The sequence below is a fragment of the Mytilus trossulus genome, chromosome 2 (genome assembly GCF_036588685.1).
Source record: "Mytilus trossulus isolate FHL-02 chromosome 2, PNRI_Mtr1.1.1.hap1, whole genome shotgun sequence".
NCBI classification, from domain to species: Eukaryota; Metazoa; Mollusca; class Bivalvia; order Mytilida; family Mytilidae; genus Mytilus; species Mytilus trossulus.
In genome coordinates this window covers 46,274,179-46,390,276 of record NC_086374.1, presented here as the reverse complement: position 1 = coordinate 46,390,276, position 116,098 = coordinate 46,274,179, and the positions used below count along the sequence as shown (strand labels likewise).

Sequence of the window (116,098 nt, the reverse complement as noted above, 5' to 3'; positions counted from 1 at the left end):
ATGAGAAAAAATTGAACCCCTCCTTTCCATTATTCCAAAACTGATCTCAAGTCGAATTTCTAATGGAGTTTGCAGCAATAACTACTCATTTAAATACATCATAAAAATCATATTAAAATGCAAAAAAAGGTGCTTGTTATCACTGAATGGTAAAGATTGTTTTAATTTATCAGTTGGTAGTAAAAGTGAATATACATTGTATACTGTATAAAACAATGATTTAAGTTGATTCAACTACTATTATCTCAAAAAAAAATATGAAAATTTCTTGCTATTGTGCAATATTGTGCAATTATATATTTCTTGCTATTGCGCACTACTGTGCAATTGAAAATACTTGCTATTGCACAATACTGTGCAATTGAAGATTTCTTGCTATTGCGCGATACTGTGTAATGAAAAATTTCTTGCTATTGCGCGATACTGTGCAATGAAAAATTTCTTGCTATTGCACAATACTGTACAATTGAAGATTTCTTGCTATTGCTGAATACTGTGCAATTGAAAATTTCTTACTATTGCACAATACTTAATATAATAATTTTGGATCCTGATTTGGACCAACTTGAAAACTGGGCCCATAATCAACCAGATGCTCCGCAGGGCGTAGCTTTATACGACCGCAGAGGTTGAACCCTGAACGGTTGGGGCAAGTATGGACACAACATTCAAGCTGGATTCCGCTCTAAATTTGGATTGTGATTAAATAGTTGACACAGCATAGGTTTCTGACACAGAATGAATGTATTCAAATGAACTTAAAATTTTTGTTTTCTCTTAGAGCAATTCACTATGCTGTTGAATATTAATCCTCTCAAAAAAATGTTTGAAGAAATTTTCTTTTTATTTATGAAATTTCAAATGAGAAAAATTTAACCCAATTTTTTATTCACATCCCCCTTTCCCTTACTCCAAAACTAATTTCAATTAAAATATTCTAATGGAGTTTGCAACAATTACTACTCATTTAAATACATGATGTAAAAAAACTGCTTGCTATCACTGAATGGTAAAGATTATTTAAATTTATCAGTTGGTAGTAAAAAGTGAATATACATTGTATATTGTATATAACAAAGATTTAAGTTGATTCTGGACAAAGAAAGATAACTCCAATTAAAAACCAGATGCTCCGCAGGGCGTAGCTTTATACGACCGCAGAGGTTGAACCCTGAACGGTTGGGGCAAGTATGGACATAACATTCAAGCTGGATTCAGCTCTAAATTTGGATTGTGATTAAATAGTTGACACAGCATAGGTTTCTGACACAGAATGAATGTGTTCTAATGAAATTAAAATTTGTGTTTTCTCTTAGAGCAATTCACTATGCTGTTGAATATTATTCCTCTCAAAAAAATGTTTGAAGAAATTTTCTTTTTATTTATGAAATTTCAAATGAGAAAATTGAACCCATTTTTTTTAATCACATCCCCCTTTCCCTTATTCCAAAACTAATTTCAATTAAAATTTCTAATGGAGTTTGCAACAATTACTTCTCAATTAAATACATCATAAAATATTAAGATGTAAAAAAACTGCTTGTTATCACTGAATGGTAAAGATTATTTTAATTTATCAGTTGGTAGTAAAAAGTGAATATACATTGTATATTGTATATATAACAAAGATTTAAGTTGATTCTGGACAATAAGATATTTCTTGCCATTGCGCAATACTGTGCAATTGAAAAGACTTGCTATTGCACAAAACTTATTATAATAATTTAAGATCCTGATTTGGATCAACTTGAAAACTGGGCCCATAATCAAAAATCTAAGTACATGTTTGGATTCAGCATATCAAAGAACCCCAAGATTTCAATTTTTGTTAAAATCAAACTAAGTTTAATTTTGGACCCTTTGGACTTTAATGTAGACCAATTTGAAAACAAGACCAAAAATGAGGAATCTACATACACAGTTAGATTTGGCATATCAAAGAACCCCATTTATTCAATTTTTTATGAAATCAAACAAAGTTTAATTTTGGACCCCGATTTGGACCAACTTGAAAACTGGGCCGATAATCAAGAATCTAAGTACATTTTTAGATTCAGCATATCAAAGAACCCAACCGATTAATTTTTTGTCAAAATCAAACGAAGTTTAATTTTGGACCCTTTGGACCTTAATGTAGACCAATTTGAAAACGGGACCAAAAGTTAAAAATCTACATACACAGTTAGATTCGGCATATCAAAGAACCCCAATTATTCAATTTTGATGAAATCAAACAAAGTTTAATTTTGGACCTTTTGGGCCCCTTATTCCTAAACTGTTGGGAACAAAACTCCCAAAATCATTACCAACCTTCCTTTTATGGTCATAAACCTTGTGTTTAAATTTCATAGATTTCTATTTACTTATACTAAAGTTATGGTGCAAAAACCAAGAAAATGTTTATTTGGGTCCCTTTTTGGCCCCTAATTCCTAAACTGTTGGGACCTAAGCTCCCAAAATCAATACCAACCTTCCTTTTGTGGTCATAAACATTGTGTTTAAATTTCATTATTTTCTATTTACTTAAACTTAAGTTATTGTGCGAAAACCAAGAATAATGCTTATTTGGGCCCTTTTTTGGCCCCTAATTCCTACACTGTTGAAACCAAAACTCCCAAAATCAATCCCAACCTTTCTTTTGTGGTCATAAACCTTGTGTCAAAATTTCATAGATTTCTATTAACTTAAACTAAAGTTATAGTGCGAAAACCAAGAAAATGCTTATTTGGGCCCTTTTTGGCCCCTAATTCCTAAAATGTTGGGACCAAAATTCCCAAAATCAATACCAACCTTCCTTTTGTGGTCATAAACCTTGTGATAAAATTTTATAGATTTATATTAACTTTTACTAAAGTTAGAGTGCGAAAACTAAAAGTATTCGGACGACGACGCCAACGTGATAGCAATATACGACGAAAATTTTTTCAAAATTTGCGGTCGTATAAAAATTCTTGCAGATATTTCTTGCTTACTATACTGGACAAAGAAAGATAACTCTTAATTAAATAAAAATTTGCTATTTCACAATATTGTGAAATTAGATATTTCTTGCCATTGCACAATACTGTGCAATTGAAAAGACTTGCTATTGCACAATACTTAATATAATAATTTTGGATCCTGATTTGGACCAACTTGAAAACTGGGCCCATAATCAAAAATCTAAGTACATGTTTAGATTCAGCATATCAAAGAGGCCCAAGAATTTAATTTTTGTTAAAATCAAACTTAGTTTAATTTTGGACCCTTTGCACTTTAATTTAGACCAATTTTAAAACTGGACCAAAAATTAAGAATCTACATACACAGTTAGATTTGGCATATCAAAGAACCCCAATTATTCAATTTTTGATGAAATCAAACAATGTTTAATTTTGGACCCCGATTTGGGCCAACTTGAAAACTGGGCCAATAATCAAAAATCTAAGTACATTTTTAGATTCAGCATTTCAAAGAACCCCAAGGTTTCAATTTTTGTTAAAATCAAACTTAGTTTAATTTTGGACCCTTTGGACCTTAATGTAGACCAATTTGAAAACGGGACCAAAAATTAAGAATCTACATACACAGTTAGATTCAGCATATTAAAGAACCCCAATTATTCAATTTTGATGAAATCAAACAAAGTTTAATTTTGGACCCTTTGGGCCCCTTTTTCCTTAACTGTTGGGACCAAAACTTCCAAAATCAATACCAACCTTCCTTTTATAGTCATAAACCTTGTGTTTAAATTTCATAGATTTCTATTTACTTATACTAACGCTATGGTGCGAAAACCAAGAAAAATGCTTATTTGGGTCCCTTTTTGGCCCCTAATTCCTAAACTGTTGGGACCGAAACTCCCAAAATCAATACCAACCTTCCTTTTGTGGTCATAAACATTGTGTTTAAATTTCATTGATTTCTATTTACTTTAACTAAAGTTATTGTGCGAAAACCAAGAATAATGCTTATTTGGGCCCTTTTTTGGCCCCTAATTCCTAAACTGTTGAAAATAAAACTCCCAAAAATCAATCCCAACCTTTATTTTGTGGTTATAAACCTTGTGTCAAAATTTCATAGATTTCTATTAACTTAAACTAAAGTTATAGTGCGAAAATCAAGAAAATGCTTATTTGGGCCCTTTTTGGCCCCTTATTCCTAAAATGTAGGGACCAAAACTCCCAAAATCAATACCAGCCTTCCTTTTATGGTCATAAACCTTGTGTTAAAATTTCATAGATTTCTATTCACTTTTACTAAAGTTAGAGTGCGAAAACTAAAAGTATTCGGACGACGACGACGACGACGACGACGTGATAGCAATATACGACGAAAATTTTTTCAAAATTTGCGGTCGTATAAAAATCTAAGTTCATGTTTAGATTCAGCATATCAAAGAAGCCCAAGTATTCAATTTTTGATGAAATCAAACAAAGTTTAATTTTGGACCCTTTGGGCCCCTCATTCCTAACCTGTAGGGACCTTTACTTCCAAAATCAATCCCAACCTTCCTTTTGTGGTTATAAACCTTGTGTTTAAATTTCATTGATTTCTATATACTTATACTAAAGTTATTGTGCAAAAACCAAGAATAATGCTTATTTCGGCCCTTTTTTTTTGCCCCTAATTCCTAAAATGTTAGAACCAAAACTCACAAAATCAAACCTTACCTTCCTTTTGTGGTCATAAACCTTGTCAAAATTTCATAGATTTCTTTTTACTTAAACTAAAGTTATAGTGCGAAAACCAAGAAAATACTTATTTGGGCCCTTTTTGTCCCCTTATTCCTAAAATCTTGGGATCAAAACTCCCAAAAACAATCCCAAACTTCCTTTTGTGGTCATTAACCTTGTGTTAAAATTTCAAAGATTTCTTTCAACTTTTACTAAAGTTAGAGTGCGAAAACTAAAAGTATTCGGACGACAACGATGACGAAATCGACGACGCAGACAACGACAACGCCAATGTGATACCAATATACGACCAAATAATTTTCAATTTTTGCAGTCGAATAAAAAGAGGACACATGGTATAACATAAATGCTTTTAAATGACTTTTTTTTTTTATTTTCTTGCTACTTTAATAACACATATATGTTAAAATTTTACATTTTTATTCATTTGACTTAATAAAACATAAATAATCCATTGTATTGCACATGACAAGTAAATTTCTATTAACTCAACAAATAAATTAAAATTAAAAAGTATCTTTTAAATATCTTCAAAAAGAATTAAGAAATGTTAATGTTCTAATATAAGTTTCAGTTCACTCTAACCTTTATTTTAAATTACAATGCAATATTTATGAATATTATACTGCATATAATAGATAACAACTGGTTGTTTTTGTTTTGTGTGATTGTAGATTCGAAATAGATAATAAAAATGTTTAATTATCATCTATTGTTTTCTCTTAAAATATTCTTTAAAGGAAAAGGATAAAACAAGATTTCATTTATATTTTATAAGAATTTTCTTGTAGAATTTTTTTTATCAAATAAGCTTTCATTTCACAAACTTTGCATATAGATTCACAGTTAGCTGTTTGAACATTTATCACAGTTTGAGAAATGTTATTTTTATTCTGGTATCAATACTATTTGGTTAATCGTAATCTCACACATGTATCAATCATTTTACAACCACTGAACTTTTTTTTAGTATGGACTAGTTTTTTCATCAGAAAGTAGCCACTTGTGTTCACTTTAGTTCTATCTGATAAGATGACATCAGGCTTGATCACAGATATCAAATGGAATGTGTTAAACTTTTAAAAAAAATTCTAATCAGAAAGTAGGTTTGTATTTTTTAACTTCGACCATCACATGATGAATATTTATGAGTTCATTTCTAATCTGCATATTCCTGAATGGTCCTTGAGATAGAACTTTTTGGAATCTGTGGTAGTATTGTATCAGCTGTGTTAATGCACCCTGAAAAGACAAAATTGAATGTGGTATTCAAAAAATTTCTATGACACTTTACCATTAAAGGGCAACCTGAAAAATATCATACTGTGGTTCATTAATACTCGTTCGATACTAATTTTCGCGGATTTCGTGGGTACAGGTGAACCACAAATATAAATGTTCAACCAAATTACAAATTTTCCATAGGCTTGCTTGCAGACTTTGGCAGAACCACAAAATCTAATGTCCACTAAAGTGTAAGTTTCAGTCAATCCACGAAAATTGGTACCCGCAAAAATAAATGAATCCACAGTGTCGTATTCAAGTATTCTTCTTTAACACTTTGAAATCAAAGGGCAATTAAGTTGCCCTTCTGTTGAGCATGATAGAAATATCAAAGTTCATTATTACAGTATGCCTTTTATAGGTCTGACCTTGCATCTATTTTTATGGAAACAGTAACAAACTACATCTTAATTATTTTGTTACATGTACAACAAACTGAGATAAATTAACTACATGCAGTAAAAAGTATCTGTCAGGTAGTTGTCTGCATAATTGTTTAGAAGACTAATAATATAATTGTGAATCTCATAAAAACAGTTAAAGCTTATATGTGGAAATGTATTTCCTTGGTTATGGTCATTCATGTAATAAAATTTCCATTTTTCTTACACAAAGTTAATTTTGACCATCAGAGAAATGGGTTTAACAACTCTAGAGAACAGCATATTGTTTCATATCAACTCTGTTTTATTAATTTCAATAATAATAATAAAGTCCCCACAGTCTTGTTTATATTCAGACTGAAATTAATTTTTCAGGATGATATCAATTTTCACTCTTTATAATTATAGATTATCATTGATCATCTACAGCGAAAACGAGAAAAGCAATCGAGTTGAGATAACATATGATAATCTGTTTATCACTATTTTACCTATGAAGTTGTCAATTTCATGTCAATTTTTATCAGTAATGCCATGTGTCTCCTTAGTTTTTACAATAATTTTCCATCTCAAGCGAGTAGCATGATATAAAAAATTATCACAAAAAAAGATCAAAAAGGAAAAATGCACAAAATAGCGATAAACCTAGGTATCAAGAAATGTCTCCTAAAGCTCTGCACAATAAATAATGTGTGTAACCTTGATCTTCAGAGTTCAGATTCCCTCTGGTACCCTTACACATTAACATAAAAAAAATTATGTCCTGAATCTCTTGAAATCAGTATCAATATAACATAACATGCAACTATAGCATATGTATCTACTTGTAATATCTGTGTTCCATTTTTGAAGTTAGTAAATGCCCTCATCACTTCTCCATTTATCATTTCTAATGCCCTCTTCCAGTCATTGTTAAATCCCCTCACTATCTGTTGTACCCTTTCTGTAAAAATATACATAATCTATTAAGCACAAGATAATTAGCACTAAATAAAAGAAATGATAAAGTAAGAAAACTAAATTGATGAAAAAATATTCTTGATCCCTAGAAAACATTTTCTAAAACATGCATACATTCATTAATGCAACATTTTCTAGTTTATTTTGCTACACTTACAAGCCCCAAATTAAAGTTTAAAGTCATAAGAAACGAGTGACCGGTGAAATATAATGTTCTTCCAATTCTTGAACCAATGCATACAAACATCATAAACTTAGTCTTCTGTGCACGAATTTCTCATTTTTTTCATGTAAATTTCGTATAATCGTCAATTTTTTTTTCAATTGAGTGTTGGTGTGAAAATATAGCAGGTAATTAAAGTTCGTGTTTTGAATCTGAAGTTTAACGATTGTCCCCTGTTTGTCAACAATCGAAATAAAATCTACAAAAAGCATGGAAATTGAGCACATGTTTAACATGTAAATTCAGATAATAGTTTATTTTAAGGACATTCATGCGTATTGTGATGACCGGATTTTTACGAGGTGGGTCACACTGAGGTCACTTTCAGTTGCATACGGAAAATATGTCGGGGGAATTGCTTGCTGAAAGCAAGCAATTGAAATAAAGTAAACTTCTTCTAAATATGAATAAATTAAAGAATTTTCCTCACAAAAAAGTATATGTACATTACTTTTATAATGAGTTATAAAAAACATATGCATTATTATTTGGGATTTGAGGTTTCTTACGACTTTAAAGCACACAATGAATTAAATTCCTTTAGTTTTTCAATTGCAAACATCTTTAACATAATCAAATTTGCAATATGACCAAATAATGTGGATTTATTATTATTCGTGGGATACCAATTTTATGGATTTCGTGGGTACATGTAAACCACAAAATTAATTTAAATGTTCAATGATTTACAAGTTTCCCATTGGTTTATATGCAGAATTTGGCAAAACCATGAAATTAAATATCCATAAAAATTCAAAGTTACCTCAATCCATGAAAATTGATACCCACAGAAGTAAATCAATCTACTACGGTTTATCGCTTTTATAAGATAAACCAATTTAATTAAAGAGAAATGATTATTGCCTCATTCGGATCCGGTTCTTGTTTCCCGCCAATCAACTTCACATGACTCGTCAGCATTACATTGCACTAGCCAATCTTGTAGATATGTAAAAGTTTCAAAAAATGCAATCGTAAAATATCTTTGACATCCGCATATCATATTCTAATATTTTGAAATGAAACTATCGTAGAGACAAGACAATTCTCCAAGAAAGGATTTTCATTTGCAAGGGTCAGCAAACGACGATATTAAAAGGTAAACCGAACGGTCACCACACGATCCAATGCCATCAACCGAGTCATCAACACGAGGAACACATCCAGCTTCTTTCGACATCATGTTTGTGAGATTATTAGAACAATTTAATAATGTATCTTCGCCATAAAAGTTATACAATGCTCGAATGACAGGGACAGCCTCCAATTTGTCAGTGGCTCATTGACCGGTGATCAATTTAATGGCAGAACAAAATCTTCACACCAGGAGCCCCCGTTTAGAATTCCACACAGCACAAGTTGCACTTGTAAGGAAAACACGATTTAAAAGAAGGAAAACCACTGATCCAAAGAATTCACTACCTGTTTCCAGCGGTTTGCAGATTTCGTCAAGCTTTAACCTCGGTATGTTGAATTTATAAATATAAAAAATAAAATAAAATACAATGCTCGAATGACAGTTGATGTTTTGTGGTGTATAATTATTCTAATTGATATTTATCTCATTAGGAATAAGATAATCTGATGGTGATAAGTTAAGATTACTGAAAGGATTATTTATTATTATAATTTGATGTCATATATTTAATTCGTGCCCTTTTTTACATGTCTGCTTTAATGTACATAAATTATATAACCATGCAGTCATTTTGAAGACGCACCTAGCGCTATTACACACAAGATACACACGAGGGCAATAAGTGCAAATTCCTCATCTTTATTTACTTTATAGATTCTACCACTATTATACACAATTTTACACTATGTGTTAAATGGCTCAGTTGACGTGTAATAGATGAAATACACTATATGAGAGTTAGAAGAGAAATTTTGTGGCGGATGACGCGATAGCTTTAGATTAAATCCATCAGAGTCGATGGCTTAGATTAAAATATTTACAAGTGGAAATCCTTTGAACATGTACAGTCTTAAATATTTCCTAAACTGTTTGATACACTTAAAACGGCATTACTATATATAAAAAAAAAAAAAAAGATGTACATAAATTATGCCTACTGTTTTCTCGTTTGACTTGTTTAACATTTTTCTTTTTGGTTTTTAATTACCTTTAATGCAGTATCATGGGCTCTGCTCATTGTTGAATGCAGTACAATGACTTCGTTTAATGCAGTATGGGCACTGCTCATTGTTGTAGGCAGAAAAGTGACTAAATGTTATTAATGCGACTTGGGCTCTGCTCATTGTTGATGGCAGTACACTGACTTATTGATATTAATGCAGTATATGGGCCCTGCTCATAATTGAAGGCAGAAAAGTGACTAATTATAGTTAATGTGGCATGGGCTCTGCTCATAAATAAAGGCAGAAAAGTGACTACTAATAATTATAGTTAATGTGGCATGGGCTCTCTTCATTGTTGAAGGCAGTAAAATTACTTTTTGTTATTATTTTATTTGCCGTTTGTTCTACTGTGAAGAGTTGTCTAATTGAATTATACCAATTCTATTTACACGAGGGAGCTTCTCAGTTACATGTATATATTTATACTTTTCAATTTGCGTTTATTTTCTTGTTAGCTTGCTTGTTTTAATTTTTGCATGTTTGCCTAGCTATTTACATTATGCATGTGTTCCTGTTGTAAAATATGCTTATATTAAATTTGATATTTGATTTTGATGTGAAATATCACGTCAGTTGAACTTGTGAGAGATTTGCAGAGCTCATGTTTACGTTGTTGAATCCTACATATCAAGCCCAACCCTAAATTTTCTGACTTGCGTAAATATAGTTCATATAGTGATACAAGCAAATATAGTTATACAAGCATTAGTCTGTATAGGTTTCAAATAGCTTACTTATGCTCATGAACAGGACAATTAGTTTACCAACAAGTCAACTTAGAGAAAATAAGAGAATTATGTGCACTATTCACACAATTATCAAAGTACTTTATAACTCACGAAGCAGCAGACAGAGCATGGTACACAACATCCTCTATACTTTGAAGTGCGATAATGTTATTGTATATATACACATGATACATGTACATGTATTGTTTAGATTATTTTTGATTGTCTTATCTAACTCAGATATGTGAACATTGATGTTTTAATACGTTTGTATTTTACTATCATATTTATTTTACATGTCGGCACGAACTATGGGCTTCCCCACATCTATTTTTAGAAACAAAACAAATATGCGGTATATAAGTTACTGTTAAGGACTTTTACAAACGAACACGCATATTATCCAGATGGGAAACTCGATGAATTTTTAAATTTATTTTAAATACTCTTGATCTATTTCCTTCTATCAAAGGGAACATTTAGCAATTGTTATCAGAAGCTGATGGACACAATCTTTTTAATTCTAGTCGGAATAAATCAACTATCCATTACTTAAAGTAATACCATGGAATTTTACTCTAGCACCTCGTTCTTTTAGGTCACAAAATATATTCAACGCAAAACTATTCAAGATAGAACTTTCCAAAAACATGTATTCAAATTTTTAAGTACTACTAGGAATGCATGGGGTAGCCAATTTAGTACAGGAAACGCCTAGTTCTTTTAGGTCACAAAATATATTCGACGTAAAACTATTCAAGTTTGAACTTTCCAAAAAAGCGGCACATACTGCTTAGCTGTATCCGAATTTTAAGTACTACTAGGAATGCATGTGATTGCCAATTTTAGTCATGTTAGTACAGGATATGTGGTACTTTCTATGTATTGATTGATATGATTTTTTTTTGTGTACGTTCTACTCCCTTGGTTTCTAAAATATTGGTCACGTTACTTGTTTAAAATTAATATATAGATTAGCCTATACAAATGTACACGACTTTGAAGGAGTGCCTAGGATAGCACTTATTATATATACAGGTAATGTATTTTCGTAAACTTTGTAGAGGATTATAAAATTGAAAATGGAAAACTAATATTAGTGCATATTACAGATTAACAAAGCAATTGAGCAGATTCATGGCATACCACCATCTTGCATTGTACTTTTGCAGTGACCAATCAATCTAGTTATTACCCAAATCTCCGAATGTATACACAGATGTTCAGTTTTATTGATTATACTGTTTATTTTTATGAAGAAACTTCCTGATTTATCGCATTATATCTCTTAGAAATATTTAACAAGTTCCAAACATGTGCTTTAGAATACATTTTGTTCAACTAAGCCGGTTAAGGCGAGATAACTCTTTTAGTAAACCCATTGGTAATTCATGATCGGTTTATCAGTGGATGTATTACTGCTAAAACAATGCGTTTTATGATGATAAATATATATATATATATATATAACATGGATAATACAACGAAAGAAGTGATATCTTCAAAAACAGCACCTTTATAACAAAGCTATTACAAAAGGAAAAATATGATTGTCTAAGATTCAAACATATTAACAAAGAATAATGCCTTCTTAGCTAGTTCACCTAAATGGACCTTTATGTTGTAGGAAAAAGGGGGGGGATTCTGGTGAGTGTGTATAGACACACTCAAGTGGCAAGATTAAGGGGTTATGATCGTTTCCCGTAATTGTACGTCGGATCATATTAGGTTTTTACTTTCCTGCGGTACCGCAGGAAGTTCTGTTGAGACCATCTCATGTCTACCCTGAGTGGCCGGTTCTGAATTGGTACCAGTTCGAGCTTGACTGTTAATGATACATAGTATGGCCTATGTATTCAGTGTTTTATAATATAAAAAATGTTAATCTTTACTCCCCTGAAACCAGGGGGTGATGCGAATAAGACCCGACGTATTTGGGGATCATAACCTTCGTTCTCTTTAGAATTTAACCTGGAGGAACTTGAGCATCCATTGCTACCAATGGTGCACAGATTTGTCAGTTAAAACTAGCATGTCAGCATTCTGTAATCATGTCAGACCTCGTCATTCTAAGTGAACTGTGGCCGTTATTTCCACAATAGCTATTTGTTTGTTATGTTTTTGCCTAAAAATGGATTCTGTGATTAATACGGTTTATCGCTTTTATAAGATAAACCAATTTAATTAAAGAGAAATGATTATTGCCTCATTCGGATCCGGTTCTTGTTTCCCGCCAATCAACTTCACATGACTCGTCAGCATTACATTGCACTAGCCAATCTTGTAGATATGTAAAAGTTTCAAAAACCCACCCACCTCCCCTTGCAATCTGCCATCTAATAACAATTCTTGTGTCTGCTGCTGTTTTATTTATCTTTTCAGAATGACCAGAACATGCCGGATTCATAACTTTTTGGACAAAACAGAGGAGACAATCAAGCCGATGGATTTGCTAGCTGAATGATACGTTCGAGAACTATAATTATTATGTCAATGCTAATTTTCATGAATGGCTACCACCTTTATCTAAATATTTAGACACATTCAGTGTGAAAATAGAATTACCAATACCTGGTATTAGTTCTTCGCCTAGATGCATTTAACTTTTGACTTTATTTGGATAACCAGATGCTTCGCAGGGCGTAGCTTTATACGACCGCAGAGGTTGAACCCTGAACGGTTGGGGCAAGTATGGACACAACATTCAAGCTGGATTCAGCTCTAAATTTGGATTGTGATTAAATAGTTGACACAGCATAGGTTTCTGACACAGAATGAATGTGTTCTAATGAACTTAAAATTTTTGTTTTCTCTTAGAGCAATTCACTATGCTGTTCAATATTAATCCTCTCAAAAAATGTTTGAAGAAATTTTCTTTTTATTTATGATATTTCAAATGAGAAAAATTGAACCCAATTTTTTAATCACATCCCCCTTTCCCTTATTCCAAAACTAATCTCAATTAAAATATTCTAATGGAGTTTGCAACAATAACTACTCATTTAAATACATCATAAAATATTAAGATGTAAAAAAAACTGCTTGTTATCACTGAATGGTAAAGATTATTTAAATTTATCAGTTGGTAGTAAAAAGTGAATATACATTGTATATTGTATATAACAAAGATTTAAGTTGATTATGGACAAAGAAAGATAATTCCAATTAAAAAAAAATCTTGCAATAAGATATTTCTTGCTTACTATTTTGGACAAAGAAAGATAACTCTAATTAAAAAAAAATTGCTATTTCACAATATTGTGAAATTAGGTATTTCTTGCCATTGCACAATACTGTGCAATTGAAAAGACTTGCTATTCCTCAATACTTAATATAATAATTTTAGATCCTGATTTGGACCAACTTGAAAACTGGGCCCATAATCAAAAATCCAAGTACATGTTTAGATTCAGCAAATCAAAGAGGCCCAAGAATTTAATTTTTGTTAAAATCAAGCTTAGTTTAATTTTGGACTCTTTGGACCTTAATGTAGGCCAATTTGAAAACGGGACCAAAAATGAAGAATCTACATACACAGTTAGATTTGGCATATCAAAGAACCCCATTTTTTCAAATTTTGATGAAATCAAAAAAGTTTAATTTTGGACCCCGATTTGGGCCAACTTGAAAACTGGGCTCGTAATAAAAAATCTAAGTTCATTTTTAGATTCAGCATATCAAAGAACCCCAAGGTTTCAATTTTTGTTAAAATCAAACTAAGTTTAATTTTGTACCCTTTGGACCTTAATGTAGACCAATTTGAAAACGGGACCAAAAGTTAAGAATCTACATACACAGATAGATTCGGCATATCAAAGAACCCGAATTATTCAATTTTGATGAAATCAAACAAAGTTTAATTTTGGACCCTTTGGGCCCCTTTTTCCTAAACTGTTGGGACCAAAACTCCCAAAATCAATACCAACTTTCCTTTTATGGTCATTAACCTTGTGTTTAAATTTCATAGATTTCTATTTACTTATACTAACGTTATGGTGCGAAAACCAAGAAAAATGCTTATTTGGGTCCCTTTTTGGCCCCTAATTCCTAAACTGTTGGGACCTTAACTCCCAAAATCAATACCAATCTTCCTTTTGTGGTCATAAACATTATGTTTAAATTTCATTGATTTCTATTAACTTAAACTAAAGTTATTGTGCGAAACCCAGAATAATGCTTATTTGGGCCCTTTTTTGGCCCCTAATTCCTAAACTGTTGAAACCAAAACTCCCAAAATCAATCCCAACCTTTCTTTTGTGATCATCAACCTTGTGTCAAAATTTCATAGATTTCTATAAACTTAAACTAAAGTTATAGTGCGAAAACCAAGAAAATGCTTATTTGAGCCCTTTTTGGCCCCTAATTCCTAAAATGTTGGGACCAAAACTCCCAAAATCAATACCAACCTTTCTTTTATGGTCATAAACCTTGTGTTAAAATTTCATAGATTTCTATTCACTTTTACTAAAGTTAGAGTGCGAAAACTAAAAGTATTCGGACGACGACGACGACGACAACGACGACGACGACGCCAACGTGATAGCAATATACGACGAAAATTTTTTCAAAATTTGCGGTCGTATAAAAATCATGCAGCATTTATTTTAATTACTCGATTCTAATTGTTCATTGTTTTGTAATAAAATCATTCGTCACAGTCTAAAAGGATGTCGGGATCTGGCAAGATTAAGGGGTTATGATCGTTTCCCGTAATTGTACGTCGGATCATATTAGGTTTTTACTTTCCTGCGGTACCGCAGGAAGTTCTGTTGAGACCATCTCATGTCTACCCTGAGTGGCCGGTTCTGAATTGGTACCAGTTCGAGCTTGACTGTTAATGATACATAGTATGGCCTATGTATTCAGTGTTTTATAATATAAAAAATGTTAATCTTTACTCCCCTGAAACCAGGGGGTGATGCGAATAAGACCCGACGTATTTGGGGATCATAACCTTCGTTCTCTTTAGAATTTAACCTGGAGGAACTTGAGCATCCATTGCTACCAATGGTGCACAGATTTGTCAGTTAAAACTAGCATGTCGGCATTCTGTAATCATGTCAGACCTCGTCATTCTAAGTGAACTGTGGCCGTTATTTCCACAATAGCTATTTGTTTGTTATGTTTTTGCCTAAAAATGGATTCTGTGATTAAAGTTCTCTTATAAAAACATTTTACCTGAAATCTTCACAATCATTTTTAATTTCCTTCTGTTTTTTCAAAATAATTCATCTTTCTTCTTTCATCTTAATTCAATTTAAAAATATCTTCAAGTCATGAGAAAAATAAGTGTTGAGAGTAGTGGAACAAGTAAATAGCACAAATGTCAATAAATGTATGTGTTATCAAATCTGCTATATTTCTCCATTATTTGACATTAAATGACATTAATGTAACTGTAAATTCAGAAATTATTGCGATTTTGTCTTTTTAGACTCGAATGCGATTTTTAAAAATCTTTGCGATATTGAGAAAAATCCATTTTTATTCATATGAAATATTTCAAAATGCGAGTTTAAATTATTGCAATTATAACCTTGTCGCATTTTCGCAATAATAAAAACATCGCAATAATTTCTGAATTAACAGTAATTGATCTTTGTGCAACCCAGATGAATTTTTCATTTGTCAATTATAAATTGATAGCGATTTTACTTATCAATGACCTACTTTCATCACATTTGACAGATTCAGCTCCTCCTCTTTCCATCTGTACTTCACAATCTTTAACAAACATAATCATCCCACCAAAGTAAGGTGATAATATCTCTTCTATAAACTCTCCTGTTCTTGCAGTCAGTAGTTCTTTAAAACTTTCAGTCTCTTTTGAGTCTTCAGTAGTCCTTTCCTACAAAAAACATTACATTTTATCATAATGACATCTGTTGCTGAAATTTAAAATAATTTAATCTATAAAATTGAAGACTTTTTCAATAGATATAAATTGTAAAAAATATATCTTAATCATATTAAATAATGATTCGTCTGTTACTCTGTGTGCTTTTCGAAAAGATACAACCATTTGGAGCAATGATGAGCAAAATGGTCCATGAATAGCACAAATTCAAAAATGGACAACATACAGCCTGCTTTAGTTAAATAAAATAATATGAATACAACTATGGCAAGTGGGAACCAACAACAACAGACCAAAATTATCTATGCTATACCAGTACTTTTTCAATTTTGTTGACAGTCTTGTTTATAAAAGTTAATTTATCTATCCAATACTAAAGTCAAGCTAAAGTTGTGTTTATGATTGAAAAACTGAAAAAATGTACATAAAACTGATATATTAAAAAAAATTAGATTACCATCAGGACTCCTAACAGCATATCATAATTGTTTATCAAACAAATCAGCTGTTCTTTTCTGTGGGGGAATTCTGCTGCTATTTTTAGAATAAAATTTTCTACTTCTGTCTGCAGCTGACTGAGAAGATGGTATACCCTTTCATCGGGGAAAGACTGGTTTATTCCAACAATTGCTGCTGAGAATTCTGCATATCTTCTTGTTATCTAAAATACAAAAAATGAATGAAAAGGCAGCTTATACTGTTAATATCAAAAGAAAATGTGGCTTTATTGCTAATGAGACAACACTCCACAACAGACCAAATGAAACAGAAATAAACAACTATAGGTCACCATACAGCCTTCAACATTGAGGAAATCCCCATACCGCTGATAGTTCGTTGCATTATACAGTTCAATATGCGGTTGCTCTCAACCAATAAAATAGCATGATTTTTGAGAATAGTGTGATATATTTATGGTATTGCCTTAGAGTTTTGGCTACTCTAATCTATAATTTGCAACTTTTGGAGGTCATGTTTTCAAATCTCTGACTGGATCCAGGGGCGGATTCCAGCCATTTTAAGGGGGGGGGGGGGGGGGGGGGGGGGGTCCTGACCAAGGACAAAGGTCGGGTTTCAACTAAATGTCCCATTCAAATGCATTGATCAGCCAAAAAAAAGGGGGGGTTCCTACCGCTGGACCCCCCCCTCCCCCCCCTTGGATCTGCCAATGCCAATGGGATCAAACCCAAAACTTTCAAAATTGACCTATTCAGCTTATCTGCTATATATGTATTTAAATGTAAGAACCAACACTGAATAGCCTAGGGTCAGCATAATATGTCTAAGATGCATGACATGTCTTCCTGTTGACTGTTATCGTGTGAAACAGCATGTCAATCTAATATAAAGAAAGGTTCATTATCATATCACATTTACATGAACTTTTCCTACATTGCGTTTATTGTTCTTTATCATGTTATGTCACACTATACTACACATTCAGAAATTATTGTGATAATTTTATTATTGCGAAAAATGTAATTTAAACTTGCATTTAAAAAAAAAATTCTATGAATTATACAGGATTTTATTCTCAATATTGCAAAAAATAAAATTACATTTTAGTCTAAAATGACAAAATCACGAAAATAAAAGCATGCAATTATTTCTGAATTTACAGTATTTATAAAGCTGAATAGTTAGTTTAAAAGGATTCTATCTCATTTTTGTGTAATTTTGTTTATTTGTCTATTCATATTGCTTACATAATGAGGTCGAACATCTATGTGTCCAAGCTTTGATGGATCAACTGCCCTAATACTCTGTGTATTCATTTCTAAAATCAGCTGAAATCTAGGCCACATCACATGAACTAATGCATCCCAATACCTTAAAAGTAAAATAATTAGTTATTATTCAAAAATCTTTAACAATTCTAAGACAATGGCAATTCCATTCTTTTGATCAGAAAAAAAAACCCAAACTATCTTACAAACTGTTTGAGTAAGTTAGCATTCATCATATGGATTTACATGTGCAACAATAAATGATAGATACACAATGTCCAAATAGCTCTGTTAAGACTTGTAATAAAAAAAAATCTTACAAACTCAATAACAGGTCCTTTAAACTGAATTACTCTTCTACATGTTTTTGTAAAAAAGTACACAGAATTTGAAGTAATTTACTATCAAGTGTATCTGTATGAACAACATATCTTATGTAAATATTTATTTGGTATTAGCAGGTGGTTAATATTTCTAACTCACAAATATTTATCAGAATATGAAAATTTATGCTATCTTTTGACTGTAATAATCACAATATTTGTAATTCCTTATTGTTTAGACTTTGCCCATACATTTCAGTTATCTTCACATAAAAATCATCTCGTTTTTTAAATACTACAATTTTGAAGTCAAACAAGGCACTACACTTGCCTTCCCCTTTCCAAACAAATAGTTCACTCACTATATATATGAAACAACAATTATATACCTTACCTATCTATTGCAGGTACCCCTCGTTTGTTCATCATTGATTTATACCTATATACTACATGTATACATAGAAATATAGCTATAGAATCAAAACCTTACCTATCTATTGCAGGTACCCCTCGTTTGTTCATCACTGATTTATATCTATAATACTAAAATTACGAGGTCCAATTTGTCAGCCGTCATCACGTAAAAACGACGAATCACAGAATTCAACTTTATATATAACTAATATAGTACAAAGGTGAAGATTAAAAATTACACCACTCCAGGCCCTTTTGTTTTCCACGTAATTAATATTGCCAATAATTAAGAAGTTCCGGGTCGAGTCCGATACCGATACCAATTGTATATTCACCTGTTACGTATTACCTTATCTGTACGTTCCGCATCTGATAGGCGCACCACCAAACGATGTATTTAGGATTAATATGCTATATGTTACCAATTGTAGTATTTTAATCAGTAAGACTTTCTAAGATAACAATACGAATACTAAAAATCTGGACTAAAACTAAGGCGTATAGGTACAGTTTTCAATTTTTTAGTGGGCATGACGTAAAACAGCGAATTCAGTTCGACGGGTTCAAACAGAAAGATTTGAAAGCAGAGAAAACTGTGTATCTTATAATCGGCATGACTTTATCAGATGACAATACTAATACTAAAATAAGGCTTGCGCATAGTTATATACTTTAATTCAGTCACGGACCCGTGAGATCACGGGTGTGTTCTAGTCTATATACTACATGTATACATAGAAATATAGCTATAGAATCAAAACCTTACCTATCTATTGCAGGTACCCCTCGTTTGTTCATCATTGATTTATATCTATATACTACATGTATACATAGAAATATAGCTATAGAATCAAAACCTTACCTATCTATTGCAGGTACCCCTCGTTTGTTCATCATTGATTTATATCTATATACTACATGTATACATAGAAATATAGCTATAGAATCAAAACAACCATTATTTACCTTACCTATCTATTGCAGGTACCCCTCGTTTGTTCATCATTGATTTATATCTATATACTACATGTATACATAGAAATATAGCTATAGAATCAAAACAATCAGCAGTGTATTCTTCCATCTTTGACTGTAATGTAAAAATCAATAATATAAACAAACTACTTTGTTGTAAAGTCCTTTAATAAAACTTTTTTTTGCTTCATTTTGCTTGTTAGTGGTTTATTGTTTTATAAATTATTGTAATTTTTTTGTTTTCTTTAAGAACTAAGATTATCATTGTATAATTTTAGTGATAGACGTATTCATCAAAGTTGTACAAAATTTGAATATGTATAAATGTTGTTTGTTTATAGTTGACACATGTTTGTTTATTTATAGTAAGGTCTGTTCGATTGGGATATTGAGTTCATGTATCAGCAAACTAAGGTTGTTTAAAGTAACTCCAGCCATTGCAGTCAATGTGTACAGCAGCTTTTAAGCCCACCTGTCTCTGCAAGTGGTGTCTCCCATGTAAGAATTGTTTTGCGTTTGTTTGAGTTTACAAATTAGAATTTAAATTTTGTAACTATTCAACACTGTCAGAATACAAAATCATTTTCAACAGAATAGCAAGAAGAGTAGGAACTGCTCCCCCTTATAGAGTGCTAGATAAGAAAATGACATACATACATTTTTTTTTTTAAAAAGGGTTTGTGCTGCTTTTGAATTAGTTTTCTATGGTGAAGTTGAACCAGGGCTTCCACAAAATCTTTGAGCCAGGTGTATTTAAATCAAATTTAAAAATGTCCAGAATATATGACCGTTTTGGAAGCCATGATATTTCATTTTTTTTGTTTTTAAGGATAACTGTCTTCATTATCCTATGTCCAGAAAAATTTCCTACTATAACATGTAATAGTGTTTAAAATAACAACCCATAGAAGCAATTTTTGAGAAATATATTAAAAAAACCTTGTGTGTATAGCATTATATTCATACCCACCCATAGTTGGGGATTGAAGTTGCCTTTGCATTTATGTTTTTTATGGAACAGCCCTTATGATAAAACTAAACATTAAGAGATAGTTATTAACTTGGATAAATTGTAAAAGTCATACTATTTATGTCTTAACCATCCATTATTAAGAATTTAAGTTGCCTTCCCATGTATGTTTTTTAAGAAACAGCCTTTATTGATAAACTAATTGTCATGAGACAGCTATTCAACTTGTAATATTTATCTTACTCCATAAGTTTCCTGACACAAATTAAAATTTTAAACCATTTAATTCACTCACCAAAAATAATGATACTGTTTTAGACATAATAGCATTAAACAGATCAGTTGCAGACGGTCCCGTCACCATGAAGAAATCTACTAGAAATAAGTATTCTCTACAGCAGTTATCCATCACAGCATAGTGTAGACTACGGAATAAACTCTCAAAATTATGCTGAAAAAAAACCAACAAGATATCCATTTAAAATGTTTATAAAGGGTAATGTTGAATACATATGTGGTTTTATTCACTGAATTGAGTAGGTTTTATCCAACTTAAATTAATAATAATAATAATATAATGATAATTCTTCATTTAAAGAGGGTTTGATTATTTATTCATGAAGAGAGAAAGCTTGGTTGTATATTTGACCAGATCTATTGGAATTGAGTTATAAAAAATGAAATTGTTAAACTTATTTGCTCTTCCAAATGTTTTTCCTTCAGAAAGTCTTAAAATATCATTTGAAATGTGTTGTCTTTCATATATTCCAGACTTTTTTGTTAAAACAAACCATAAAGATATATTTGCAAGTACTAGTTTTTTTACAACTGAGAAAATTCTTTCTTTTTGTCATGAGATATTGAATGATGATCAACCTCTCCCTACATTTATTCAAGATTCTGAGATGCTAGCAGCAGAATCATTGCTCCCTACCTTTGTTTCCTGTTTTTGAGAAGCATGTGGTACAATGATTGGTCCTTCTAGATCTGTTGTCAGCACACTGCCTCTGCTTCCTAATGTGAAAACAGTCGATCTGTTCTTAAGTGTTGGCTTAGAACTGAAGAAGCTTGATTCAAATTAAGGAAAATTTTATAATTTGACTCATACTTTATTCACACCCCACAAGTTCAACACATTTTGCCTTTGAAAAATCCAATTAGCTTAAATAATGTTATTTGTTATAAAAAAACACAGACCAAAATATGAAATATGACTTTTTTTCACCCTTTCAATATACATACATATATGCATATGTTCAGTTCATACTCTGTTAAAGATTATCCTTCTGTTTTTCAAGCAATCTTTTTTTCCAAACTAAAAGCAAACTAGTTAATTAAACTACATTGCTATAATATGATGTCCTGTAAGTACAATATATTACAAAACCAAACTGTTCTTAATCCCATTTAAATCTCATCATATAAACTATGCATCATTGTTCTACATTAAGTAGAAGCGTATGAAAAATAGTGATCAACTACACTTTAAATCAATACAAAGTCTATTCCATAATTATTGCAAATGGTAATTATATAGATCATTTTTTTTTCATCTCTTCGTGCAATCATGAATTTCTCTTTCTTATTTTAAGAATGACAAGTACAACTAGGATGGTTTTTAGGGTTTTAAATGACCTTGACTACCCAAGAGGGTCTAGCATGATCAGTTAATTTGAGGAAACAAATGACAAGGATATCTTTCTTGGCAGAGTCTTCTGCTCCCATCAAGTCTTCTTTATCTGCTGATTCTTCGAACTGTACAAAATAAAAAATAAAACAAATAAATTTATATGTTTCCTTTTATTCTATTCAGTCACTATAATATACTTGGAAATCAACTATTTCTTTCTAATACAACATATGAAACAAAAGTAATTGTAAGAATAGTGTTACATCATTATTTTACATTTTGAAAACTTAAAAATAATTCCTTTCTAAATTATTTTTGTAACTGGTATGAGAAAATAACTAGTAACTCCTTATCATCTAAAATAATAAAAAAAAATAATTATAGTATAACTAATCGCCGTATTTGAATATCAAAAATAAGACAACGCGTGACCGAACGACGCATGGATTAAACAAGTGCAAAGCACAAGTTTAATCTATAGCGCTGTTCGGTCACAAGTTGTCTTATTTTTTATATTCAAATACGGCGATTAGTTATACTTTTTATTACATTGGCTAATGGATTTTTTTTTTTAATGAAATTAATGTTGAAAATGTGAGGAACTATATGTTTTTCCTAGGCATTCACAAATTGATTTGATCTGATGTTATCGACGTCTTGACAACGCCTATTGTTGTATGACGTCAGAGAGTGAAATAACCACATTTATTTCACATGTGAAATTACCGGTTTTTATTTAACTGGGAAATCAATGTAATTTATTGCAACCAATGTAATAAATCTTGTTATCCTTAAGGAAAACAAAATTAATCATTTACAAATGTAAAAATAAACAAGAAGTAATCATATGTATAGCAAATATGTATTTCGTATAAAAGATAGTCTTTGGTCAAGAAATAAAATCATTAAATTTTGTTCATTCAATGAAAATTTTCTTCTAATTTAAGTTCTAAAAATGCCTCAACATACTTCAGCCTTGTAAATGTAATTTTTACCTGTAATTTCATCAGACGACTTAGGTATCCTTTGAAGTAGGACAGGTAAATTTTACTCATGGTGTCAACATATTCATCTCTAATCTCCCTTGCTACATGTCTTTCATGGGACATTAGAAACTCATTAAAAAACCTGAGAAAAAAACATATTTCAAATATTAAACACAGATGCACTGATATTTTGCGGGGAAAACTGTTGATTAAAGAACCAAATTCAAAACCTTTAATTATACAAGCATTCTGTGAGTATTGCTTGGCCATACATGGAATACTGATTATTTGAATGAATTTTCTAAGTCCAAGGGCCATAACCGAACAATATTTGAAGTCGATTTGTAATGTGTCCAGACTTGCAGATGGACAGACAGATATAAAGACTGAGTGCAAGCCTAAAGTCAGTCCCCTTTATTAGGGGATATAGAGATTTATCTTACCTCCAATACATTTCTAGGAATATGATTGGTTAAAAGCAACTGTGTGGATACTGTATATTCCATATAATTTAGAAGGGTTTCATATAAGTAGGTAAGTTAGCAGGGCTTATTTCAATACAATGTTAGTAGTGGTGTTACGTCCCTTTAAAAAAACATGGTGCTGAGAAAAAAACTTAGAGGTTTCAACAGATGATGGAATAGATGTTGAACTATTGAAATAAATTTATGAAATACATTTAAAGCTAACAAGTTGTTATTGTTGACATTTGTTTGTGTAGAGACCAATGGAAGCAGGTTCTTAAGATCAATGGTAATGAAGACTTGATGATCACTTGTATCCAATTACGTCATGAAGTTATGCAAATAAAGCATAAGATTCAGTGGGAACAGGTATACTTTTATTATTTGTTACTGTGGATACATTATTAATTCTTGGATATCAATATTTGTGGATTTCATGGTTTAAGATAAACCACTAAATAAAATGTTCAACTAATGACAAATTTCCCATAAGCTTCTTTGCAGACCTCGCCACAAGAACAAATTTGATATCCATGAACATGTTACTATTCCTTAATTAACGAAAAATTGGTACCCACGATAATAAATGAATCCACAGTATTAGTTATCCTCATCATTACCTGAACTTCAGCATGGCATTCTGTGGCACCTGGTAATTACTCATTGGTTTTTTGAAAGAATTTATTTTTTGTAGAATATATTCTCTTATCTTTGAAATAGCCTGAAAGTATAAATACAAACTACAGTTAGTAACAGTTCAAGTACACATAGGAATATTCAATAATATTATTACTTTTTTATTCAAAATACATAGAGACACAGATGATGCCTCCCAAATTCGTACTTCATCTGTGTTTAGTTTAAACATATTTATTAATAGTGGATTGGAAAACAAGTTATTACAACTAATATTAAATTATTAATCCCTTTCTACTTTGTGGGTGCGTGGGGATTGAACCTTAAACCTTTGTGTTTGTAGTCCAATGTGGTAACCACTGCACCATGGCTTGATCTGTGTTTGAGAATAAACATCAATTTCAACATACATATGAATGTATAGACAGATAAGGGTAACACTTAATGCCCGATCTGCTACATCAGGGGCCCAAAAAATGTGTTTCAAAAAGAATTAATAAATGTGCAATGTATAATAAAATACAATATGCATGTTTGAATATTGTGTTGTATTTCAATTTCTATCATGTAAAAAGGTTCGAAATATATCGCCAAAATTTTTATTGAAGGGATAACAGCAACATGTCTCAACTAATTCTTGTAAATCAACTGAATTTTATCATGCTTTTTTATTTACTCAACACTGTACTAAGACCTAATTTCAAGAAATGTAATCCTTTTATCTGTATATTTTCTACTCACCTTAATTTTCAATTTTTCTAGGATATCTTTGACATCAAAACATGATCTGGCTTCTTTAAATGACTGTTCCTTTACAAAGTTGATCTTATGATGAAGTTCATGGAGCTGTTCAAGGAATTCTCTTTCTGTAACTGGTGTATCTAATATGTGACTGGATTAAAAAGAACACAGTCAGGAATTGTTAAAATCATTTTATTAGTAGTTGCAATTGTTCAGGGACTTTCATTAGATGAAATGTAGAAAGAAATATGACTTTATAAGTCTCAAGTTCTATTTAGGAGATTGTTCTTCATTCTAAAATATGAATAGTTTATACATTACTACATTGTATTTTTCATCTAAATGCATTTATATCCATAAGGTCATCACTAGAGCATACATATGTGTATTACCTTTCCCCATGTAATCAAATACTTAACTTGAAAAAAAAGGAGCGAACTAAAAACAATTTTTTCAAATATTAAATTTGCATAGAAATCAATGTTTAAGGGGAGTTTTAGATACGATTGCAGAGGATGCTGAAACAAAAGAACAGACATATGATCACTTTATACAACCAACTTTCTTACATGAAGATATATAATAATAAAGACACGTGACAATTAATGTATTCTTACTTGATCATAGTTTCTGGAATAACCATTTCATCAACAAACTGGCTCAGTTCCCCTCTGACTGCCTGAAATAAATATATTATATTGAAATTATTTTTTTCTGTCTCTCTAATTTATCAAAAAACTTGCACACAAGTGAACTCTATCTAACAGACATGTAAGACCTTCTTAAACATACATGAGAAATTCACATGATAAAATAATTATAGTTTTTAGAACTCACTGGACAATAAAAATGAGGTCAAGAACAACAGAAATAAATTATCTATATTTACTATTATAGATAACTGTTTAGACCTTCAAAATATAAAATATTTGCTTTGATTTAAAAACATGAAACTAGTGTCAGGTTTTAAATCGTTTGTCTTAATGTGTAAAACCTAACTAGAGACCTACTAGCACATGTGAATTATAAGCACTGTTTATATTATAAAATTTCAACCAAAATTTAGCCTGGAATCACAAAAGTATTCCAAAAGTGTTATACTTCAAGTCAGTGAACAAATTTAATCAATAAATCTGTGCCTTTGGAAGATCAACTTTCAAAACTAATATGCTAAAGATAAATTGTAGTCAAGATGACTGATGGTGGTGACTAACTCCTCCCTTTTTCGTGGATTGAGGAAAACTTGTATTTTCGTGGATATTTGATTTTGTCGTTTCCAAAAGTCTGCATTAAATCATACAGCAAATTTGCAATTCATAGAACATTTAAATTCGTGGTTTCCATGAACTCAAGAAATCGACGAAAATTGGTACACCACAAATAATAATGAATCCACAGCACTGCTCCTGAAAATTATTTTCTTTGATAATCTGTCTTGTGATTCAAGTTTTATATTCATAGTAATTGACAATTGTTTGGCTTGCATTCATTCTACCTTTTCTCCTGCTAATTTTTAGGGTCAAAGAGCTACTTTGCAAACTATTTGAAATCCTACATTTGTTTGTGATAATTATCAGATTACCTGTCTATTTTTAAGTTTTACATTCATGGTAACTGACTGTTCTTGTAAAGTCTGTATTTCTATACTAATACTACAGTCAAACCAAACAATTACCTGTCTATTTTTAAGTTATACATTCATGGTAACTGACTGTTTTTGTAAAGTCTGTATTTCTGTACTAATACTATAGTCAAACCAAACAATTACCTGTCTATTTTTTAGTTTTACGTTCATGGTAACTGAATGTTCTTGTAAAGTCTGTATTTCTGTACTAATACTAAAGTCATACCAAACAATTACCTGTATATTTTTTAGTTTTACATTCATGGTAACTGAATGTTCTTGTAAAGTCTGTATTTCTGTACTAATACTAAAGTCATACCAAACAATTACCTGTCTATTTTTAAGTTTTACATTCATGGTATCTGACTGTTCTTGTAAAGTCTGTATTTCTGTACTAATACTATAGTTAAACCAAACAATTACCTGTCTATTTTTAAGTTTTACATTCATGGTAACTGACTGTTCTTGTAAGGTCTGTATTTCTGTACTAATACTATAGTTAAACCAAACAATTACCTGTCTATTTTTAAGTTTTACATTCATGGTAACTGATTGTTCTTGTAAAGTCTGTATTTCTGTACTAATACTACTCAAATCACCCTGGAATCCATTTAACATTTGTTCCATTCTCTGAAAATGTAATCACAATTGTTATTCAAAAATTATTCATTAACCACAGGTAAGAAAACCTTTTTTACTATGCAGTAGAAAAGTTGACCTTTATAGCAGTTTTCATAGAGGGGTGGAATTAAAATATCTACTCTCTTATAAATGTGTGTACCTGAAACCTGTATTTTTTCCTTCAAATGAAAGTAAATTAGCATAATAGTTAACAAATTGTTACACTGTGTCAAACTTATCAAATAATACCTAAATAAATGGCTTTTTTTGAAAGGGTCTTTTATTCAGTTTTTGAGAAAATAATAAGTCATACATAAATGTAAATTATTATAATACAATGTAGTTAATTCTATTACAATGTAGTTAATTCTATAACAATGTAGTTAATTCTATAACAATGTTATTAATTCTATAATAATGTATTTAGTTCTATTACAATGCAGTTCATTTCTCTACAGTCAAAGTCCTCACCTCTAGAATGGTATCACAGGCCGATATCTGTTTATGTAAATTTGCTATGTCCTCACCCTTCGCAAGGTCTAATTAGCGTTAAGGTCAGTAATGAAAGTTAAAAAAAAATATTTCTTTTTTCTCTCTACATAATCAATATGGCTTAAACTAACAAAAGCTCTTTCTTAGCAATTGTGTTTAGCAACTTCTATGTATGTCAGTATTCTCTTTTTCTTAACAGACAATTCTAGTATATCTATTATATAGCAATGGACCAATAGTCATCTGATAGTCAAGGTCAAATTTAGCCAAATCTTGGGTTAAAACTGGTACAGTGGTTTTATAAAAAATGACTGGATCCTTGTCTGCTATTAATCACTGTACACAACATGACCATCAAATATATATTGAAAATAGAATGACCTTATGTTTAGCTCCTCTACTGTAATTGGTAAAAACTTACTGTAAATAATTCTTATGAGTACTCCTATTTACATTCCTGCTTGTATTTTTATAAGTATGCTTGTTGTACAAGGCTAGATAATTGGGTTTTAAAACTAGAAAGGAAACATGTGTACTAAGTTTTAAGTTGATTGGACTTCAACTTCATCAAAAGCTACCTTGACCGAAAATTTTAACCTGAAGTGGATCAGAAGGATGGACTTACTGACAAATAAATGAACATATAAAAGAATAAGCAGATTCACAGACCGAAAAACATAATGCCGCCAGGTGGGGATTTAAAATAGAAGTTTGTCTACATAGGATAACAGTCATGTACATGTACATTTTGTACATGTATGGTCTACAAATAATTATAGAAACAGATTCAATCCCTGAATTTCATGCCATACAATATTTTCCCACTCGGCCACTCCTAACGGTTTTAATTTCAGATATTTCAGACAATAGGTTTGAAAATTTTGCTGTCTTGAGTGGAGAAATATTGTATTACACTCAATGCAGTGTTTGAATGTATGTATACACACTGTTGATTGTCTAACTTTTAAAGTTTTATACACTTAGTTAATGCCAAAAGTTTGGCTCACTCTTAATTTGGAATAATAAACCTCATACAGGTGTTTGATAAATTAAACAGTTGTGAGTGGGTAAAGGATTGTAGATCTACATCAATTGGTAACTGAGTGAGAAATGACTTTGGATGTTAAACAACTAAGAATTAATGAAATGTCAAATATGTCTTAGTGATATAAGTTTGTTTTTTTAGGGGGAGGGGGTAGGTTGTTCATTAATTAAATGCATCCTTATACAGAGTTAAATCTAGGTTTTACAGTATGGATACAGTCTTGTATTGATTGATTTTCCACTCCTAGTAGTTCCTTCTCAACATTTTTTGAATACTGTCTTAAATCCACTCCCTGAAAAAAATGTGAGACTCATGTTACTTTTAAAATTAGATATAAGAAGATGTGGTATGAGTGCCAATTAGACAACCTACATGTATCTCCATCCTAGTCACAGTTTGTTAAAGTCAGATGTCTTTTTACACTATATTTTCAAAATGGAAATTGCATGGTGTTCATTTTATGCATTAACCTGAAAACTTTTAAAGGTTAATGATAATGAATTTTTACCCAATTTATTTTTTATTCATTGACTAAAAATAACTAATGGTTACTGATTGTGAAGACTCCAAAAAAAGCAATTAAAGCTTAACCATTTATAAAAAAAAATCTGTTTTGTGTAACCTGTGTTGTTTGATTATGTCTAAGTGATAATTTAAAAACACAAATATTTATTTGTATACCTGCCTATTTAATTACTATTTTATACTATGAACATCTACGCATATTTACAATGAATACATTACCGGTACAAAAATATACATACAGTGTTCAAGGCTTCTTTGACAATTTCATCTTCTAGATTCTGTTGTATGTGTACTGTAATAAAAAGAAAGAATTTCTTAAACACACAGACATATACAACATAATAATAACAAAATAACTCCTTAAGGTTAATTGAGCAATTCATAAAAATATAATTATTACATATGACCAACTTGAAGTTTTTTTTTATATTTCTTCAAACATTTTTGTGGATATTTTGTTTCATGATTTTTCCCCAAGTCTGCATAAAATTCTAACAAAATAATTCCCAACCATTGAACATTGGAATTTGTGGTTCCTCATGATCATGGTACATTGTTGTATCCACAAAATTCATGAAAATTGTCTCCAAAGAAAAGTAATAAATCCACAGTAGATGATATTTTACATTCAAATAATACTGATAAATTCTAGCTCTTACCATCAACCTCATCAAGCCAGTAATCTTCAGATGTTATATCTAGCTCTCCAAGGTTTAAATCCATAGTCTCATGGGAATCCATGATCTGTAAATATATATTTAAGATATAGTGTTTATATAAAAATTGTTTCATTCTTTTTAACATTCCATCATCAAAAATATTAATCAAGCTTTTAATGGAAACGTTTACTGTTTAAGAATGCAATATCAAACACACAGCCAAAAGCACAGAACTGAACACTTTGATTTTGAATATATGTTACCTGTTACCTAGATGATGTCTTTTCAAACTGTACTACAAGATTGTGTTTGGTTTTTAACACACAAACATTCAAACTGTGTCTCTCTAAAAAAAGTCCATCCTGAAAATAAGTTAAAAGAAAGGGGAAGTAATTAAAATCTTGAGCATATCAAATGCATTTTTAGAACATGTAAAACCATCACTTAAAAGACTAGTCTTAAATTTCAATAACTGGTCATACATGTACATGTAGCTACTGCATGCGTTCATGTGCATCTCCTGATATTCTTTTTTGTTGTTGCCTTGAGTGCACTACAAAACTCAGACTGACAGAAGACCAAACATGACTTGACTGGCTTCTTTCAATATGAAGAATATTATTGTTATATTTGTAATTAATCAGTTCCTTGCCCAACCATGCATTCTGGCAATTAGATTCCAATGTAACAATAACTTTTAAATATTATTACATTGCAATGTAACAAGAGCCAGTGCCTAAGTCCTATACCAAAATTATTGGTAAACTATTGATTAAACTAGATGTGTCAAAGCAACACGAATGGCCCCGTCCCAAAAAGTTGAAAAATCTGCAATTTTAATATAAACACATGTGGACACTAACATGACGGTAGTCTCACATATCAAACATCAGCTCAAAATCTGGAGGTGTATAGAAAAAAAGACTGTATAACTGTGATTTTCAATAATTTATCAAAGTCCAAAGCCCTTAATTTCAGCAAAAATTAGTGGACCAGAACTAAACTTAAACTTGATCTGTAACTCAACATGGTTAACTCACATACCAAAAATCAGCCCAACATCTGAAGGCATTTAGAAATAAACGCCGTATAATGGTGTGTTGCAGAATGATAGAATTTCTGAATTACGGAATTTCAGAATATTGGAATTTCGGACAAGGGTAAAACTATGTGGCACCGACAACTTTGTTGCGGGGCCATAAAAAAAAAAGATTATTAATATATTGATTGCTTCATAATTACATTGTATCACACTAAACTGAGACTACTATAACTATGTACTAATACTACATATATACACCTTATCGCTATTTGTCCGACATTGCTGGATATCACACAGGTTCCCGTAAATTTTGACGTCATAAAACAAAATATCTGACGTCACAATGGAAATTTCATTGTTGTATGCGTCAAAAGTTCAAGCGGCAGGGTCAGCCGGGATTAGCGATCAGGTGTTTAGTCTCGGTATCGGGACCATTTGCCCTAATAACATGTTCACCCTGGGTACGTTCGCCCTGAGTTTGTTCGCCTATATAGTCTGTTCGCCCTACTAAAAAACATTAATATTCAGGGCATTGAAGTTGAATGAACTTATTCAGATATTTCTATTGTATATATTCTAGAAATTTATGGAAACAGGGAATATTTTAAATTAAAGTTTATGGCTTGTTTAGGATCAATAATTGTTCAATGACAAAATAATTCGGATCACTGATTATTGTGATACTTGTCTTTTGATGAATTATTAATTAAAATCAAACATTTTGTTTTGATAAAATATTCAGCTTGAAATTAATAAAAACAATGATGTACGAAGTGTAAATCATGAAAAGGATTTACACCTGTAAGTCATGAAACAGATTTACAAGTTCATTTATTATCATACTCTGAGAATAAAGAGAATTACATTGCATTCCAGTATTCTACTCTGTAAATCAAACAGATTAAAGGGAAAATAATAAATTGATTGGGGTAATTATAAATATTCTGTCAATTTTTCAACAAACTTTAATATATTTTGTGACTTAAAATTATGCGACTGAACAACAATTAGAAAAATATAAATAAAGGCGAATACACCTTATCGCTATTAGCCTACTCGGTCAGCCGACCCGAGCGCTTGACCTTTTGACACACACAACAATCACTTTTCCATTGTGGCGTCAGATGTTTTGTTTTATGACGTCAAAATTTTACGGGAACCTGTGTGATATCCATTAATGGCGGACAAATAGCGATAAGGTGTATGGACCCTGGGCAAACAGGTACTAGGGTGAACGCGAATCAGAGCGAACGGACCAGGACTTTATAGTGGGGCTCATTGGGGTCTAAGCGTGACGCGGGATTGACAATTTTTTGTAAGCGTGACACGTGAATGTCAAATTATTGTGGCGTGAAAACGGGAAATGAGGTCTTGCGGGACCCGGAAAATGACAAAAAAATGAAAATTGCTTATGTACATAGTGTAAGCGGGATACGGGAATCTGACAAAACAGTAAGCGGGATCCGGGATCGGAACCCCCCAATGAGACCCCCTCTATAGTCTCAGTGCTAAATTATCAATTTTACTACAGATAGTATGTTTGTATATTTAATAAGATAATTGAATAATTTAGCTAAGTGAAGTCGTAACCACACTACTATATAATTGCCGAAGTGGTACATGACCAAAACGACCAAGGCTGACAGATCTATCAGAGAACCGACCCTTTTTTTTTATAGTCAGTGTCCGAAACGTCTTGAGAGTGAAGAATAACTATGTAATATACCCATGTATTTTGCTGAAGGTACAAGTAAAATTGTGTGATAAAGTAATTTTTCGACCGTAACTGGACAAAATAAGCAATAAACTCTCCAAGGGATTATAGCTTGTATATTTTAACTGTCAGATGGCAAGAAAATTATCTCCCTTCATTTGTTACTACTTCCTTTTCCGGTTAAATCTTCAACATGGTTAGTTAGATAGTGCGAAATATCTGGAATATATCCATCCTAATTCGAATAATTTGACATCATCCTACCCTATTTTTCATAACAATAGCATCATAAATTATTTAATAATGTCTTTTGCGAATAAATGGTGCACAGGGTATATGCAGAGAGATCCTGTTATGGATATAAATGGGGGTCCTCTGGTTCGGGACAAACGACTTTAAAACAACTTGAAGCCCCGAAAAATAAAACTCCGCATAAAACACGACGAATCCAAATTAGTATGCTTATTCTCTATAGGTTTATTGTAATTAAATTCAATTGAACCAACCCAATTTAGATTTGAAATATGTATCAAACCTGTATAAAAAATTACATGAAACATAGGTTACACTATAGGCAGACTGATGTTCTCTATATATATCTTGTACTTTACATTGATGAAAGTCTTATCACCTTGCAGATATATGTGTCCCACGGGTTGTGTTTGGTTCAACTTTTTTCAAAAAAACGATCCATCTGAGTTTCAGTAGTTGTCCCATAATTTTTCAACCCATTTTGATTATTTGGGTGAATGTTGACCTGGTCAATTTTGGATCTAAAATGTCATTTTATTATTAAATTTCATGTATCTTTTGAGTTGCATTGATAGTGTTAAATATATTTTTATATTTTTTGTAATAGCAGTTTATCAAAATTCAATGTTTTTAACATAGATGTCTGATTTATATTTTTTAGGCATTGATACTGCCAGAGAAGTTTCAACACATTCTTCGTATTATGAATACGAATATTGATGGTCGCAGGAACATTATGTTCGCAATGACTGCCATCAAGGTAAGCTTGAGGATTACTGATAATTTTGTTATATAATAGACTAGTTTTGATGCTCCATAAAACCGCAACACAAAAATAGAAAATGAAAAGCCCTCTCAGACCTACATGTACCATGAAATCTTTTGCTATTGAAAATATACTTTAACCAAATTTTTCTGTTCTTATTCACTGATGAGGGACTAAATTTCTCTTAACAAACTTTTGTATATATATCAATATGGTAAATAAGAATTGTTCTTTACTTTTGTGATGGATTCAATTTCAATATCTTTACATATATATATATATATATATGTACTAAAGAAATATTGACACCGAATGTTTGTGGCACAACATCCTGTCCACAAGTTAACAATTTTTTTTTCTTTCTGTGACGTATTAAATTTATAATAAGATCCATTTTGTTACAACCTGTGATCAATTTTATTTGGCAATCGCCAATGGCAGTCAGCAGGGTTAAAGAACATCAGTTGTTCGACCTGTTAGTCAAATGCGTTTTGTTTAAATATACTTTTTCACTCTTTTGGTCTTTTGGAAAATGTTGTTTGTGCTGTTTTTAGACCCTTCTACAACGAAATTTGTTTGACATGCACACGTATAAAAATTGCGGTTTTTATCCAACGCAGTCATAGGTTTGAACATAGTTTTCAATTTAGACTCGTATATATATATGTATAAATGCTTTTCATAGACTAATACTAATTGAACTGATACTTATAATCTTGTGGAGAGTTGGATCAAAGATACATTACTTATGAATAAGATATATGTTTTATTGTTTCAGGGTATTGGTAGACGTTATGCCAATGTTGTTTGTAAAAAGGCTGATGTTGACATTTCCAAGAGAGCAGGAGAACTCAGTGAAGAAGAGGTTTGTTATAATTAAACAGAGAAACCTACATTTAGATATATAAAAGTTGTGTAGTTTATGTTTCAGAAAACTGGGAACTTGTCTAGATTTGGAAGTGCATTTTTTTCAAGTCTCTAAAAGATAGCTTAAGAAACAAATGCACACAAGTTTCATTTGATTTAATCTACTCAGTTACAGTTTAAAATCATCTATTGTTTAATACCAAATGTCTGTTGCATATCTATTGTCCATTAAGATCAATACTACTCACAATATTGTCGATTATACATATGTACTAACAGAGCCTCTCAAAATTTCCCAACTTTGTTTATTTTTGCACCTTCTGCAGGAATAAAAAAAAAAATAATAGCAAAATCCAGAAAAGTAATTTTCTGAAACATACATATGTAAAATGCATTTAAAATTCAATTATCTAGGTCCTGCCATACCTTAAACTTCTCCAGGTGCACATATTTGTCTGTACTAATGGTTTGTGGAGAAACTGATAGTAAAAATGTAATGAAACTCCGTCTTGAACCTGTATGAATTAATGCTTAAACATCAACATTTACAAACAAAATTAACATACATCTACAAAATCTATATGAATTAAACCCATTAGGGTTATGAAGAAAACACCATGTTGTTCTGCACTCTGTTTGTATAGGGACAGTTGCATTGAAATGGTGATAGTTCAAAGGGGGTATGCCACTCTTTTTTTAGGTGTCCAGAAAAATTATCCATGTTTGCACTGATATTTCTTGAGATTACCTTAATTTCACTGTCTCCATTGATCAGATAGGGTTTATTATAGTTCTATTACAGTTTTTTTTTTTAATTTCTCCTTTTGAAAAAAATGTTTTGCATTATTGTGTTTTCCACTTTGTAGATTGAGAAGGTCATCACCATCATGGCCAATCCAAGACAGTACAAAATCCCTGATTGGTTCCTCAACAGACAAAAGGATGTTAAGGATGGAAAATTCAGCCAGGTTATGTCCAATGCCCTGGATAACAAACTTAGAGAGGATTTAGAAAGACTGAAGAAAATCCGAAATCATAGAGGACTTCGACACTACTGGGGGTAAGTTCTACAAATTCTTGTTAAATACTTCCTTAAATAGCAGCAATTCTTTAATAACTTGCTTTAAGAGTCTTTAAAGGCATCAACCCAGAGTCTAGAAATAGTAATACTTTTGGAGGATTAATAATCTTAAAGAAGTTTATTATCATTGCCTTCAAATATAAGCTGGTTTGAAATTTAAGTTGAAAAAAAAATGATTTGTTATGCCATGCCTTAGTCATAATAGATCCCTCTTTCTGATAGCAACGCAGTCAGATTCAATAGACCACTTTCGAGTTCATCCGTCACCGAAAAAAAACTCGTCAATTATACGCGCCTTTATCATGGGCATTTGTGCGTTTAGGGGCGGCGTCACTTCCTTCCAATGTTGAGCGAGTGGTTGGAAAACTATAATTCTATATTGTACGAATTATTCGGCAAATTGAATTCTCAAAATTGACAATCAACACTGCTGTCATTAGGGAAATGTCAGTAAGTACCTACAGAGCAACCATTATTTCTAGTTTATCCTGCACAAAGACGATCACTAAGACGCTTGATGAACGTAAATAGTGCAGGGATACAGGCGAGCCCCTCTATCTGGTAAATGACGTCATAAAGGCGTGTATAATTGACGAGTTTTTGCCGGTGATGGATGAACTCGAAAGTGGTCTATTGTAGGTGTCTTTTGAAGTTTGTTTGCCCCCACTGCAGCAGAGGGTCATTAAGGTTCTACTAAAGACAAAAAATAGGACACTACAGAAAAATATAAACTTTGCCTGTATTTTTCAACCTATAATGATTAAAGTCAAAAACTATGCGAACATATGTTCATTTAAAAAAACTTAACATAAACATCACAGTGAAAATTGTAAATAAACTTTTTCACAGTGTGATGTTAATGTTAAGTTTTTTTAAATGAACATATGTTTGCATAGTTTTTGAATTTATTCATTATAGGTTGAAAAATACAGACAAAGTTTAGATGTTTATGAAGTGTCCTATATTTTGACTTTAGTGGAACCTTAAGTTTTATGATAATACCATTTTAGTTGTCTCAGCCAATATTTATGAAACTGGTACATAATGCTTATTACCACAATTTGACAAAACACAGATCAAGTTTAATTTGGGTTGTGTCACTTTTACAGTATCATCTGTGTGTCATGGATACAATTCTCCATTTATTATGTGCTACATCTGAATGATGCCCAAGAAAAATTCTATATGATGTGTACTGAATGGGTTATAGTGATTACATATTTTGTCTCTATTTTTAGATTGAGAGTCAGAGGTCAACATACAAAGACCACAGGAAGACGTGGAAGAACTGTTGGTGTAGCCAAGAAGAAGTAAAATTGTTAATAAAGGCAGTGAAAGGACTTACTTGTTGCAATATCTTTTATCCATGGCATGTGGATTGTCCAAAATTGTCTTACATTTATATGTTTGAATACATTGTTTACATCTACTGGTTTGCAGGATGCAAAAGCTAGATTTAAAACAGATACATCTAAAAAAAAAAAAAAAAAAGCTTTTACAACTTCTTTTTTACATGGCCTATATTTTTTGTGATAGAAAATTTGTTCTGTTTGTTTTATTTAAACATATATGGGAAGTCAGCATATTGTACCAGTATACCTCACACATTTGATTACTCATACATACTCATAACATGCAAACACATCTTTGACATGATACTTTAATGTAAGCTTTGGGTCACACAGTGATATTGTGTTACATGAACTCTGGTGCATATTAATTTTTTTTGGTGGTTGAATTCTAAGGAAAACCAAATTGTCATATCTGCCTTCTGGTCAAAACAAAATGGGGGGGGGGGATCTATAAGTTATCATTTTGATTGTCGAGTCTAGAATTTGTTGCTAAAAGCATGACATAGGGTCAGAAGGTTGAAATCCTTAGATCCTTGATACTTTGTATAAAACTATATACATGTAGATGCCTTATGTTATGAAGTTTCCTTTAGTCATATGTCCATTGTCATAGACCTCATTTTCTTGGTGCAGTAATGACTTGAAATTTTTTTTTAAATTTAAGTATTCCTAATTTCACTCCGGTGAGTAATATGTTAACTTTATTTTTTATGTGCATACCTGCCTGTCAGACAGTTTTTACTTGAACTTTACCTTATATCATGAACAAGGTTATGTTTTTGTTGTCAAGTCCATATCTCAAGATACTATTATCAAAAGGTCAACTATATTTGGTGTATGAAATGATTGTAAGGTGTACATGTCCAACTGGCAGGTGTCATCTGACATTGACCTGATTTCAATGGTTGAATGGTTAAAAGTTTTTGTGTTTTGGTCTATTTTTCTAATACTGTATGCAATTGGTCAACTATATTTGGCGTATGCAAATATTTTAGGATGTACATGTCAGTCTGGTATGGTTTATTTGACCTTGTCATAATTTTTACTGCTCATTGCACAATGTTGAGTGTGTAGTCCTTTTCTTAAACTTAATGCAATAGGTCAAATTTATTTGGTGCATGGAATGATTGTAAGATGCATATGTCTGTCGGGCAATTGTCAGCTCACCATGACCTCATTTTCATTATTCATTAAGTTTCATGGTTAAGTATGTTCCTTTTATAATATATCGTCGCTGTTATGCAAAAACCTCGTATCTCAATTTTTTGCGGAAATCTTTTTATCGATTATTAAGAATTAAATATGTATGTTCCACTGAATGCGAAAATATCTGATCTTCTAACCAATCATTAACCCGAATTCTGACAAGTGACGAAAAAGTGTAGTCGGATTGGTGAGACATTTTGTTGTGCGTAAATATCATATCTCAAAAGAAAAAAAAGATGGCACTAGCAGCTGAGATTATAACAGGTACAGTTTTGTCAATTTTTTGTCTAATATATTATGTATAGCTTAGAAATAATGAAAAGCTTTGAAAATACAATATAGGTGCAGAAATTTTTGCTCGCCTTGGTAATTGATTGGTTAGAAGATACGATATTTTTGCATACATTGGAACATAAATATTTAATTCTAAATAATCGATAAAAAAAAATCAGTTTTTATTGCCTGGTGTAAAATTATGAAAACCTTAGATACGAGGTTTTTGCATAACAGCGACGATATGCAATATGTAGATAAAATATAAGATGTGGTATGAGGCAACTCTCCATTCAAGTCACAATTTGTAAAAGTAAACTGGTGTAGGAAAAAGTATGGTCTTCAACATAGAGACTTGGCTCAGACTGAACAAGCTATTAAGGGCCCCAAAAATTACTAGTGTAAAAATATTCGAACACAAAAACAATGGTCTAATCGTTTTAAAAAAAAAGAAACACTTGTGAACCACATCAACAAACAAACACTGAAAATCAGGTTCCTAGGTCCAAACAATTGCAGTCAGTTTAAACGTTATTATAGGTACCAAACTTCATTCCTACCTGAAACAACAGTTGCACATCAAAACAGAAAAACATGCACTAAAATATAGATTGAGCTGGCTGGACTCGCAAGAGAAGAAACATTGAACAAATAAATTTGATCTATGAGATGATGTAATTTAAAAACCATTAAAATAAGATGCAAGATGTTGTACAATATCAAAAAGACAACCATAACCTTCAACAAAATGCTGCCACATATTCAAACATATGTGCTCTGACATTTAAGTCACAAATTGATGGTTTACTTGTCAAGAAAATTACATAACTTGTGCAGGAATCTAAGGCCATGTACAGTAAACATGTTTACATTTAGTTTAAGGTTCCACTAAAGTCAAAATATAAGACACTTCATAAACATCTAAACTTTGCCTGTATTTTTATACGACCGCAAATTTTGAAAAAAAATTCGTCGTATATTGCTATCACGTTGTCTTCGTCGTCGTCGTCCGAATACTTTTAGTTTTCGCACTCTAATTTTAGTTGAAGTGAATATAAATCTATGAAATTTTAACACAAGGTTTATGACCATAAAAAGGTTGGTATTGATTTTGGGAGTTTTGGTCCCAACATTTAAGGAATTAGGGGCCAAAAAGGGCCCAAATAAGCATTTTCTTGGTTTTCGCACTATAACTTTAGTTTAAGTTAATAGAAATCTATGAAATTTTGACACAAGGTTAATGACCACAAAAGAAAGGTTGGTATTGATTTTGGGAGTTTTGGTCTCAACATTTTAGGAATTAGGGGCCAAAAAGGGCCCAAATAAGCATTTTCTTGGTTTTCGCACTATAACTTTAGTTTAAGTTAATAGAAATCTATGAAATTTTGACACAAGGTTAATGACCACAAAAGGAAGGTTGGTATTGATTTTGGGAGTTTTGGTCTCAACATTTTAGGAATTAGGGGCCAAAAAGGGCCCAAATAAGCATTTTCTTGGTTTTCGCACTATAACTTTAGTTTAAGTTAATAGAAATCTATGAAATTTTGACACAAGGTTAATGACCACAAAAGGAAGGTTGGTATTGATTTTGGGAGTTTTGGTCTCAACATTTTAGGAATTAGGGGCCAAAAAGGGCCCAAATAAGCATTTTCTTGGTTTTCGCACTATAACTTTAGTTTAAGTTAATAGAAATCTATGAAATTTTGACACAAGGTTAATGACCACAAAAGAAAGGTTGGGAGTTTTGGTTTCAACTGTTTAGGAATTAGGTGCCAAAAAAGGGCCCAAATAAGCATTATTCTTGGTTTTCGCACAATAACTTTAGTTTCAGTAAATAGAAATCAATGAAATTTAAACACAATGTTTATGACCACAAAAGGAAGGTTGGTATTGATTTTGGGAGTTTAGGTCCCAACAGTTTAGGAATTAGGGGCCAAAAAGGGACCCAAATAAGCATTTTTCTTGGTTTTCTAACCATAACGTTAGTATAAGTAAATAGAAATCTATGAAATTTAAACACAAGGTTTATGACCATAAAAGGAAGGTTGGTATTGATTTTGGGAGTTTTGGTCCCAACATTTAAGGAATTAGGGGCCAAAAAGGGCCCAAATAAGCATTTTCTTGGTTTTCGCACTATAACTTTAGTTTAAGTTAATAGAAATCTATGAAATTTTGACACAAGGTTAATGACCACAAAAGAAAGGTTGGTATTGATTTTGGGAGTTTTGGTCTCAACATTTTAGGAATTAGGGGCCAAAAAGGGCCCAAACAAGCATTTTCTTGGTTTTCGCACATTTACTTACAAGTAAGTAGAAATTAATGAAATTTAAACACAAGGTTTATGACCACAAAAGAAAATTTGGGATTGATTTTGGGAGTTAAGGTTCGAACAGTTAAGTATTAAGGGGCCAAAATAAGCATTTTTCTTGGTTTTCGCACCATATCTTTAGTATAAGTTAATGGAAATTTATGAAATTTAAACACAAGGTTTATGACCATAAAAGGAAGGTTGGGATTGATTTTGGGAGTTTTGGTCCCAACTGTTTGGGGATGAGGGGCCCAAAGGGTTCTAGGTTAAACTTTGTTTGATTTCATCAAAAATTAAATAATTGGGGTACTTTGATATTCCAAATATAACTGTGTATGTAGTCTTAATTTTTGGTCCCATTTTCAAATTGGTCCAAAGGGACTAAAATTAAACTTAGTTTGATTTTAACAAAAATTGAATCCTTGGGGTTTTGTGATATGCTGAATCTAAAAATGTACCTAGATTTTTTATTATCGGCCCAGTTTTCAAGTTGGTCCAAATCAGGGTCCAAAATTAAACTTTGTTTGATTTCATCCAAAATCGAATTATTGGGGTTCTTTGATATGCCAAATCTAAATGTGTATGTAGATTCTTCATTTTTGGCCCCGCTTTAAAATTGGTCTACATTAAGGTCCAAAGGGTCCAAAATTGAACTTTATAGGTTGATTTTAACAAAAATTGAATCCTTGGGGTTCTTTGATATGCTGAATCTAAAAATGTACATAGATTTTTTATTATTGGCCCAGTTTTCTAGTTGGCTTAAATCGGGGTCCAAAATTAAACTTTATTTGATTTCATTAAAAATGGAATAATAGGGGTTCTTAGATATGCCAAATCTAACTGTGTATGTAGATTCTTAATTTTTGGTCCTGTTTTCAAATTGGTCTACATTTAATTTCAAAGGGTCCAAAATTAAATTAAGTTGGATTTTAACAAAAATTGAATTCTTGGGCTTCTTTGATATGCTGAATCTAAACATGTAAGTAGATTTTTGATTATGGGTCCAGTTTTCAAATTGGTCCAAATCAGTATCCAAAATTATTATATTAAGTATTGTGCAATAGCAAGAAATTTTCAATTGCATAGTATTCAGCAATAGCAAAAAATCTTCAATATTCTTTGAAAATTTGAGTTATCTTTCTTTGTCCAGAATAGTAGTTGAATCAACTTAAATCATTGTTTTATACAATGTACAATGTATATTCACTTTTACTACCAACTGATAAATTAAAACAATCATTACCATTCAGTGATAACAAGCACTTTTTTACATTTTAATATTTTATGATGTATTTAAATGAGTGGTTATTGTTAGGGTCCATTAGAAATTTTAATTGAGTTCAGTTTTGGAATAAGGGAAAGGGGGATGTGAAATATTTTTTTTTTTTAATTTTCAACAGCATAGTGAATTGCTCAAAGACAAAACAAAAAAAATAAATTCATTCATTCAGCAAAGGGATAGGTTTATGTTTTTTTTTAATTTATTTGTGTATTTTAACGGATCTGAGATACTACCCAAACAATATAATTAACCTCACACTTTTTAGCTCACCTGGCCTAAAGGGCCAAGTGAGCTTTTCTCATCACTTGTCGTCCGTCGTCGTCCTGCGTCTGTCGTCGTTAACTTTTACAAAAATCTTCTTCTCTGAAACTACTGGGCCAAATTAAACCAAACTTGGACACAATCATCATTAGGGTATCTAGTTTAAATTGTGTCCGGTGACCTGGTCAACCAACCAAGATGGCCATCACGGCTAAAAATAGAACATAGGGGTATAATGCAGTTTTTGGCTTTTAACTCAAAAATCAAAGCATTTAGAGCAAATCTTACGGGGTAAAATTGTTCAATAGGTCAAGATCTATCTGCCCTTAAATTTTCATATATATCGGACAACCCGTTGTTGGGTTGCTGCCCCTGAATTGGTAATTTTATGGAAATTTCACTGATTGGGTTATTATCTTGAATATTATTATAGATAGAGTTAAACTGTAAACAGCAATACTGTTCAGCATAGTAAGACTTACAAATAAGTGAACATGACCGAAATGGTCAGTTGACCCCTTTAGGAGTTATTGTCCTTTATAGTAAATTTTTAACAATTTTCATAAAATTTGTAAACTTTTACTAACATTTTCCACTGAAACTACTGGGCCAAGTTCATTATAGATAGAGATAATTTAATTGTAAGCAGCAAGAATTTTCAGTAATGTAAGATGTACAAACATATCACCATCACCAAAACACAATTTTGTCATGAATCTATCTGCTTCTTTTGTTTAATATTGACATATACCATGGTGAGCGACACATGCTCTTTAGAGCCTCTAGTTTAATAATGCATTTATGAGTGAATCGTTCTTTGAGTAAAGACCAGTGGCAAATATTTCAGTGTTCGTCTAGTTGATTCGGAAAGTTTATACAAATACGTCTGCAAAGAACTTTATTGATAATAAAACTCAATTTGATTCAAAAATCGTTCCTTCAGTGTACTAGTATATAAAGTGCGAATCCAGCTAGTTCATTTTCACTATCATATGCGAGTATGTCTATTGTAGAATAGAGGATCATGGGAAAACTGTATTTGTTTACGTTTCGAAAATACCAAAATAGTTGATTTGAAGTTAAGTTTCCGTGAACATATTTTCATTGTGATATGTCTTTAATGTACAAACATAGCATTGAAGTTCATATAAGTGTTATAAAAGCAACATAATGTAGCATATCGATTATTGAAAGCGATTCATTTTAACTATAGATGCAATGAATTATCACTATTAGTGCAATCATTTCTGATGTAGAATTTGCGATGAATTATCACTATTAGTGCAATCATTTCTGATGTAGAATTTTCGAAGATGCGAGGAATTTTTATTGTAGATTTATGTGATAAATGGATTTGCAACAAATGAAAAAACTTAGTTGATGACGTTAATATTTATGATATTTTTAATTTGAAATACAAACTCCTCATTCATTTTTCATCAAATATATAGCTATTCAAACTTGTAACAGAAACGCTTCTCAAAATGTCATATAGTATCACAGGCACTTGTTTCTGTCAATGTGGGGTTTTACTATCCATACCAGTACAAAAAACTTGTTTCTGTCAATGTGGGGTTTTACTATCTATACCTTTTGTACTGGTATGGATAGTAAACCCCAATTTGACAGAAACAAGTGCCTGTGTATTGTATTCTTAAAATTACGTTTTTCCTTGATTTTAACAATAATTTAAAAAAATCTTTATTTTTTTATTTTTTTGCAGTTAAGGATTGATATGGCGGAGTTTAAGTGCACTTTTTTTCAGGATTTACTTCATTATTTTATTTTTTATCTAATATTGCGTAGACCTACATCTGAATGTGCAAGGCTTTGTCATATTACTATAAACGAAATGTCAACTAAAAAAAATGGACTAAAATCGTGGCCTACCTCTCAATGTAATTAATGTATACTTGATGCAACTGCCTTAATAATTTCAAATTGAAACACCCCACATTCTTTTCTGAGACATCAAGAGAAAGAGAAAGAATAATTTTAATTCGGCGAGATCAAGAAGTTTTTTTTTTTTATTTTTCAATCACTTTACATACACTGTCCTTCCTTAAATATGCTTGGTAAAATTAAAGTTCTATAGCCTAGTTATGTGTACACTAAACCTACACAAGGCTGAGATTACTATAACACACTCTGTGTTATAGTTATAGCTCAGACAAGGCCTACGTTGGCTATCGACTCTACGTTGGCTATCGACTCTACGTTGGCTATCGACTCTACGTTGGCTATCGACTGCATGTAGACAAAACATGATTTAAACTACATGTACACATTGAGTTGTATCAATGGAAATGTAATTGTGTTTAGTTTACGTGTGTGTTACACTAACACAACACCGAGTTTATGTCAATGTGGACACGACGTAATATCTGTTGATGTAATTGTTTAAGTAATCTTTCGAATTAGAGTTATCTTTCTTTGTCCGTAGCAGTAGTTGAATCAACTAAAAACAATGCCTTTTAATTTTAGTTCCACTGACAAATGTAAGCATTCATTACCCTTCGTTGATAACAAGCGCTTTGATTTTCACTTCTACATGAAACGTATTTAAAATGCGGATAGAAGCTTCTCGATCAAGAGAAAGTGTATGGAATCAATTTTACAGATGCAGTTATCATAGCATTTTACGAATACACAACTTTAACTAAGCTTAACATCCTTTAGTATATATGCATACACACGACCTCTATTTGCATATAGCATAAGAGTCTTTTCTTACAAATGTTACGTATTAGAAAACCAATATTTCGTTGAATGCTTTTTCAACAGTCAGTTTATGCAATTAAAGGTAAAATCTTAAAAAACACACCTCGTCATAGCCCTTAATTAAAGTAACAAAGATTTTATTTAGGAAATTGGCTCTTATATACGTAACAGTACAACGTGTTGGTTTTTTAGTTATCGATGGTTCCACGGAGCCTTGCATGTATCTCGCTATCGATTGCGTCTGTTGGAGTAAAAATGTTATGTATCAAAAGATAAAATAGAGAATCTAAACTGAAAAAAACACTTTTCAACGGCTTTAGAAGCTTTACTCTGAAGATAAGCTTCTGTCAAAGTATATCATTTATCCATGAAAGTTTTAGATTTGTCATGTAAAACAATGTAATTCCAAACTGTCTATGTAATATTCACAGAAAAAAATATATTTTCAAAGTTTTGCTTCAGACATGATTGATAACCTCTTATATATAAAAAAAAAAAAATGTCAAAGTTTCGTAACATTCCTTTATGGTTTGACAAGGTTATTGATGTCACGTTAATACACTCAAAATCAGACTGTATCTACCTGTTAACTAAAAATAAACTAAGTCCTTTATTTTCAAATAAAGGGGGGGACCCAATATATTCAATATGTTGCCTGATTGAAAAGGATTTTTTTTATCATAAACAAAAACCGATTCCAGGAAGGTTTACAAAGAAATTAATGATTGAAAATTTTTCACTTGAGACTAAATGTTAACTTAAAAAATTAACACGGAAACATAGATATTTTCAAAAACAGAATCTAAAGTGAGGCCGCCGATGGGGACATAAACTGACGCAGGTTCGGCAAAAAGGAGATAATACCAACGGAGCAAGAGCAAAGAAAAAAACAGACAGTATGACCAAGAGACGAAATGTTATACAAAATCTGACTCAGAATTCAAAAGATTGAAACAACACGAATCAAACTTTGGGTGAACTCGGATGAGCACGAGGATCAACGATAGAGCAGCCATCAATATTTTATTTTCATCAAAACAAAACAAAATTTCCACTTTAATATTACGTTGAAGGATTTCGTATATAGTTTTTACGATTTCGGAAACTGAAAATATTAATCATTAGTGTTCACCACTATTGTGAATGTTAAAGCAAATATTATGATTAATTCTCGCGGTATAAAAAACAGATATTCTACATGTCGCTGGGTGCTCTTATATTACAGATGTCCTAGGTCTTCTGCGAAGGCATGATCTTAGCTCACGATTCCGCGTCTGTGCCTCTACTTCCAATACGTTGTGCAGGAAACATTGAAATTTATGCAAATTCATGCTTGCAGATGTCGGAGCAGGAACACTTGTCAACCGCTCTGTTGTGGCTTGGAGTTCATCTCTCGACGCTAGTCTCCATGTACCGGGATAATGTTTCCTTAATGTTGGATATTCATGTCTCATGTACGGTTGCTCTCTAAATTCCTCCACATCTTGGCGATGTCTGTCTTCATAAAGTCGTCGATCACGTGACCAAAGGACAGAACGGCGTGCACTAGATACTGTTGGTCGCCTAACTGTATTGTCGGATCCAACAAACTCCATTTCCTCTACTGGTGTTCCAAATACATGTCGTCTTATATCACTTTCTTGTATTTCTGACTGAAAATACAGTAAATATTATTAAACAGGTACATTTTTATTTTAATACGAATTTGGGGGTTAGAATCTCAGTACATGTATAGTAAGTCCTACCGAGGAGAACGAAATTTTACCTTTCTAAAGTGGGCTTTTGCAGGCTGTGTCTAGAATGCAACCCGTGTTCGGAAAGAGTCATACTCCTAGTAGAAAAAGGACACTCCATCATCACTCGTGAAGGGAAAAAAACTCATTTGTGGCAGATTCAGAGTCTATGTTTAACGGGGTATATAACATTTGGTAATAACTTGTGACTTCTCACGTCTAGTAGCTAAAACCGAATGCTAAAATTGGGCGCGTCCGGTAAGAAAAGTTAAAACCAATGAATCGTATAGGAAAGGATCACCTTAAAGAGCCCTTGCAACAACCCTAAGGGGTCTGTATGCACACCATATCCAACAAACACTCATTTTCCCTTGAGTAGCATGCAGTCAAAATGTTTCACCTGTTGCATTATTTGTCATTTGTTTCGTCTTTCATATGCATGAAATATTTGCCAATGGACGTTTAACAAGCATCAATCAATCTTACTTTCCAGTTGTTTCAACACCAGTCAATATTCAATACTCAATTTTTAATCCTTACAAATATCCTTTCTTTTGTAAAAAGGTGTCATGCTAGCTACTAAGAGATCGCAGAGGTAGTTTTAGTTGTTTAGATTTGAAGCTAGTTTTAGGTATGGTTGGATTTGAAGCTGGTTTTAAGTATGATTCGATTTAATAGGTTTTTTATGCCCCCGTCGAAGCGGAGGGAGCATTTTAAGCGTTTCCCTTGTCCATCTGTACGTACGTACGTCCCAAAGTTGGTTTTCAGTCTCTAACTTTAGTTTTCCTCTTTACAAATGGAAAAAATGCAATTTTTTTCGTTTCCGTTCTCTAACTTAAGTTTGCCTCAACCAAATGTTATGAAACTTATACACAATATGCTTATTACTACCAGTATCAGATAAAGTTTGAATTTAAGTCCCGTCACTTTTACTGTTCTATTTCTCTACAAATTGAAAAATTGCTGAAAATTTTCAAAAAATAGCATTCAATAAAATTGAGAATGGAAATGGGGAATGTATACCAAAGAGACAAAAGTATTTTTTTATTGGAGTTATCGTCCTTTGTCCATGATTGTCAACTACAATTAATGCTTTTTAATCTTTTTTGAAAATTGGAGTCGTCTTTCTTTGTCCAGAATAGTAGTTGAAACAATTAAAACCAATGCTTTATACAATGCAATATTCATTTTACTACTAACTGATAAAGTAAAGCAATCTTTACCATTCAGTGCTAACAAGCACTTCGATTACCATTCTAGGGTTATTCCCCTTTACAATTGGAAAAATTGCTGAATTTGCTCTTAATTTAAGTATGTCTCAACTATTATTGAAATGTATATAATATAATGCTCATTAACACTGAACTCAGTTTAATTTCAAATTTTGGCAGCTTCACTTTTACAATTCTTGAGTTATGTCCCTTTATTATGTTATATGCTAGCGGGATTTCTAAGGACGAATTCCCCATTTATTTGGTATAACCATAATGCTTTATGTTGGGAATGATGCTGGTAGGTCACCCAGTATCTTTAAAGCTTCTGTTGAATTGATATGAGCGCACCAGATGAAGGTGACGTTACCAAGTATTACAGAGGCCCTGAAATCAGTGCCGTACGGTTAAACATATTATCACTGGGTCTATACCCCTCTCTTGTAGAGTGTCAGTTCCGAAGGTATTAGTCAATCTGTGGATTTTGCTTCAGTCCACGCATGATTTAAACAGGTGCTCTGAAAGGATGAGCATCTACTGCTTCAATAGTGCCAGGGGCGGATCCAGCCATTTTAAAAGGGGTTCCAAACCAGGGCAAAAAAAGGGGGGTTCCAACCACATGTCCCCATTCAAATCCATTGACCGTCCCAAAATATGGGGGTTCCAACCCCGGTCCCCCCTCCTTGGATCCGCCACTGAGTGTCGCCCGTCATATTACCGAAGCTGTTATTAATAAACATGGAAATTTTTAAAACAGAAAACGCCTCCCCAGAGAATGCACTACGTCTAAATAGGGATTTAATATTTTATATAGCTGTTTGAAAAAATTAAATAAACTCTAGCACAAGTTGGAGTTTTTTTCACGCATGTCCAAATGCGTGGCATAGAACTTTTTGTTATATTTACAGCATTTACAAGACGGGAAGTCGGACTTAAAAATATTCTAGCCGCGCATGCAACAAGATTTTCCCGCGTCCACGTCTTTATCATCTTCGCTTGGCCAAGGGTTACGTTTCTACCCTAGGAGAGCACAACCATATAGTCAATGACTAACGAAAATGCTGTCGTGCAAATCAGTAACAAATTTTTAATGATGCTGAACATTTTTTGTATGTATAGGCTGGTAACGTTATTTACATTTCATTTCAAATTTACTATTTTTACCAAATCGAAGTCTCTTTTGTCAGCTTCTAATGCTGGGTTTGGAAACTGATATTTATACGATTGTCGTCTGAAAGTTTCTGTATCTCTTGTGTCCTGTTGGCTGATGCTGAACGCACGTGATTTTCGTCGTCCAAGAATCACCTCAGTTCCAAATGATACTGTTGCAGGTCTTTGTGATACGTCCATGGCCATCATGGTGATTAATCAATGTTATAAGCTGGAAGAAAAAGTTGATTGTTGTAATGATTTTTGTAACCTTATAACCATTTTGGGTAATGGAAGACTTTTCAAGAGATATTTCTACACAACAAATGTTTGGTAATTTTGGATTCATTGTTTGTATTGTTTTTAATATTGTTTCAGGTGTCATTAGATATATAGGAAAATAAGGAGATGGTGTGTGCTTGCCAATGTGTCAACTATCCACCAGAGACCAAAGGACGTGGATTTATGTCATCTTGTCTTCAACAATGAGAAAAACTCTTACCGTATAGTAAGCTATAAAAGCGCCGACATTGCACAATGTGAAACAAGTATAAACGAGAAAACCAACTGCCTGATATAAAAACAAAAACATCACATTTGTGACAGATTTGGTCTCCGACTCAAATCAACTTCAAAAAAATGTTCCGAAACGATACATTAAGATTATAGAGTTTCTTAAATCGAGTTTTCAATTCGGAAAAAACAGCAGCATTTTCTTATTAATAAAGACATGCATACTTTTACACCGAATCCAAAGTTTGAATGTTTAGAATATTATTATCAAACGTGTCGTATAGTACTTACATAACACCAGCCTATAAACAGCAATCTATTACAGTCGGCAAATTGATTTGAATTTCAATACCATCGTTCACACTTGTACAGTTTCCTCCTAAGGACAATTTAATGTCAGAAAAATACTAGCCAACAAAGTATCTGTAAAACCCCAAATCATTTATTGTTTCAGATTTTATCATTTAAATGCTAACTTCACACGGTTTTGTATATGAAGAAATAACCGTTATCTCGCCAGTAATACGATATTGTGTTTAATTTAAATTTAATGCAGTTGTGGATACTTTATTCATGGCATTATATAAATTGTCAAATCATTTAACACTTGCTAGGAGTAGTTCAATAGGTTTCTATATGATTTATATTGTATTGTTTCATTGCCCGTAAAAGGCGATCTATGAGATCTTGTTCTCCACTATACTGACTTAGTGCTTTGATACCTGTTAAAATTTACCCGTTAGTGACGAGGAATTTTTAATCGGGGTCTTGGGTTTCGTGTTTTTTTCCCAAGATTGGACTTATTTCGACTGGTTAAATCGAATTACTATTTGATTACCGTCTTAAAGTTTCTTATCAAATTTAAATCGATTGAAAGTATTCGAGTTGAGAGTTCAGTGCGGGCTTAAAAAAGCCAGGCGAGTTGTGAGTTATCATGATAAGTCGAGTTGCAAGAGAGTTAATACAAATAGGTCGAGTTGAAAGTTATGAATTGTCAAATCGCGAGATAAAAAAAAGTCGAGCAGCCAATTGAGAGTCGAGATGCGAGTTGAAAAAGTCAGTACAGAGGGTTTGATACGTAGTTCTTTATACATGCTAACAAGGATAATGTGCGTTTTTTTTATTTTTAGAAAATAAGTTACAATGTGAATCTTGTTTGCAAGTTAGTGCGAACGAGCATGCAAAGGTCACTGGTTGCATTGTAAAAGTGTCTTTATATACACAGAAACATGTCTTGATCCGAAGTAAACGATCCTCTTTTCCGTGTACAAGATGGTAGTTTTTCTTATCCAGATTTGATTTACCTGTATGTCTAAGACCGTCTAACATTCCTAAATGATTTGGAGAACACCGTGTTTATTACGCACATCTTTAGAAAACTTCATAATAACAAATGAATAAATAATTGAATGTTATCATAATTAACAAATGCATTTCAGGCGCTTCAACCAATACCAATATCTGGTGTTATTCGAAAGAAAGAACATTAAAATGTATTATCATAATTGAATGAAATGTTCCAGCTTAAGGTGCATTCACACGATACGATTTTCCATTCGATTTTCATTCGATTTTTACCTGTGCACCTGCTTTCGACTAAAATCGTACTGTGTGAACACTAAAATCTGAAGTCGAAAGTCAAGTCGAAACGTCGTTTTGAAATCGAAACGTACGCTAACGTGAAAGAAAGCACTCTTCATCAAAACTTCAACGGATATTACATTCCACGGATATTACATTTCGAGTATTCCGTCTTTTATAAAACATAATACGTGTATCTGAAGAGAGAAGTTGTATTAGAATTAAATTTTAATTTAACACCGATATCAATATGTTAGGTGTAGAATCTATTTTCAAAACTGTGTTTATTAAGAAAACAGGGATTACATGCTGAACAAATTTCTGCATATTTCACCATGGTTTCAAGTCTGATTATCATATATAGTTTTTAGTATTTTAAAAATGACCATAATTGATATATAAACAAAAATATTCAAGGAAACCTTACAACTCATACTACACTCTTTATTGTGCTAAATATTTCGCCATGCTTGGGTCTTTTATCACTTATTAGTCTTAACGGAAATTACAGGTTTGCGAAAAAACGTTTATTACGGCCAGTACGATCACTATGGTAGTCTCAATGAAGATGGTAGTGCAATATGTATTAAAGATAATTAATATTAAAGAAATATAAAATATCCGATAAAGTAGTAAAAGCTACAGGTATACATAAAAAAAAACTGGCTAGACGAAACAAATATTTTGGAGACTTTAGAAATAGTCCTTGGAAATTCATTATCAAATCACCATTCAATAAATAACTCAATGATATTTGTTTAAACTTTAATAATACTTGCGTATAAAGATAATTTCGGAAGTTGCTGCGTTTAGAAATATAAAGAAAGCACTTGTTCAAATCTGATGAAAATCGAATGGAAAATCGTATCGTGTGAACAGAACGCTGTACGATTTACCTGTGCGACGGTGTCAAGTCAAATGGAAAATCGAACGGAAAATCGTATCGTGTGAATGCACCTTTATCCTGAATTAATCAGCTATCTTGACAGGGGGTCAGGAACGAATAAACCTTAAATTTTGAGTAAAATCGAAGACCAGATAGTTATTGATATTGTTACATATATAATTACAATTCTGACTCTAGAGGGGTAGTGGCTTTCCAATTCCCCCTTTGTCAGTTCCTCAATAAGAAAAAGGCTACTAGAACAAGTATACAAAGATTTGAACACAACCATTTTGAAATATTCATGCTCAAACTCATGAAAATATTGGCTCGTGAAAAAGAAAAAAATTCCCAATACACAAGACAAAAGATTAATTTATATATATAGGAAAGAGCTCAGTGGTGCAGAGCATTGCAGTTAAAAAATCTAGACATGTTCTTTGCGTTCAATTTTACCTTCTTTATTCCAGCGCAGTGAGGTCAAAATGAAAACGGCGAAAACTTTCACAGCCGAAGCCCTAAAAATATAGTGACTAAGACATAAACATTTCAGATTGAGCAACACGAACCAAGTAACAAAAATAAATAAATAAATCGGTGACATATGTGCTCAGTAATTTGGGACAGGACCATCATTTTAAGCCCTCTTTTTTTTTTTCCAAATCCCATTTTTTACAGCTTTTTTTTATTTTTGCTATAATTTGTATTAATACTAAATGCCTCTCTGACATCAATTATTTATCTAATAAATGATCGGTACTTCATGTAATTTCTCTAACCTTTAAAGATCCTAAACTTGATCTGATGATACTGACGGTATAGTAAAAAGTCATGATTTAAAAAAAGCACTTCACAAAGTTTAGAGGAGCAAAAATTGTGGTTTTGTTTGAAGAAAAAACCCATTTATAAAAAAGGGGTACTAGACTCTGTAGCAAATGCACTTCGATCCATCAATTAACAAATTTGTGTTTTCATGTGTAAAGACGAATGTAATATCATTGTATCATCGGTACCTTGAACATTAATTTAGACTATTTGAAAATCACACCGGAAGCATTTTTATTTTTCATAGCACCGTTTCCGGTGTAAATTATTTTTCGGTCTTCCCTTTCTCCTCTTTAATTTATTCCTACTTCACAATGAAAGATTATTTGGGATCTGACCAAAGAAAAGTGAATGACAACAACAAAGATGCAGAAGACAAACCGATACAGGGTACTTTACAATCCTAATATGAAATTCAGTTTTGTTCAAAATTGCGTTGTCATGTCACAAGAGTCAATTTTTGTATTTTGATTATGTCTTAAATACGATGCAAAACTGTAAATACTAATGAATTTGTATTCATTCAACTTTCTGGTGCATGTTTGCAAATGACATTATAATGCCACAGACTGTTGTTAGTGAAAGGAGACACGTTTTTGAAATATTGTTTGTGAACTTTTTCTAATTGAGTATACATAATTTATATAAGGTATATAAAACGAACTTTATTGAATCAGACTAAGGCTTGATCGGATTGCAAATTTATCAAATATACAAGAGCATTATGCTTAACATCAGAATGACAATCTAAAGTGAAAGACATTGTATATATTGAGAATGTGTCGTTAGTAATCAGGGCATAAAACTTGTGTATAGAGTGATGACTTTTATATATGGGTAATGGTGCTACTAATGGGTCCCTGTAAATATTCATATACATGTAAATATTCATATTCTTATCCTTCGGGAGTGCTCCTTAGATAGGAGGAACATACCAGTAACAGTAACAGTAACAGTATGCTGCACTTAAAACCTTAGGCATAAATTGCACTACTACCTTTTCTTAGAACTTGTCATTTGTAGCATGACATTAGAGAACAGTCAATTTTACATTGTTTAGGACATCAGAGGGCAGTAGGGCAAGTACATGTAAGTAGGAATCTGGATGTGGCCTACTGAATTAAAAAAAAAAATTAAGTTATTACCCGATTTGTATTAAATGAGCAACATGACATAGGACATATGTGGGGCATATCTGCTTTATATCCTTACAAAAAAAAAATTAAGTTATTACCCGATTTGTATTAAATGAGCAACATGACATAGGACACATGTGGGGCATATCTGCTTTATATCCTTACAAAGCACATAAGCAAGAGCGTGCTATACATATTCTATTGCGTTTCATCTTTTTTCATCTGTGTTTTTTATGTGTTTTTATTAATGAAACATTGTTTTTATTTACTATTCAAAACTATGTCAGCTATATCCTTAACTTTGATTTTATTAAGATAACAACTGTATGAAAGCCGTTGTAAATGCACTCCTAATCAGATGTCTTGGCTGACAAATAGTATAAATAGAAAATATAAACAAACAGTTGATCCCACTCATCGTAAAATCATAAACTTCTCAGATGATTGTCCAGTTCCCTTTTAAATTATCTACATTTTAAATTTGTAGAAATCCCTAACAGATTTAACATTTATAATGGTATTTGTACTCTGTGACTTCAAAACTGTTCTAACATGAAATTCAATAAAATTTCGACTATAATCACTATTTAAAATTTTGACTTTCATTCCAAGGGAAATAACTCAAAATTGTCTTGAAGAAAGATGAAATGCAGAACTGAAATTAAAATGAAGATGGGGTGTTATAAAATATGCCATAAAAAGGACAAATTATCCTTTAGGAAACACTACTTAACTTGAGCATTGATAGATTCATAAACATTATTTCCCCCTACCTGCAATGCATGATTGTCATTATTGTATGAATTAAATAAAACTTTTTTATTTTATGTTTCAGCTCTGGATGAAGGAGATATTGCTTTGTTGAAGACATATGTAAGTTTTCCACTGTAGCCCACCTGGCCCATTGCCTTTGCCATGTGAGCGTACATGTATATAAACTGCAATCTTTTTCTGTTTATGAGGGACAGTTGCATAAGTTTGTTTGACTTTACCGTAGTTGTATCCATTAATATCTTACTTTGCAATCTTAATCAGTCAGTTCTTGAATTGTTGCATTACATTCATTTTAATGTTGATGAAATTTTGTTTTGATATGCATAAATCAACCAAAAATGCACTGTATGACTTCAACAAATTAACATGATTAAGAGTAATGTAGTCAAAAATAAATTTACAAATCCATCATCTCATAATTTAAGATCCATGTAAGATCATTTCTGAATTAACAAACTTTTTAATACAATGCAGGGAGGTTAACAGTACAGCAAATATATTTCTCATAAATGTTTTTTTATTATCAGGGAGTTGGCAGGGACAGTACATGTTGTACAGTAATTCTATTTTCCATTCATGTTTTTATTGACGGGGAGTTGGACAGAACCTGTACAGTAAATCTATTTCTCATAAAGGTCTGTTCTATGGTTGGGTTGTTGTCTCTTTGACACATTCCCCATTTTCATTCTCAATTTTATTGTATTTACAGGGAGTTGGACAGTACAGCAAATCTATCAAGAGTGTGGAGGAAGATATACAAAATACATTGAAAAAAGTCAATGAACTTGCAGGTTTGTCATCATTTAGTTAGCAAATTGATATTTCCTACGCAAATAAATGAAGACATACATATACATAATATATATAAATATAATATAATGACAGGATGTGGTGAGATGGTATATGTTTATATTAAGATAATGAATGTACATGTATAGATGTACGTTTTGGTTGTTTTTCGGTTCAATGTAAAGTATTAAAAGATTGATAAAAAAAAAATTGATTAATCTTATTTCTGGTAGAGTACAAGAATTCAAAAGTCAATGGTAGTAGACACATTTGTTCCTTGTTTGAACAAGTGGATTTCTTGAAAGATGCATTGGTACACAGCTCTCTGACTATTGTATACTTTTAAATTCCCGTATTAAATGCATGGTTATAAATGATTGTATATATAAAGAATTAAAGACTACCTTCTTTGCACTTTCATTGTACTTTTGTAAATCATGATCAAGAATCTCCACCCTAACTGTGACTGTTTGTGGAAACCAACACAAATTTGTATTTGTTATCTTTTTAGTTTTCTCTAATTGACTATGCTTAATTTATTACAGGTATTAAAGAATCAGATACAGGATTGGCTCCTCCAGCATTGTGGGATTTAGCAGCAGACAAACAGACATTACAGAGTAAGAGGCATCATACTCATAAACATATTACATTTTGCAACATTTAAGTTTATACTTATTCAAGAGATAATCCTGGGTTTGAAATTAGTTATAGATTAGACCATGAAATATTTCTTTTTCTTTTACATATATATACTGAACATTGCATCATTCCTTTAGTAGTTCCCTACTGAAACAATTAAGAAAAAAATCTGATAACACAATTGTCTCAGATTAAAAGTAGGTCTCTGTTAATTCTGTTTACTGAATTGTTAAAAGAAGATTTAATGAAACTATCTGCGAGTATTTTCAGTAAATATTTCATTGTAGTGAGGTGTAGTCCAACTGGATAGGTTTTAATTCCAGACATTGATACAGAAATATATGATAATCTACAGTACTCTTCAAAAATATAGATTCGATAACTTTTTTCTCCGATTTCCGTGTTTCTCGGAATCACACCGAGTATCGCGGATTTCACTCCTAAAATCCTCCAAAGATTCTCTCCCAACACCGCGTGGCTGTTAATTGGTTTATTGCCCATCGGATGTACTTCAAATTAACGACGTGTGACAACATAATTGGATTACCCAGATAATTTACCTTTGAACATTTAATCGATCTTGGTTGCACAGGTGTGCTTTAAAATCACGGTATTATAAATTGAACAAATGTTTTCCTTTCTTTGACAGATAAAGATGTGACAATATCATTTAGAATAAGATAATTATTATCTTTTATATTTGTGTCTTATGCCGTTATCTTTAAAATAGAACGAGTGTCTTATGCCGTTATCTTTAAAATAGAACGAGTGTCTTATGCCGTTATCTTTAAGATAGAACGTACATACGAAAAAGTATGAGGAAAATTGTTATTTTGTGTTTCTATTACAGTCCGGTCAGGTCATACATTGTGGTCTTTCAGTAAGGACGATTTTGCCACAATTAGTTTCTTTTATAACTTATTCAATAAGCAATATCAGCGCATTAATTGTTCATTATTAAAAAAATCAACTGGCTAATAAAATCATGTTGTTTTTTCGGTAACCCGATTCATCGGATCATCAAGTAAACTTAATTTATTGAGCAATGTAAAATATGATGTTCCACCACCTCGGTACATTTATACAGACTTGAATAATTCAAATTACGAACAGAAACTGTTAAATGACAACTCTGTTGACAAAGGAAAAAATTTCAAGTGATATTGATAGTGCTCTTCATTTTCGCATTTTACGGAACGGTTTTCAAATTGACGAAAGTATTTATATCAATTTCGTCATTTGAATTTGGAAAGTGAAAAATATTTTCACATTAATTATATAATAAATGTACTATAATTCTACCGGTGTTTGACAAGTTTATGACGCTCAATCATTTTACGTTTACAAAAGATGTTAAAAGTTGTGATGATAAGTAATCCGCTTATCGCTATCCGATAGGTCACTAATCCTTTAATTATTAATAAAATTTATCAAACCTCATAATTGCCCATCATAATATTCTATTCCAGTTAAATCAGTCATCATTTTATTTTCAAAATTTCCCAACCGCCTACAATTGGCATTTCTTTATTGTATTATCATGATTATTGTCATTTGAATACAATCAATCACCCTGGACAATTTCCATCATAATTTCAATTAATACATCACCAACTGTAAATCTATATTATTGACCATGGACATATAACTAATGTACTTTCTTTTTTGAAAGATAAAACATTAAAGTTCAAATATTTAAAAATGTGTTCACGTTTATTTTCAGATAAGAATTATATTTTCCCGATAAATCAATTGTAAAAGGACCTTCTGGAGCCTCAATACGATTGCACAAAAATGTCGTTCTGCAACTTTAGAAACCTTGAATGGACTTTCCCACGGTCGGCCAGAAAGGTCACCTGAGTTTACTAGTACACGATATTTTTTCCCGCCCTTTAAAAAACTCGTGCTGTGGATAACATTGATGTTAACTATTTTTAGCATTTAACATTGTTAAGTAAGTCAAGAACAAGTTCAACCCAAACTGTTGATAACTGAGATGTGTATCGTGGAATTGTCTTCGCATGGCAAATAATTGTTTTTAAAATCTTTTATTGAAAATACACAAATTTACATTCATTGTGCGAAAGTTAATATTAAACAAAGACGAATTAATGCAGCTGGAAGTATTCCTGTTGTAACGGAAATATATTATTATTCTGCTGTACTGCCAACAAATCGTAAAACGAAAATGCCGTAATTGTTAAGCATAACGAATGGTGAATAATATTTTCCTTTTTACTTGAATATACAAAACTTTCAAACACGTAATTTTATTTAACTGCTCAGATTAATTTAGCGAAAGTTTCCGGTGAAGACATCGAGGTCAAAATTAAGTAGTTTTCATTTTTTATAAAACTTAAATACAATTGAAAGAATTAACAACAACATTTTGCTTTTAAATCTTTTATTCATTCCAGCAATTAGATAATCGTAAAAAGAAAATGCCGTAGATTTACACAATTATTACGGGGCAATTATTTTGTCTAATGAATGGTGAATAAATTTTCCTTTTTACTTGCATATATAACATGTATAAAACTTTTAGACTTATAATTTTTAAATAAAGACTTTAACTTTGAAGTAGAATATTTTGTTTTTCACATATTCCGCTATATTTTATAATCGTTTTTTTTTAAAGCAAGTACATTAAGGTTAAGATATTTTTAGATGGGCTAACAAAAAATACGAAAATATTTTGACTTTAGTTTTTATTACCACAAATGAAATTTAATTAGTATAAATTTAAAAGACATTTAAAATTATACACCTGTTTGACACTTAAACTGGAACAGTAGACCGGAAATATAATTCTTTATTACTTCAACCTTTACCTGTCAGGTAATCCAATTACCCATTCAGTCTTGTGCCGGTATAGATCAAAGTAGGATAAGGGCAATTAATTCCTCGGTGTAGAGAGTGACCTCGTTATCACAATAAACATTTACCTGATTTTGGGAGAGATTACTCCCAAATTCCTCCCAACATTTTGGGAGGAATATCGGAGTTTTTCGGAGTGGCTCCGACATTTTCCTCGGTGTAGGGTGTGGGAGAGTTGGTACTCTTGAAGGGTACTGTATGTCAAAGAATTTGGAAACAGCATTTTGTTGGATAGTCAATTAAATGCAGATCCCCTGTTGAGATTGTTCATGTTTTCTTGCTACTAACCAATAAAAGGGAGCATATTCAATGAGCATCATATTTCACAGTTCATATGCCATGCCTATAATACCACCTAGACCCAATAGAGGTTACCTTAACTTTTTTATGAGACCACCATATCAGCCACCTGTTACATTAGAAATTAAGAAAAAAAAAGGTGTAAGTCACAGCAACTTATCAGTGTAATTTGTTGTTCATGGCAAGTTGCCACATTAGCTGAAGAAGAAGATTTACCAGTAGTCAAATTATAACTATCTGAAATATGTTAAAGACAGCATGTGTCAAGATCAATATTGCTTGACATGGTCGTACACAGTAATACTGCTTTCTCAGGCTAAAGGTTAATGAATGCTATGACTTGATGGAAGATGAAACCCATGTGACCTTTTAAGATTAATAAATTTATAGTTATCACTGAAAATATGTTAAAAGGATTTTAAAAAGTAATTATGCCCCACCTACGATAGTAGAGGGGCATTATGTTTTCTGGTCTGTGTGTCCGTTCGTCCGTCTGTCCCGCTTCAGGTTAAAGTTTTTGGTCAAGGTAGTTTTTGATGAAGTTGAAGTTCAATCAACTTCAAACTTAGTACACATGTTTCCTATGATATGATCTTTCTAATTTTAATTCCAAATTAGAGTTTTTATTCCTATGTAATGTATGTCACGGTCCACTGAACATAGAAATAATAGTGTGAGTGGGGCATTCGTGTACTGAGGACACATTCTTGTTCTTATATTTAGTCGATTTTGTTAATCCTCATATTTATATAACCTCAATCAATGTTGTAATGATAATTAAATTCTAACTGAGAATTAACATTTGTAATTTATTTTACAGGTGAGCAGCCACTACAGGTAGCAAGATGTACAAAGATAATAAATGCAGATTCTGATGACCCAAAGTATATCATTAATGTCAAACAGTTTGCCAAGTTTGTTGTTGATCTAGGGGACCAAGTAGCTCCAACTGATATTGAGGAAGGAATGAGAGTTGGGTAAGGCTATTGTCAGGGGCATTAACTCTTGTGGGTCTGAGGTCCATAAACTAACTTTACTTGGAGGGGACTTTTCATTGAAATACAAAAGTCAAGTACATCTCATTCTTGACACTTGATGCTTTATATGCTTTATTAAGAAATAATCTTTCACTTAAAAATTAAAAAATCTTAGGCCTTTAAATATCTGTACAGCAAATTTGATATCCTGTATATAAACTTTAAGGAGATGTGGTATGATTGCCAAAGTGAAAACTATCGACCATAGATGTTGTAGATTATAGGCAAAAGAACAGCATTCAACAATGAGATAAACCAATATTGTATAAATCTATAAAAGGCCAAGACATGAAAAATTTGAAACCATTCAATTAAGACAACTTAATGGATGGTTGTCATTCTGTAAAAGCATTATTATGACTGTTGTGCAATATCTCACACTTGGTTTCTTTCATAGTGAAAAGTCTTCTTTAACTTCTGTTACAGCTGGTTTAAAAGACAATTCCCTTTTGTCAAAACATAACATGAATTTGTTCTGGCAAAGGGGAATTGTCTTTTAAACCAGCTGTAATAGATGTTAAAGAAGACTTTTCACTATGAAAGAAAGCAAGTGTGAGATATTGCACAACAGTCATAATAATCACATGAATTTTTTCTGGTATAATGTATCAGGAATGTTGTAATACATCATAACTTTGTCTGTTATAAAATTTTATGTGACATACCTATATTTTTGAAGAGCCCAATTTAAAATCTTCAGACGGGCAAGATCACTTGACTTCAGGTCAACAGAGAAAATGGTTAATATATTGACTTTCTATTGAAAATTATTCTTTCTGGTTTTAGTGTTGACAGAAATAAATATCAAATCCATATACCCCTTCCACCAAAGATTGACCCGTCAGTTACCATGATGCAAGTGGAAGAAAAGCCAGATGTTACCTATAGTGATGTTGGAGGATGTAAAGAACAGATAGAAAAACTCAGAGAAGTTGTAGAGACACCCTTACTTCATGTAAATATTGTTTTAAAAACAAATATATCAAAAAAAAATTACAATAATGAACATTCAGATATTAACACAAAGATATTCATTTCCCCCATGCTTTTAGATGTCAAGTTTTAGAGTCTTTTGTTGTTTGTACACCTTCCAAAAATGAGTATTGCAGTGATACATGTATATTTAAAAGTATTTACTGTTTATACATTTTTTCAGTGCCAAGATTTACAATACAACATTAAATATCTACTGGAACAGGAACTTGTCAAAGCATGAAAATGAATACAAAGAAAATATAAAAATTTAGTTTGAAAGATTGTTTGCTGAATGGCAAGAAAAGCTAGGAAGATTTTGCTTAGAATCTAAAACTTGTGTTGTTGTCTATACAATATATTTATATATGGAAGGAAAATTATAGTAGAATATACAGTTAACTCTCCTTGTCTCCCACTCAGTTGACTCGAAATTTCGGATGAGTTGAAGTTTTCACATGGTCCCGAAGTTTGTTCCATATAAATGTATGTATTTTGACTTCTGATGAGCTGAAATTTTGGTTGAGTCGCACTTAATTTACAGTCCCAAGGTTAACAAAAGCATTCAAAATTCATTATTTATCTTGAACTAATACAAATATGTCAAAACAAGACCTCCAGGAAATAAATGGATTGAAGAGTTAATCTGACAATACATGTGTTATTAAATTTCCAGTCACTGACCACTGTAATTGATTTATGACATGCTATTTCCACGAGTGTTTACCTGAGATTATCTTTTATAGAATTTTCATAAATAATTAGTAGTGATTCCTTGTTAATGTTCATGACAAAGTTTTTAAAATGTTTACAAAACAATTAATCGTGATTTACACTAATGATCTTGGGTGTGTCTAAGGTGAGGATTAAAACTTGTGTTGATGATCACCTAAAAACTACTCAATCAGCGTCTTTTATTTTATTTTCTATTGAGAAGAAAGAGTGAGATGAAACAAAATGAAGAGACATCTTAATTTTCTAAAATCTCTTGTATCCAGAATAAACAAATGTGTCAACTTTTAACACCCTAAATAACTCTAAGATTGATATGAAATTACTCTCTCGGATAAAGGCCATAGGAAAAAAATGTAACTGAAACAATTGAATAAGTAAAAATAATATTATTATATTAATGAAAGACCATCAATCTGATACCAGAATATTGATCCCATTCCCATATTCATCCAGATTTATTTTAGCTTTACCAAGCTAAGCAAGAGTTGTGTCCCTTGGTCTGTCAAACTTCTGATTTTTGTTTGAGTCGAATATCTCGTATATATTATGTGTATCTCGAAATAATTCTCTGGTCTGACTGACTTCAAGATAACAAGAGTCAACTGTATATATATATTTCATTTATAGCCAGAAAAGTTTGTCAACCTTGGTATAGAGCCTCCAAAGGGAGTATTGCTGTTTGGTCCACCAGGAACAGGAAAGACATTGTGTGCCCGAGCTGTAGCTAACAGAACTGATGCTTGTTTTATAAGAGTAATTGGTTCAGAACTTGTACAGAAATATGTAGGCGAGGTAAGGGTCCCTTTTAAAACTTTTAACAGGGATATGTAAGAAGGACAGGGAACATTTAGAACTTGTACAGGAATATGTAGGAGAGGTAAGGGTCCCTTTTAAAACTTTAAACAGGGATATGTAAGAAGGACAAGGGAAACATTTAGAACTTGTACAGGAATATGTAGGAGAGGTAAGGGTCCCTTTTAAAACTTTAAACAGGGATATGTAAGAAGGACAAGGGAAACATTTAGAACTTGTACAGAAGTATGAAGTAGTAAAAAAAATATGTAGGTTATTAATACAGATTATTAAAATATAAAATAGAACAAACTTTTACCACTGTTAAACTTTTGTTAAGTAATTTTTTTTGATAAATGCATCTGCCTACTGTTGCTCTTGTATTTAAATGTAAAGTATTCTTACAGATTTTTTTATTGACTTTACAGGGTGCCAGAATGGTGAGAGAATTGTTTGAAATGGCAAGAAGTAAAAAAGCCTGTATTATTTTCTTTGATGAAATAGATGCAGTTGGAGGTAATTCATGATACAAATTAATTTTTGCAATCATAAAAGTTAGATAGTCCCCATAGGTTCCCTAAAACATTTTTATGCCCCACCTACGATAGTAGAGGGGCATTATGTTTTCTGGTCTTTGCCTCCGTTTGTCCGTCCGTTCGTTCGTCCCGCTTCAGGTTAAAGTTTTTGGTCGAGGTAGTTTTTGTTGAAGTTGAAGTCCAATCTATTTGAAACTTAGTACACATGTTCCCTATGATATGATCTTTCTAATTTTAATGTCAAATTAAAGTATTTACACCAATTTCATGGTCCACTGAACAAAAAAGAAGATAGTTTGAAGCTCAGGTTAAAGTTTTTGGTCAAGGTAGTTTTTGATGAAGTTGAAATCCAATCAACTTGAAACTTAGTACACATGTCAACTATGATATGATCTTTCTAATTTTAATGCCAAATTAAAGTATTGACCCTAATTTCACGGTCCAGTGAACATGTAAAATGATAGTGCGAGTGGGGCATCCATGTACTATGGACACATTCTTGTTGTTTTTTAATAATGGAAATGAATTAGCCTTAAAAATTATTTTTTTTACCTTTGATGTTTCTGGTCATTAGTCATTATAACTGATTATAAACTTGATGTCCAGAAGTTAATATAAGTAATTAATTATAAAGAGATGTGAAGTATAGTAGTTGGAATAACTGATTATAAAAGGATGTACAGTACTTAATAAAACTCATTATAAAAATTTCAGAATTATCTGAAAAAATTATAGGTGATATTCAGTAACAATATTATTTTTGTTGCTTTTAAATATAAAGTGCCTTATTGTTGTTACTGGCATTTATTTCAGACTTGGATTATTGCTGATCACAGCCAAGAATTATATACAAAAAATATTAACTAAAACATTTATCTCTAGGAGCAAGATTTGATGATGGTGCTGGCGGTGATAATGAAGTACAGAGAACTATGTTAGAACTGATTAATCAATTAGATGGTTTTGATCCCCGTGGAAACATAAAGGTTCTCATGGCAACCAATAGACCAGATACATTAGATCCTGCTTTAATGAGACCTGGAAGATTAGACAGAAAAATAGAATTTGGTTTGCCAGATTTGGAGGTATGCAACCATTGTTTTATCAGTTTACTTCATGGTTTTTGACTCTACAAGTATCTATGAAATTCTTCAATACAAAAAAAATGGTACCAACAAAAAATATTCTATATTAGATTACCTTTAATATATAACATTGAGAAGTCTGTATGAGGGATGGAAGCTAGACTTTATTCAAGAGTATCTTATATATAATTGTGTGTGTATATCTGAACTTCTTTCATGTACAGTGAGAGACACACTGATCAGGCATCTGTTTTGCTGTACAGGATGTGTAAATATACTCTAACCTTTAGACTTTAACCAATACCAAAAATGGAGTATCAATCATTGGCAACAAGTGTAGTTCTAAGAATGCTTGTGCAATTATTTTTGGTTATTTTTAGTCTGAAAACCACAAATTCATTATTTAAATCATAAATCAAATATTATGATTAAATGATTAGAACGATGCTGACTATCAATCAAAACTTGTTGGTTTAAAGGAGGCTTGGAATAATTATTTCTTACCTTATAATTATTTCTATTTTAGGGTAGATCTCATATATTTAAAATCCATGCTAGATCCATGAGTGTAGAGAAGGATATCAGATATGAATTATTAGCAAGACTTTGTCCAAACAGCACAGGTATGGAAATTAGTTTTTATATTGTAATAAAAAGTAAAATCACTAAAATACTAAACTCCTAGGAAAATTCAAAACATAAGTCCCTACTCAAATAGCAAAATCAAAAGCTCAAACATATCAAATGAATGGACAACAACTGTCATATTCCTGACTTGGTACAGGTATTTTCTCATGTAGAAAATGTTTGATTGAACCTTGTTTTATAACTAGCTAAACCTCTCACTTGTAATGTATGACAGTCACATACAATTCAATTATATTGACAACGATGTGGATGAACAAAACAAACAAACATAATAAGTAAAAATGTCAAAAATAGGGGTGCAGCAGTCAACATTGTGTTGTTATCATAACCACTATAAAAACAATCAAATATGTAAAAAAAATGCTTACCATGGCACAACAACACAATGATGGGATATATAAGTACAGGGCTAGAAATACACAATTGGGTTAATATTTCACTTCTGTTTCACTTCTTTTGTCCAAACAGACCAGTGTTACTGTCTTTTTACTTTTATATTTGAAAACAAATTTTAATATATGTTTAATAATTGGTCTTTGTACTTGAAACATTTTGTCAAGAAGGTTTGTAATAAAAAAAAAAAATAACAAGTTCAGAGGACCTTTCAGTTTGTGCCAAACTGTTTTCCACTATATAATATATTCAACTAAAAAATCTGAAAATTTCTGTCTAATGAACATTTTGTCAGTCAGACAGAGTTAGGGATACTCTGCTGTTTTAATACATATTTTAACACTTAAATTTCTGCTCTAAAGTCACTGTTCTAGTTGATTTAGTGAATCTTTACTTGTTCATAATTAATAAGAAATCTAGTTAGATAAACTTGAATTACCAACAAAAACAGAAAGCTATAAGACCTGTATTTACAATTACAGAGACAAAATATCATGCTCCTTTCATCTAGGATTATGTAAATCAGTCTGTCAATCCTGGTGTATGTCAAAACCAGAAAGATATTTTTTTTGTTAAATAAATAATAATTGGTTTACTAATTTGTATGAAAATTTTAAGTAATTTTCAGAAAGGTTCCTTCCTTGTAGGATAGTGTGAAAGTACTTTAATTCGTTGGTATCAATTTTCGTGGTTTGAGCAACATTAACATGTTTGTTGTTTTTTGGGATATGATTGCTTTTAAGCAATCTGTAGACTTATACCATTGACTCAGGGCCAATACCCTCACGTCAACTGTTTTATTCTAAACATCAAGGAACATCTCAGATTCTTGAGATTGTCTTGCTTTAAATGGTATTAAAACAAAAGGATTGAATTTAAACAACTGTCCTATAATGTTCTTCTCATAATTCTCATGTTTCGATATTTCCCTTGACTTTTATGCATGTTTTTAACAACATGGAAATCAAAATTAAATTACACATTACATTTGACTTTTTGTGTCAATGTAATTTAAAAATTACTTTCCAATTACTTGGCAAATGTTATTAATTACTTCAATTACTTTTGAAAGGAAAATTAAAATAATATACTGACAACATGCATTTATTATATCAAAAGGTTATAGTATAGTACATAATTCAGAAATCAGTTATCTCTCATAGGATGAAAGCTTAGTTTAACATATAAAAAAGAAGATGTGGTATGATTGCCAATGAGACAGCTATCCACAAAAGACCAAAATGACACAGACATTAACAACTATAGGTCACCGTACGGCCTTCAACAATGAGCAAAGCCCATACCGCATAGTAAGCTATAAATGGCCCATATAAGACAATGTGAAACAATTCAAACGAGAAATCTAACAGCCTTTTTTATGTAAAAAAATAAACGAAAAACAAATATGTACATGTAACACATAAACAAATGACAACTATTCTATTTTGTCTAATTCTAACCCTGGCACATTCAAATCTGAGCAAATCATATGCAGAACTTTGTGAGTTCCACCATAAAATATCAATAAAATATTCCTTGTATGATAATGTTATTAATTTATGAATATGGTTACAGGAGCTGAAATTAGAAGTGTATGTACTGAAGCTGGAATGTTTGCCATCAGAGCTAGAAGGAAGATGGCAACAGAAAAAGACTTTCTAGAAGCAGTGAACAAAGTGATTAAGGCTTATGCCAAGTTCAGTTCCACACCAAGATACATGACATATAATTAAATTATTGTCATAGACATTACAGTTGTTTAAAATAAATGTTCAAATTTTGTATGAAGACGGATTTCATTATTTGTTGCAGTTCACCTACGATGCCAGTACAATGTATTACACATATGTATTGCTCTCTTTCTGTTGATAGGTATTGTTTGTGATTTTCATTTTTGTAAGATTTTATTCTGTGTAAAATATGAAAAAAAAATACATTCCTGGATACTTTACCATGTTTACTCTTTGTCATTTTTAGCTGGTCTTTTCAGTAAGTGCAGGTTATTACCAATAATTCTTAGTCATAGTCTTTCAGTGCTGGTTTAAGAATAAGAAACATAGTGACCGTACCAGATTTACTCTTAACTAAACTAAACCTACTTATCAAATTTGCCACCATGACTTAAAAAAACTCTAAGAAAAATTGATAGTCATATTTATGATCTTGAAAACAATGGAAAAATCATTCAAGTCATTTACTCCCAACTTTTATGAAAATGGATATTTGTATTCCATATGATGGTTGACTCTTGACCACTGTGACCACTGTTCAGCAAAGCAACCACTACGACTTAACACTGGACAAATATAAAAAAAAAACAAATGGGAAAAAATCATGTAGATATATTGCTGCCATTATGTATAAAGAAAATGATACATGTGTTATGAATTTGTGTCCAGCTACAAAGTCAAAGGATATAAAGAGTGGTTGCAATCCTTTCTCTAAGACAATGATAGTCTCTGTTTAAAACTAAAGTTCCTTTCTAACATTAATGTAGAGAAGGGTGCATTTCTGAGCTAGTTGCTGTCACATAGTTTGGAAACAACCATGTTTAATACATGTGGTCAATAAGTATTTGATAGTTAACTTGACTTATTCTGTATAAGAAAATTTTATGTTTTAATTTCCATTTATATGGTTGAGGACTTATTACTACTATAAAGATTGCTACCATCTTTAAAATAGAAAAAATCACTAAAGTCAAAATTAAAAAACATGACACTTTAGCTTTGGTGAAGCAGAATAAACTTTAATTTAAGATAAAGGAGTGTTCATTTTATAAAGATAATGGACTGTTTTATCTTGCATGTTTTATAATTGTAGCAAATATACCAAAACATTAGGACATGGAATGGTTTAAAAACATTGAAGAGGGGTGAATTTAAAAAAAAAATATATTTATATCTCAAGTACTGCAAGTAGCAGAACTTTCCCTCTTGGTAATATATTTTCAACTCTTTTACAACACAGTCATTTATAAGTTGTCATTATGAAGACTCAGTACTTTAGTGAGAAAGTTATCATCAAAGAGAGAAGGTCACATTTATCTTATTTACTAGGTTCTAACCATTTACTTTCTGTTTACATCAAACAATACATCTTGGGTACTAAATATAACAGGCTATGCTAATTCTTCACTGTGATGAGTTGGTAATTCATACAAGTTTGTGAAAATGTTATTGGTCCTCTAAGAAAACCTTGATGATTTGTATCAATACTTTCTAGACAATACATATAACAATTGCTGCTTGAAATGTCCTCTTCAATGTCATGTGACAAAATTCAACCTGAGCTTTAATATTATGCAGATCTTAAGAAGACGTTGTCTTCAATGTTTTAATTAACTTTAATTATTTTAACAGAAATCTGATGTAGTTCTTGGAAATTCTCCTTTCTATTTCTTATTAAATTTCCTTACCAGTTTGACAACTTAAACAGCTTTGGTTCTTGCATGATCTATAAGTAAACATTTCAGATTTGTGTCGACTTTCATATCCAAAAGATGTGAATCATCTCATCTCATCCAGCAAGTTTGGGTTTTTTTAACTCGCAGGCAAGCATCATTCATCTGCTGACATTTCAGACTTTTGAAGAACAGTTGAAATAGTGTCCAACTAGTACTGTATCAATGCTACTGCTGGTAGACTAATTCTCAGAGTGTCATCAGCTCAATAGTCAATGTCTTGTCACTGACGATTTATATACTTTCCCTTATTTGTTCATTGATAAATATATATTTTTTTTTTTAGAAAATATGGTTCAAACACTATCAGGCATTAGGTGACAATACATTTGGCTGTTCTTTTAGATTCTTCCTTTTCATACAGCTTAACTCTTTACATATTCAAACATCCTTGGTTTTCATATTTTCCCGTTTGAGTATTCCTGATGAAGGTTAATTGAGAAAAACGGTTTAGATGCATTAACTTTCATTGATCATACAACCACATAACAGATTAAAACACAATTTAGCAGAAGTGTTCCTTCAAAGATGCTGTTCGGGTTTTGCCGGTTTAAATACATACAAAAAGTACGGGGAAAAGCTGGCCTTTAAGTTGATTTCTTGCCATGAAATAGAAGTTCGTTAATCAGGTATTTAAAGTCTATTAGTAGGTGGAAATATCCTGCAATATTATTTCCACTGGAACAAAATAACAGTATGTGTTCATAACGGAATAAAGGGTATAAAATGTGTTCCAAGAGAATGAGATATGGCATTGTTTATAAAAAATAAAGTTTCAAAAAGAACTTCTGCTATGTGTGGACAATGTATGTTGACAATGTGACGTCAAAGTAGCCTTGAACAATAAATTCAGTATTTCTATTCCTCAATTGAAATACTGAGGGTTTTTTTGGACCAGAAGAAATAAAGTCAATTTGCAGAATCGTTCTTTTTTAATTTGTAGTAATTGATAAGGATTGTTAAGAGATTCGACAAATATATCCTAAATATATTTCATTCGCAGTGTAAAATTCCGAATATTGTTAAAACCGCTGGAAAACGAACATGTATCAAATTAAAAATTTGAAAATGACCTTAGTGTGAAATAAATTAATCGAATGTAGGCTTTTCCTTTTTGAAATTCAATGATAAACTGGTAAATTATAATCGAAGTCAAAGTTTTCAGACTTGTTCCTATCAAAGCTCATCACAAGTTAACTTGGGGAGATTAGATGATCTCAGATATTAAAAAAATGGCCCATTGGGCATCTGCCGAGTCGGAAAAAATGCAAATAAAAATCGTGGACCCATGTGATCATAATGCACCCTAATCTCAAGAAAAGGTAAGTATTAAGCGTGTAACCTGGACTTTCGTTTGATAACATATCTAAATATGTTCTGTCCTTTAGCTCTAGCTTATCGATAGTCCCTATTGAGTTTATGATATTGTAAAACTTTTGGTCGGCCATTTCATGTATACGTTCATTCAGCACCATTACTCAAAGTGTGCAAAATTTTATTTTTATGTTAAAGTGATCAATTATTCAAATATATCTGCTGGATTATCAGGTTAAAAGTGAAGTATCGGCTTTGTAATAAGTCGATTATCGCCCAATCTGATAATTGAAATATCGCCCAATCTAATAATTGAAATATCGATCAATCGAAAAATTACGTCATATGAGTATTATGAAACAGAAATCGGTCCAAGGACACAGTTATCGAATATAGTCCCTAGTGTAAACAGTGTATAACTTGCATGTTTTATTTGATACACTTTCCCAATTTATTTCTTGATATTAAATGCATGAAATATTAAGTAGGGGGATGTAATTACATGTAAAAAAAATTTGGATGCTGAATCTTTATGTTCAGTAGTGAATTGGTCCAGTTCTAAAAGGTCAAATTTTATCACGTCTGAGAAAAAAGTGAAATCACAAAAATACTGAACTTAGAGGAAAATCAATTCGAAAAGTCCATAATCACATGGCAAAATCAAATAACGAAACGCATCAAAAACAAATGGACAAGAACTGTTATATTCCTGACTTGGTACAGGTATTTTCAAATGTAGAAAATGGTGGATTGAACCTGGTTCTATAGCGCTAACCCTCTCACTTTGCTGAAGCTGTCAAACTGAATTTTACACCCCCTTAACACAGAATTGTCAATATTTTGAGTTAGAGCTGGTAGAAGTTTCTATAATTTTGATATTATTTGTCTCACTGGTAGTACACTACACTGTAAAAATCTTTTTGAGAAAGAGCTGGTGCGATTTTTTTTAATTTGAATCTATTGTCTAAGGGAAATGCACTACGAAATAACTGTGTTCTCGGGCCATCTATATCTTTATAAGATTGCTCATTTGCCGTGTTACAGAGTGGACTTGTTTGAATATCATACTAACATTGTGTTTACTATAACAAGCAAACCCTTAAGCTTGGGTCACACATTCACGATTTTTACTGTCGTCCTTGCAGGACCATTCCCGATTAAAATTTGTCAAAAGTCTGATCAAGATCCTGTAAATCGTGGATTTTAGAATTCAGACTCTAATTAAAATTTGTAAAAAAATTAATTTAATCACAACAAGAATCAGATATTGTTCAGGAAGCTTCGATATTCAACCGTTTCCAAGCGAAAGTGTCCCGTTAATCCCGTTCTCAATCCGATTTGTATCTTACGCATGGTTATATTCGACCGAGTCTGTCACGACTGCGTCCCGATTCTACCGAATGTAATCCGACAAAAATCAGGCAGTGACCAGACAGTAAACCGACGCTGACGGAAGTTATCCTTAAGAAAACTGCATGTCGGCATATTCGGGATGATCAGTTTTTTGTCGGAACGTAATCTTATCAAGGTCCGCTCTATCGCATTGCAAACGGCTTTGTCTGGTCTCAGTCGTTTTGTGTTCTGTAATTGTCTGGACTCTGGCGTAGGTATCATTGACGAATTTCGTATTAAGAAGTTGAACGGGATTGTTCCGGAACGGTTTTGGCAAAGACGGTTCGCATTCGACAACATCTGGATGCAATCTGGACTTAATCGGCAGAAAAACAGCAATGGAAAATTTCTCCAGATCATTCCCGTTCCACAGGACACCGCCCAGAAAACACAGATCATTCCCGTTCCACAGGACACCGCCCAGAAAACACAGAACATTATTAGAATTTTGAGCCGATACAGCAGAATCTGTCACAACAAAGTCACGCTTATAATCCTACTAGTCAAAATCTTCTGAGTTTTCCCCGAATGTTACGGGACGCACCTAACTGTCGGGGTGTTTGGCCGAACTATCCGGACCATTCCCGACCCGTAGGGATCTGTTACGAACCCAAACGACTGTGTTTAGAAAATGATAGGACATTCCAAAAAAACTGAGGATAGTGATCCGGTTTTTTTCACTTTTCGTGTCTTATCGCTGTCTGATCTCAAATGGAAGCAATAATCGGCAATGTGTGAAAATTTAAGTCTGGCATACTATTCACCATCGTAATGAAAACATATTGCAAAGTTATAGAAAAGTCAGTGCTCTAACATCTCTCTTAAAATTATGCAAAACAACCTTGACAACAAACTCATTCTTTTGGACTTTGTATATGCAGGAGTGCATACAAATTTCATTCAGTCTTGTGCATGACGCCATCACGAGTTGGATCTTAACAGACTGTTGTTTAATATCTGTTTCACAGATGATGAACGATGACCCCCCCCCCCCCCCCCCCCCCAACCCAATCCAGCGGTATGTTCCAATTGTGGTATTCTGGTAACTGCAATCCCGTCCTCTTTTACTAGAATGTGATTCGCCCCAAATTTGACTTAATAATATACTAGTAACATGTGAAACACGACGGGTGTCACTAGTGAAGCGGGATATATTTTACCTTCCGGAGTTCCAGAGAAGACCCCCGATTTTTATATTGGGGTTCGTGTTGCTATGTCTTTAGTTTTCTATGCATAGTTTGTTTTCAATTTACAAGTTTGAATGTGCCTTTGGTATCATTTACCCTTCTATCATATTAGGCTATGAGTTATATCCAGATATTTTTGGGTTATCCAACCTATAATTAATTGCTGGTTATCTGGGAAATTGGGTGTTTACGGCTTCATGAATGTCCTTTTCCGGCGAGGCTAAAATGTATATATTATATTTTTAAAGCTAGAAGCATATGAAAAAACAATGTCAAAGATAAACATATGTTATTATGAATAACAATATAAATCTGTTGAAACTGTCTGTGGCTTGCACATGTATATAAAATACATTTTCGGATTAGTAGAACGATAGTGGTGTAGAAAACTGCATTAAAATAAAAAGATAATTAGTCAGATAATTTGACTTATAAGTTATAGGTCAACACTGAATTACAAATAATTTTAGTGAAATACTGTTAGTGTTACAATACAAGTCCGAAATACAATAGGCTTGATGTAATCAAGACAACGGTTTTGTTGTTAAAACATTTTTTTTTCTGTCGGATTAGTAATTAATCTGCTGTTAAAAAATAAAAGATTAGCGTAAGCTCTTTGTTAATTTTAAACCAAACAAAATATAATGATGATGGTTTTCTGTACCTAAACAGACCTAACGAAGAAAATATGTTCAAAGATTTAAGCCCGATATATATTGTTGAGTAGCAACGATTTCATGATTCCTCAGTTCTTAAATTTTCTTTTTCTAAATTTCTAATTTCTTTCTTCCATATATTGACCGCCTTGAAGGCTTCAACACATTATTTACACAAAACAGCTTATGTTACAGGAGCAAACTTACAACAAGTTAAAGATTGATTCTGAAACATATTTGTCTCTGAATGATATATACAAACTGAGTCTACTAAAAATCAAGGATTACGGTACAAAAGTTATAAAAGAAGACATGATATTAAAAAAATGTTTTTCGTGAAAACGACTAACATTTTTTTGTTTGAAAAGAACAATATGAAACACATACAAATTTACCCGTGTATCTAATTTTAACTGTTTAATTTAAGTAAAATAACAACTTCCAATATTTTATTGACAAGCACCTGCCGCCGGCAACTTCAAAAGTTTACAAACATGACGTCACAACCGGAAGTCCAATCACTTCCGAGTGGAAACAACAAAATCAAGCACTGAACCACTGTCAGTGAAAGTAGCAAGAATGTCTAACAGATATGAATGTAACGCGTTTGAATACAATTTTGCCATCTTGGTAAGAATTCCTGACAGTTTTCAGAATAGTGCAAGAAAATTTGATCCCAAGGCAGAGGTTGACATGGAAAAAGCGCGTAAAGAGCACAAAGATCTTGTGGAGACTCTAAAAAAATGTGATGTGAGAACAATTGAGCTTGATGGGACAGAAGAATACCCAGAATGTCCATTTGTTGACGACTGTGTTGTAGCTATTGGTAATACGGCCCTGATAACAAGACCTGGAAGTAAAACTAGACAAGGAGAGGTAAGCCAAAGCCTAGTATAAAACCTATTAAAAGTCATAACAGGGCGTGACAAATTCTGTATGCTTGATCAAAGGTACCAATTCTAGCTTGAACTCATCAGGAAAGAGAGCACCTGTTGACAATAATTGATTAGTCCACAGAGGCTTATAAAGTAGGTATTAAGGGCTCTAAAATTTGCCCCTGTTGACTGAATACGGGTCTGTTCGCCCAAGATCACTTTCACTCCAATTCTTGTTCATACTCTTTTATGTCTGTTCCCTTTTTAAAGTTTTTGTGTTAATTATTTTTTGATAGCATTTTAGTTAGCTTTAAAACATGTAAAATAAACGGAAGAAGAAGAAGATAATAAGTTGTTAAGGTGTTCATCAATTCTAAACACCTAAACAGTTTTACCCTACTGCATCAAGAAACCAGTAAGCCAATGAATTTACACAAATGGTTATACCTTGCTATACCCCCTCCCCCCCTCAATTTTACCTGCTACATTGACATGTTTAAAATATACTTGCAGGTTAGTGAAATCAGACGATATTTACAGAGTCAGATGAAAATGACCATTGTGGAGATTAGAGATCCTGATGCGATTGTGGAAGGAGGAGATGTATTATTTACAGGTATGGGTTACTGACATTATTTAATCAAGAAAAGGTACACCTGTACTGGCTGTACATGTACATTTGTATATCAGAAATGTTTATAGATGTTTCATTAACATGATTAAGCAATATATTGGAATTTTCTTTATTGATGTGTTATGAATACATCCAAATTTTTTGTCCCAGTTTATGCAAGCATATCAAATCTGTAAAAAAAAATGTCTGCTTTCTGCTTTTGAGTCCGAAAGTAAAAAAAATAATATTATATTTCAGGAAAAGAGATATTTGTTGGTATTGGAACTGGTAGAAGGACCAATGAAAAGGGTGCTCAGGCTGTAGTTGATGCCTTCCCAGAATACAATGTGACACCTATAAATGTACCAGGATCTAGAAGACTCAAATCTATGCTCAGCATGGCAGGATGGGATATAATTGCTGTTGGAAGTAGTGAAGAAGCTCTTCTAACATTTAAGGTATATATTTTTTTCTTTCTTGAACTTGAGTTATTTACTACTAAGCGGTATGTAATTAAGTGGAGTCAACTATATTTAGACATATATGTAAAAAAAATTCCCTTCCTTTAAATTGTTGAGACGATTTTCACTTTCTTATTTTAAACATGCCTGATGGTAAAGACCCCTTGTCGAGAGTCAGTGTTCTTTTTTTCTCCAGTGGCCAATATTAGATATAAAAGCTGCTCGATCAGCCCCTGGTTTGTATATGTACATGCATTTAAAATTTTACACAAAGGTTGTTAATTACGACTTTGGGAGACCAACTAGTATAAACGTACAAGAAGTAGATTTAAGCCTTATAGATATGTATTATTCAATATATAATTAAGATTAGATTAAAATGATGTTAATGGAGAAACCTGATCACATTTTATTTCAGCAAATGAAGAGTCTTGCACAGTACAAGTATCGTATATTGAGACTGGACAGTGATGATGCAGCTAATATGCTGTATGTAAATGGTAGACTTATACACAGAAGCAGAGATGAAATTGGTGAAAAAAGTTATAGTGTATGTATTATATATTGTCTGTAAAACCTACATGAAAAAAATGTTAAGAATGTTTTTACAAAAGTAAATTAAACATGCACACATTTTTATTGCAGTTTTTTAAGGCATGAATATTTCGTTATGAACACTTCAGTTGTTGGTTTAAAGGTAATTGTCAACACAGATAATGGAAAAAATTAAGATAAAACTACATTTGTTTGATTTTTAATAAGAAATAAACAGGCAAAAATCATGTCAATTTTAAAACTTGAGAGATAATTAGTGGTAAATTGATTTTGTTCAAAAGTTTAATGAAATGTTAGTCAACTTAATGTATTTGTATCACACACTTTCACCACATTTGATTTTGTTGTTAAAGGTTACACACATATATTGTATATATGTATACACTGTATTGTTAACATCTACACTAATATAAATAATAATTTGCACATATATAATAACTAAAAAGAAATATTCTGGTGGGTTCTACTCAACTGCTAAAACATTTGATATAAACATTCATAAGATACTACTATCTGGCTTATTAGGGCTGGCTTGTGCTTATTTCTAACCTTTTGTAACCTTGAGCCTCTGTTTGGACAGGTGTAATAGCATGTCCTTCCTCAGGGAAAAATCATTTAAAAATCATGTTCAACTCTTGATCACCTATCATTCTTACAGTGTTAACAAGTTTAGATTTTAATCTGAAATGATATTTGGTAAAGTTATGTAATATTTGAAATATAAATATTGTTAAACTGTACTTCCTATTATCTGACAGAATTGATGTAATCATCCATTTAAATCTTATAAAATGTTGATTTTATTAATTGTTACTAATTTACTAGTAATGTAATAGTTTACATAGTGTAAACACTTAAGGCCATAAAAGAAACATGTAAATTTATATATAGAATTGCAGTACTAAGAAGTTTATATGATAAAAGTTTGAATATGAATTTTACTGTATAAATCCTAAAATATTACTTTCTAATCTTTTAAGGTTAAAAACTTTAAAATCTACATGAGAATTCCATAATATTGTTTTAATGGGAGATAACTCTAAATCAGACTAAATGCTTTATGCAGCAAGAACAAATGAATACATAAACTCTTTGATCATTTACAAGAAAAGATGTATACATGTACATGTTTTATTATATATATGACATGGCTTTGAATAAATGTTAATTGCTTTAGCATTTTTCCATACAGGCTATACAAGATAATTTAGACCATAATGGTCTGCATCACGAAGTTACTTGTCAGGAACTTACAAAATCAGGTGGAAATCTCATCCGCAGTGTCTTGTTGGTACTAGGCAATACCCTTTATCGAAAAATTATTTCCACCTTACCTTGAAAGGTAGTATAACAAATTTCGGTGTTAACTATGCATGTTATTTTGAGATGGATGGAATTTCAGTCGGCTTTAAATAGCATTGTTCTTTATTTGACAATTGGATTGTTTATTTGCTTGTTTATTTTTATAATTCAATTTTATTTAGGTTATTTTAAAATATTTTTGTTGTTGACTCTATTCGTATATTGATATTTATTAATAGCTTGAAGTTATTTGTCATTTGTTTTGACTAACTGTATCATATACTTTTGTACATCAGGTCGGAGTACACAGTTATCGTCCCTTGATTTTTGTTGTTCACAAATATAGTCCCTAGTGCGGACAGTGTGTTACTTGTCATTTTTTTTATACCCTTTCCAAATTTAATTATTTATGTTTTATGCCTCAAGTAGCAAGAAGGGGGATAAAACTACAGTGTACAAAAATTTGATTCATGAATTATAATGTAAAGTAGTGATTTGGTCCAGTTGAAAAAGGTCAAAAATTAGCATTTCGGAAGATGTCAAAAGATTTCGAGACCCCTTTCACATAAAATTGTCCATATTTTGAATTAGAGCTGATGAAGTTTCTATAATTTTGATATAATTTGTCCCAAAAGTAGTACAACACACTGTAAAAATATTATGGAGAAAGTGCTGGTGGGATTTTTTAAATTTCCATTTATTGTCTAAAAGAAATGCACTACGAAATAACTGTGTACTCAGACCATCAAGCATTTAATTTTTCGAATATACTCTTGCATATCAGGAGTATGTCTGAGTATTTAGAAAAATTGCACAACCTACAATGTATTATCATGCCCAATTGAAAATGACCGTGAAATTTGATGACCTTTATTCCCCCCTTTTTTTTGGTTTAAAAAGTGGTGATGGAAGAATTATGGTATGTTGTTATTAAAAGGTTAAATCTAACAGCATGGAATACATTTGTTTTTTGATTCATTAACTTTATTTGTTGTTTGCATGTACTGGCTTTATTCATGTAACATTTGACAATGCTTTTGATATTACGTGATAACATTTTTTATCAAATTAAAAATGGTTGCTAAAATCTTTAAAAGATATTAACTTTCTTACAAAGACAAAATTGTATTTTTGGAAGAAGTGTTATTTAACCATTGTTACAACTAATTAATAAGCTTTTTATGAAAAATAATCAAATTAAGAAGCTGTATCAAACTTGCAAGTTATACATATATTCATTATATACCAATCATTCTTTAGAGATCTCGATTAAAGCTATTTTATCTTTGTCCAGTTTAAGGCAAGTATAGAAAAGTCACACATTGGCAGGTAGCAGTTTTCATATTCATTTGTTACATTGTATTATCAATTCTATAAACCAACTTACTTTCATGAGTAATTTTGATTTTGAATCTTTCTCTATTATAACTGTTAGGCTAACATAAATTATCAGTCATATGTAAAATTTGGATCTTCTATTCTTCCCTTGTATATAGAAATTAAGAAAATTAGAAAAGTATTGAAATAAATAGCCTTGAAATCCAAGAAAAGGAGTGACACAAAGATAAGTATTTTGCAAAATAAGTTGGATTATAGTTATCATTACAAACATATATAAATTATATATATATTAAGATGCATATGTTCTAATTATATGTTTTTTCTTTATAGATACTGGATGAAAAGATTACATATGCCAAACACAAGGTTGGATTTTGGGAGATCAGCAAGACTGGTGGCTATTTGTCTAGTGCTGTACTACTAATAAACAGGAACAAAAAGCCTAATTCTATTGTATCTAACATTACCAGAGAGGATACAACTAATTATTCTGAATGGAGGGCTTTGTAAAGGGATTTGGAAAATTGCAGCAATATTTTATAGCTATTTTAGATTTTTTATGGGTCTGGCATTTACACATAAACATATGCATACAGTATGATAATTCTTGTGAAAAAAACCACATAGGTTTTTCTTGTTCATGATTACTGCAATTTTTTTTTTAAACATAAATTGTAAATGTGACCTTAATTGGAGTTATATTGATTAATTTTTTAATATTTTTAAATCTTTTTTCTTGAAAGTAAATATTTTGTTGACTCTTTGACACATTCTTTGTTTCCATTTTCAATCTAAGCGAAGAGAGTATAGGGATTATACGAATATATTTATTTGGATCTGTTTTTACTATTTTCCAAAGGGATTCCATTACAACATTTAGTTATTTTGCAAGGAAAATTGGTTTGGAATTTGATGATTTTGATATAAATCATTCTAATGAAACTTATAACAATTACAGCAAAACTATCTTAAAAGAATCATTTGTTGTTGTTGTATGTACATAATGATTTATGGTGCTATAAATATCTGACAATCTAGGAAAAATAAAACTATATTTATGTCTGCATGATTTTGAACAACCTGAAATTATAAATAAACTATTAATGCTTGGTATATGTGTTGTCTGTGTAGATGCCAGTAAAGTTTTAATCAAAATTATGTCCTATTCAAAAGTGGACTGGTATCATTTAAGATGTAATTCTGATTTTAATTTTAATACCCAATTTATTTGCTTATCACCTTAGCTATTATCTTTTTAAATACTGCCATATCCATATAATGTTATATTGTTTTTTAGAATTAGATTACATTTTTTTTTTAGCAAAATCATTTTAATGTGCATATTATTTGTATCGGCTAGAAAGACGAAAAAATAGAGATTTCATTGAAAGTTTTCAATGCTTCTAAATAAGCACTGCTTTAGCTATAAAAAATAATATGAAACAATTAATAAATTTTCATCCAACTATGTCATTGACATTCTTTTCTTAAGGTGGTGTATAACACTACAGGGAGATAACTGTGTAAAATTCTTGCTCTGTTGTTAAGGAAATATTCAGCCTCTCATTGATAAAAAGAAGTGTTTATCAATCTGCTGTTTATCTAATGAACAATTTCTTATAAAGTGTGTGGTTCAAGTTGATTGAAACCTTCAAATTTTTGTCAAAGGGTAAAATTAAATATTTTGTCAAAATGTTAAGAAAATTAAACAAACCAAATAGACCTCTTTCGAATTCATCTGTCACCAGGAAAAACTTGTCAATTATGCATGCTTTTATGACATCATTAACCAGATAGAAGGGATCCCTGTATCCCTGACCTATTAAGCGTTTTGATGATCGTCATTGTGCAGGATAAACTAGAAATAATGTTTGTTGTGCAAGTACTTAATCACAATTCCCTAATGACAGCAGTGCTGATTGTCAATTATGAGAATTCAATTTGCCGAAAAATTCATGTAAAATAGAATTATAGCTTTCCAACCACTTGCTTAATATTGGAACGAAGTGACAATGCCCTAAACGCACAAATCATGTTCACTAAAACAAGAGTTTATGACAGAAATGCATCGAACTCAAAAGTTGTCTATTAATTTTAGTCAAGGTGTTTGGTTCCACCTTAAATAAATATATAATACTTTTATACAGTAAATTAATCCAAGATTGATTAAATCAGTAAAGTTTTTTGAAAGAAAATTGAAAGGTCTTTGGTAAATCAGTCTGTATTCCTTTTGAAGATTTTAATATAATTTATATTTCATGATATTATGAATCAAAAACAATAAAGAGGTTGGAATCTCCCCAAAAAAGGAAAACTACAGCTGTCATTTCTTAAATTATTTAAATAAGATTTGGATTTTGCTCTGAAAATTTAGTGAAACATTAGTAATAAGATTTCACCTATAAACCATTTAAAAAGAAAAAATGAATTTTTGTAATTCATTTATTATTTTGAGTTTATTTCATGTTGAGAGTTGTTAAACTTATTAGCTTGTAAAAATTTATATAAATTTACCTCAAACTTGAAAAATTCCATGTTGATGTTTAGCAGGTACTATATGTTGTAAAGTCACTGTTTTTGGTGTAATTCCTTTTAAGGTTGTTCTGTGATGTTTTTTTTAATGTCAAATAATCGATTTCTTACTTCAAATCATCTTAAAATCTTATTATTTTTATGTCTTACTTTTTCCATTCAAATTTGAATGAAATGTTTAAGAGTGTTTACTTGCTCAAACAGAAAAAAGTAAAAATAAGTTTGTTTTGAAGAAATTCATAATTTTACTATTCAATTTATTAAGCAGAACAAAGCTTGAATTGATTCTTTTTTTTTACCATGTTATATACCCTCATTTGTGTTGTGAGTAAATTTATTTTTTATTTTATTAAATATATTTTAACTAAATTTTATTTTATATAAATTTTATGTTGTGATGTTTAATTCAGATATTTTTTTTGTTATTGGTGTAAAGAACATTTTCTATAATGGGTGTTAATAAATGTATTAAACATGTTATTTTTTTTATGAATGAAAACTTACATATTTTCAATATAGATTGATTTATCTTGACAATTGTTAACAATTTATGCATATAGATTGGAAAAGCTATTTTTTTTTTAACTTTTTATGCATGATTTCAGATATTACATCTTAATCATTATCTCAATTGTAGATTAAATCAATGCTAATAGCAATTTTCATACAATCATGTCACTAAGATTTTTTTTGTATATTAATTCTGTATGAAACCAAACTTGTATTTTTCAATTTAGCATTATTGTATATGATGTTTCAAATTTAGAATTGCAGCTTCATTGTGAAAATATATATAAATATATGAAAAGCCTTACTTATTATTTGTTCTTATTGTGTCACAACGATGTTTTCTTGTCTCATGTCTGAATGTATGGGCTGTGCCATTTATCTAAGATATTTAATTTGTCTGAATTTAGTAGTAAAATGGAAACAACATGTAATTAATTTCATGCGTCCCAAGCGCTTTTCTGAGTTTACCTTCATCAGGAACACTCAAAGCTGAATATTTGAAAGCAGGTGATGTATGAGATCCGTCACAGTTGAAGAATTATGTAACCAAAAAGTACCTTAAAAATAGCAAATAAAAAATACTGTAAATTCAGAAATTATTGCGAGGTTTTTAAAGGCAGTGCTTTAAGGCCATGAGGTTCATCTTTTCATACGCAATCTTTGCAGGGGGTCTTTTGGCCAGAAATAGATCCGGAAATGTTCGAATTTCTCCTCTTCTTTTTATGGTATAATATGGTTTTTGTTTCTTTCATTTACATTGGGGACTAAAGAAACGATCAGTGTGTATTGTTCGTTTTATAGAACTTGTTATTAGTGTGTATTTTGCATTATAAGCAGTCAACCTGACTACAAACTATTATTATGTGTATTCCGTGTGGAAAGAGGTCGGGTCAATTTCGAGTGTTATCTGACATCTAAAGATTCTTTAATTAGTTCAGACGTTGATATAACAATGAAAAGTCGACTGAACATGATTAATATTGCATCTTCTATAATTCAAAGCTGAATTCGGTTTATGAACGAGAAACCGTAAAAGCGTTTCTAGTTATGTATGTTGTCTACGTATTATCCTGGTTCCCGGTACTACGTTCCGGGTATTAGCTATTTGATATATGTGATGTGTAACATTACGATCGGGTACCAGCCAATCTACGTGTGTATGTGTACATGATGTCCCGCCAAAATGGCCGATTTACAGCTAAAAAAATAGTCCATAAACGTTCCGTATAATGATATGCAAATTCATGATTAATCGTAACTTTTTTTTTATCTTTGTATAATAAATATAACAAAATGGATTCCACAAAATTGAAAATAGCATTATTTTACGAGGATTTCTCATATTTTTCTCACTTCTGGGCGCAGTAATACGTATGTTTTGAAGAAGCTCGAAGGATTTGACAAAGTGAATTGAGAAGGAAACGGATAGATATACGTCCTTGCTATCAGGTAAAACAATTTAAATGTACAGAACAAAACATTTACTTCACGCAAATAGTACAGGCTTAAGCTTTTTACTGTCTTACACGACTGTAGTCGAGTGTTTAAACGACGGCGGTGGCCTACAAGGTACGGGTCATACTGGGTCAAGTCTAAATATGTAAACATATCCACGAGCTATTAGGTAGAAAGCATCGTAATGCAATGTCTACAATTTTTCCTCCTTTATACATCGTTTAACCAGATATATTTCTCCTTTATACATCGTTTAACCAGATATAATTCTCTTTCAAATACTCTTTAACACGGATTGAATGTACGTATCTTTTCTAGTGTTTTCTTGTCCTTATTTAAGTTCATTTGTCGATGTTTAAATATTTTTGAACGACTGAACACAGGAGTGAATGAATGCAACAATTATATATACATGTACTGAAGACTTGGGCTGTAAAATGATAGTGTACGTATATCATACTGATAATTATTCTAGCAGTAATTATGTTAATTTAGGATGTAATGACCACAGGTATTTGGGGAATGGACCCCCCTTTTTTTTTGGACCTCACTAAAATAAAATTTTGGCGTTTTTTTATTCATTTACAATTTTCTACAATGCATAAACATATATCAAGTCTCAACAATCCATTGCTAGTCGATTACAATATTTTTTTTACTATCCATACGAGCCCCAAGTGAAAGTTTCTTTTTTCACTTGGGGCTCGTATGGATAGTAGAAAATTATTGTAATCGACTAGCAATGGATTGTTGAGACTTGATATATGTTTATACATTGTAGAAAATTGTAAATGAATAAAAAAAACGCCAAAATTTTATTTTAGTGAGGTCCAAAAAAAAGGGGGGGGGGGGTCCATTCCCCAAATACCTGTGGTAATGACAGGTATTCACGAGTTATGCCTCAGGCTTTCTGAAAAAATATCAATGACAATGTAAACAGGAACAAAACATTGACACGAATGATGCTCTCTTCTATGTTATAGTTATTTAGGTATGTGTGTTGCACAAGTTTCAAAAAAAACTTAAGTTATAAAACCTTTTTTCAGGGCACAAACCCACTTTAAAGAGACTTGTCTACTGCCATACCCATCCTTTTTTCATGCTCCATTTGCAAGCAAGAGACTGAATGGTTTGCAAAATTAAAAATCAGGACGGTGTCCAATTAAAACAAAAGAACTAAACTGGATGAATATTGTAGGAGAAATCTAGAGGAAAGTTTTGATTTGTGAAATTGTTTTTCCTGAAAAGTCATTCATCCTAGCCTGCAGAAAGGAACTATAACTGTCCACCACCAACTGACGAGCTAATGTTGAGCTTCACATTTGGAATTACTCAAATACCATCAATGTCTATGTTTTCAGCACAGATTTCACAAATTATGACAAAGCTGTGCTTTTTTTTTATACATGTTAAAGAGTTGTATACTTAATTTAATTTTTTTATCAATAAATATATATTGTGTCATTTAAGAACTTGTATTTTGCCAAAAAATGCATACTAGTGAATGAAAGTGGTGCAGTTCATTTTGCTTTGGTATATAGAATTGAATTACAATTGTTCATGTTATTGGAATGCTTATAAAAATAAGGAGATGTGGTACAATGTATATGATATTTAGTGAGTTTATCAAGCAAAAGTGAATAAGAAATAGGTATAAGCAGTTACAGGTACTACTGTACAATCTCAAACTATGAGAAAAACTCATACCGTAAAGAGAATTTCATATTTACAAGTACATGAAGTAAGTTTTGTTTTTGCGTTGAATAATTTTCTTCTATTGTTTTAATTGCAAATATGGGAAGTGGTTAAATGCTAATGAGACAGTTGTTATGGCCACAGAGCTTTAATTGAAAACTTCTTTTTCATTCATACCGGTAGATTTTGCCTGGAGTTAGAAACATATCTGCCAACTTTTCAAAATGCACATGGGGGTTTTACGTGAAAGATGGTCAATATAGTCATACAAAACCTTCAAGGGGGCCTTCAAATGGAAGCAGGACAAGTTGCCCCACTGGCTAATCGCCCCACTTTTTTAAAAACTGCCACAAACTGATTTATCAAATCGCCCCACATGTGAAATTGGTTAAATCATGTTTAATATTACTCCTGTCAACTCGCTCTACTTATAAAAAAACGGTAATATTAAGATTAATATATACAATTAAAAATAAAAACTCGCACCACTTTAACGAAAACTAATCTACACAGAATACAAACAAACCGAAAATTAATTTAATTACTATTATTGATATATACTGAAATTATAATTCTAAAAATAAAACTGATTGTTGAAGAATAACTGTAAGTTTTGAAGCTTAGTTATTTGCATAACAGTTGAAAAGAAACCAGTTAAATGTATCAAAATGCAATATAAGGAATTTAACTTATATTTAATGGAATAACATCTTTTTCCATAAGTGGGGCGAGTTGGCATTACTAAATTCATCCTGGTTAATAATATATTTATCTAGATTTCACCCATTTCCATTAGGTGGGACCAGTTGGCAGGAGAAATATTAACGGGATTTATCACAGTTCACAAGTGGGGCGATTTGGTAATTCAGGTTGGGGCAGTTTTTTTGTCGAGCCTGCGACTTTTGTCGCAGAAAGCTCAACATACATTGTAGGGATAGTGATACGGCGGCGGCGATGTTAGCTCAGTTCTTAATAGGTTTATATTTTAGAAGGTCGGAGACCTGGATGCTTCATACTTTGTATATGGTTGCCTCATGTTATGAAGATTCCGTCGGTCACATGTCCAATGTCCTTGACCTCATTTTCATGGTTCAGTTACTACTTGAAAAAAAAGTTAAAAATTTTTGTAATGTTAAATTCTCTCTTATTATAAGTAATAGGATAACTATATTTGGTATGTGCGTACCTTCCAAGGTCCTCTTGCCCGTCAGACAGTTTTCACTTGACCTCGACCTCATTCCATGGATCAGCGAACAAGGTTAAGTTTTGGTGGTCAAGTCCATATCTGAGATACTATAAGCAATAGGTCTAGTATATTCGGTGTATGGAAGCACTGTAAGGTGTACATGTCCAACTGGCAGGTGTCATCTGACCTTGACCTCATTTTCATGGTTTAGTGGTTATAGTTAAGTTTTGTGTTTTGGTCTGTTTTTCTTATACTGTTTGCAATAGGTCTTCTATATTTTGTGTATGGAATGGTTGTAAGGTGTACAGGTCTACCTGGCCGGTGTCATATGACCTTGACCTCATTTTCATGGTTCAGTGGTCAAAGTTAAGTTTTTGAGATTTGGCCTTTTTTTCTAATACTATATGCAATAGGTCAACTATATTTGGTGTATGGAAATATTTCATGATCTATATGTCAGTCGCACAGGTTTTATTTGACCTTGATCTCATTTTTTACGGTTCATTGCTCAGTGTTAAGCTTTTGTGTTTTGGTCTGTTTTTCTTAAACTATAAGCAATAAGTCAATTTTATTTGTTGTATGGAAGAATTGTAAGCTGTACAAGTCTACCTGGCATGGTTTATCTGACCTTGACCTCATTTTCATGGTTCAAAGGTCAATGTTTAGTTTTCTTGGTTTATGTTAAGATTATGTGACAGTTGTAATAACGCTTTATTATTAGGACTATCAACATAATATCAATGATTAGTAAAGAAGGCAAGACATTTCAGTGTGTGCACCCTTGTTTTTAAAGTGGGGCGAGTTAGTGAAAAGTGGGGCGATTTGCCATGGATTCCCTTCAAATATATTCTAATGTGGATTTTGGCTTCTTGGTGCATTAGCAAGTTCATAGCCATTGTTAAATTAATTGTTTTCTTTAAAATAGTTGACAAAATTGCCCTTACAAAATTTCCATTTGGGAGCCTTGAGCTCGATTGGGGAAATACTCTGCAAAAACTGACAGTTGACAGGTATGGTCATCAAAAAAGTTGACATGTTACTATGTACATTTACCATTATGTTACTTGATGTCCTTGCTATACACACAGTACAGAGACTAGTCAATCTTTGTGAACTTTTTTTTATGGGAGTCATAGAATATGTGTATACAATCAATAATTAAAAATAGTCTATATTTTGAAAAGGAAAAGTTCTTATATGTCTAAAGAAAAGGGACGAAAGACACCAAAGGGACAGTCAAACTCATAAATTTAAAGCAAACTGACAAGGCCATGGCTAAAAATGCATTTCATGGGAGGCACAGAAAATATACTGTAAACAGTAGACTAGATATAGGTGAACTAGGTACAAAAGAACTCTAAATCTTAAATTCTACAAACCACCTCTGTTCTATCCATGGAAGATAATGATATAACTGGACTAGAAATACACACAACCTGTAATTAACTGCCTTTACAGCGCTTTCGCGCTTTGATTATTATTGCGAATAATGCGACTGAGTTGTAAACGCAATAATTAAAACTCGCTTTTTGTAATATTTGAACTGACTTAAGCATGACTTTTCTCAAAATCGTAAAAATTAAAATCGCATTCAAGTGTAAAATGACAAAATCGCAATAATAAATGCACGCAATAATTTCTGAATTTACAGTATTCAGCTTGACAATAGTTATATAAATATGTCAACACTATTGGAATTGACATTTTACTCTTAATAGAGTCATTGCCCTTTCTTTAACGATTTTTACCAAAAGGTGGCTATTGCTGAAGATTCATGGCAAAATAGGTCTTAAGAGCCTCTAGTTACACATTATGGACAGCACTATTGAAGATAGAATGAAATTTTGAATAGCAAAAATGATCAACAAGATAAGATCTATACTAGGAAATATTGTCATTCTTACATTCTTTGCAATTTGTTTGTGTTATTGGCTTGGTAAATCTATAGTAGACAGATAATCTGTTGACATACATTTAGATACAGACAAGACACAAACAGTGGGTGTCGAATGTGGAGCAGAATCTGCTTACCCTTCTGGAGCACCTGAGATCAACCCAACTTTTTTGTGGGGTTCGTGTTGCTCAGTCTAGTTTTCTATGTTGTGGTTTGTGTACATTATTTCGTCTGTTGGCTTTGTCAGTTTATTTTCAACTTGTGAGATTGAATGTCCATTTGGTATCTTTTGCCTCTCTTTTAGCATATTATTCTTTACTTTAAAATGCTCCATCATAGAAATTAAAATTGATTTGTTCAATAATTTTTAGGTTTTTAAATTCATAAACTTTTTATAAAATTTAAAAGAATGTTCTTTATGTAGTTAAATATCATCTAAATATATACCAAAAGGTAAATACCTATTTCTAATAAGTTTATTACTAGTAATACAAATTAACAAAATTATACTGCTTGTCCTATATTTCCCCTAGTTAGTAGTGTAAAAAAAAATTGTAAATCCAAAATTGAAATTCAGAAGACATTCGGTTTCCGGACACTTATCTTTATGTTTAGTGAATTGATCACTATGTTATTTTACAAAGGAGGTTCAATACCACAAAAGGAAGGCTGGGATTGCTTCAGGGGGTAATAGTACCAACAGTTTAGGAATAAGGGTTCAAAAACAGCATTTTTGTAGCTCCCAGACAATAACATGTGTGCAAGTTTAAGGAACTTTCTGAAATTATACCACAAGGTTCCATACTATGAATTGGATTGAGTTTGGGGGTAATTCCAGGGGGTCAAAAAATGTTTTCATTTTCAATTGGTTTGGCGTTTGTAGCGTCATATTTTCCATAGTTTAGAAATCTGCCATAGATTTGAGTCCTACATATATATAAATTTGGCTGTTTATAAACCATCTTACACGTACTCTGCTTGAGTGACTGTATCATTAAATAGTATGAAAAATATTCTATGGTTTATTATACTTACTTGACACCCACGCTTCCCGTTAGTCCATCTTGCTCTCAATCTTCAAGATCATTTAATAAATGGAAAACAACACGTTTAATAACTTATTGCTTATTAGAAGCGCTTTTCTGGATTTACCTTAATCGGGAACGCTCAAAGTCAAACATTTGAAATCCGAAGATGGATAAGTATCGAAAATCGTTGAAGAGCTTTATGTCAAAAATACCGAACATAAATAACCAAACTCATCTAAAGCCAACTCGAAAATCGTTGAAGAGCTTTATGTCAAAAATACCGAACATAAATAACCAAACTCATCTAAAGCCAACTCGAAAATCGTTGAAGAGCTTTATGTCAAAAATACCGAACTTAAATAACCAAACTCATCTAAAGCCAACTTTGCCTGATGGAGTTGAAACCTTAGTTTTATAATAATTTCAAAATTTATAAACGGACAATTTTAGATAAGTTTGTTAAATCATGTCAGTACCGAAACACTGACTACTGAGCTGATGATACACTCGGGAACTGATAGTCCACGAGCAGAGGTATCGACTCAGTGATGTAAAAAATGGAAAACAACAAGTTTAATAATTTATTGCTGATTAGAAGCGCTTTTCTGAATTTACCTTCATCAGGAACGCTCAAAGCCAAACATTGAAATCCGAAGATGAATAAGTAAAGAAAATCGTCAAAAATACCGAAAATAAATAGCCAAATTCACCTAAAGCCAACTTGGCCTAAGGGACTTTTTAAATTCTACCTAATATATATGTATACAGGGAAAACTTCTGAGTCAAATCATTATACTGAAAACTAGACATTATTCGATTTCAAATATTCAAAACGGTTTTACCACATTTCCCCTTAAATTCACATTTACCACACAATTGCAAGCTGCATTCAACTCATTCTGAAAATCGACAAAGAAACTAGAGAATTTTTTTAACAAGTGCATTTGATGCAAACATATTTTCGTGTGTTGTACATACTTTAAGAAATCAAGACTGTCTGGTTTCTAATATGTGAAAATAAGTTCATTTAATAGCAAAAGAAACGATTTGGATAAGAGTTCTATCAACACAAATGAGTCTTGTGTCATTAATAGGTTTAAGCTTTCTAAGACAACTTTTCTGCTGGTACACCCTTGATTTTGAAAACTGCTTTAATAAGACCAGAAGTAGTATTCGGATATAATACATGTATTCAAAACGCAATTTTAATGTTCCCTGCAAATAGAAATTTTACTGGTTAGAAAATATGCAATACTTTGTTCGTGCGATATGATCTATAATGTTTGAAGACATTTGAAATAGCCTTGCGCACTTAGCTTCTACATCCGGTAACATAAGATCATCAGGTTATAGATTGAAATAAACAATTAATTTCCCCATAGGCTACAATGGTAGCCTTTTTCGAGATACAGACTTTAGAAAGTTGATTTTTTTAACGAAACCTTGCTACAATCAAAGAAAAGTTATTAGGACAGTATTTTTTGGTCCCAAACATATAGGTTCGCGTTGCTTTTCTTAGCGTATTTTGTACTTATCTCCCATGCCTATCAATTTTGCCCTTAAAAATACGTGTCTTGTCCTAGCGTTGAAAAGTCATCTCAGTGCCTTCAGGTCTACGGAATAATTTTTATTTTGCCTTTTGTATAAAGCAGAGTGTACGAAGTCTCTAAAAATAAAAAAAGAACGGGCGCACATGTCGACCAATCAGGATTAGCCATACTCTTAATTCTGAATCCCATGTTATAAAATGGCTGCGCCCATAAAATCTAATGGTGTATTGTAACCTATAATGCCACTGCATCATATGATCACATGATATATCTCCAGTCATGCTAAAAATTTGAAAATCAAAAACTTTTTTCAAATGTTGAAGAGTTGATAAATATACCCCAAAAAAATCAAAAGTTAAGCCAAAGTTGAACAAGGGATCAGAGCTATACACGAAGGAGGTTTTTATTACATGTTCTTTTCCAAAATTGCATATAAGAGCACATCTCAAAAAAACAATATCCGTATTGTTATACCAGTACCAAATTACTGACGACTTGACTGGGGATATGAATACAGTGCAAAACATAATATATTTTTCTTTTTGGATTCAAAAGGTCGGAATTTAAATCATATAATATTAAAACAAGAGTGCACACGCTGAAATGTCTCGCCTTCTTTACTAATCATTGATATTATGTTGATAGTCCTAAGTATAAAGCTTTATCACAACTGTTACATAAACTTAACATTAACCAAGATAACTAAATAAAGACCAATGAACCATGATAATGAGGTCAAGGTCAGATGAACCATGCCAGTCAGACATATACAGCTAACAATGCTTCCATACAACAATTATAGTTTATCTATTACTTATAGTTTAAGAAAAATAGACCAAAACACAAAAATCTAACACTGATCAATGAACTGTGAAAATGAGTTCAAGGTCAAATAAAACCTGCCCCACTGACATATAGATCATATAATATTTCTATGCACCAAAATATAGTTGACCTATGGCTTATAGGAGTAGATAAAGAGAACAAAACTCAAAAACTTAACTTTGACCAGTGAACCATAAAAATGAGGTCAAGGTCAGATGACATCTGCCCGCTAGACATGTACACCTTACAATCATTCCATACAACAAATATAGTAGTCCTATTGCATAAAGTATGAGAAAAACAGACCAAAACACAAAAACTTAACTATAACCACTGAACCATGAAAATGAGGACAAGATCAGATGACACCTGCCAGTTGAACATGTACACCTTATAGTCCTTCCATACACCGAATATACTAGCCCTATTGCTTATAGTATCTGAGATATGGACTTGACCACCAAAACTTAACCTTGTTCACTGATCCATGAAATGGTTTCGAGGTCAAGTGAAAACTGTCTGACGGGCATGAGGACATTGCAAGGTACGCACATACCAAATATAATTATCCTATTACTTATAATAAGAGAGAATTCAACATTACAAAAAATCTGAACTTTTTTTTCAAGTTGCCACTGAACCATGAAAATGAGGTCAAGGACATTTGACATGTGACTGACAGAAACTTCGTAACATGGTGCATCTATATACAAGGTATGAACCATCCAGGTCTTCCCCCTTCTAAAATATAAAGCTTTTAAGAAGTTAGCTAACGCCGTCGCCGCCGTAGCCGCCGCCGCTATCACTATGTCGAGCTTTCTGCAACAAAAGTTGGAGGCTCGACAAAAAACATATGAATAACATATCTTCATTTCAACAGGTCGTCATTTAGATGAATATCAACCGTTTCTTTCGACCTTCAGTCCAGACAATACTGTAATAAATTGCAGAAAGGTGTTTGACATTTAATGATAATAACATAATAACATTGAAAATGTTAAAAATAATTGAGCACTTAAGTTTGAAAAGAGTTATAAAAGGATAAGACAACAAAATGTGACTATATAAATTGATAGGATTCAAGATGTTTTCCAACGTTATTTTGAACGTAGTATTTTTAATGCTGAGTCTTGTTACCATAGCAGACGGTTATTGTTTTATGTCATATGCCGGTCCAGGTTTAAAAGGTAAGCTACTTTTAAGTATCCATTTCTATTTGACAACTTGTATATATCTATATTGTGTGATCTTTTTAACGTTTTTTTTTTAATTACATCGTTGTATTATGTATGTGACAACTTCATAGCAAAATATATACCTGGTACTTTACCGGGTTCGGCTATACGTTTCGGTTCATTTTGGTAATGTTAGATGCCAGTAGGACTTATTGAATCATCTTTAAGCTGAAACTCTGTGTTGAGATTGATTTTCAAATAATTTGGCCTCGAGCATCACAGAAGAGGTATTTGTTGTCTGGTGCAGAAAAATATCTAGCAATGCCGCTTTTATAAAATAACCATACCAGCTCTATGAAGTATGTTAGTTACTCACTTCATGCTGTTTTAAATGTGTAGTTCTAGGATATTGAAGCACATTTAAACAAAATCATCATTAACCACTCTTCAAATCATCAGCAGAAAAAACAATCGTAACGAACATTAAAATTATAATAAAAGAAACCGTGAGCATTCTCATTTAATATCAATTTTATTTATACTCTAACAAACCTTACTTTTATAAATTTGATTTTTGGTGTTTTAATGACATTTTTAAGCACCGCATCTCGTGGCGGTCAGTTTTTAGTGGTGGTGGAAGCCGTTGTGCTCGGACAAGACCACCGACCTTCGATAGGAAAACTGACAATCCTATAGTCAATTTAGATTGGAGTCGAGTGAACCCGCACGAGCGTGGTTCTAACTCACAACATCACTGCTGACTGTCATTACAGTAGTAACTACTTACACCAATCATTAGACCTCCATTAGGATACGAACATGGCTTGCTTTCATTGTCTTACATCACAACCTTTTATCTTTAAATGAACAGTTTAATCTTGTATTGAAAATAAACATTCAACTACGAATTAAATCCTATTCGTTAGGGACGACATCAAAAGTTCAATGTAGGATAAAAAAAAATTAATTCATATAGTTGTTTCACTGACCCCCTACCCCCTTCTTAACTTAATTTGGGGAAAATTGATTGACAATTAAGGATATACATAAAATCGATGTAAATCAAAACGAGCTTGCAGCTTTTTTGACCCCCTAGCCAAACTATTTGAATTCGGTTTTTTATTCTTCATTGATTTTTATATGTCGTCTCTTACGCTAACAGAAATCGGAAACGTGTTGTTTCCATCAATTTATTAGTCATTTAAACTAGTCCAAATGTTAAATCCACAGGAAAACGAACTATTTGATATTAGCGATCCATAAAAAACCTTTGATAATTTTACATATGTATATTGAAATATGAAATTCAAAAATTTGTTTAACTTTCCAATCAATAAATTAGTTGCTGGGTAGTACACATTTGCAATATACAGAATTAATGTCATACTTGTGTACAGTACAACAAAGGAAAACATGGTTGGAGGAAAAAGGGTTACCGATGAGACAATTATAATTCATATTTTCAACGATATAACAAAATAACCTCAAGATTTGTTTCAGCTATATACCGAATACTCCCATAAATAAAGAAATTAACTACAAATAGTATTATGTGTTAGGTAAACTTAATAAAACTTATGCTGAAAATCTACAAGTTGAACATTTTGGTTATATCTTTAAGATTTTATTTCATAAAAATAATTAAATGTAAGCAGTGATAATATAAGCTTCATCTGCAAATAATTTTCTATTTCATACATAAACAGACTGTGTTGCACCAAATGAAGTCCATGTAGAAAATGGTACACGTTATACATCATATGAGGATTGTATCAGTTGTGATTGTAACAGCGGCTTCCTGAATTGTTGTCAGTACGTATATGTTATAGTTCAATTTCCGGAAATATTCTTACTCTTTAGATAAATTTGTTAAAAACATTTTTTATTTTCTAAACACAAAATTTTATAACCTCAAACAGTTAATCTTTAATGCATATGCTTAAAAGTCAATGTTACGGTATATCATTTGATGTTTTATGAACATTCAATTGAATATTGAGCAAAAAGTAGTTCCCAATTCCTTAGGCAAAGTTAACCTAAACGATTTTGTTTGTTATTTTTTTTTTACACAGGAAATATATTTATTTGTACATCTTTGTAATCGGAGCTTCCTTAGTGGTATTTATTAAGGCAATAAACAAATGAATATGTTGGGAAACAGGATAGAAACGTGGTGGTGGTAGCTTTAAGAACATAACAATTAAGAATAATGCATTGTCTCTGGTTTTTATTCTTTTCAGAATGGGAATAACTTTGGGAGACCTACATCCAGAATGCAAGGTTGTATTAGATGGACCATGCTGGGAAAAGGCTGTAATGAAAATCAATGAAAACGAGCCATGTCCATATCCTCATGGAGGAAAGGGTCGTTAAAAAAATAAAATTGATATGAAATGAGAATGCTCAAGTTTTGTTTTGTTTCCAGTAAAACAAGCCTATACGTTTTAACGTTGAAATTGTTGATTGTACATGTAAAAGGAGACCGGGTAAGTTAAGGCAAAGTGGATATAGATTTCAGGTTTAATATTTCCTCAATGATAATACTCATTTATGTTGTACATGTGTTTTGTGTTCTATTGTTTTGTCTATTTGTCCTGTTTTATAGCCATGTCGTTGTCAGTTAATTTTCGACTTATGAGTTTGAATGCCTTTTGGTATCTTTCGCCTCTCTTTTACGAGTTTAAGCATAGTGTACTTTAATTAAAGTGCTCCTTCACAGAAATTAAAATTGATTTGTTCAAAATGTTTTGGTTTTTCATTTTCAAAAACTTCATAAACAATAAAAAAAAATTGTTATCGCGTAGTTAAATATTACCTGGTTATATATCAAAAGGTAAATACCTATTACTAATAAGGTTATATATGCAAATTGTCCACGTCCACTTGTAGTTTTGTCCATCTGATTCAATTGCTTTTTATAATTCGTTCTTATGTCTTATGATGCAACTGCTGTTGGACGTTTCGTCCCCGAGGGTATCACCAGACCAGTTGTCAACACTTCGGTGAAATAAATAAATAAGGCCTTTAGTTTTCTCGTTTGAATTGTTTGACATTGTCATATCGACTATGCGGTATGGGCTTTGTTCATTGTTGAAGGCCGTACGGTGAACTTTAGTTGTTAATGTCTGCGTCATTTTGGTCTCTTATGGACAGTTTTCTCATTAGCAATCATACCAAATCTTCTTTTTTAAAGTTACAAAATATTTACTGCTTGGTCTATACACTCCCTAGTCCGTAGTGTAAAAATTAAATTAAATTCAAAATTGAAATTTTGTCTTATTATCCTTTTTGAAAATCTTAACTTTGGTTTGGTTTCATTTAAATTTGCAATATGGCTCAAATGTATATAGGACCTTTTTATAAACCATCTTACACTCTGCTTGAGTGACTTGATATTTATCTATGATCTATCATATGTTATTCACTCTTACGCGTCCCTTTAATCCTTTCTAAATTTACTCCGTCTTCATCTCAAAAACAATCTTCAAGATCATGCAAAAAAGAAAAGTCTCTCACTGCCTAACATATAAAAACAGGGGAAAACTTCTTAGTCAAATCAGTATACAGAGGAAAATATTGCGTTCAATTGTATATATTGTATACATTTGTAACATATTTGCCCATAAATTCACATTTGCCACATAACTGCAAACTTCTAACAATTCCGAAAAGCATCATATAAACAAGAGTGCAAACATGTTATTGTGTGTTGAAAATACTTTGAGTAGTAATAGCTGGTTTCTAGCTATACTTCTTGCAAAAGTAACGATTATAGTCCAATTGACAAAAATCAGTCTAGTATCAATTATAGTTGTAAGAAATTTTCTAAGACAATATATCTGCATAACAGCTTTTAAATTATAGGAATTAATGGGAGACCCTTGATTTTGCAAACTGCTTTGAAAAGACCAGAAGTCCAGTATTCGGATATAATACATGTATTCCAAACGCAATTGAAACAGTTCACTGTAAACAGAAATAATACCGATTAGCGAATATACAATATTTTGTCTTTGCAATCTGCTCTATAGTTTTTGAAGACTTAAATAGCCATGCATTCTTCTAGTTCAGGTAAAATAACACCAACTGGTAACAATGCAGTATACTCATTTCCAATCATAATATAAATCGAGTGATGTTAGAGTCCCAAAAATTTACAATCAAAATATTTTTTTTCAAATGTCCAGGAGTTGATAAAACAAAAAAAGACCACACATTAAAATATAGGCGTACAAGGAATCAGAGCTATGCACAAAGAAGATATATTCTTTGATTTTAATACCTGTGCTTTTTGCAAAATTGCATTGGAGGAAATTTCATTAAAACAATATCAGTATTGTTATACCAGTACCTAAGTACTGACAACTTGACTGGGGATATGTACCAGGTATCAATTAATACAGTGCAAAACATAATATATTTTCCCGCTTGGATTCAAAAGGTCGGAATTAATATCATATAATAGTTAAAAACATATCCCATCCTGTTATGTTCAAATGGAAATTGATTTAAACGTACGTTGACATTCAGATCATTTTAAATTATTTAATTTTTACTGTAAAGTGACATTTCACCTTTGATTTCATTTTTTTTTTATATCAAATTACATATGTTCCCACTTTGTCTATTTGAACAAATCAGTATCGCTTCAACATGTAAACTTTTAAAGTAATTAAGCTGAGTCTTGGTTTACGAAAATATAAGAAAGTTGTTATCTTGTTTAATGCGCAAATGTTAAGAACCCCAGTGAATACATTGATCATGATAATTTTAGATGTTGTTATGAACTTCAAAATTTACTATCTTTCTCTATGAGTAATTCAAAATAACTTGCATAACTTTTTTTTCAGAGGTTTAAAACAGTTAAGTTTTTCTTTACTTTTGTCTGCATCTTATACCTTTTGTAAAGCATATCAAACTTTTGTATCTGGCGTCACTAGTAGGTCTTGTGTGGAAAAATGCACTTCTGGCGTATTAAAATTTTGAACTTGTTGCCTTTTGTTGGCTGTTGTTCGTGTGATTCTTCGTCAATTGTGTTCTCCAATTTATTCATATTGTAGTCCTGTGGTGTTGTGTTGTCATTTTGATTTTATATTTCACATGGCCATAAAAGTGCGAGGTTTGGCATGCCACCAAACCAGGTTCAACCCACCATTTTTTCCTTTAAAAATGTCCTGTACCAAGTTAGGAATATGGCAATTGTTGTATTATAGTTCGTTTCTGTGTGTATTACATTTTAACGTTGTGTCGTTTGTTTTCTCTTATTTGTAAGTGTAAATTCACAATGCGATAAGACGTGTCACGGTACTTGTCTATCCCAGATTCATGTATTTGGTTTTGATGTTATATTTGTTATTCTCGTGGGATTGTCCGTTTCTGTGTGTGTTACATTTTAGTGTTATGTCGTTGTTCTCTTCTTATATTTAATGCGTTTCCCTCGGTTTTAGTTTGTTGCCCCGATTTTGATTTTTTTCTATGGATTTATGAGTTTTGAACAGCGGTATACTACTGTTGCCTTTCTGTTCAAACAAGGTTAGATTTTTATCCCACATCTGAAAATTGACACATTGACATTTATTATGTCTGTTTTGTTCATACATCGTTGTCCATTAAATGAAATTCATGCGACCGTCATACAAGTGAGAAGTTAAGCTAGCTATAAAAACAGGTTTTATCCACCATTGTCTACAAAAGAAAATGCCTTTACCAAGCCAGGAACATGACAGTTGTTATCCATTCTTTTAATGTTTAAGCTTTTTGTTTTGTCATTTGACTATCTTTTTTATAATTTTCCACGGAGTTCAGTTTTTTTGGTGATTTGAAAAATATCACAGGAACAACAACTGCAAAATTTGCTGTTCTTTATCTCAATGTCACGTCGTGGCATACTTGGGAAAAGCTTATGGTTTAATGCCTTATTTCTGTTAGGTTTGTACAAAGTATTTTTTTCAATTCTGTTGATCTATATAACCTTTTACATATATTATCATTTTGGGTCTATTTAAATTTTATTTTTTAAAAAGTTATCACAAAAACATCTAGGCGTACACCGTTGGTCGTCTAAATGATGGTGAAGATAACATATATTTGATACGTTCTACATGGTTTTCTGGATAAACCTTCTTCTGGAACACTGCAACTCCAAAATTTAGTATCCAAAGATAAATCAAGACTTGATTTTTTATGAGCTTTACAATTAGAAGGAGACTTGAAATGGTATATCTTCTAAGTCAAACCGTAAAACAAATAAATCATGTACGTTCAGTTGCTTTAAACTAAAATATTATAAATGAATTGAGTGATAAATCATCTTAACTTTATCATACAAAAAAGACCACACCTCAAAGTTCATGACAAAATAATGTTAAATTCATGCCTTAAGCCCGATTTTCCGTTTCAAATTGCAAGTTGTAGTGATGCTCCTTGGGGACTAACCGCATTGAAAACTTCATTCATCTTGATGTGACAAAAAGTGTGGTAAAGTGTATAGGTTTCCACCATTTTCGAGTGGGTGACCACTGAGGAATCTTCCTATGTAAAACGAAAATAAATAAAAACAACATCTAAGGGAATTAAAAACAGAAAGTCCTCTAACACAAACACTTCAAACGAATGGAAACGACTGTCAAATTCCTCACTAATGCAGAGAAATGGTGAATTAAATATGGTTTTATAGCTAGCTAAGGCTTTCACTTGTATGTCAGTCGCATATAATTCCATTATATTAACAACAATGTGTGACCAAAAAACAGATATAGCTGGTAAAAAAGTCAAAAATTGGTGTACAACAATCATTGCAATAAAACCTATTTAATCACTATAAAAACATAACTATTTCAACTAAAAAAAATTAAAGAATGAAAGTCAATAATTCAAAATTCATAATAGCACAATAACACAATGATTGGATGGTTTACGTCCCGTTACTAAGAATGGCATAAACTTGTACAAGGAGTAATAAAATAATCACTATAACACGCAATGAAGATGATTCAACATTTAACATATAATTGATTAGTTTATGAAAAACATAAACAAATAATTTTATCTTAGTACCAGGATTTAAAAAGGAAAATACCTGACACACACTTCGTCTACAGAAGATTCACTCGTTACACTGGAATCAAATTGACAAAGTTTGCCAAATACAACTAACGTAATCTGTCCTATAGGGTAGAACATCCTTGGTAATTTGAAAAGATTCAAAGTTTTGTAAACATTTAATTTTGATAATTTATAATTGAATGATAATCTATGTCAACAGAAAAGCGTTGACTACTATGCTGGTGATGCTTTCGGGAGGAAACCTCCATCAGCAGTGACATCTTCACACTAGTTATACTCATCTTTGACGCTCGAACAGAAAACAATATAAAAGGTAAAAAATAAAGTACGAATTTGAAGAACATTGAATACTTAAAATTCCGAAAGTGGTTTTTAACACTAAATTTGAACATGTTAAAAATACGGAGGTTTGAAGGACCCTATATCTCCTTTGGGTTAGCCTGTCATGCCACATTTTCTTATTATTAAATTCTCCTTATTTTTTAAAATGTTTTTGCAGTAATTCATAACAAAATGTTCGAGGATTTAAAATGGTAAAATCCTCAAAAAAAAACATTGACTTGTGATCCTCTGTTTTTTTTATTTGTTCGAACATCATTGTTAATATAACGGAATTGTATGCGACTTTCATACAAGATGTTTAGCTAACCAAAAACCAGATTTAATCCACAATTTTCTTCATAAGAAAATGTCTGTACCAAGTCAGGAATGTGACAATTGTTATCCATTCGTTTGATGTGTTTGAGCTTTTGATTATGCCATTTGGTTAATGACTTTTCGTTAAGAATTTCCTCGGAGTTTGCTATTTTTTTCTGTTTTTTATTAGGTCATACGGGCATTTTCAAAGACTCCATGTTGTATCATTTACTGTTTTGCAAGAAATAAACATTTACCAACATATCACAAAATGAAAATTTTGCAAGATTCTTATAAAGTAAGCACCACCCTCCATTTGGAAGAAGAAATTTCCCATCATAGATTTACACTGAAACTAACACTGTTGCGCATACAATTAATTCATTTGAATAGGTTGTCATTTAGATGAATCTCCGATGCTTTGCTCGACCATCTGTCCAAGCAATAATGTAATAAATTGCATAAATGTGTTATATATCAATGATAATAATATAATAACGTTGTTATAAAATGTTAAAAATAATTGAGCACTTAAGTTTGAAAAGAGTTATAAAAGGATAAGACAACAAAACCTGGCTTGAATTTATAGCATTCAAGATGTTTTCCAATGTTATTTTGAACGCGGTATTTTTAATGCTGAGTCTTGTTACCATAGCAGACGGTTATTGTTTTAGGGTGTCATATGCTGGTCCAGGTCTTATAGGTAAGCGATTTTTATAGATTGTTATATCGTCCGATTTTTTAACTGCATCGCTGTATTATGTTTTTTCTCACTTTTTTTTTACAGAAAAATTATAACTGGTACTTTATCAAATATGGCTATACATTTTTGCTTATGTTAGATGATAGTAGGTTCCTCGATTCGTTGAAACCTAAATTCAAGCACATGTTTGTTGAAACTATGTTAAGTTTGGCTTTTTGAATAGTTTGGCCTCAATCATCACTGAAAAGATATTTGGTGTCTGGTGCAGTAAAATAAAAAGCAATGCCTTTTACATAAGATATAGAAATAATCATAACAGATTTATAAATATGCTAGCTACTCACTGTATACGGTAAGGATATTGAAGTACATTTGTTGCCAAATTATAAAATACTCGTCAAATCATCAGAAGTAAAAACAATTGTAACGAACATTATAAGAAAAACAAAACGTAAAATGTAAGCATTCTCATTTCTGTTTATTTTTATTTATCAACTTTCACAACCCTTTACCCCATAAGGACACGGACATGCCTTGTTTTCATTGTCTTTCATTACACCCCTTTCCCAGCATTGGTCATATATGTTTGAATGAACAGTCTTATTCTTTATTGTAAATACACATTCAACTATGAAATAAATCCTATTCTTTACGCTACCAAAAAATCGGTAAAAGTGTTATTCAATCAATTAATTACTTATATTTTTTTTACTTCATTTAAACCAATCCAAATGTTAAAATCACAATAAAACGCACTTTTCTATATATACCATTCTAATTTGTAATTCAATAATTTGTTCGGCTTGTAAATCAAAATAAGTTCCGGGGATGTGGAACATTGCAAAAGGGAGGGAGAAAGTTGAAGTAGAAAAAGATGACAAACATGACCAAATAAATACTAGAAAGACCACGAAAAGACCAATTAGTCCACAAGACACAACATAAAAATGTCTACTGACATATTACACACTTTAACCTCTCAGATTGAATACAAATTGAATGCAATTTTTAAAGCATTTTCACTTATATTGAAATTTCCTCTCAATTAGTAATGGACTTTAACAACACATGGCCTATTTGATTGGTAGACTTGATAAAACGTCTGCTGAAAGTCTACAAGTCGAAATTTTTGGTAAATTCTTTTCGTAATGTTTTATCAAAATAAATAATGCAAGCAGTGCTAGTAAAGATTTATTTGCGAGTAATGTACTATTTTTTACTCATACAGACTGTACTACACCCAATGAAGTCTTTGTAAAAAATGGTATACGTTATACATCATATGAGGATTGTATCAGTTGTAATTGTAACAACGGTTTCCTGAATTGTTGTCAGTACGTATATATTATATTTCAATTTGCGGGAAAATTTTTTAGATAAAAAGGTGTAAAAATGAAAACTCATCTATTTTTGAAGGGTTTTAAACATAACATTTTATTACCCCAGACAGTTCATCTTTAATGCATATGCTTATTAATCAATGTTAAGGCATAGCATGTTATGTTTTATGAGCATTCAGATGAATATTCAGCATACATAAGTTTCAAATCCCTTAGGCATAGTTGACCTAAACGAGATGTTTTGATATTTGTTTACATTCTTAATATATGCATATGAAGATCTTTTTAATCGGAATATAAAAATCAGTATGTTAGGGAGAGACAATGCTAGAAACGTGGAGATGGTCGATTGCAGAATACATAGATATAAATAATAAAGCATTGTCTCCTGTTTTTATTCTTTTCAGACTGGGAATAACTTTGGGGGATCTGCATCCAGACTGCAAAGCTGTAGAAGATGTACCGTGTTGGGAAAAGGCAGTAATGAAAAACAACGAAAACGAGCCATGTCCATATCCTCATGGGGTAAAGGGTCGTTAAAGGATATACATATAAATAGAATACTTACGTTTTGTTTTGTTTCCAGTAAAATAAGATCAAACAACAACAAGCTAACGTTGCAATGTTCATTGTTCATGTTAAACAAAACCTGGTTGGATTAACTGCTTAAAATACTTAATCACGAATGGGAGGTTTTCGCAACACCCCCTCCCGTATACTCAAGCCTGCAGAATAAGCACTGTACACAAACATACGCATTAACGATACAAAGATCATAATTACAAAAGAGCATCGAGGACCTAAAATTCCTAAAATGATTTGCTAAACACCTTCTATATAATCTAAGCCTGGGGTAGAATATCCATAGCATTTCGAACATTTGAAAGTATTATAAATAGGCAGTTCATAAAAAATGATAATGAAATATAAATAGTAAGTCGGAATGTAACAAAAATTTAACAACAAATAAAACCAGAATAGACGTCAAGAAGTCAATCTACGGCCACCCAAAATATTTATAAAAGAGGGTCGAAAGATACCAGAGGGACAGGCGAACTCATAAATCGAAAATAAGCTGACAAAGCCATGGATAAAAATGAAAAGGACAAACAGACAAACAATGGTTCACATGACACAACATAGAAAACTAAGGTATAAACAACACGAACCCCACCAAAACTAGGGGTGATCTCAGGTGCTCCGGAAGGGTACGCAAATTTTGTTCCACATGTGGCACCCGTCGTGTTGTTTATGTGATAACACATCAGGTAAATAGTCTAATTCGGTAAATCACATTCATGAAAGGGAAGGGGATTGAAGTTACGATGTACGGAACATATCCGATATTATTTGAGAAACGGTTATTTCATAACGGTCAACCAACTCGTGATGGCGTCCGTAAAATTTACGAAGAGATGATTTCAACTTCACCATTTGGAACTCTTGATTTAATAGCTTCCTTGTGAGCAACAACCCTCTATCAAGAAAATTATGATAGGAAATGCAAGCACGGGAATATCGTATCAATTGGGAGATATATACACCTAATGCAGGTGCTGCTGGAATGTTGCTACTTAGAAATGGAAAGTTCACAACTGGAAAGCTGAAATCATCTCTTTTGTCGTAAAGTTTTGTTTTCAATCGACCCTCATTGTCAATTTCTAGATTCATTCAAGATATGAGGCCGACTTAACGGTATCTGTTGTATCCTTTATCTCTAGTTCAATGGGATAGATGCATTCGACATAGTCACCAAATTTGAATTATTTAATGAAAGAACATCATCTATATAGCGGGAAGTTGAGTTAAAGGATATGGCTAACTTTTCAGTGTACCTTCATCAGTGTTAATATACCGTATAGCGGGTTATTTTTGCGAGTGTAAAATTTCGCCATTTTCATTGAATAAGGTATAAAACTTTTTTGTTGCGGTTATTATTTTGGCGGATTCAAAACTTTTATCAATACCTTTGCACGTAAACTTTTCATTTGGCGGAATTTATTTTTGACAATTTTATTCTATCAGCGAAAATAACCCGCTATACGGTATCTTTTGATCGAGTCATTTCAATTAATATTCTATAGCGTGTCTTTCTATGTTGTTCTGTTACACTATTGTTTCAGATAAGGGTGAAAGATGGTCCTATTAAAATATTTCAACCCACCTCATTTATTTGTAACTGTCCTAAGTCAGGAATCTGATGTTCAGTAGTTGTCGTTTGTTGATGTGGATCATAGGTGTTTTTCGTTTTTCGTTTTTTATATAGATTAGACCGTTGTTTTTTTCCTTTTGAATGGGTTTACACTATTAAATTTGGGCCTCTTTAGTTAAAACAGTATTTATTAATGAAAAAATACAAGATAAAAAATAACAATGTTACATAAAATTCAAATATAGTGTTCTTTACAGATTGCTGTTCGGTGTGAGTCAACGCTCCGTGTTGAATACAATACATTGAATTATAAAGGGTTACTCTTACAAATTGTAACATGGATGAAGAGTTGTCTCATTGGCACTCATACTACATCTTCTTATACCTATTAACAGCACAAACACAAGAACACGCTACAAAATCAGTTGAAAATCGCTTTACACATTATATAGACAAACTTACCAACACAACTAACATAAACACAAAAACTTAAAACATAAATAATCTATGTTTGTATACATATTTTGTCACATCAAGACATTTTATAGCTCTATAATTGGTTGTTAATTGGTTGTTATTCACCCTATGCTTATGTCTCCGATGGATATTTTGTTTAATAGCAATCATACCACATCCCCTATCTGTCTACCTGTTTGCTCCCTTTACCAACCTTCACCCCAACTGTGTCGCTCACCTTGGTCTATGTGAATATTAAACAAAGGACACAGATAGATTTATGACAAAATTGTGTTTTGCTGATGGGGATGTGTTGGTAGATCTTACTTTTCTAAACATTCTTGCTGCTTACAATTATCTCTATCTATAATGAACTTGGCCCAATAGCTTCAGGGGAAAATGTTAGTGAACATTTACAAATTTTACGAAACTCCTTAGGGGGTCAATTGACCATTTTGTTCATGTTGACTTATTTTTAGGTCTTACTTTGCTGTACATTACTATAGTTATATTCAAGATAATAACCAAAAAGAGCAAAGTTTCCTTAAAATTACCAATTCAGGGACAGTAACTTAACAACTGGTTGTCAGATTCATCTGAAAATTTCAGGGCAGTTAGATCTTGACCTGATTAACAATTTCACACCATGTCAGATTTGCTCTAAATGCTTTGGTTTTTGAGTTATAAGCCAAAAACTGCATTTTACCCCTATGTTCTATTTGTAGCTGTTGCAATCATCTTGAATGGTATGCCGGGTCACCAGACACACTTCTTAAACAAAATACTCTGATGATGATTGTGGCCAAGTTTGGTTTAATTTGTCCCAGTAGTTTCAGAGGAGAAGATTTTTCTAAAAGATTACTAAGATTTACAAAAAATTGTTAAAAATTGACTATAAAGGGCAATTACTCCATAGGGGGTTAATTGACCATTTTGGTCACTTGACTAATTTGTAGATCTTACTTTGCTGAACATTTTTGCTGTTTACAGTTTATCTCTATCTATAATAATATTCAGATAATAACCCAAAACAGCAAAATTTCCTTAAAATTACCAATTCAGGGTCAGCAACCTACAACGGGTTGTCTGATTCATCTGAAAATTGCAGGGCAGATAGACCTTGACCTGATAAAAACTTAAACCCTGACAGATTTGCTATAAATTCTTCAATTTTTGAGTAATAAGCCAAAAACTGCATTTTACCACTATGTTCTATTTTTAGCCGTGGCGGCCATCTTAGTTGGTAAGCTGGGTCACCGGACACAATTTTTAAACTAAATTCGCTAATGATGATTGTGGCCAAGTTTGGTTTAATTTGTCCCATTAGTTTCAGAGGAGAAGATTTTTCTAAAAGATTACTAAGATTTACGAAAAACTGTTAAAAATTGAATATAAAGGGCAATAACTCCTCAGGAGGTCACTTGACCATTTTGGTCATGTTGACTTATTTGTAGATCTTACTTTGCTGAACATTTTTGCTGTTACAGTTTATCTCTATCTATAATAATATTCAAGATAAAAACCCAAAACAGCCAAATTTTCTTAAAATTACCAATTCAGGGGCAGCAACCATCAACAGCTTGTCTGATCCATCTGAAAATTTCAGGGCAAATAGATATTGACCTGATAAACACATTTCCCCATATGTCAGATTTGCTCTAAATGCTTTGGTTTTTTAGTTATAAGCCCCTATGTTCTATTTTTAGCCGTGGCGGCCATCTTGGTTGGTATGCCGGATCACGGGACACATTTTTAAACTAGATACCCTAATGATGATTGTGGCAAATAAAGGCAACAGTAGTATACCGCTGTTCAAAACTCATAAATCCATGGACAAAAAACAAAATCGGGGTAACAAACTAAAACCGAGGGAAACACATTAAATATAAGAGGAGAACAACGACACAACACCGAAACGCAACACACACAGAAACGGACCAAGCAACAGACAAAACACCACGAGAATAACAAATATAACAGCAAAACCAAATACGTGAATTTGGGATAGACAAGTACCGTGTCACGTCTTATCTCAATATCTCATAAATAAGAGAAAACACAAACGACTCAACGTTAAAATGCAACACACACAGAAACGAACAATATTATAACAATTGCCATCTTCCTGACTTGGTACAGGACACTTTTAAAGGGGAATACAAGTGTTGGGTTGAAACTGGTTTTATGGCATGCCAAACCTCGCACTTTAATGGCAAAGTTAAATATAACATTGAAATGACAACATAATATTACAGGACTACAATACAAATAAATAGGAGAACACATTAGACAAAGAAAAACATGATGAATAGATAACAAAAGGCATCAGGTTTAAAATTCAATACGCCAAAAACGCGTCTTGTCCACACAAGACTCACCAGTGACGCCCAGATAAAAAAGTTGGAAAGTGAAAAAAGTACAAAGTTGTACAGCATTGAAGATCAAAAGTTGAAAAGGTTTTGCCAAATACAGCATTGTTTTTATGCCCGGGATAAGAACACCATTATTATATAGAACGATTCATGCTATTGCAAACAGTAAATTTTAACAAATGAATATGAAAGATATATACATAATGAAACTGAAGTATAAACTTATTACAGAAAACTAAACCCGAATACATGATGCTAAGTTCAATACAGCATAGACACACCCGAATCAGTCCAGGCATCAACGCAATTAAAAGAAATGACGTCACATACGATGGCGAAAAGGCAAACGTTACGCCACATTTGAATTTATGAAATTTAGAAACAGCATGACGTCACACATGAAAAACTATAATTCAAAAGTGAGATAGAATTAGGATTGCTTTAAGATTATATTAAAACTAAATACGGATAATTCATTAAAACAAAATGCATATTGCAATACTTATTAATAGCAATTAACTGTAATATATATATATATGTCCAGTTTGTTATGAATCCAACTTCAAACGTAATTAATCGTACAAAATTAGATATAATTAATAAAGGCGGTGATTAATTTTTCTATCCGTAACACCTAAATATAATAAAAAGACGTCAACACATTTGACAAAATCCGATGAGAATTACAGATATAACATTAAACATGTAAACTAAATACATGAATTTGGGATAAACAAGTACAGAAACACGTTTTATAGTAATACGAATTCATATTCAGCAAAACAGTCACAATTGGGTAATAAGTCACGTTAGATAATTAAAAGATTAGATTAAAGTTTGGTTAAATTTGGCCCTGTAGTTTCAGAGGAGAAGATTTTTGTTAAAGTTTACAGACGACGGACGACGGACGCCAAGTGATGAGAAAAGCTCACTTGGCCCTTTGGGCCAGGTGAGCTAAAAATCTAATTTTGATCAAACGAATTCCGTTTCAGATATTTAATGTCATGTTCGTTCTCTTTTGATCATGTCACAAGTTTCCAAGGAATCAACAGTATTGCTTTATACAAAACATTTTTTTTTCCAGTTTAATTTTTTGAAAAGTAAAAAAAACAACAATAAAAATACGTTATCGACCAACTGAACGAGTGGAAAACAAGTGTCATATGCCTGACTTGGATTTTCAAGGAATTGGTGGATTAAACTTACCTTTAATGCAAGCGGATACTCCCAATAATATGACATTTTTTTTATAATCTGTTAAATTAGTAAAACATTTACTAAAGACGCCAACAACAAAAAATTGTGTGTGTAGTTGATACTAAGGCACCGATAAAAATGTTTTTTTGAGGTTGATAGTACATACCTTATATCACAACTATCCAAATAAAGTCCGAATCGCAGCCTAGGAATCAATTGCACCAGGAACACCCAAAGTGAAAAACACAATACCGGGATACATAAATACCCTGTTACGTCAAAAGCCATTTGACCAAACTAGTCTCTATATTTTTCTCAAGAAACAGATGACGTATTAAAAAGTCCGAGTAGCAGCTGTCGTATCGTATGAGTTTTGAAATTGAAAGAAGGAAAGAGCATCGAGGATCAAAAATTTCTATAAGTTTTGCCAAATAGGTAATCTATTTCTGAGGTGGAAAAACCTTAGTATTTCAAAAAGATAAAGTTTTGTAACAGTTAATTTATAATTATGACCATATCAATGATAATTCATGTCTACACTCATGTCTACACAGAAATGATTACTACTAGGCTGGTGATACTCTCGGGGCATAAAGACTCCACCAGAAGTGGCATCTACCCAGTGGTTGTAAATAAATTAATCATTGTTACCAGAATTGAAATTTCGTATTTGCACCAGACGTTCGTTTCATCTACACGTCTACTTCTACATGTTAAAAAGGCCAAATATAGTACGAAGGTAAAGATCATTGAGGACAAAAAATCCATGAAAGTTTTGCTAATACAACTAAAAAAATCTATTCCAGAAGTGCTGACTACTGGGTAGATAATACCCTCAAAGAGATACAGGTAGTTACCATAATGTTTTTATGGTTAACTTAAATAAGAACTTTGAAAAATATTTAGTCAAACATATCTAGATAGGTACACAGTATAAAGACAGGATATGTTGATCGTTATTTAAATGTTGATAACAAAATGAGAGAATGTTATATATCCATATCTTTCACTAAAACAATTGTCCTGAAAATAGCATAAAGCATCAGCAACCTAAGGATTCTGGAACGGGTTAGAAATTCGTGTGCTTATGATACATCATATTGCGCCTCTTAATGCAGTTCTCAAAACTCAGATTGTCAAAATAAAGTATGAGTAAATAGTGGCGCCAGCAAAAAAGGAAAAAAAAACCCATGAAACGTATTTACTAAATAAGCTATCATTTTTATTGCATGTAACTTTTGTAACAAAATAAAACAAAACACATTAAACATAGTAAACAAAACAAGATACAATACAATGAAGGGGAGAAAAAAGAAGAAAAAGTGTTAAGCGCTATTCGAAGGTGACCAGAATGAATAAGCATTATCCGTCATAAACGTAAAAGGTAAAAACGAATGAACATCAACAAACGAAGAGAACAAAAATTTTGATATAAAAAATTACTGGAACAATATCATTCCTTTGTTTCCCAATATAAAAAACCCAGATTTCTTTCGGACTATGCATGATCTGCTAATAAAGTCGAAGTATAACTTAAAAGCAAAGTGATATTGGCATACAAAAAATGTCAGAATATAAGATAAGTTCATTTGATGGCCAAGTCCCAATGTTTGAATGAAATGGTATCTCAGCATTGGTAAAGTACTTCAACGGTTGGTCGTCACAGCTCTTGGGAGGTTCCGTGTGTAAAAATTCTACAATAAAAGAACAACCCGGATTAATTGTTGTGGTATTTGGAATAGCGTGTTAATATATTAGAAAAAATGTTAGTCTGACCTGACACCCTTTAAAATGCTCGGTAGTTTAAATTTATTGTTTCTAGTTTATCATTCAATCTCTAATGTCTCTGTTTGAAAACACAAATACATAGAACTCCTAATCAACGTTTTATTTTGATTAATAAATAAAAAAAAAAAATTCTTATACACTTTACATCGTTATTCAATGATGCATTTTGTATTTTTTTTTATTATGGTCATTTCACTTCCATAGACACACAATTGAGCACAACTGCAACATGTATAAGCAAACTATGTATTGTATTTTTTTTTTTAAATCACTGATATATTTACATTTCTTAATTATGCATCGATTGCATTTTATATATTTGCACACACGTGTTTACATCTAAACATTTTATTATTCGCTTGGTATAATTTTGATACTTGTTTTTATAAAGATGTTTTAAAAGAGGGACACAAGATACCAGAGGGACAGTCAAACGCATAGATCTAAAATAAACTGGCAACGCCATGGCTAAAAATAAAAAGACAAACAGACACATAATAGTATAGAAGACACAATATAGAAAGCTAAAGACTAAGCAACACGAACCCCTGAAAAAACTGGGGTGCTCCGAAAGGGTAAGCATATCCTGCTCAACATATATTCAAGGAATGGTATTTATGTTTTTATGATCATTTCATTTAAAGCAGTAATATAAATAAAATCATGTTTGCTTACCATTATTACAATATCACTTTTTTTTTTATCATACTCTAACAACTGGCACTACTCCATGCAAAGCTTTAGAATTTGCTAATTTTGTATAACTGGTAGAGAGGCCAGTCATCAGCGGTAATGGTGCTTTGTATTCCTTCATTGAGCTCATAATTGTTCTACTCTTGAGTAATCTTTCCACGATTCTGTCCACCTGTGCTTTAGGTAATTTTCTGTAAGAAGCGTATCCAGATTTATCAGGTTCCATAACATCATCCCTGCATCTTAATTTGTCTAAGTTTTCTTCCGAAACTCCAACCCTGGCAATGGTCGTTCGTTGAAGTCTGTTGACCATGCCACTAACGTCATGACGGGAGAATGATCGTAGAGCTGGATTCCTTGGTACTAGGAAAGTTCCATTCATTTGATTTTGTAGGATGTTTCTCCTAAATGATGTATTTTCTCTTTTTAACCTTAGCATGTCGAAGTTCGGATAGTCTGGATTTCTATACATCATGCTTAAAGGACTTCCACTATACATATATCGTACATCATTGTCTAAGACATATCTATGTGTAACGTGAAAATTGTCTCCCATTGCTTTCCTTTAACTCGTTTCGGACAACAAACTAAAACGGAACCTACTGTGGCGACCAAACTGAGAATTGTAAAGTGCCTAACAATCGATTCCCCGCTCAATTTATACCTCAAACTTTAAACAAAGGTAAATTTACGCATCAAGAACAAAATTAAAGATAACTCATGTTTTATGCTTGATAATAGTTGATCTGATTTTGGTAGATTAATCTCGATAATCCAGTCCGGAATTGTAATTTATGCGTCGGTCGCAACACCACTAAACAATAATATTTAGTATAGGATCAACAATTATAGAAAATATTGTTTCAGTTAAATTTAAATAAGATCCAAGACCGATAAAAAATATTTGTCTTTTGAATAAGAGACCTTTAACCATAGATAATAAGATAATGCTGAATTATTATATTCCAGATGACATTGTATCAAAAGCTATTTAAGTAATGGGTCCTGTTAGTTTATTTATATTAGTACTAAGTAAAACTCTCTGTTAAGTTTGTTTTATTAAAATACACAAATGCATTTAAATAATATTAAAATCATAATAAATATATACTCTATAAGAAGAATTTATAAAATAAAACCAATTGAATTAACTACGTTTATCATGCGTTCTAGTAAACCCCACAAACTACCCTCTTACTGATGTTACCCCCTGTTGCTAATTGATCACAAAAGGGAAGATAAAGATCAAAATAATCAGAATTCAATCGAACTCGCTTCGTCAGATCTCATCAAATATAAGATATGAGACATGTGCCTGATTGTGTTTGTCCATTACCTCCTTGTATCATTTCGGTAAATAATGATTCGACGCAATCTTGAAATTTGCTTAGCTCATTGTTTAAACTATCAAATTTAAGATATTGTCCCTTTAATATCTTTTGTATGCTTTCGTTTACCTTTTACTTGCATAATTTAGTTGACTAGGTGTATTTTATTAAGGATTAAATTTCTGTTTTATTTTCTTTAATATTGCATCCGCAGAATATAAATACATAAAAACCAAGGATTAGGCCTTTTATGAAGGAACCACTTTTTCAATTCGAAATTCCACAGAGATTACTAAACATTGATATAATACCGATATAAATCCACAAAAGGTTTATTAAAAGAGATAAATATAGGAAATAGTGGCATGTTCTGTGTATTTTGAAGACTTGAGACTATATTTTATTAACCTTAACATTGAAGACTATGATATTAATACTATGATTATAATACTAGCAATATTAATTATGTTGTTATGCATTGTATAATGAAATTTAGGATTATAAATCATTAATTGATGTTAAAAGAGAGGCGGAAAATAACAAATTGATATTCAATCTCATAAGTATAAGAAAACCTGACCACGCCATAGTTGAAATATAAATCTAAATAGTTGTAACTGCAAAAATGCATGTTGAATATATAAGTTGGAATTTCTATTAAGGAAACATAAACATACATATACATCACGAATATTTTGATAGTATGAGTATGTTAATGACATCAAATGATGGAAAAAGCAGAATAATAGACAATGAATCGGTGTCTTCAATAATCCATTGAACACATTTGCGATTTAATCGTTCTGACTCTCATAACCGTTTTTTTTTGGCTGAAAGTTAACTGCTTGTCACTTGTATGATCATTTTAAAATTGCAATCTGTAAGAATGTAAATGAAAACAAGGTCCAAGTACTGTCGTTTATAATGGTGTACAGTGATGAACCATTCATTGCCACACGAGTTTTTTATAAGGTGTTCATTTGCATTTCGTATTTTACGGCAATGTCCAACCGAAAGAAAAAAAAATATCAAATGTTAAATCCCCAAGTATAGGATCGCTGCCTTCTCACATGCAAAATTGGCGTATCAACTAAATATATTTAACAACTGTTAATACTTCTTCAGATTGACGATTTCGAATTTCGAATTGAAAAGTTAGATATCTGATTTTCGATTTCCATACGACATCAATTTTGCTATTTCCAATGAGCTTTTTTGTTTTTTTCTGGTATATAACTTCAAAGGAAAGGGAGAGGATTATCTTAAGTTGTTATAACTTGTATCCAATCCTATTGTATATTTAGACAATAAAATATGTTTAAACTAAAGGAAAGGGAAAATAAATTTTACGGGACAGAACTTTTTTCAGTCACAGGGTGTTGTGTAAAGTATAAGATGATAGATTAAGACAGTATTTGATCATTCTTCATACACGAATCTACTTTTTCAAGTTCTTAACCAGATGCGCATTTCGACAATAAATGTTTCATAAGTGATGCTCGAGGTCCATCAATTTGAAAAAATCTAAACTTATGTGCTGATGAGATATTGCAGTATGAAGTATTATAACAAAAATACCGAACTCCAAGGGAACTTCGAAACAGAAAGTCCCTTAACAAATAACAAAATCAAAAGTTCAAACACATCAAACGAATGGAAAACAACTGTTATATTCCTAACTTGGTACCGGTATTTCTTTATGTAGAAAATGGTAGATTAAACCTGGTTTCATAGCCATAATCTTATAGTTTATTTTTTTTGGTTTAAAGAGAAGATTTGTAAGATTTGAAACCAATTTCAGACATAAAGAATAACCTACAATTGATACTTTAAAGAAGGTTATAATCAAACTAAATACAAACAGCCTTGACTGGGAAAATGCCAATTATTGCATTTTTTGGTATCTGATTTTAACACGCGTGCTCTTCTCAATATATAAGCCTTGATAACTTGAGAAATATTTTTACCGTACAAAATGAATAATCTAGCACGTCAACACCTATTGTTTTAATTAAATCACTTTGGATCTTAAAATTTATGCCAGGTCTTTTAACATTGTTCCAGTCACAGGGTGTTGTGTGATTCTTCTGATATGTAAAGTATAAGATGCGAGATAAAGACGGTATTTGATCATTCTCCATACACGAATCTAACATATGATCAGACCATTTAGAGCGGAACTTTAACACTTGGTAGATAAGTTATCTATTGTTTACTGGTAAAGACGATATACGAATCAAATACGATACAATTCTTCCAGTTACAGAATTGTCTTGTGTAGACTCTTATTGTCGAAAAAGTCCGATCGTACTTAAAAGGTTACATAATTTATACATACAAGTTTCTCATTGATAGAATTAAAAGTGAAAAACCATGAGTCTTAGTGGACTTAAACCTCAAGAGCCCCTTTGGTTTCACCATATGACCAATATGCATTTGAAAAAATACATTGTAACATATCAGATTAATTTTATAGACGGCATTCATAGAGATGTCCTATGACGGTTCATACTCCGTGACTTCATAGGTGATTGTTTCTCAAAAAATATTTTGAATCAATTATTATATTGCAAGGGTTGTAATGCTTTGTTTACACACCAGGTATATGAATTTGAACACAGAGTGCACATCATCAGTTCCAATAAGTGGAGGAAATAAAATGTGTTATTCGCTTACAACAAAGACTTTACAATGCAACAATACATGTCCGTATAAATCCTTTGATTGGCTAAACAAAACACTACGTTGTCATTTTGACTTATTATATCAAGTTTATTGAGCTGCCATAATGTAAAGTTTGCATAATTAAATATAAACAATATTACACTGTCAAGTAAAATGTATCTTTTTAAATCAAATTATATTCTGCTTTCAAACGGTTTTGGTTGGAATTAACCTTCCCAATGCATACAAAATAAGAAGTTTTAGAAGGAAAAATTGTACACATAAAGTGCTTCACAACAAAAAGTTACATGAAAATATCTGCTGTTCATATACTGATTGCCCACTATTAATAGTTTCCAAATGGCAATTGTGATATTACATTTCGTTTCTGTGTGTGTTACATTTTAATGTTGTGTTTCTGTTGTGTCGTAGTCCTCTTATATTTGATGCGTTTACCGTTTTTAGTTTGTAACCCGGATTTGTTTTTTTTTTCTCAATCAATTTATGAATTTGGAACAGCGGTATAGTACTGTTGCCTTTATTTATTCCGCCATTACTTATTTTTTAATCTAACTTGCCACTAAATGATATACAGTGCATACACAAACAAATCATACTTGTTTAAAGCTGATGAAAAAAATTATGTAGGTATGAATCTTTTATAAAATTTGAAGATGATCTTTGTTGAAACTATATTTTGTCATGGTTTCTTTTCCAAAGAAATTATAAACTAACGAATCTTAAAAAAAATAGTTTAGATGTTAAGTTTTTTTTTAGTGCAAACTTTCTCACCATACGTGTGGTAAACTGGTAAATTATTATTTATAAACACTCCAATATTTACAACATATATGTTATGCATTAGTTCATAGTC

The 116,098-nt window shown here is 31.8% G+C and overlaps 8 protein-coding genes across 13 annotated transcripts; 5 read left to right on the top strand and 3 right to left on the bottom strand.

The window, feature by feature from the left end:
- Positions 1 to 5,762: 5,762 nt before the first annotated feature.
- On the bottom strand, positions 5,763 to 32,993 carry LOC134707373 (vacuolar protein sorting-associated protein 52 homolog). 4 transcript variants are annotated; one of them, XM_063567081.1, is made up of 20 exons: positions 32,854 to 32,993; positions 30,349 to 30,447; positions 30,086 to 30,170; positions 29,666 to 29,718; positions 29,118 to 29,193; positions 27,836 to 27,903; positions 27,260 to 27,373; positions 25,737 to 25,798; positions 25,120 to 25,270; positions 24,363 to 24,463; positions 23,288 to 23,420; positions 22,360 to 22,417; positions 21,597 to 21,730; positions 20,958 to 21,113; positions 19,689 to 19,807; positions 17,960 to 18,083; positions 16,711 to 16,914; positions 16,067 to 16,244; positions 7,168 to 7,286; positions 5,763 to 5,918 (listed from the first exon to the last, which is right to left on the bottom strand). In XM_063567081.1, the coding sequence occupies exons 3-20, from the start codon at positions 30,165 to 30,167 to the stop codon at positions 5,772 to 5,774; spliced, it is 2,079 nt and encodes a 692-aa protein (XP_063423151.1). In that variant the 5' UTR covers positions 30,168 to 30,170; positions 30,349 to 30,447; positions 32,854 to 32,993; the 3' UTR covers positions 5,763 to 5,771. The 4 variants fall into 4 exon arrangements, with proteins under 4 accessions (XP_063423151.1, XP_063423152.1, XP_063423150.1 ...); XM_063567082.1 differs by having other exon boundaries at positions 30,356 to 30,447; XM_063567080.1 differs by lacking the exon at positions 30,349 to 30,447 and having other exon boundaries at positions 32,854 to 32,987.
- Positions 24,374 to 37,147, top strand: LOC134707393 (small ribosomal subunit protein uS13). 2 transcript variants are annotated; one of them, XM_063567106.1, is made up of 5 exons: positions 24,374 to 24,377; positions 33,755 to 33,853; positions 34,638 to 34,724; positions 35,593 to 35,786; positions 37,046 to 37,147. In XM_063567106.1, exons 1-5 carry the CDS (start codon positions 24,375 to 24,377, stop codon positions 37,119 to 37,121), a joined length of 459 nt encoding a protein of 152 aa, XP_063423176.1. In that variant the 5' UTR covers position 24,374; the 3' UTR covers positions 37,122 to 37,147. The 2 variants fall into 2 exon arrangements, with proteins under 2 accessions (XP_063423176.1, XP_063423175.1); XM_063567105.1 differs by lacking the exon at positions 24,374 to 24,377 and adding an exon at positions 32,989 to 33,037.
- A 9,118-nt stretch (positions 37,148 to 46,265) lies between these two features.
- LOC134707388 (uncharacterized) lies at positions 46,266 to 50,249 on the bottom strand. The gene is made up of 3 exons (XM_063567101.1): positions 50,108 to 50,249; positions 49,319 to 49,535; positions 46,266 to 46,862 (listed from the first exon to the last, which is right to left on the bottom strand). Exons 2-3 carry the CDS (start codon positions 49,511 to 49,513, stop codon positions 46,425 to 46,427), a joined length of 633 nt encoding a protein of 210 aa, XP_063423171.1. The 5' UTR covers positions 49,514 to 49,535; positions 50,108 to 50,249; the 3' UTR covers positions 46,266 to 46,424.
- Positions 50,250 to 53,323: 3,074 nt separating this feature from the next.
- On the top strand, positions 53,324 to 67,609 carry LOC134707379 (26S proteasome regulatory subunit 7). Its single transcript, XM_063567092.1, has 11 exons — positions 53,324 to 53,495; positions 55,077 to 55,114; positions 55,725 to 55,806; positions 56,350 to 56,424; positions 60,444 to 60,600; positions 61,447 to 61,615; positions 62,995 to 63,159; positions 63,588 to 63,675; positions 64,578 to 64,780; positions 65,307 to 65,403; positions 67,397 to 67,609. The coding sequence occupies exons 1-11, from the start codon at positions 53,420 to 53,422 to the stop codon at positions 67,552 to 67,554; spliced, it is 1,308 nt and encodes a 435-aa protein (XP_063423162.1). The 5' UTR covers positions 53,324 to 53,419; the 3' UTR covers positions 67,555 to 67,609.
- A 6,720-nt stretch (positions 67,610 to 74,329) lies between these two features.
- Positions 74,330 to 81,247, top strand: LOC134707386 (N(G),N(G)-dimethylarginine dimethylaminohydrolase 1-like). Of its 2 annotated transcripts, XM_063567099.1 has the most exons (6): positions 74,330 to 74,709; positions 75,222 to 75,324; positions 75,580 to 75,779; positions 76,201 to 76,332; positions 77,530 to 77,679; positions 79,311 to 81,247. In XM_063567099.1, the coding sequence occupies exons 1-5, from the start codon at positions 74,413 to 74,415 to the stop codon at positions 77,674 to 77,676; spliced, it is 879 nt and encodes a 292-aa protein (XP_063423169.1). In that variant the 5' UTR covers positions 74,330 to 74,412; the 3' UTR covers positions 77,677 to 77,679; positions 79,311 to 81,247. The 2 variants fall into 2 exon arrangements, with proteins under 2 accessions (XP_063423169.1, XP_063423168.1); XM_063567098.1 differs by lacking the exon at positions 77,530 to 77,679.
- An 11,436-nt stretch (positions 81,248 to 92,683) lies between these two features.
- Positions 92,684 to 95,230, top strand: LOC134707397 (uncharacterized). Its single transcript, XM_063567109.1, has 3 exons — positions 92,684 to 92,842; positions 94,537 to 94,642; positions 95,071 to 95,230. The coding sequence occupies exons 1-3, from the start codon at positions 92,740 to 92,742 to the stop codon at positions 95,201 to 95,203; spliced, it is 342 nt and encodes a 113-aa protein (XP_063423179.1). The 5' UTR covers positions 92,684 to 92,739; the 3' UTR covers positions 95,204 to 95,230.
- A 5,867-nt stretch (positions 95,231 to 101,097) lies between these two features.
- On the top strand, positions 101,098 to 103,114 carry LOC134705806 (uncharacterized). Its single transcript, XM_063564523.1, has 3 exons — positions 101,098 to 101,234; positions 102,463 to 102,568; positions 102,982 to 103,114. The coding sequence occupies exons 1-3, from the start codon at positions 101,129 to 101,131 to the stop codon at positions 103,112 to 103,114; spliced, it is 345 nt and encodes a 114-aa protein (XP_063420593.1). The 5' UTR covers positions 101,098 to 101,128.
- A 6,837-nt stretch (positions 103,115 to 109,951) lies between these two features.
- Positions 109,952 to 111,959, bottom strand: LOC134707392 (uncharacterized). The gene is made up of 2 exons (XM_063567104.1): positions 111,215 to 111,959; positions 109,952 to 110,445 (listed from the first exon to the last, which is right to left on the bottom strand). Exon 1 carries the CDS (start codon positions 111,786 to 111,788, stop codon positions 111,243 to 111,245), a length of 546 nt encoding a protein of 181 aa, XP_063423174.1. The 5' UTR covers positions 111,789 to 111,959; the 3' UTR covers positions 109,952 to 110,445; positions 111,215 to 111,242.
- Positions 111,960 to 116,098: the final 4,139 nt, after the last annotated feature.

What these genes read in the sequence shown, in the direction of transcription:
- LOC134707393 (XM_063567106.1), top strand. An exon ending in TCGCAATGACTGCCATCAAG is followed by an intron (nt 33,854 to 34,637) that starts GTAAGCTTGAGG and finishes TTATTGTTTCAG; the next exon opens with GGTATTGGTAGACGTTATGC. An exon ending in GAGAACTCAGTGAAGAAGAG is followed by an intron (nt 34,725 to 35,592) that starts GTTTGTTATAAT and finishes TCCACTTTGTAG; the next exon opens with ATTGAGAAGGTCATCACCAT.
- LOC134707392 (XM_063567104.1), bottom strand. Translation starts at nt 111,788, where the DNA reads ATGGGAGACAATTTTCACGTTACACATAGATATGTCTTAGACAATGAT.
- LOC134707388 (XM_063567101.1), bottom strand. Translation starts at nt 49,513, where the DNA reads ATGATGGCCATGGACGTATCACAAAGACCTGCAACAGTATCATTTGGA. An exon ending in ACAAAAGAGACTTCGATTTG is followed by an intron (nt 46,863 to 49,318) that starts GTAAAAATAGTA and finishes CTGTATTTTCAG; the next exon opens with TCAGAAATACAAGAAAGTGA.
- LOC134705806 (XM_063564523.1), top strand. Translation starts at nt 101,129, where the DNA reads ATGTTTTCCAATGTTATTTTGAACGCGGTATTTTTAATGCTGAGTCTT. An exon ending in TGCTGGTCCAGGTCTTATAG is followed by an intron (nt 101,235 to 102,462) that starts GTAAGCGATTTT and finishes TTACTCATACAG; the next exon opens with ACTGTACTACACCCAATGAA. An exon ending in GGTTTCCTGAATTGTTGTCA is followed by an intron (nt 102,569 to 102,981) that starts GTACGTATATAT and finishes TATTCTTTTCAG; the next exon opens with ACTGGGAATAACTTTGGGGG.
- LOC134707386 (XM_063567098.1), top strand. Translation starts at nt 74,413, where the DNA reads ATGTCTAACAGATATGAATGTAACGCGTTTGAATACAATTTTGCCATC. An exon ending in AGGAGATGTATTATTTACAG is followed by an intron (nt 75,325 to 75,579) that starts GTATGGGTTACT and finishes ATTATATTTCAG; the next exon opens with GAAAAGAGATATTTGTTGGT. An exon ending in AAGCTCTTCTAACATTTAAG is followed by an intron (nt 75,780 to 76,200) that starts GTATATATTTTT and finishes ATTTTATTTCAG; the next exon opens with CAAATGAAGAGTCTTGCACA.
- LOC134707397 (XM_063567109.1), top strand. Translation starts at nt 92,740, where the DNA reads ATGTTTTCCAACGTTATTTTGAACGTAGTATTTTTAATGCTGAGTCTT. An exon ending in TGCCGGTCCAGGTTTAAAAG is followed by an intron (nt 92,843 to 94,536) that starts GTAAGCTACTTT and finishes ATACATAAACAG; the next exon opens with ACTGTGTTGCACCAAATGAA. An exon ending in GGCTTCCTGAATTGTTGTCA is followed by an intron (nt 94,643 to 95,070) that starts GTACGTATATGT and finishes TATTCTTTTCAG; the next exon opens with AATGGGAATAACTTTGGGAG.
- LOC134707379 (XM_063567092.1), top strand. Translation starts at nt 53,420, where the DNA reads ATGAAAGATTATTTGGGATCTGACCAAAGAAAAGTGAATGACAACAAC. An exon ending in TAGAGACACCCTTACTTCAT is followed by an intron (nt 61,616 to 62,994) that starts GTAAATATTGTT and finishes TTTCATTTATAG; the next exon opens with CCAGAAAAGTTTGTCAACCT. An exon ending in TTGGTTTGCCAGATTTGGAG is followed by an intron (nt 64,781 to 65,306) that starts GTATGCAACCAT and finishes TTTCTATTTTAG; the next exon opens with GGTAGATCTCATATATTTAA.
- LOC134707373 (XM_063567081.1), bottom strand. Translation starts at nt 30,167, where the DNA reads ATGGATTCCCATGAGACTATGGATTTAAACCTTGGAGAGCTAGATATA. An exon ending in TAAAACTTAAAAATAGACAG is followed by an intron (nt 25,799 to 27,259) that starts GTAATTGTTTGG and finishes TATTTATTTCAG; the next exon opens with GCAGTCAGAGGGGAACTGAG. An exon ending in CTCAAAAACAGGAAACAAAG is followed by an intron (nt 21,114 to 21,596) that starts GTAGGGAGCAAT and finishes GTTTTTTTTCAG; the next exon opens with CATAATTTTGAGAGTTTATT.